This window comes from Diceros bicornis, chromosome 7, assembly GCF_020826845.1.
Source record: "Diceros bicornis minor isolate mBicDic1 chromosome 7, mDicBic1.mat.cur, whole genome shotgun sequence".
Lineage (NCBI taxonomy): Eukaryota > Metazoa > Chordata > Mammalia > Perissodactyla > Rhinocerotidae > Diceros > Diceros bicornis.
In genome coordinates, this window is record NC_080746.1 from 43,530,714 (window position 1) to 43,674,892 (window position 144,179).

Here is a 144,179-nt window from a genome sequence, read left to right on the forward strand (position 1 = left end):
GTTTAAATAATCTATGGTAAAATTAACCCCACTTGTTTATTTTAATGTTCTTAATGGGGCTACTGGAAAAGTTTGAATTACATATGTGGCTCCCGTTGTATTTCTATGGGACAGCTTTGGTCTAGTCAATGCACACTCACTGTTTTCTTGCTATGGCTCCTATGTCCCCCAGACTTGAGTTATCTTTCTGTCTGTCTCTTCTGCTGTTATTTATTTCTCAGTGGTGTGGGATTGAGAACACACCATGTGTTAGCACACATTTCCTCTCCTGCCGGGTGTCACTGCACCGGGGACTGGGCAGCTTCCCCTGCGTGTGGCTGCTAACCCTCCCCAATACCTCCTGGTAGGAGATATGCTGCTGGGCCTTTCGGGGATCCACGTGGATTCTCAGATAGTGCTTGCAGAACGGGGAGCTTTGAGCAGCATCGTGGCACACTCCTCTAATGTGAGTAGAGAATAATTAGTGAACATGAGGGAGCTGCTGTCCTTACTGTCCGAAGATTCCACTGCGAGCCCGGAACCCAGTGGCGAATGATGAAATTGATTGTTCCATCTTAAGGACCTGGTGAATGTGCGGGTTAGGAAAGGACTTGACGGCAGCGAGGAAAGGACAAGGAGGCGGCTCTACTCTCGTTTCAGTCACCCCCCGCCCGTCATTCCCTCCCTGTAGGCAGATGGAGTCTGGAGCCTCACAAGTCAGGGGATCTGAATTCCGGTCCTGCTTCTGCCACCCCCTTTCTCTATAATGAGATGCCCCACTCTCCCATTCGGGTCTCAAATTATGAAATAAATGAGTCCCTTTAGAGGTGGCATACTTTAGGGTCACCAAGTCTTAATCAAGCCCTGAGGACAGAGTAAAGGTGGATATGGGCCAGGACAACGCATTTTGTAGGTGAAGAACCCCTCTAAGCACCTGGAATTTTGAACCTTTCCTCATCCCTCACTGCTTCTGTTTTCAAGAAGAAAGACTGGTTTTCCAGATTTGAGATTGCTCTTTCCATTCCAGTGCCTCTCAGCCTAGCTCTAAGCTCCTCTTCCAACTGTAGTCCTGTATCTGATCACCCGGTTCATCCCCCGTCTGGAGTCTTCTGCTCTTTGCAGACGAGGCCCTTGTACAATGCCTAGGTATTCAGCAAATGTTGCATTAATTGAAGCATGGCATAAAAGCTTAGTGTTTCTGGGTTAGTGAACTGTCTGCTTCCTTGACATTTCTAGAAAACTGGCTTTGATTAATTCCTGAGAAGTTGAAAATATATTACTACAAAAAAGTTCTGTAATGAATACCTTTTCTTTGAAATTTTAGTTGCTTACTTGTTTTATTTGCTCACAAGGAGAGACACTGCACAATTTCCTTTCTGTGCTATTCAATATTCGTTTCTTATATAATAAATTCTTTTATGCATCCTGGCCTCTGAATATCCCAGACTATCTTTTTTCAGTATCATTCAATTTTTTTTTTTCTTTTTCTGTGAGGAAGATCAGCCCTGAGCTAACATCCATGCCAATCCTCCTCTTTTTGCTGAGGAAGACTGGCCCTGGGCTAACATCCATGCCCATCTTCCTCCACTTTATGTGGGACACCGCCACTGCATGGCCTGACAAGCTGTGTGTGTTGGTGTGGGCCTGGGTGTGTCGGTGTGCGCCTGGGATTGAACCCGGGCACCCAGCAGCAGAGAGCGCACACTTAACCTCTCTGCCATGGGGCCAGCCCCTCATTCAATTTTCTTGTCTTTCATTTTCCCAGTTTTATTATCTACACTTCTACAAATCCAGATATTTTTTTTCCTGAAATCCTGTCTAATAGGAATTTTGTGTGAAATGTAAACTGTTACAAGAAAGGAAGGGAACCACTTGTAACCGCCAATTTTTGTGGAGAGCTTCTGTCTTATCCTTCCTAGAAGTGTATTTTCTTTGTGTCATAATCTCTAATACTTGGGGAAAAAATGTTGATTCTTCTCTTTTGCATTGGCTTCTCTTTGCACATTAGAGGCTCACTGTCAGCTAGTATTTAATTTTTAAAAATCAGCCTAATGCGCTGGAGACAGGACGTCAGGGCTGATGCTTATCACGAGAACTCTCTGGGTTTTGCTTTCTCTGCCTCTTGCTTCACTCTGCCCCAGCAGCTCACACAGGACAGGGCAGGGAGCCAATTCACAAGTTTCGTTTGTTTACACAGATGTTAATTGAGGTCTCTCTGCTCCTTGGCAGAGTAGAGCTGCCACGTGCGGGCATGTTCTGGTCACCGCAACATCCTTGATGCCCTGTGTGGCCTCGTGTGTCTCCCAATGATGCACACACACTGGCACACTCAGCGTCCTCGGTCTCTAGGCCCGGGCGTGGCCACCCTCTGACCTCCAGCTCACCCTTCTGCCTCGAGGTGAATTTAGGGGGAAGATTCTGCCCAGCACACCCAAACCTTGCCTGGACCCACCAGCCCCTCAGTCCCACTCCACCCTTCCCCGCAAACCTCTCTCTGCTCCGCCAGGAGAGCGAGACCGCACTCCTCCAGTCTGCAGCACCCAGGAGCACTAGATGCTCGTGCTGTCTAGGGCACCTGGGCCACAGCTTCGGGTTTGTCTGGTTTATTATGGTTACATTACAGTACTACTGATTTTTATTCTATGGTTAATAGATACAAAAACACCTATGGATATGTATAAACTAGAAAGAAACAAGTTAACAAACATCTGACTCCTTCCACAGTGAAGAAATGAAAACCTGTCTCATCCTTACCTCCAAAGCCCAGGGTGTGCCCCTGCTCACGTCCCAGTTTCTCCTGGTTCTCAGAGGAACAACTGTGTAGAAGTTTTTGTTTCGCATGCTTGCTTAAACTTTACAGTTTATGTGTCCATGACGCTCAGTAATATATTGTACAGTTTTGCAGCTTTTGAAATATACAGAAATATTATATAGTATGTATTTTTCTGTGGTTTTCTTTTTTACTTTAACAATGAATTTCTGAAATTTCTCCAGTTTGTTACATGTAGCTGTACTTGATACATTTTCATGCTATTATATGTTCTTTCCTAGGAATATGCTTCAATTTATCCATTCCACCGTGGATGCAATGGAGATTGATCTAGGGCTTTTTTTTTTAATTATTATTTTTATGATTTTAAATAATGTTATAATCACTTCTGTACCTGATATACACAAGACTTGCTCTTGTCTAGACTGTTCATCCGGGAGTGACATTGTGCACTTCAGTTTTACTAAAAGTTGGTTTTCAGCAGAGTTGTACCACTGTACACTTCCAAAGCTTAGAATAATATCTCAGTTTGCTCCATGTCATTACCAAAACTTAATATGTTAATATTTTTACATGCTCATCTGATAGTAGTTATTGTCATTTAAATTGTATTCTCTGTTTACAAATGAGGTTGAGAATATCTTCACATTTATTTCTTCCTTCTCTTCCTGAGAAGTAACAGTGTCAAACATTTTTCTTAGGGGCGGGGACTGTATCTATTTTTCTTTCAGACTGGAAGCATTTTTTACATATTTTGGACACTTATCCTTTACTAGTTTTATGTATTACAGTATTTTTCTCTCAGTATTTCACTTCCATTATGGTATCTTTTGAGAACAAAAATCCTTAAAACTTTTACAGGTAAATTGATCAGTAGTGCTCTTATTTAATTTGTGCTTTTTGTTTCTTCAATAGGAAATCTCTTTCTAACATAGAGTCAAACAGAGATTGTCCTGTTTTCATTTCTTTTAAAATGATGAATTTGCTTGTCATAGTGAAAATGTGCCTGAAATTAATTTTTGTGAAAATATCAGGGCGTAGTTACTGGGAAGTTTGTTTCTTTAACCCATTGGCAATAAATACCTACCACATGTTTGCATGTAACACGTTGGAATCTCTCATCATAGAACATATTTGCAGAATTTTAAGTACATCCCAAAATAACATATCTAAAATTGTAATTATAGTCTTTTCAGAATAATCTTCAAGAAAGTGAGTTAAACGCATTACTTTTTTAACTACTCACATATGGCGTTTTTTTAAAATATTGTCTATTTCTTACACTTTCCAAGATAAAAAACAGAGTTTTTTCTCTGTTTTAAGTAGTCAACCGTTCAAGAAATATGACTATGTGTATTTTCCATGATAATAGTCTATTATCCAAATTTTGTTTTTGGAATCCTCAACATTCTCTTGAAGATCCTAATCTCCACCATTATACTTTTTTCATTACAGAATGTTTAATCAATGGGTATAGAAGAAAAGTACCTCAACATAATAAAGGCCGTATATGACAAATCAATAGCCAACATCATACTCAATGGGGAAAAACTGAAAGCCATTCTTCTGAGAACAGGAACAAGACAAGGGTGCCCAACTCTCACCACTCTTATTCAACATAGTACTGGAGGTTTTGGGCAGGGCAATTAGGCAAGAAAAAGGAATCCAAATAGGCAACGAAGAAGTGAAACTTTCACTATTTGCAGATGACATGATTTTATATATAGAAAACCCTAAAGAATCCATTGGAAAACTATTAGAAATAATCAACAACTACAGCAAAGTTGCAGGGTACAAAATCATCTTACAAAAATCAGTTGCTTTTCTATATGCTAGTAATGAACTAACAGAGAACTCAAAAAGATAACTCCACTTACAATTGCAACAAAAATAATAAAATATCTAGGAATAAATTTAATCAAGGAGATGAAAGCCCTATACAATGAAAACTATAAGACATTTTTGAAAGAAATCGACGATGACATCAAGAAGTGGAGAAATATCCCATGGACATGAATTAAAAGAATAAACATAGTTAAAATGTCCCTATTACCTAAAGCAATCTACAGATTCAATGCAATCCCAATCAGAATCTCAATGACATTCTTCACGGAAATAGAACAAATTATACTAAAATTTATATGGGGCAACAAAAGACCCCGAATTGCTAAAGCAATCCTGAGAAAAAAGAACAAAGCTGGAGGCATCACAACCCATGACTTCAAAATATATCACAAAGCAATAGTAATTAAAACAGCATGGTACCAGTACAAAAACAGACACACAGATCAATGGAACAGAACTGAAAACCCAGAAGTAAAACCACACATCTACGGACAGCTAATCTTCAACAAAGGAGCTAAGAACACACAATGGAGAAAGTCTCTTCAATAAATGGTGCTGGGAAAACTGGACAGTCACATGCAAAAAAATGAAAGTGCACCATCTTCTTTTGCCATACACAAAAATTAACTCAAAGTGGATCAAAGACCTGAAGGTGAGACCTGAAACTATAAAACACTTGGAAGAAAATATAGGCAGTACACTATTTGACATTGGTCATAAAAGGATCTTTTCGGATTCCATGTCTACTCGGACAAAGGAAACAAAAGGAAAAATGAACAAGTGGGACTTCATCAGATTAAAGAGCTTCTACAAGGCAAATAAAACCAAGATCAAAATGAATAAACAACCCACGAGCTGGGAGAAAATATTTGCAAATCATATATTCAACAAGGGGTTAATCTCTATAATATATAAAGGACTCACAAAATAGAACAAGAAAAGAACAAGCAACCCAATCAAAAAGTGGGCAGAGGATATGAACAGATACTTTCTGAAGAAAGATATCCAGATGGCCAATAGGCACATGAAAAGATGTTCAACATCACTAATCATCAGGGAAATGCAAATCAAAGCTACGCTAAGATATTACCTTACACCCGTTAAAATGGTTATAATCACCAAGACAAAATACAACAAATGTTGGAGAGGTTGTGGAGAAACAGGAACCCTCATTAACTGCTGGTGGGAATGCAAACTGGTGCAGCCTCTATGGAAAACAGTCTGGAGATTCCTCAAAGAATTAAAAATAGAAATACCTTATGATCCAGGTATCCCACTTCTGGGTATTTATCCAGAGAACTTGAAATCAACAATCCAAAGAAGCTTATGCACCCGTACGTTCATCACAGCCTTATTCACTATAGCCAAGAAGTGGAAACAAACCAAGTGTCCCTCGGCTGATGATTGGATAAAGAAGATGTGGTATATATATACAAAGGAATACTACTCAGCCATAAAAACAAATTGTCCCGTTAGCAACAACATGGATGGACCTGGATGGTATTATGTTAAGCGAAATACGCCAGAGAGAGAAAGACAAACACCACGTGATTTCACTCATATGTGGAATATAAACCAACACACAGACAGAGACAACTGTTTGGTGGTTACCAGGGGCAAGGGGATGGGGGTGGGCACAAGGGGTAAAGGGAGGTGTTTATATGGTGACAGACAAATAATAATTTACAACTAAAATTTCACAATGGTATAAACTATTAAGACATCAATAAAAATATTTAAAAATTTAAGAAAAACATGTTCATAAAAAAAAATCTTTTCATTAAATAGAGCCAGCGATTTTGTTCATTAATCATTGAGACATATTTTATGGTGTACCTCAAAGATGTTTTTGATTTTTTGAGCCATATAAGATTTGTTGGACAAACACACCAACAAAGAAAAAATAATAAAAAGAATATTTAATCAATGCTGCTAAATCAAATTGTGTCTAGTGATACTTTAGTTCTCAGGTGTAAGAAATTTGCTAGCCTATGTATCTGTAAATCAGCCTAATTCAGTATTTCTCAAACTTTAGCATTCATCAGAATTACCTGGAATGACTGAAAAACCACAGAATTCAGGCCCCACCCACATAATTTTTGATTCACGTCTTGAGTGTAAACCAAGAATTTAAATTTCCAACAAGGTTCAGTGATGACGATGTTGGCAGAGCTGGAACCAAACTCTGAGAACCACTGGCCAAAGTAATTTCTTTATTACATATTATCTTCAACATTTCATATCCTTTTGGTACATTTTATGTCTTTTTCAATAGCTTATAGCATTTCTTTTACTGACTATTCTCAACTATTAATCAGAGATGTTTAGAACCATATATGTTTCAAAACTATCTTCCTTTCAGAAATATAATTTGGCAAAGATACTGTATATTATGTAAACTGTAGCAAAGATTTGTGAGTAGCGTACTGTAATCAAACTCTATTGCCAATAAGGAAATCATCTCATTCATTTATTAATTTATTCACTCATCAAATGTTTGTTTAGTGCTAATTATTTCCCAGACATTGTGTTACCTGCTGGGAACATGGCGGTGAACACTTCCTTTATCTCTCACAATTCGCACTGTTATAAAAGAAAGGACCAGATATTTGGAGTTCATATAAAGAAAGGTCTGTCCTGGTGCTGAGTGCCAGTGGAGAGTCACCCTGAATTGGGGCGACTGGATCTGCTGCAGCGGGTTGAGACAGGTGCATGGGGCAGGACTGTGTTGACAGGGGGTGTGGCCCTACAGGTGATGGGGCTTATGAGCCTCAGGAGACTTGTGCTTCTCAAACAGTCATATAAGGGATAGCCCCACCTTCCAAAGCCTGAAACAATTGAGCGCTCCCATGCCTGGGGCTGGCCCCACTCAGCTGCATTCCTGAGAGACCTGACAAGAGCCTGGCAAGCTGGACGCCTACAGCAATTGTAAGCCCCTGAGCCTAGCAACCAGCCACGCTGGGGGCCTACTCACTTAACAGAAAAAATGCAACAGGAATGTGCTATTAGACCTTGCAGCCAACTATGTTGGGGCTTCCCACACCCAGTAAAGTCACTGAAGGGTCCATAGCAGTTGCATACAGCTGAGTATTACAATCAGACAGCCAGGCGTACAGCCTAGCTTCCCCAGTCACCTGCAGCAAGAACAACCCTGCCACAACAGAAGGAAACATTTGGCCACACAGGGGACACTCCTGGAACATGGGGTACTGGTGATGAGAGAGAGGCGCACTGCTGGGCCTCATAAGGCATCTCTTCCACAAGGCAACCTCTCCAAGGTCAGGAGATGTAGCTGACACACCTAATACACAGATACAAACACAGAGAAAGAGGTAAAATAAGGAGACAAAGGAATATGTTCCAAGTAAGGGAACAAGACAAAACCCCAGAAAAAGAACTAAATGAAACAGAGACAAACAATCTACCTGTCAAAAAGTACAAACTAAAAGTCATAAGGATCTTCACTGATCTTGGGGAAAGAATGGATGAACTCAGTGAGACTTCAACAAAGGATTGGAAAATATAAAAAAGAACCAATCAGAAATGAGGAATACAATACCGGCAATGAAAAATTCCCTACTGGGACTCAATAGTGGAGTAGACAATACAGAAGGACAGGATCAGCAAGCTGGACGAAAGACTAGAGGATATCACTCAAGCTGAACAGATAAAAGAAAAAGAATTAAATAGAATGAGGACAATGTAAGGGACCTCTGGGACAACATCAGGCACACTAACATTCATATTATAGGTGTCCCAGAAGGAGAAGAGAGAGACAAAGAGGCAGAGAATCTATTTTAAGAAATAATAGTTGAAAACTTTCCTAGCCTAAGGAAAGAAACAGACATCCAGGTATAGGAAGCACAGAGAGCACCAAACAAGATAAACCCAAAGAGGCCCGCATCAAGACACATTATAATTAAAATGTCAAGAATTAAAGATAAAGAGAGAATCCTAAAAGCTGCAAGAGAAAGGCAGCAAGTTACATACAAAGGAAACCCCATAAGTCTATCAGCTGACTTCTCAGCAGAAACTTTACAGCCTAGAAGGGAGTGGCAAGATATATTTAAAGTGCTGAAAGGAAAAAAATCTACAGCCAAGAATACTCTACCTGGCAAGGTTATCATTCCGAACGGAAGGAGAGATAAAGAGTTTCCCAGATGAGCAAAAATTAAAGGAGTTCATCACCAAGAAGCCAGCCTTACAAGAAATGCTAAAGGGACTTATTTAAGTGAGACAGAGAAGACCACAAATAGGAATAAGAAAATTATCAAAAAATAAAAAACAATCAAAGCACTGGTAAAGGCAAATATACAGTAAAGGTAGCAGATTAACCACCTATGAAGCTAATGTGAAAGTCAAATGACAAAAGTACTAAAATTATCTGTTTCCATGATAAGAGGCTAATGGATACACATGAACAAAAAGAGAGGTTAGATATGAGATCAAAAACAAAATGTGAGAGGAGGAGAGTAAAAGAGTAGTGCTTTTATCAAGAGGTCAAACTACAGAGACCATCAACTTAATATAGATTGCTATACACGTAGGTTATTATATATGAACCTCATGGTAATCACAAACCAGAAACCTATAACTAATACACAAAAAACTAAGAGAAAGGAACCCAAACATAATACTAAAGAAAAACCATCAAGCTACAAGGAAAGAGAGCAAGAGAAGAAGAAAGAAACAGAGAAGAACTACTAAAGCACCCAGAAAAAAAAGTAACAGAATGGCAATAAGTGTAATTTTATTAATAGCTACTTTAAATGTCAATGGACTAAACGCTCTAATCAAAAGGCATGGGGTGGCTGATTGGATAAAAAAACAAGACCTATATATATGCTGCACACCAGAGACACATCTCAGACCTAAAAACACTCACAAACTGAAAGTGAAGGGATGGGAAAAGATACTCCATGCAAATGGCAATGAAAAGAAAGCTGGGGCAGCAATACTTATCTCAGACATAATAGATTTTAAAACAAAAACTGTAACAAGAGACAAAGAAGGGCCCTACATAATGATAAAGGGAACAATCAAACAAAAGGATATAACACTTATAAATATCTAGGCACCCAACATAGGAGCATCTAAATATATAAAGCAATTATTAACAGATATAAAATGAGAAATAGACAGTAACACAATAATAGTAGGGGACTTTAACTCTCAACTTATGCCAATAAATAGATCCTCCAAACAGAAGATCGATAGGGAAACATTGACCTCAAATGGCACTTTAGACCAGATGGACTTAGTGGCTATATATAGAACATTTCATCCAAAAACTGCAGAATACACATTCATTTCAAATGCGCACAGAACTTTCTCCAGTTTAGATCACATATTAGGCCACAAAACAAGTCTCAATAAATTTAAGAAGATTGAAATAATACCAAGCATCTTTTCTGACCACAACGGTAAAAAACTAGAAATCAACTGAAGGAAGAAAATCAGAAAAGCCACAAATATGTGGAGATTAAACAAAATGCTACTGAACAACGATTGGGTCAATGAAGAAATCAAAGGGGAAATCAAAAAATACCAGGACAAATGAAAATGGAAATATGACATGTTGGGCTTGGCCCAGTAGCATAGTGGTTAAGTCGTGCACTCTACTTCAGTGGTCCAGGGTTCACAGGTTTGCATCCTGAGCGCAGACCTACACACTACACATCAAGCCATGCAGTAGAGGCATCCCATACACAAAATAGAGGAAGATTGGCATAGATTTTAGTTCAGGGCCAATCTTCCTCACCAAAGAAAAAAAAATACAACATGCCTAATTTATGGGATACATACAGCAAAAGCAGTTCTGAGAGAGAAGGCTATAGCAATACAAGGCTACCTCTACAAATAAGAAAAATCTCAAATAAATAATCTAACAGTGCACCTAAAGGAAATGGAAAAAGAAAAACAAGCAAAGCCCAAAATCAGTAGAAAGAAGGAAATAATAAAAATCAGAGCAGAAATAAATGAAATAGAGGCTAAAAAAAAAAAAAGAAAAAAATCAATGAACCTAAGAGCTGCTTCTTTGAAAAGATAAACTAAATTGACAAAACTGTAGCTAGACTCACCAACAAAAAAAGAGAGAAGGATCAAATAAATAAAATCAGAAATGATGGAGGAGAAATTACAACAGACACCTCAGAAATAGAAAAGATTATAAGAGAATACTATGAAAAGCTATACACCAACAAATTGGATAATCTGGAAGAAATGGTTAAATTCTTAGAATGATACAACTTTCCAAAACTGAATCAAGAGGGAATAGAGAATTTGATTAGACCAATCACCAGTAAAGAGATGGAAATAGTAATCAAAAACCTTCGCCAAAATAAAAGTCCAGGACCAGACTACTTCCCTGGTGAATTCTACCAAACATTCAAAGAAGACTTAATACCTATACTTCCCAAACCCTTCCAAAATATTGAAGAGGAGGGGAAGCTTTCTAACTCATTCTATGAAGCCAACATTACTCTGATACCAAAACCAGACAAGGACAACACAAAAAAAGAAAATTACAGGCCAATATCACTGATGAACATTGATGCAAAAATCCTCAGTAAAATACTAGCAAATTGAATACAACAACAGATTAAAAAGATCATACACCATGATCAAGTGGGATTTATTCCAGGGATGTAGGGATAGTTTAACACCCACAAATCAATCAATGTGATATGCCACATTAACAAAATGAAGAATGAAAATCACATTTTCATCTCAATAGATGCAGAGAAAGCATTTCACAAGATACAGCATCCTTTAGTGATAAAAACCCTGAATAAAAATGGTACAGAAGGAAAGTACCTCTACATAATAAAGGCCATATATGACAAACCCACAGCTAATATCATCCTCAATGGTGAAAAGCTGAAAGCTATCCCTCTAAGAACAAGAACCAGACAAGGATGCCCACTTTCACCACTCTTATTTAACGTAGTATTGGAAGTCCTAGCCACAGCAATCAGGCAAGAGAAAGAAATAAAAGGGATCCAAATTGGAAAGGAAGAAGTGAAACTGTCACTATTTGCAGATGACATGATTTTATGCATAGAAAACTCTGGAAAATCCACCAAAAAACTATTGGAAATAATAAAAATGAATCTGGTAAAGTTGCAGAACACAAAATCAACAAACAAAATTTAGTTGCATTTCTATATACTAACAATGAAGTAGCAGAAAGAGAAATGAAGAATACAATCCCATTTACAATTGCAACAAAAAAAAACCTGAATTGCCAAAGGAATCTTGAGAAAAAAGAACAAAGCTGGAGGTATCACACACTCTGATTTCAAAATATACTACAAAGCTATAGCAATCAAAACAGCATGGTACTGGCACAAAAACAGACACACAGATCAATGGAACAGAATTGAGAACCCAGAAATTACCCACATATCTATGAACAGCTAATTTTCGATAAGACAGCGAAGAACAGACAATGGAAAAAGGAAAGGCTCTTCAATAAATGATGTTGGGAAAACTGGACAGCCAAGTGCAAAAAAATGAAAATAGACCACTATCTTACACCACACACAAAAACTAACTCAAAATGGATTAAAGACTTGAATGTAAGACCTGAAACCATGAAACTTCTAGAAGAAAATATAGTATTCTCTTTGACATCAGTCTTAGCAACATATTTTCATTTACCATGGCTGACCAGGCAAGGGAAACAATAGAAAAAATAAACAAATGGGACTATATCAAACTAAAACGCTTCTGCACAGCAAAGAAAACCACCAACAAAACAACAAGTCAATCTAACAATTGGGAGAAGATATTTGCAAACTATATATCTGATAAGGGGTTAATATCCAAAATATGTAAATAATTCATACATCTCAATAACAAAAACTAACAACCCAATTAAAAAATGGGCAAAAGATGTTACCAGACATTTCTCCAAAGAAGATATACAGATGGCCAACAGGCACAGGAAAAGATGTTCAACATCACTACTTATCAGGGAAATGCAAATCAAAACTACAATGAGATGTCACCTTACACCCATCAGAATGGCTATAATTAATAAGACAGGAAATAACAAATGTTGGAGTTTATGTGAAGAAAAGGGAACCCTCATACATTGCTGGTGGGAGCGCAAACTGGTGCAGCCATTATGGAAAACAGTATGGAGATTCCTCAAAAACTTGAGAAAAGACCTACCGTATGATCCAGCTATTCCACTGCTGGGTATTTATCCAAAGAATATGAAAACATGAATGCATAAAGATATATGCACCCCTATGTCATTGCAGTATTATTCACAGTAGCCAAGACTTGGAAGCAACCTAGGTGCCCATCGAGAGGAAAATGTGTAAAGAAGATGTGGTATATATACACAGTGGAATACTACTCAGCCATAAAAAGGATGAAATTTGCCCTTTTGTGACAACATGGATGGACCTTGAGGGTATTATGCTAAGAAAAAGAAGTCAGAGGGAGAAAGACAAATACCATATGATCTCACCTCATAAATAGAAGATAAAAACAACCACAAACAAACACATAGAGACAGAGATTGGATTGGTAGTTACTAGAGGAGAAGGGAGGAGGCAGGAGGGTGAAACGGGTGATTGGGCACATGTGTGTAGATATGGATTGTAATTAGTCTTTGGGTGGTGAACATGATGTAATCTACACAGAAATTGAAATATAATGATGTACACCAGAAAAAAAAAAAACAACGAAAAACAAACCAGAAAGAATCTTATTAATTTATAGAATTCTAAGCAATAGTAAAGATTAACATTCTATAGTCCAAGAGAAAACCAGAAGTAATTATTTTTTTTTTTTTATTTTTAGACATATTACCTTTGGCTTGAGCAAAATTCAAGACAGTTGATAGTTAAATTAAAATTCTCTTTTTAAAATTTTTAAATTAAAGAAATATTAATTCATCACCTTGCAACTCTGTACTTGCTTGAAGATTCTATAATTGCTCTCATCAACACTTGCAGGAAAAAACACCCAATTAGGTAAGTGGTTCTGTGTAGTCTGGCTTCTCTGGACAGAACCTGAAATTCCCAGGTCTTCACAGTCCAGCCAACTCCAAAAGCTTCTGAATAGAACAAATTATATTTTTTGGAATTAGTTTGCATCAAGATGCTTGAAGCTCCTCCTTGATTAGGGTTCTGCAGTAAGGAGGATCAGCAGAAGGACATATCTTCCCATATTTGATTAGATTAATTCCCTTCCTAATCTCCAAAAATACCCACTACAAACACCTCCTAGTGCTGGTTCAGTCTCGTAACTGATTTTTACACAAATAATGCCCACATGACAAATTAACGTCTGTTTCAAGGGCCCTCCCATTCCCGCCCCCATATCTGACAATATTTGAATACAGTATTTGAATAAACATCCTTCCCTTCCTTGATAATTTCTGCCCTATCTTCATGATAGCCTAGACTCTTCTTTTTTTTTTTTGTGAGGAAGAGCAGCCCTGAGCTAACATCCGTGCTAATCCTCCTCTTTTTGCTGAGGAAGACCGGCTCTGAGCTAACATCTATTGCCAATCCTCCTCCTTTTTTTTCCCCCCCAAAGCCCCAGTAGATAGTTGTATGTCATAGTTGCACATCCTTCTAGTTGCTGTACGTGGGACGCGGCCTCAGCATGGCCGGAGAAGCAGTGCGTCGGTGTGCGCCCGGGATCCGAGCTCGGGCCGCCAGCAGCGGAGCGTGCACACTTAACCAAGCCTAGACTCTTCTAATCATCTCACCCTCAGGATAGCCATTTAAATCTCTTTATCCTAATCAAATTCTACCCATTCTTTAGAGGTAAGGTGGCACCTGAGATCAAAACATGAATGCTTATTGCAGGTGGTTCGGGAGTATGAGAGGTATAAGGTCAAACATCTGTCCTCCTGAATGATTCAACTATGGGTTCAGGGAAAAGAGATATAGGTGATAGGTAAATATTTTGTCAATAAGGAAGATTTTTAACAGACTTTTATAGGATTTCCGATAATTGGCAATTATAAAAAATGCTTTGGTGAATACCTTTCACATGCTTCCTTGTGGTATTTAGTGTTTATTAAAAGTAATTTAAGAGGAAGTGAGAATTGCTTCATAGGAGAGGTACCAATTGTGATAAAAAATGGCATACAAATTGATGCTATCACCACCAGTGTATGACAATGCTCTTTATTTCACACTGTAGCTAACCCTAGTATTATCAACATTTTTTATTATTTACGTGTATTACTTAAATATTTATGTTTTCCAAGTTAACAGGTGAAAATGAAATACCATAAGTGCATTGCATTGCATTTTCCATTACTTGTGTCATTACGGATTGACACTGGGATTGTTCACTTATGAATTCCCTCATCAAATTTGCCTATTTTTTCTAATAGGAATTAGTATTTATTTATTGATTGGCATTATATTCCTTTCTACATACTATTATTTGCCCATTAGGTTTGCAAACATTTTTCTCATTGTCTACACAGGTTGGTATTTTACAAAACACACAGAAAATGGCAAATTTTAGAAGTGTCCATTAAAATAATTCCTGAGAAGAAACAAATTTTGGTAAAAAGGTTATAAATTTACAATCCGATGGTCAAGACTATCTTTATTGAGGAAACAAAAACATCAGGCTACATGCCATTAACATGAGAAATATGCAAATAGCTTCTCATTTCTCATTATCACAGGTTCAATATGTGGGATCACTTATAGAAAGAACTTACAGAAAGCATTACAAGATGCTAAATAAACATTTTGTCTCATTATGAGTACCTGTGAGTTAACTATTCATTTTCTGTGCTAGTTCCAAAAAAGTTTATTTGAAACTTTACCATGATACTTAAATTGGGCCCTCATTGTAGTTTATGAGTGAAAAATAAGAGTCTGATTGTTTCAGAAAAGAAGTAGATAAGAAACAAATTTATGAGAAAACATTGAGCAGTATGGAGAAAGAGGCAGCTGAAGATTCATAACTCAGGAGCATCCTTAAGTTACTCTGAGGTATTTGCATGTGATTGAGTGATAGTCAGGAGCTTGTCTGGAGACTGTAATGACTATCCTCCTTCACATAACAAAGCAGAGAGCCTTCCTCAGAATCACCCAGACTGACATGATTCCTTGTCCAGACCTATCAACAGACTACTACAACCCAATGCTAAAAGTCTCACACATGCTCCGCCCAGTGATGCCTGCTGCAGGGGAATGCCTGTACTCCAGAACAATACGGTCCTTGAACCCCTGCAGATGTTAAAGCACAAAGTTTTATGGCTTCTATGAACTTCATGTTTCTTAAAATCTCAGGTAATGTAAGTGTTTGGACCAATTAGGTTCCAGAATGATACCCACCACTGGGAGGGAAAAGCGGTCAAGTCTACAGAATTATCATCTCAAAGATCAGAATCCCCCACATACATACAAAAGAAGTTTTACTTAGAGCCAACTTGTAATTGTCATTCTCTTTTCCAGAAATATAGGAACAAGAGAGCAAGCTCTGCCTGATGTATCTAGCCTGGGCATGAGTAGCAGCACCAACTCATCTGTTAATTATAGAAGATACAATTACACAATTACAATTTTAAAGAAAAAAAGCTATATCACACATTTTGACCAAGCCTCCCAACCAAGATGTTTCATTAGAATTCTCTTAGTTCAGCAAAAACAATCTGATCTCTGTCCCAATCTTGAATCCAAGAACAAAATGACCTTTCTACATGTCTCCTAATCCTGGCACAGAAATAGAGGAAGTGTGTGTCAAGGATATGTATCTCCATTTTGTAATATCATTTTCTTTCCAGGTTGTCTTTCATGTCAATTTTTACTTTTTGTTCTATGAAAGAATAAAAATTCTTGCAATACAAAAAAAGTGACTAGGTAAATGAATAAATAACTTATTTTAGGGATGAGAACCAGGGAAGTCTCAAGTTTTGAATGTAATGATGGAGACGGTTTCTAGTAGCCTCATCTTAATATTATTTCAATTATAATTAAGTCCCAGGTAATACTGATTCCAATATAAGTAATCAAACATGAAAAATGGAGAGAGCAAATGCAATAAATATCTCCAGGAGTATTATTAGAAGAAGATACTCGATGTAATGGCGAGAAATTTATCAAATAGAAACACAAATTCTCCCCATCTTCCAAAATCAAAGGCAAATGCTGAATGTCCTTAAAGTAGCTAATTCTGCCTGTATATACAAGCAAATCTAAGGTAAATAAGAAGAATGCTAGCCATGAAATTTTCTTTGAAAAAGAAGAAACAATAAAATTATTAAACTTAGGGTGTATTTGCTGTTACTTAGAAAAATTTTAGCATCAGTAGACAAGCTCAGGACCCATAGGCAAAAAATAGGAAAGGAGTGCTGGACTGAAGCCCCGACGGAAAAAATTATTCAATGTGAGATCACTTGGAGAGAGGCACAAAGTCAGAAAGAAGCCAGGGAAAAATGTTCTCTGTTAGTCAATAAAGTGCTGCGTGAAATATGTGGCAAGAGGAGAGAGAAAGTTAACTACAGAATCTGGGTGGTAGTAGTAGCAGAATCGAGAGTGAAAGGATGGTGGAACATTTCTGATGAGTATTTTCAAAGTCTGGAGAATCATTTCCATCTTAGTCATCTATTTAAGAGATTAGAAGACAATTAAGATGCTCCTTGCCTCATGACTCACAGTTAGCCAGGCCTAATGGTAAACCTTTGGCACCTTGCCAATAACGAAAAGCAGAGTTTACTCATTCTTGAATACTGAGACTAGACCTAACCTTGAGCAACACCGTCTCTTTTGTTGAGGCTCTCATTTTTCATTGAACACAACCTCTTGGGGTTTCTTCTATTGTGTCAGTCATTTCATGTTTTTCTTCTGACCCCCAAAATAAAAAAAAAAAATCTTTTCCTGTGTATCCAGAATTCCTAGACATATCTCTTAGCTTGGTGTGCCATATGCCTACGCTTGAACCAATAGGAAAGGAACAGAAGTGCTGTACAGAACACCAAGTCATTTCCTTAAAGTCAGGTCCCCTTGCCCTGGATATTTTTTCGGCTTTCCTGCTGGATGGGACATGGCAACAAATTGGAATTTCATACACACATAGATAAAAGCCAGTTGCTGAAGATGTCAGCCTTCCTCTTGACCACCTCCCATATCTGGACAGACATGAAAGAAACACCTCTTCCAACTCATTTAAATTTGGGAGTCTTCGTTCGAGATTAGCCTGTGCCCTAACTGGTTCCATGAGGGATTTTTCCCTTGCACTCACTACCTATGAGAAATGAACCCTCAGCTTCATGGGATTGAGCACGTCACAGATTATGCAATTTCTTCACATTTCAGTCATCATTTATCCCATGACTATATCCTGAAGTATTTTTCCTTTTTTAAGAATCTTTTAGGAGACGTATCATATTGTATTATAGAATTCTGTATTCTCTATCATCTGAATTATCCTTTCAAATTTACATTGATTTTGTTCGTTCCACTGCTTAAGGAGGTTTATACCACCTTAGGCTTTGCAAGTAATTTAATATATATGTCAGTTTAAATTTTCTGACAGTCTCCGTCATTTGAAGCCCTGTTTCCTGTTTTCCTATCATTTTATGTAGGGTCTTCATTATCCATCTTTGCCTTCCTAGGGAAATCTCAAAATCAATGCTATAAAATAAAATCATGCTATAGTTATTTTAAACCTCAAAATAATGACATTCTCTCAGGCTGAATTTGGAAATCAATCTATTTCTTGCCTTTTGTTGACATTTTCTATTAGTATTTTCTGTCTTATTATGTTAGGTACATTTTGGGAAACATTATCAACATTGGAATAATTGTTTATATTAACTCTTTCATTTATTTACTTATTCACTCGTTCACCTTATATTTATTGTGTATTATGTTCTAAGTACTGCATTGGATAGTGGGAATATAGTAGTAAATAAAACAAATACAGTCCTTACTCTCTTAGAATTTTAAGTCGGGTAGTAATAAGTATCTACCAATTTGTTGAAAGTTTGCTGAATATTATGATGAGATAGTATAATATGCTCAGAGAATGTGTAATCAGAGGAACTACCCTGGTCTGTGGAGTCAGGGAGGAGTTCCATGAAAAGCTGTTGTTTGTGCTGAGATGTGATGAATTACTAGGGTATAGAGAAACAATAAAGTCTGTCAGACACTTGGATCTACCCAACTAGGTCAGACTTGAGAAAACTAAGCACCATTCCTTTCACTTAACTAAGCTGAGATATGTACCACTTCATTCTTCTGCCGTAATATCTGATTCAAACACGTAAGTCAAATACATTGCTTACAATGTGGATGAACATTACTAAGTGAAAAAAAAAAACAGATACAAAAAAGTCACACATTGTGTGATTCCATTTACATGATATATATACAATAGAGAAATCCATAAGGACTGAAAGTAGATTATGGGTTGACTGGGGATAGCGGAGGGTGAATGGGAAGTAAATGTTAATGGGTATTGGCTTCTTTTTGGGGTGATGGAAATATACTGGATTTCGTTATGATAGTTAAGATATGCACAACTCTTTGGATATTACTAAAAACCCCTGAACTAGAAACTTTAAAGAGGTGACTTTTATGGTATGTAACTTTTATCTTAATAAAACTGCTATTGAAAAAAGAAGAAACAGCCATTCATTGTATTCTAGGAAATGGTCCATAATAAACAATTTTTATTAAAATAAAATTTAATAAACAAATTTTATGCATTCAACATGGTCATGTCATTTCATAAACATACAATAACTATGTTCCCTTAAGTTACAATGTGCTCTAGACACTCAGGTTGCCTCACACAAAAAGGCTTAAGTACAGGATTTTCCTCACACATGGAATTTCATGAGATAAACGGTCATGAAATGTGACTTTTCACGGGGAACCAAAGCAAAGGAAAGGCTTCAGAGGGGAAGAGAAGGAGGCAGGAAGGAAACTATATATGAGGGAACCTTTGCAAACGTCATAGAAGCTCACAGTGCCACTGTCATAATCCAGAAACACTCCAATCCTACCCAGAGGCCTTTTCACGTACTGAATTACGGGTGGGGAGTTGGTAGAGAGACCGTAATGATTGTTCGTCTTCAAAGAAAATAGCAGAAATGCTTCCTCATCATCAACAACATTCGTATCGCTGGTCAAGGAATCTTTACAGACTCCCAGAATCCAGCTTGAGGAGTGTGTCACATCCACCTCCCAGTAATGCTTGCCGGAGGTGAAGGCCTGAGCTCCCCACACCGCAAAACTTGCCGCTCCCGGGGGCTCTCTGGACACGCCGTGATGGCCTTCTCCAAATATCGCACTTGTAACGTCCTCAGAAAGGCTCATATAGTGACTGGTCGTGTCCTGACTCAGAACGTCATCCTCTGCAGAAAGAGGCAAAAACCAGGTCAGCGAATGGCATTTCCGTGTCCTGAGGGGCAGCGGCTCTCTACCCAATAGGTATTTGCCCCTCCGCCAAGAAAATTAAAAATAGAGAGAGAAATGAGAGTTCAGACTGCCTTATCTGTGAAGAGCAAGAGTTATTACTGCCACTAGGGCACACAAAACTCCTCCAAATCTTACAGAAAAAGAAAAAATAAATAAAAATCCAAACATATCATGAACTGTTTAAAGCAGTGATTTCATGTCAATCTATGGATAGTTTATTTCAGGACATCCCTAAAACTTTTCTTTACTTTAGAAAACTTTTCTTGTGTTGTTTGTCTTTAATACTACTTAACAAATAGATAGCACTTGGCTGTTATGTGAGTTTTTATTGGGATACAAGCTGTACCTGTTACATTTTCAAATGTCAAAAAATTTGATGGAAATCCACATATGCATAGTTTAGAAGCTTCTGGAAAGACTGTTCTGGCTTTACATTGTCAGTTCAGACCCCGGATTCAGTCTGTCCTGATTTCAGCCCTCTGCTGTCTAGACCTACTCTCCACTATGGGCATAATATGGTTGGGCCACATTCACAAATCCCTTGCCTTTCAGTTGTTTTGAGATTGATCTAATAGCATTAAAATTTTTCTGCTTTGACAATTTTAGTCTTTTTTGTCAAAAATTTCTGATTTTATAATAATAAATATTCTTTGTACAACGCATGATAAATGTACTTATAATCTAGAGCAAATTAAAAGCCACTAATGCCAAATTTAATCTTTCAAAAGTGGAGTAAACTGAATAAACATACAATATTTATTGCTGCTCTGAGAACTAAATACTCTGTCTCTTCATAACTGCATGACCAACATGATTGCCCTTCTCTTGCTCTGCCTGTGTCAGATGTAACTGAAAATACGTATCTTACTTTGCATTTTCAGTAAACTATAAGTTGCAAAGTTCAGTCTTGATCATTGTAATATGACTCTACAGGGAGAAAAATGGAAAGTCCTGTCCTTCCTTCAAATCAGGAAAAAAAAATTAAAATGGAAAAAGTCTCATTTCCAAGAACCACTAAAGAAATTGAAGCTGATTGTAAAGAGCTGACTCTCACCTCTGAAGCTGTTCAGCATGTCTAGGAGTCCAGTAATGCGCCATGAAGTGAGCTCTGGGTTCACTGGCTGAGGCTTTTGCGTCTGCACAAATTCGCTCCTGCAAACAATGACATCAGTTACACTTCCAGGGCAGAGGTTAATCACACAACCATTACAAAAGAAGCAGTTTTTAATCCAAGGTATTTGATCAGAATTCTCCCATTTTTGGTTAAATGGGTGTACATTATATTCTACAGTCTTGGGGATATAAGAAACGTTACCTTACTTTTTTCTAAATTTAAATTATATCAAATTCCAGCTTCGCATTCTTCTCAGATATTATTCCGTTTCTAAAACTATTGAGGATCATGCCCTCCCTCTGCTCCACTTCAGGTAATGCAAAGATCCTGGGTATCTCATAGAGAGCAGAAAATTCAGGCAAAGCCTTTGGGACTTCAGTCCACCAGTAGTCACTGATGATACACTCAGTGTCTAATAGGGAAGAGTCCACTGAGCCAGACAGCTTTGCTCTTTTCTACCAAGCAACGGAATCCAACTCTAGCCTGGCAGCCCTGGTCCTGAGGGCCTGACTTCCCACTGGGCACCAGGAAGCCACTCCCTCTGAGGTCCAGCCTACAGCAGGGGCATGCTGTGATGGAACAGGCTGGGTCATTGCTGCTTCTGGGAACAAAATCACATCCTCCTCTTCCCATTCTTAGAGCATCTCTTTCTTTCCTGTCTTTTTCACCTTACAGCTCTCTAGGGTAGGTGCCTCCTCTGTGATACCTTAGAAAAATCCCTTCAGTAAGGTTTATTTGTGATGAGGCTAGAGAAGATGGGGGGTGGAGGGGGAGAGTGGGTGAAACAAAGCCCAGAATGTCAGATGGTTTTAGGTATATTTGAATTCAGCCACATAAGAAGGAAGCTTTGAGACCAAGAAGCAGAAGGCCTCGGGGTGTCTTTTGAAACAAAATAGAAAATAGCCACAGAGGATGCTGTTAATAGCTCAAAACATATGTTCATTTCATCAATGAGAGAACGACTTGCTCAGAAATCAGAAATCATTGGTGTAAACTCACCTTTCCAGTACATTTCCCAAGTCCTGCAAGGAAAAAAAAAAGATACTGTTAATCATCAGAGTTCTGACCTTTTGCATCTTCTCTAGTATTCTTGTTTTCTTGTTTTAATAATGTATTTTTTCTTACTCCCCTCTAAGGAACGTCAGAGGCTGTCTTAATAACAGAGCCTAAACTAAAACAGAGTGCACTGAGGAAGCAGGGAGGTCAGGAAGAGGCTGTGTAGTGATGCAACAAGATCTAGGTTTCCAGTGTCACTCATTGCCCAGTCTTATTCCCAAGGAGAGATCTGACCAATTATGATAAGAATTACAGCAAAACAGAGAAACATATAAAAAATAATAACTATAGAGTGCATTGAAATTGATTACCAAATTCTACAAGTCTTGCCTGGGCAAGGGGCCAAACCTCAATGTCTTCAGCAAGTGGCTTTTGTGTGGGATAGCTGAGAGTGTCAATGGACTAGGAGAACATAAATTGAGAATTATCCCAACAAAGTTAACCTTCCCCTGGTCACAGAGTTTTGCTGATTTGGGGTAATGTGTCTGCACGGATAGTACTCCTGATTACACTGAAATAATTTTGTCCTATGTTAGTTACCAAAACGCCAAAAGTCTCCCAAAGATTACCATGATATGAGGAAATATGTGGTTGGACAAACATAATGATGGGAGTCAAGGAGCGTTATCACTTAGCTGAGAGGAATGGTAAATGCAGGTAACATTTCAATGTCATGGCAACATTGTCCAGAAAAGGATTCCAGTCTCTGAGGATGGACCCTTCCTTCTCACCTGGAGCAGCTCCACGTCAGGCTTGTGGCACATCTCAGTCAGCTCTCTGTACATTTCTTTCAGGCTTTCTTTCTGTTGGGTCATTCTGAATTCACTTTCCTTGAGTTGTCGGAAAATCTCCTTTGCTTCCTTCTCCAGTGTCTCCAGCTGGAGTTGCTCCTCCTCACGGAGAAATAGATGCATCTTGTGATATTGAACTTTGATCATCATCTTCCTTAAGGCCACGTAGTCCTGCAGAGATAGTGGATTAAAAGGATTACGTATCCACACTCTCAACAGAAATCTTCAATCTTCCATATTTCCTTAGCATCATCAAGAAATAACTTGGTAAACTTTCTGCCTCACATCACAAAGTGTCTTAAATATTTGCTAGTCCTCTCTATCCATCCTTTCTCTATGTTCCTAGTCTCTTTTCCTGTCTAAATCAAGCCCTCTAAGGGGTCCCAGGCTCTCTCTCTGTAATGCTCCATCAATTATTTGCTCTTACCTGAATCTTCCTTTTCTCTTGCTCTTTTGCCTGATTTTTCTACATATTTAAAAATATTTAGGTGTACACCATTTTATACAGATTTTTTTAAAATTCTCTCTGTTTCCTCTAGTTACTACTCTTATTTTTCTCCTCTCCTTCCCAGCCAAACTTAGTGCAATGTTGTCTTACACTCAGTGTCTGAGAAGGTTTATCTGAACTTTCAAAGTTTGACTGTGAATACATTTCATGCCCTGGATATCCGATATACTCTCATTCTTTGCACAAGCTTGTGTTTGCCCGTATATTTGTGGTTACTGATATACCATTTGAAACCACTACTTTTTCCTGGGAAGAAACTACTACCCTTTACCTGGTAAGTTGAATTTAGCTAAAACTCTAAGCCACCATTGTGTTAATCTGCATAAAAACAAATAGAACATTTTCATTCTTACCTCTAAAATCTGGGTTTTGGTAGTTTCCTCATTCAGATTATCTTGCATTTCTTGAGTCACTTTCCATAAAGAGCCCATTCTCTTTAGAAGTTTCTCCTGCAAAATAACCATGAGCTTTAGCGACACAGATGATGATATTGTACATTTCATCCCTTTATTTATGGAAAAAGGCAGTGGCTGAGAAAACAGCAATTTTGAGTTAGAATGGGACGGTTGGATGTTTCTGCATTAATCTAATTTGATTCTAATATTTGGGATATCAGAGGTAACAGAAACATATAATAGAGGGTTAGGGATACCCTACAGATAATATAATCCATTTCCTGAGAAATTGGCATTCAGACTTTTATATAAGCTGACTATGAAGATGTCAAGCTTGCCTCAGAATTGCACTGGCCTCACCATTGCAGCAATTCCGCATGTTTGGGCAATGTTTCTAAGGAAACCTCCCTTGGTAAAGGCTCTACACATCTATGATTATAGTGTCAAATCTGGTTAACAACATTGAAAGGATACACTTATATCTTGGAATTTACATTGAAAAATCACCTCCTCCACCATCTCCATTCGCATCAACTTCATTATCATCGTCCTCAGCTTTCTCTCTAATTTAGGAGCCTCTAGATTCCAAATTGCCGTAGAGGCAATACCTACCCTGTATCCCTCAGCGGCCCATTGTACTGGACTGTGGCTGTGACCCTCATGCTCTGGGGATTCAGAGCAGGACCCGCAGAGCAGATTCTTGTCAACCTCACAGAAGAGCCCCTTTGCTTCTCTGTGTGCCACACACATCTGCTCCTCAGAGCTCTTGACCTGGTCGGCTCGGGTCTGTCTGGCAAGGGAAGCCAGCCTCTTGAGTACAATATTCGTTCTGAAATCTGGCTTCTCTGATATTCCCCTGCACTCAGGGCAGCGCATTGGAGTTTGGGCTTCCTCCCAGCAGAGGCACAAGCAGGGACTGCAAAAGCTGTGCCCACAGTCTATGGTGACGGGGTCTATGAAGTAGTTCAAACAGATGGAACAGATGAGTTCATTCTGGAAGGTTTGCAAGGCGTCTGAATCCATGTTTCTAAAAATTAATAAATAAATAAAAGAAGAAGAGAGAAAAAGTCATTATTGGGCCCTAAAGAAGAAAAAAAAAAAAGCCTCTGGACAAAGGCTTGTCTGCTTGAGCTCTGTCTAATCTACCTATTCACATCCCCTCAGTACAAACCCAGACACGGCGAATACAGACACGTTGGGTTTATGCTATGATACAAAGGAGAAAATGAGACAAGAGGGTCCTCATCACCCTTTTTGTTGGAAATAAACAATTTTATCAATCATACCTAAATTATTTGGACAAGCTTAAAGATTTGAACAGAGGGTAAAAGTTAGGATGATTCCAGAGTTTCTTTCATTAGCTGATTCTTCCAGAATCCCATAGAGAATCTCAATCTCTCTCTCCATGACTCCAAGACTGTGACACACACTTGCACATGCTTGGTCTCTATGCTAACAGTCTGTGTGCAGCCTGACTCCGAACAGACAGATGTACTTTATTCTAAAGACAAATAATGTTGATTCGGTTTAATCTAAGCTGGCTTAATTTAATCAGTATTGGCTTCAACTTTGAACTCCTGAAAATATAAATGGTTGAATTTACGCTTCCAATGTTAATAATAAAACTCCTGCTTTCGAGAAATAAAATGTAAAAATTGTTTGTTATTCCTAGTTCAGGAAAACAATTTTTTCAGAGTCAGTTCTGACCATCAGAACACCTTCACATTTTGAACTGGTGAAGGCTCAAGCTACAGTGATAATAAGCAACAATTAATCAGCTGTTTATTAAAACCAGAAAAAAGGAGAATAAATACTGGGATTTCCTCTCTACACTGGAAAATCCAAAGATGCAGTTAATGGGAGCATGACCGATTCATCTTTGTTTCTGATAATTCCCCATGATGACCAATGCCATTCTTGGGACTCCTTACCAGTTGGTTGGATCTATTTTGAACATTTTTCAAATCTAGTCTGCAAACTAAAGGCTTTAAATAGATAGCAAGTAGAATCTTTACAACAAGGGTTTTCTAATTAATTCAACACATTTAACTTTTGATGTGTATAAAGACTATTACATGCATACATTATGTGGAACATTTTAAGTGCTTTTTGGGTTCCATAATTGCATAAAAACTGCCGAAATATCTTTTAAGATGTAAAAACTCTGTTAACACATGAGGAAATAGAATAAAAAATAATCAAATAATTTAATATAATAAATATCAATACATTACAAATGTTCTAGTTACACGTATTTTAAATATCGATGTCATTTTAAATTACTAGGAAAGCTACTTGTTTTCTTGGACAAGACTCAAGCAGGCCAGAAGGTGCATTGTTTTAGAGAAAGTAGGCATGGAGATATTTGCTCTAAATTCCATACTCACCAGAGTCTACTATGAGTGGTCTCACCTCTAGAAGTTCTGGAAGAGGTGTCTATACCACAGTCAGCAGGAACTCTGTGCACTCTGCAGCCTGGCAGCTGCAGCTTCAGTCTACTCTGGAGAGGAAGTGGTCCCTGGACAAATGTGCTTTTTAAATGATTAGACTCACCTAAGGCCACACCTCCTTTTTGAGATTGGCTACTATCTTCAAATAGAAGAGGAAATGGCTGATTAGGTTACACCCAAAGGTATAAAAATGGCTGATTAGGTTTACGCGTATAGAACACACTTGAGGGCTACACCATAACAAAACTTAGACTTGTTTTGGGCTAAGATGCAAAAAAGTTGACCTCACGCAAATTATTCAAAAAGACATTTTAACTGAAGCAATTATTTCATTAAATTTTTTTTATTCTACAAACATTGATCTCACAATTTTTAAAATTCTTTTTTTTTTAAAAAGAAGGATGTGTAGGTGTATGTACACACTGCGTAGCTGAACAATAATTTGAATTTTTGTTTTTTTGCAGGAGAAGATTCAAGATTCGCCCCAAGCTGACATCTGTTGCCAAACTTCCTCCTGTTTTTTTCTTCCTTCCCCCGCCAACAAAGCCCCGGTACATAGTTGCGTGTAGTCTTAAGTTCTTCTGGTTCTTCTGTGTGAGCTGCTGCCACAGCGTGGCTACTGACAGACGAGTGGTGTGGTTCCATGCACGGGAACTGAACCCAGGCTGCCGAAGCAGAGCATACTGAACTTTAACCACTAGGCCATCAGGGCTGGCTCTAAAATTGTTTTCTTACTCTACTTTTTAAATTTATAATTGCTAATTAAGTCTTGAGCCATTGTTTATCTGATTATGTCCAACAATAAAATATTAAATGGAATACTCAACACATCTGCACTTTGTAACTTTCTCATTCAAAAATGTGCACCTAGGCACTCAATTGTGTTTTTAAATAATTGTATATATAACAATTGGTGAAATAACCTATGCTAGTATTTTTCTTACTTTCAATATTTTATGACTATTTTGTAATGACTGCTTTATGTAAACATAAAATCTATTTTTTAGATTCATATACCTTGGTGAATAATTTTAAACCAAATACTTTATATATATAAAAATATTATATATATAAAAACACACATATATGATATTTATATGAATATGTATTTATATTAAAATATGATATAATATGATTATTTACACAATAATTATGTGTATAACTATCTTTAATATACAGAGTTACTTTTTTATTGAGGTGTAATTGATACATAACATTATATTAGTTTTAGATGTATGACATAATGATTCAATATTGGTATGTATTGTGAAATAATCACCAAAATATGTCTATATCCGTCGCCATACGTAGTTACAAATTTTTTGTCTTATGATGAGATCTTTTAAGATCTACTCTCTTAGATACTTTCAAATATGCAATACAGTCTTAACTATAATCACCATGCTATATATGCTCTAGTAAATTATTTTTCATCCATGTCCATATTCCTCTACTTTATATGGGACACTGCCACAGCATGGCTTGGCAAGCCATGTGTCCGTGCACGCCCAGGATCCGAACCTGCAACCCCGGGCTGCCTAAGTGGAGCACATGCACTTAACCGCTGTGCCCCCGGGCCAGCCCCAGAAAATTATTTTTAAAAGAGGTGCTGTACTATCTGTATTTTGTGGGCACCTATCACAGTTTAACAAATCACCAAGGCTTACATACAAGTTGTTTCACTAAATCATCTAATGTTTGGTTTTATAAACATATGAAAATATTCTAACCTTGCTAGAAATTTAAAACGTGAAAAATCTAAATAAAAGTCATCTTTTAGAAATTATCAAATTAAAAAAAAAGTGATAAAAGAAGCCATTAAACCAGCATATCCTAGACAGAGGTTGCCTTATTACTCAATGTTTAAGAGGGTAAATTAATATAAGCTTCAGAAGCATCATTTGACCAGCAATTATACCTCAAAAATATATACTAAGGAGATTAAGGAAAGGAATTAGTATATATACTAATAAGGTGTATATAGATATGTATATGAGGACTTTTCCAGAAATTTAATTCTGGGAAAGTTGCCTCAAACATTTCTTAACATGTTGCATATTATCTACACAAGTATGTAGAGGGAGAAGTTTCTAGTATTCTCAATTTTCAGTAAAAATTAAATGGTTAGGTGTCTAGGATGCCCCCTGTGGTGCTGTTAAATGGTGCTCTCCCTTAGAGGGACTTGTCCAACGTTTGCCTGCACTGTTATTTCCTGGATTTGTGATCATTTCACACAGCGTTGAAAAGTCATGTAAACCAGGCTCTGTGATCTCATTCTTACTTCAAATAATAAGTACAGTAATTAAGCGGTTGCTATCCTTCTAAGTTTTACTAGGTACTATAGTAACTTTTCGATTCCCCTCCCCCAAACTCAGTCTTCAAAGGTAAGTAAGACAAAACCCCAAGAACCTGCTTATAGTTTAGTAGGGAAGACGAATGTGTATATAGAGAAATAAAAATCCATAACATCCCTAGTAAGGAAGAAGAATCTGCTGTGTACGACCTGGAGAAGAAATAAAGAGCAGCTGACTGAACCTGAGATTCTTCCCCGCTTCGTCTTTCCATGGGAAAACCCCCTGAAAAACATAGATTAAAAGCGCAAAAAAAAAAGAGCCAGCCTCATGGCCTAGGGGTTCAAGTTCGACGCACTCTGCTTCAGCGGCCTGGGTTTGGTTTTCAGCTGTGGAACCACACCACTCCTCTGTCAATAGCCATGCTATGGCAACGGCTCACATAGAAGGACTAGAAGGACTTACACCTGGAATGTACAACTATATACTGGGGCTTTGGGGATGGGAAAAAAAAAAAGAGGAAGCTTGGCAACAGATGTTAGCCTAGGGCGAATCTTTCCCAGCAAAAAAATTAATTAATTAATTAAATTACCTTTAAAAAAAAAGTGTAAATAGAAAAGGGCTTGAGTCTCTGCTGTGGCCAACACTGAGCCTGCAAAAAGCAGGAAATATCTACTCCTCTGCCATGTGCTAATTCTAGAACATTTGCCAGATGTGAATTCACCAAGGTTTATGGGCTTAGCTTGATAAAACCCTAATATGAACATAAATCTAAAAACGGATAGTTGAAAAAAAAGTATCTTTTGTTAGGCTAAGGAAATACTAATATCACGCATTTTAGAAATAAAAAACAGATGGACCAAATAATATTTTCAAAAGAACACTAGTAATCTATCATGCCTATAGATTGCCATGGAAGATCAGCTTGCAGCAGGTAGGTTAGAAAGGACTTTCAGTTCATTCATCTCACATGACAGGCCTGGGACAGGTGGGGGCTGCTGTGAGAAGCCTGAGCATAAGCAGTAACACATCTGTCTGGACTGCAGTGTGAATTTTGACATGACTGGTGCCAGGATCCCACCAAATTCTGGTACCTCAAAATCCTGAGTGGCACAGCTCAACTTGGCTACTGGCAAATACTGATGAATTCCAGGTTGACATCAGTGTGGTTGGTGGGAAGAGTTGGTGAGTCTTTTTACCAGAAGGTGAACAAGAAGGTATAAACCTGCTGTCAGTACTACCTGGGCAACTAGAAATAGATGTGAACACTTACTTAGGAAAAACAGTCCAAATCAGGCTCACCCAGTCATCTGCTTTTCAATTAGTACGAACAACTTTTGACTAGAAGTGTTGGAACACACTCAGACTCTGAAGCCGGTTATTAACCTGGATTATCAATACGCTAGAAAGGAAAACCTGAATGCAGCAGCTACAAGTTCTGTTAGGACTGGACTTCAAATGAACATTTGAAAGTATTTTATAGCATAGCTATCTTCAGGACATAGTGTATCGCAGTGTATTTCCTAATATGTCTGGGATGTAAGTGCTTCTAACCAGCATACTAGGGATCCAGTTTAAAATAATTCCATTTTATAGTATTAGTTTTTCAGAGGCGCTCAAGAAACCCAACTTAGTGGAGTGGGAGGGAAAGATGCTTTCTGACTTGGGGAAAACTTGGTAGTAGTCTTAAAGATTTAAGTTTTCTCTGAGGTTGAAAAGGAGCTCACTACCTTTTAAATCTATAAATAGTTTCGTGTAGTAGGTAATGAGTAATGGATGAAATTGTGACTCACTGAGAATGGAAGTCCACTGCAGCTGCTGGGTTACTAAATCCTGTTCAGGCTCCCCGCTTGAAGGAGTGAAAGCTGACGTGGACCTTTCTAGACAGATCTTTATATGCTGTTCCTGCTACAATGTATCTCCTCTTTTACACAAATGTTGTCCCCACCATATGGTAGCAGTTTCATTTGTGCCATTTTGGTATGGAAAGAATTGAGGTGAGAAGGCTGAAAATACTAACCCTTCTTTGGTGTGTGGCTTGTCCCTTATTCTGTAGAGCATAAAACATCTTCTAAGAGCCCCAGCCACAGACATACATTTAAAAATCAACTTCTCAATTACACACACACACCTTGTTTGATTACTGATTTGAGTGGTCTATTGGGGAGAATTGACATATTTACTATATTTTGTCTTCCAATCCATGAATATGAGCTGTCTCTCCTTTTACTCATATTTCTTTAATTTCTTTCAATAATGTTTTATAGTTTATATGCATGGAATTGTATATCTTTCATTAGATTTATTTTTACTTAATTGATGTTTCTGATAATATTTTAAATACATTTTAAATAGACTTTTCCACTTTTTATTGTTGTTTAGAGAAATACGCTTGATTGAATTTCTTCTTAACTTCAATAATTATAAATTTCAGGAAATTTTCTAATCACACAATCATGTTATGCTAATAATGCAACCTATGATAGCTTTATTTTTTCCCAAATCTTATTTATTTATTTATTTATTTTTTGTGAGGAAGATCAGCCCTGAGCTAACATCCGTGCTAATCCTACTCTTTTTGCTGAGGAAGATCGGCTCTGAGCTAACATCTAGTGCCAATTCTCCTCCTTTTTTTTGCCCCCCAAAGCCCCAGTAGATAGTGGTACGTCATAGCTGCACATCTTTCTAGTTGCTGTATGTGGGACGTGGCCTCAGCATGGCGGGAGAAGCGGTGCATCGGTGCGCGCCTGGGATCTGAACCTGGGCCTCCAGTAGTGGAGCACTCTCACTTAACCGCTAAGCCACGGGGCCAGCCCCAAATCTTATAAGATTTATTTCTTTTTATTGTCTAATTGCATGGAATAGGACATCTATAATAGTGCTGAATACAATTGATAATAGAAAACATTCATATTTCAGTCCTATTCTTAGGAGAAAGCTTTTAAATTCTCCATTAAATATGATATTTACTATAAATTTTTCTATATAACCTTTATGAGATTAGGAAACTTAACTCCCATTTTTGTTTGTTAATAATTTTTTAAAAATCATGAATGGGCATTGAATTATATCAAATGCTTTTCTCCTGCATGCATAGGAATAATTATATATATATATATTTTTCTGTTAATGTGGTGATTTCCATTTCTTCTGCTTTCTAATATTACAATACTCTACCTTTCTAGAACAACCCTCACTTGGACGTGATATATTAAGCCTTTGTCTCTCACTAGATTTGATTAACTAATATCTTGTTTAGAATTGTTGCATCTATGTGTGAGAGTCTGTACTATAAATTTCATTTCTTGTAATGTCCTTGTCAGGCTTGGATATCAAAGTTGTGAATTGGGAAGTATCACTTCTCTTTCTGGATTCTGGAAAAATTTGTCTAAATTTGTTTTATTTCTTAAATGTTTGGAAGATTTCCCTGAATGAGATCATTGGAGTTTTCTTTATGAGAAGATTTTTTAAGATTATGGGTTCAATCTCTTTAATATAAATCATGTCATGCAGATTTTCGATTTCTGCTGTCAACTTTTTTAAGATGTGTTTTTCAAGGAATTTGTTTATATCTTCTAAATTGCCAAGTGCATAGGCATAAAATTGTTCATAAAATCCTCGTATTGCCTTATTAACATCTAAGAAATCTGCATACTTGCCTTTTTATTCCTCATCTTATATTTTTGATTTGAATTCCCCCATCCCCACCTTTTTGGATGAATCTTGCTGGGCTTTATCAATTTAATTGATCCATTTAACGAGCCCTTTTTTTTTTTCAGTGAGGAAGATTAGCCCTGAGCTAACATTTGTTGCCAATCCTTCTCTTTTTGCTGAGGAAGATTGGCTCTGGGTTAACATCCTTGTCCATCTTCGTCTACTTTACGTGTGGGATGCCTGCCACAGCATGGCTTGATAAGTGATGAGTAGGTCTGCGCCTGGGATCCGAACCTGCAAACCCCAGGTTCCAAAGTGGAGCACATGAACTCAACCACCATGCCACTGGGGTGGCTCCTAAAGAGCAAATTTTTGGCATCCTCAATTTTACCTACCGTATACTTTTTTTAAAAAGTCAGTATTTTCTGCAATTGTTATTATAATTTTATTCCTAGTTTATTTGGCACGGATTTGATTTTCTTTGTCTACCTCTTTGAGAAAGGCTTTTCTTCTGTTATTATGTGTGCATTTAATGCTACAAATTTCCCTCTAAGCATTGCTTTAATTACATCCCAAAAGTTTTGTTTTAATGCATCCTTAATATTATTCAATTAAAAATATTCCCATCACTGTTTTTTCTTTAATCCATGCAGTTGCATAAGAACTACGCAGAAAGAGGAGAATAAATGCTGAGTGCCAAAAACGATGGACTGCGCCAGGCTGGGACTTGTCCGTGCTCAGAATCTTCCCTCACCTTCTCCCTGTTTTGCTCTCTATCACAAGCAGCCTGACCCTGCAGGCTGAGACTCCCAAGCTTTTGCACAAACTGACTTCTAGCAGGCACTGGAAGCACATTAGAGGGTGAGAGGAAGAGAGAAGTCACTATATTTCTCCTCTCCCTCTCTACTTCAGACACCAACTCCTCCATGATTCCAGCCTCCATCCGTGGTTCTGGATCTGAGGAGAGGCAATATCACAACCTCCCCATCTCCATAGCAGAGGGTGGTAGTGACTCTCTGATGATGCTAATCTCTGGGTTGTTTTGCTGTCTCTTGTTTGGCTTCTCAGCTCTTCCTTCACCAGAATAACTAATTCCTTGCATTACATTCTCTCTGTTTTAAATGCCCGGAATTATTTCTTGTTTAGATTCTTCCTGATCCAGCTTCCTTTCATATATCTAAAGTCTCAAGACCACAAGTTATGAGAATCAGCACCAGGTAACAAATTATTCTTTAAAAAATAAAATAAGTGCAGTCATTTCTTCTAAGTGGACTAAGGGTACCCTATTTGTTTCCAAGAGGACAGCATAATCTTTTTCTTCTTTTTTTTTCTTAGAGCTTTGGATTTACACATAACTGTGAGCTGTCAATCAACAAATTTGAAATGGAGTGTTTTTTTAAAGCTACATCTATAACCTAAAAGTTTTAAAGAAATATAAAGTATTCATTCCACTCTCTGTTTCCCAATTGATTCAACACAATCATCTAACTTATATGAAACACTTACATTCACCTTAGCACAGTTTCGGGTGTCTTGGGTGAACCGAAACAGGATAACTGAGCCCTCTCTCCCAGGAAGATTATTATATAATTAGGAAGATAGGGCAAACAAACAATTTTGAAGATATGCCTGAATTAATCACGCAAGATTTAATTAAATACATATTAAATATTTAAATAATAAAATTCTTTACAGAAATAAAATCTGAGCTACATATGTAGTTTTAATTTTCTAGTGGTCACATTATAAATAGTAATTAAAAACAGTTGAAATGAATTTTAATAATATATTTTAACCCAATATTTCCAAAACATCATCATTTTAACACATAATTAATATTAAAAATATTAATGAGATCTTTTACATTCTTTATTAGAATACTAAGTTTTTGACATCCACTATACATTATACCCTTAGAACACAGCTCAAATCAGACTAGCCACATTTCAAGTGCTCAGTATCTACATGTGGCTACCCTATTAGACAATATGTAATCAGACAAACCACCCATCGATGTGGGAGACACCTTGTTTTCAAACCCTTAGCTGGCAGAACAATGTCAAGTAGTCTTAGGAAGAGCGGGTGGATTGGAACCCACTTTCTCTAAATTCCATACCAACAAGTGAGCATTATAAATGGTCTCATGATGATAGTTTTAGAGGAAAGGCTGTCAAAGTTAGCCAGACTGCTTACTTTATGAGACAGGACTCACTGGTGGCTGTAACTTGGCATCCTAATGACCACCAGTGAGGGTCTTTATTTTCTGGATAATGTGGAGGACTGAATTTTATTCTTTAGCTCTTTTGCAGAATTTCCAAAGACTAGACACTTTTCTTAAGGTACTGTGCTACACTCTTAACAGAAGATTAGGTTATCATAGCTGTAAACAGGAGTTCAAATCCTTTAGATTGGATTTACATAACCGCCTAATCTGTTTAAGGAACCACCTACAAATACCTGCTGGTGGGAGATAATTAGATCAGTTTGTCTAACGCCATTATTTGATGTTACATGTTTTAGCTCACACAAGGTGACTTCATGTATGCCTTTCAATGACTCTTCATTCTAAACCTTAAACATATTAACTACAATAGGACATTTGGCATGAATCTTTTAAAAATACAAATTACCTTTTAGAGTAGTTTTAAGTTCACAGCAAAATTGAGGGAAAGATACAGAGATTTCCTGTTTTACCTTCTGCCCCCATTGGTGCATAGCCTCCCCCATTATTAACATCCCCCACCAGAGTGGTATATTTGCTACAATTGTTGAACCTACAAAGATACATCATTTTTGTCCAGACTCCATAGTTTACCTTAGGGTTTACTGTTGGTGTTGTACATTCTCTACACTTGAACAAATTTATAATGAAATGTATTCACCATTGTAATCATACAGAGTAGTTTCACTGCCCTAAAAATCATCTGTGCTCCACCTGAAAACTCTATGCTGATCATGCATCTTTTTTATTTTAAGTGGAGGACTTTCTTAATAAGGCAATTAAAAATAAATATTCTCGGGCCGGCCCCATGGCTTAGTGGTTAAGTGCACTCGCTCCGCTGCTGGCGTCCCGGGTTCGGATCCTGGGTGAGCATCGAGGCACCGCTTGTCCGACCATGCTGAGGCCACATCTCACATACAGCAACTAGAAGGATGTGCAGCTATGACATACAACTATCTACTGGGGCTTTGGGGGAAAAAAATAAAATAAATAAAATTAAAAAAATAAATAAATATTCTCTAATATAAATAAAAAACTGAGTTCTGTCAGAAAATTGTCCTTTAGATTGGAGAGGTTTGTAAGTACTTCATACGTATATGTTTTATTATACAGAACTGCTTATTCTGTTTGTGAACTTTTTTAAAGTTAAAAATATTTCACAACACAAACAGTTTGAATGATGATGGGGACTGAGTTACAGGTATGAAACTGTAAAAAGGCTGTGTATCATTGGATCAGTATTCTGAAGCACAAATTAGTTGCCGTGACTTAGAAAAATTCCCAAATGACTAAGCACAATGAATTTATAGATCAAAAGTTTGAAGTGGGCTAACGAACTTCTCTGAAGCATTGTCTAAACCTCCTATACCTATGAGAAACAAGCGCCATTCAAAACTGATGAGTCGGATTGAGGTGTCTACTTGGTATACGGGTCCTCTGGCTCAATATATTATAGAGATTAACTTTTCTCTGGGACCCGCTCCTCATGTCCTCCTAATATATTCTCGTTTAATAATCCTTTTGACTCTGCATCTAAGCCTGCCATTACATTGCCCTATTTTTCTGCTTTTCCTGAGCAAGAGGTTGATTTTTATCTGAAGGTTGTGGCTGAAATTCGAGATGGGTAAAGGTCTTAACAGTATGCATTTTCATACTACTTTGTGGCTTGTTTATGATCTTATCTTTATTCCTTTTATTTTCTTTTTCTCCTAACCTGAACACACACACACCCCCACACACACCCCTAGGGAAGCTAGAGACTAATCATGAATACTGAACTTATTCATTTAAAAGAGGCTTTAAGTTAGTTCTGGTAACACTTTGCTATATTCATTGCAAAAATTTTTCCCAGTGTGCTGTTTTCATTTCATTTATAGATCATTTGCTTTGTGATTTTTCCAATTTTTAGGTTTAGTAGGTCTTAATTCATCTAGACATATTAAACTGCATCATTTCCTTCTGATTTTATGGTTGTATTCTTCACATTTAACTGTTTATTTATCTGGAATTTATGTTGGCATTTAAATATATTTTATATTGAATATAAACTGAATTAAATTTAAATTGTTCAATTAGATTATAAATATTTTGTATTTACTTGATTAAAACAAATATATTTTTGTATTGAATATAAATTAAATTTAATCATTTGATAATTTCCTTATTTGCCATCGAATATGCTTTTTTTACAAGTAGCCTCAAATCATTTATTGAAATACATAGAAGGATTTGATTTACTCAAGTAAATATAGTGGACAATATGTAAATTGAAATATGAAAAATCACGGTGATAGACTCAAATAATCAGAAATGAAATTCCGTCTCTATTGGACTTTATAAACTTTTCAGTTTTCCAAAGCAATGTTATGTTTTATAAACTTTCCTATCAGATGAGTAAAAGGCATTAAACTTGCTGGTCAATGTAGGCCATAGAGTAAGATGGAGATATACAGTACTGTCCCTCAGACTAGAAAAGTAACTTTAGTATATATAGTCATTTATTTTTCTTTATGTATAAAATTCCTATTTGATACTTTATTTGTGAGCTAGAAAACCACTCTATGCCTATTCACCCAGACATCTTTCTCCTCTAACTGCACAGCAGATCTCCAGTAGTGGTACTGCCTTTAGCAATATGGAATAAATTGTGGTTCTGAGATTGTCCCAAGAGATTAATGAGAAATAAATGTCTTTATTGAGGAAGTCTATAAGAAAATGTTTCATTGTTAATCTTCATGCATTGTCTTTCCAATTTCATAAACCATGACCAGCTAAATTTGGCCTAGGTATCATCTTTCATGAAGTTGCTGTCCAAAACGTAAGTAGTATCTTTATCCTTTTCATGCCACTACAATTTGGTAAATGATTATACTTAATCGCCATTAAATATCCAAATCAATGTCAAATTTATCTGGCATGTTTCCTTTGCATGAAGTTAGTTAATTCTTATAATTTTTTAATCACGCTCAACAATAAATATGTAACTACAATTAGGTAGTACACATCTTACAACTATACTAGGCAGAAATAAACAATAAGCAAATTATAAGATGCATATAAAAGAATAAACAATAATTCAGAATTTTAGGGCTGGAAGCTACAGTAGGAAGTATCTAATTCAACTCTATCACCATGCAGAAGAGAGAAGAGGAAAAAAGTAAAATTCATTAGCATACTAAGAAATACTCTACCACTCAAATGACAATATCAAACATGTATTGATTACTGATTATATGCTGGGCACTGTCTGAAGTGCTTTACAGGTACTAGCTCTTTTAACCCTTAGAGCAACCCTATGAGATAGATACTGCTTATTGCCCATTTTATAGATTAAGAAACTTAAGAACAGAGAGCTTTAATAATTTGCCCAAAGTCATATTCTACGTAAGTGGGAGAACCATGTAGGAACGCAGACAATCTGTCTCCCAAATTTGTGCTCCTGACTATCATTGTACTACCTCTTACGAATGACAGTTACATTAAATGTGTTGCCAAAATATGTTCTTTTTGTGTGTGTGTGAGGAAGATCAGCCCTGAGCTAACATCCGTGCCAATCCTCCTCTTCTTGCTGAGGAAGATTGGGCCTGAGGTAACATTTGTGCCCATCTTCCTCCACTTTATATGGGAGGCCGTCACAGCACGGCCTGACAAGCGGTGCATTGGTGCGCGCCCGAGATCCAAACCTGGGTCGCCAGCAGTGGAGCGCGTGCATGTAACCAACCGCTATGCCACAGGGCCGGCCCCCAAAATATGTTCTTAAACCATGGAATTATATAAAATGTTTTTGGGGGGTGCTTATTGCATGCTTACAATTTAACTGAAGGTTCACAAAGCTTTTAAGTATTGTGTGGGTTTTTATCCATCTTTTAGAATGGTCTTGTTTACCTTGTCCCAAGTCCCACGTATCACCTACAATATTATCCAACTCTCTATCAATGACGTCATAAAAAACCTGTTACAAATCCCATTACAAAGTCACCACTGAAGTCTTAGTACTGAGCAGAGCTCTCCTTTGCCAAACACATAGTCTCCCAGATGCAGCCCCACGTGCATACTGCTAATTATTCACAAATATGATTGGTTGCTGTGGACTCAGCACACTGGTAGGAACTGGAGCCACCATAATGAATAAGACTTAGTCTCCAAGGAGCTCATAGTCCTGTAGGGGATATCAGGGAGCAGGAGGACATCTGGAAGTCTTCCCAGAAGAGATGAATCTAAAGGATAAGAGGGGGAGTCCTGTCTTTTTTGAACGTAAATTTCCATATGACACAGCTGTTACAATGAGAAAAAATTCAGGTTGTGATCTCCTGGTGGGTTAATGCCCTTCCAATCCATCTATGTTCAGGCCAGAATGCTTTGTAAAATGCAAAACTTACCATATTCTTACCCTGCTTAACTTTACAAGTGTTTTTATAAACTACAGGAAGACAGTGACATTCCTTAGGATATCTTCCCAAGCCTTACATGCGGCATCTGGTGCTTAATGTATAGATCCTTCTCCCCACAAACTCCTTGGATTCTGGTAACACTGAGCTCTTTGTAGTTCTTTAACATATCAATTCTTTCTTCTTTCTATTCTTTTGTGTAACATAATTCCTTTGCCATTGGGAATATAAATGAGTAAAACCACTATGAAACAGTTTGGCATTGTCCGCTAAAATTGAAAATGCACAAATTTTACAACCCAGATATTCCATTTATATGTAGATACTGTCAGGAAAGAGAATATCTTGATATTTGCATTGGGAGACATGCTCACTGGAACAAAATACAGCAAACATTCTAAACACCCACCAGCAAAAAAATGAGTAAGTACATTCCATTATGTGCCAGTTATCCAAGTCATTGCTTCTCTACTCCAAATTGATTCTTCATTATCTGCTCTTTGTAAGTGGATCTGGACCCTTTAAATTTTTTTTTTTTTTGCCAAGGGACATGATATTCAACTTTGTGAGTACAAAGCATTGGAGAGACATTGCAAGAAGGTATTTTCCTTCCTGCTTCCCATGTGCTCATTGGCAGGCTCCTGCCTGCAAATGACTTCTCCAGCATCTGGCTCTTGCAGTTTACCAGGCTTCACCAGTGCCCCCACCCCGTAGTGCAGGCTGCTGCTATAGCACTGGATTCTTGCAGGTCATGGTGGTCAATCGAACCCAGCAGCCAGAAGCTTCTTCCAAAACTGCCCTTGGATGGTTTTGTAGTGGAGTGCCTCTGGCAAGACACTTCCCAATACACAGCTTCGCACAGTGGCCTAGAGCGCGTTTCTGGAGCTGAGATTTGCAGCAAGTTCTGCTAATACAGCACTACAGTGACTTGTCATTCAGTGAGGCCCATTGAGGGGCAGGGAGATGACATGGACTTCACTGGTTGTTCCATCTCAGCCCTAGGGATAGTGACTGCTCCTTATATGTGCTATTCTTTTACAGTTCCCTTTACCTTCACTAGACAATACCTCATTGCTCCAAAGCTATTATAATTAATCATTGTTTATATTAACTTTTCTTGTTTATGTTTCTGTGTGGTTTCTCTGTCTCATCTGGATGCTGACTAATGTTATATTCACACAAGTGAATGCTCTGTGTCAGTGAAATCCAGTGAACTACAGCCACAATGACACAAAGATGAAAACCTTCAAAGGTAAGTGAAAGAATCAAGTCCTAGAAAAATACACATAGTATAATTTTATTTATAAAAAGTTCAAAAAACACGCAAAGCCAAAAACATGTGAAGGATAAGCCATATGTGGTAAAATTATAAATAACAGGACACAATATCATAAAATTCAAGAAAGCGAGTATCTCTGGAAGAAGAGGAAGAAGGCACAAGGTCAGCAGTACATGGGGGATCCAAAGATACGGGTAAAGTCCTTTATTAATTTGGTTACGGGGGAGGTTTACAAATGTTCATTTCTTTATTACAGACGGTCCCTGACTTACAATAGTTCAACTTACAATTTTTCATCTTTATGATGGTGTGAAAGGGATACGTATTCTATAGAAACCATACTTCAAATTTTGAATTTTGATCTTTTCCCAGACTAGGGATCTGTAGTACGATGCTCTCTCATGATGCTGAACAGGGGCAGAGAGCCGCAGCTCCCAGTCAGCCATGCGACCATGAGAGTAAACAACGGATACACTTACACCATTCTGTACCCACACAACCATTCTGTTTGTCACTTTGAGTACAGTATTCAATAGGTTACAGGAGATATTCAACACTTTATTATAAAATAGGCTTTATGTTAGATGATTTTGCCCAACTATAGGCCGATGTAAGTGTTCTGAATGCGCTTAAGGTAGGTTAGATGATTTTGCCCAACTGTAGGCTAATGTAAGTATTCTGAGCACATTTATGGTAAGATAGGCTAAGCTATGATGTTCGGTAGGTTAGGTGTATTAAATGCCTTTTGAACTTACCATATTTTCAGTTTACGATGGGCTTATTAGGACGTGATCCCAATGTAAGTCTAGGAAGAATTGTATTTTTCACTGTACATATATGTTATATATACCTTGTGGTATAAATGAAATATTAGCTAATTTAAAGAAAAGCAATTATCCCCTATGGTATAGAGTGATTATATTTACTTTGCAGTGTGATTAAACTAGAGTTGACCAACTAGTGTGCTAAGATAGCGATCCCCTCAGCCTTGGATGGCTAGGCAGGGCCTAAGGCCTCTGGCTTGGAGCAGCCCTGTGCATTTTCCGTGTGTTCTATAACAAACTGATGTTTTCTATGTGTGCAATAACAGGCGTAGGTTCGGAAGTGCTCAATTAGACTTGATTCCCTGATAATCCCACATAAGAGTTTTAAAATATTAGGCTGGTCTCCTTAATTTTAACACTTAGTTCAACTTCAGAATAACCTCCTATAATTATAGAATAAAACTCATCCATTTTCATTTTTTAATCCACAGGGAAGAGAAAAAAGAACACTAAGATATACATATATATACGCACAACTTTATTTTTTACTTTATCAGTGCACCCATCATGATTCTTTCTGAGTGATATACCATACCAAATCAATATGGGTTCTCTGAAGAACCCTCTTAGGCTACTTCTTTCAGAGTCCCTGCTGCAGCCTGCACTGTGAAGGCTGCAATAGAAATCTGTCTCTTCACTTCTCCCCACGCCTTAGAAGGATCCACTTTGCTTTCAATATCAAACAGAGCATCATAGATCCCTGGGAACGACTCCCCTGCATACTTGTTGTGGCTGCTTGGAGCATAGATGACATGCCTGTTGATAAAAATAGTTTGCTGTCTATTAGTTGCCCAAATGATATATACAAGAGAAAAATAGGAGCACTCTACAATCCCTGGATCACATAATTCTGATTTTATGATTTGAATAAGCCACTTGTCAACTAAACTTCCAAGTTCCATCATCTCCAAAGACTACTCTATGAAATATGTGTTAAGTAATTATATTTTGACTTTAAACAGATGACTCAAAGTGGTTCAGAGCAACAAAAATAACAATAGCCAGAACAGCTTGTCACCTACTATGGATCATGTTTGATATTAAAGAATTTGAGTATAAGTTTTCTAATCCTCGAAAGCAAGCTCTACAAAGTTGACATTAGCATTTCAAAGAGGAGGAAATTGAAGTCTGAGGGATTCAGTGATCAGTCTCAGGCACATAGCAAATAGGTGCTTACTTCACTATACCACTCTACTCCCAGAAACGTAGCACAATTGTGACTATAAAGTCCTCCTGTGACCAGCCAACCTACTATTGTGTTTTTCTCCTCTTTAAAAAAGAAATCATTAGAATGGCTAGCTTAAAGCATGAAGAATCATTAAAACCAGTTTTGTAATGTTTAGCATGACCTAGGCAGAAGGTGGTGTTTCATTGAAGGAGCTAAGCCAGTTCATGTAATGCCCTGGAAGGAAAGGACAGGTGCAAAGCAAAGAGATAAAGAAGGACAGAGGACAGTCATGCTGCTGTTGGCAAACCAATCACCTTGTTTGGATGACGCCCTTACAGCAAATTCCCATCCTTTGATGATCCCCAAACAGAAAGATGGGGCCACTGCTGGCTGGTCAATGATCTAGTTTGTCCTGTAAACTTAGTAAGATCAACCTGGGTATAGTTGGTGTTTATCAGAAATAATTACAACTGTCAAAAATTAGAAAAAAACCTAAATGTCAACATCACGAGAGAGAGTAAATAAATATATATTTATTATATATTATATATAATATACATATATTTATTATGTCTTATGTATGTACATAAACACAAAGGTTTTTAAAATGCGAGAGGGGCTGAAATTATATATACCAAAATATAAACATGACTTTATATCTGACTGATAGAATTGGGGAGATTTTTATTTTCTACTTGTGACTTCCTGGATCATCTAAATTTCATACAAGGAACATATATTCTTTTATAAGCAGAAACAAAAAAAGAAACTAAAAAGAAAAATATGTAGCAGTCATATTACATTATGGGAAGAAATAATATTTATCACTTACTACATGTATTTTGAAATTTTCCATTTGCTTGCAAGAAATTAAGTATATTTTTTCCACAGTGCAAAAAATAAGAAAAAAATGATACTATAATAGAGTCATATTTTTTTCCTTACCTATAGAAAGGCCTGTCAGGTAATCCTAAAGGATCAATAAATGCTCGTTCCAGAAACATCAGTCGATCATTCATAATTCTCAGTAATATGGGGCTAAACAAGGAAATGAATACAGTTGTAGCTTCAGGAAAATGTGTACACTACCCAGCAAACTAAAAATTCAGCACAAAACTAAACTAGCTAATATATTTTAAATTCCTATAATATGCAAAATATGAAAATAGAATACCTAGTTACATTTTAAAAATCCTATAAAATACTATTCTGCTGAGGCTTATAAAACCACGGAAGCAGTTATAAGTGCCAACGGAAAAAAATGGTAATAACTTTTATTTATATTAAAATAATAATTGATTGATAAACCTAGGTATTTAAATATAGGCTGCCTTTTTTCATCTTAGGTATCCTAATTACCTACTCATTGAAGTAATTTCAATACTGAAATGGGATAGTCTGTTAATGTTTAGTAGGAAATCATACATATTTACCAAATGACAGCTAATGGTATTTTTATTATTAAAGATAAACCTATCATCATGAACACAAGAGATGGTGTTCACTTCATCCTGTCAACAATATTTGAATTCCTGCTATGTACCAGACACTCCTGCTTTCACAGAGCTCACAGTCTAAACGGTGGAGGGGAGTGTTATTGTAATAAGAATGACAATTTTTATTTAAAATAAAAATTAAATAATTAAAAATTTATCAACAAGTCTTGAATAGTTCAACAAATTAATTCTGTTATAATTTAATTAACTAATGAGAAATACTCAATACAATAAGGAATAATAAATTACCTTATTTAAAAATTTAATTATTTCAATTTTGTTATATTTTATTTTAATAACAGCTACTATTTACTGATTGATTCCTATGTGCCAATTACTATTCTGAATGTTTATACAATATGTTATTTTTAATCTTCAGAGCAATCCTAGAAGTTAAGCAGGATAAGAGCCCCATTCCATGGATGAGATAACTAAGACACAGTAGTTAAATAACTTGCCCAAGTTCACAACTAGAAAGTTTTAGAGTAACGTAAGAACTCAGTACTATTCTTTCCACTGCACTATACTGAGAAAAGGAAAATAAGAATAAGTAAAGGCCCCACAATTTGGATTTGAGCTATTTTCAACATTCACTTATTTAGCATCAAGAACGCAGGTTTTGTGATAGTATAAAGGTAGACTTTATCTGTGAGCAGTTCACATAAAGTAGTAGACAAGACAAGTGAATGAAACATAATTTCAATAGGATGCTACAGGTTTCTGAGCCAAATCCATAAAGCATTGCTTACAAACAAAAAATTCACCTAGACACACACACACTCTCAGATGTTCTTGTACACAGCAGGTTCAATTTGAAGTATCCCTGGGAGGTAATGCTCAGAGCACCAGAGTTAAGTTAATGGGATCTTTTCACTCCAGAAGGATGCTGGCCTGCCTAGGGAGACTGGAGGATGATAGGTCTTGAGGTCCACTGCTACATGAGCATGAAGGTACTAGGGAGTCAACTCTCTGTATCCTTTGATGGGTCAAGGGATTGATTCAAGAAAAGCAGGATTCAAGAAGTATCTCTTCCTCAGATTTCACAGTTTGGGTTGAGAAATTCAACATCTAGTTTAATTTACATTAGCCAGAATTTATTAGTATTATATGAGATGCACTGCTCCATGTGTTTTGGGATTTGAAAACATAATATAGAGTCACAAACTGTACCTTAACTAACATTTAGAGCAGATAAGACAAATACAGAAGTACTCAAGGAAATGAAAGCCAAGTGTCCTCGATAACCATACCAACCCTTGAGGCAGTTTGCCAGAGGGAGGAAATAGCATTTTTTCAAGGATAGAAAATCAATTTCATAAAATATGTGGTGTTGGGGATCTCCTTAAAATTTATTTATCATTATGGATGTTTTCCCAAATGTAAAAATTTGGAAAAGATTGTAAAGTATAAGAAAAGAAATCCCCATATTCACCCCAGGATTACACAATTATGCTAACTGGTTTATTGTAAGTTTTTCTCTATGTTCAATAAAAATGTAATTAAAATATATTTACTATTTTATATCCTTCTTGTTTGTCACATTTTATTATAAATATTATATTTCCTTTATAATCAATTTTAAGATTTAAAAAATGTTCAAATTGGTGGACATCTAATTTTTTTAGTAGTTTCACTCCTCTTAGTGAGTGAATTTCACTCGTCTTAGGGTATTAAGATTGGTTAGAATTATTTAGTGTTATGATTCATATCTTTCTCTGAGAAGCCTTTTTTTCCTTCCGAACTTGAGACTCTTTCATGAAGAAAAAAATCCAAGAAATGGAAATACTATGGCAAAGTGTAAGAACTCTGTGATGGCTCTTGAAACTGTAGAATATGTATTTATGCTTTTCCAAAGGTTAAAAAATTCACAATGCTATCAGAAAAGCATGAGAGCATCTGCTTCAGTGTACTGCCTGTAGCAATGTGTACAACCAAGTTTTAAACCATTACTGACTTGATATGAAAATAGTTTACCATTATTTTCCTCTGTATTTTTGAATTAATGAATCTGAAAATTTTTTATATCTGTTTCTGTACAGGTGGTATCTTCTTTTTGAATTATCTTGTCCATTGCCAATATTTCCAACTTTGTTCTTTTGGATTTTCTCATTAATTTTCAAAAAACATTTTTATAATGTTCATATTACCACTTGCTCGTATTTTCTGGAAAAGATGTTTCCCAGTCTTTTATCATTGCTTTTAATTATTAGTTTTCATGTTATTAACCATTTTGATATTCTCAAATCTGATCGCATTATCATTTCCCTGTTGCTTCTAACCTTGGAATCTTACTTCCAAGAGATTTCAATTTTTGTTAAAGAATTCTTCCACACCTGTTGCTTATCTTTGCACACAATGTGAAGCAAGATTCTGAATTCACTTTATCAGTTGCTAAAAGAGCTTATACAATGTTATTGCTGAACACCTTTCTTTCTCCAATGATTTTTGATGTATCCTTCATTACAAATACATCCTTATAATCATGTATTTGCTGTCTATTTTTAGACTGTTTGCTCTTATTTTTCTATGTATCTTGCTTCAGTCCTGTTAGAAAACAAAATTCAACCCAGTAAATGTGCAGATTTAATTGGCTTTATTAAGCCGTTCCTGAATCAGGCAGCATCTCATCCGGCAAGTAGACACGCCTCTACTGATGATGGAAGGTTTTTTTTTTTAAAGATGTTAGATCTTTTATTTATTTATTTATTTGTTTTTGTGAGGAAGATCAGCCCTGAGCTAACATCCATGCCAATCCCCCTCTTTTTCCTGAGGAAAACAGGCCCTGAGCTAACATCTGTGCTCGTCTTCCTCCACTTTATGTGGGACGCGGCCTCAGCATGGCCTGACAAGCGGTGTGTCAGTGCACGCCAAGGATCTGAACCTGGACCGCCAGCAGCAGAGCGTGCTCTTAATGGCTCCGCCACGGGGCAGGCCCAGAACTTTTTTTTTTTAATATGAATATTTTTTTTTTTTATTATTATTATTTTTTAGGAAGATTGGCCCTGAGCTAACATCTGTTGCCAATCTTCCTCTTTTTCTTTTTTTTTCCCCAAAGCCCCAGTACATAGCTGCATATCCTAGTTGTAGGTCCTTCTAGTTCCTCTATGGGGGACACTGCCTCAGCATGGCTTGACGTGTGGTGAGTAGGTCCGCACCCAGGATCCAAACCGGCTAACCACTACTACACCAGGCAGGCCCCATGGAAGGTTTTTATAGGAAGACAGGTGGGGCAAGGGAACTATTAGCAAAAGAAGAGTAAAGATTGCGGTAGGCCCCATGGCGTAGCGGTTCAGTGCACGCGCTTCGGATCCCCTGTGTGCACCTACCACCGCTGTGGCGCCCTCCCACATCAAGTAGAGGAAGATGGGCACGGATGTTAGCTCAGGGCCAGTCTTCTTCAGCAAAAAGAAGAGGATTGGCATAGATATGAGTTCAGGGCTGATCTTCCTCACAAAAAAAATAAATAAATAAATAAAAGAAAAGAAAGGATTCTTTTTAGGCCAGGACTTGTCCAAAGTGAAAGGCAAATTGTCTTTATCAGGCAAATTGCCTCTTCTTCTGGGGGATGGGGAGGGCCCAAGTGACAGATTACCTTACTGGTACTTGACCAGAAAATTCCAGATGACATTTCTGGGAGAGGTTGAAACTGCAATGAGATCAGGTATCAAGTCTAGATTTGGTATCATGGGCTTTAGCACAAGTAATGCCATTTTGGTCCTGTGGTTTTCTTTTTAACCGTCCCCAAGGATTTAATATTTGTATCATCATAATGTTTAATATACAGTACATGTTCATCCTAAAATTCTACTTTTAAAAAACTTTCTCTAATATTCTCACATTATTTTTCTCTTATCTTAAAATTCTGTTCTAATTATGTTTTACCTTTGTGATTTTACACAGAATGAATCCTAAAGGCTTAACATTTGGGAAAAAAAATAATGGCTTTATAATATTTGCCATTCTGGATAAACAGAATTTTGCCAGGTGGAAGTGGAAATGGGGAACTCTTTGTGAGGGTAATGGCATTAGGAAGAGGGAGAAGGAAGGTGTGCTCTGTAATGAGAGAGTCTGGTTGAAGTACTGTGTACAGGTATTGAAAGAACAAGAGATAAAGCTGGAAAAAGCTGGGGCCACACAGTGGAGGACCTTCAATGCTAAGGCAGGAATTTTCTAACTAATCAGTTGGTGGTAAAGGAGGCACCAGCATTTCTCAACAGCACAACTGCCATTCAGAATGTCAGAAATAGGTCTGAGAGCTAGGGCAGCCCTGTGGAGAATGTGTTAGAGTGGAGACAGAAAGCAACAAAAAAATATTCCAAAGATATTTCAGCAACAAAGAGGTCAACTAGTATTTGTTTTTCATTATATCTTTTATATGCATAACTTATATATGTAGAGCATACTTGTTTTTGTCCAAGTCTTGGAGTCTCTCACTGAACTTAGAAGCAATTTCTGTAAAATTCTTCACTGCAGAAAAAAGTGAATCTGAAATAGAAATGAGGCCCAAATAGCATCATTCTATAGTTTAAGCAAAGGGAACAATATAAGATGTTCTCTATTGCATTTTACAAAGTATTTGTATTTTGTATATTACAAGATGAGCATCGATGAAATGAAAAATACATTTGTAGAGATAAATAAAATATTTGATCACGTGGAATAACAATAAATAATAAATTGACCTAAGATAGGTCACTACAATTTAGAGATTAACAGAAACATACAGATAATGAATTTTGAAAGAGGAAGTGTAGCATACCAAATGACACACTGTGTGTTTTCATTTCTTGTGGATGTTGCAGTGAAATATTATAGATTTTGTCAGCATACTTTCTTAAAACTACAGCATAATCTCGACAGTCAAAAGGGAGCACTATGGAATTGGCTAGTTCAAATACCATCCCTCCTCGAACCTGGGCCACAGAGAGGTGATACTTAAAAGTTGGATCATAAAACTTTTCCACCAATTCATATGTTTCATAGACACTGTGATACAGTGGATAGCTGCTGAAATTGTGTATTGCCTAGAAAAGAAATAAAATATATCTCTTGTAAGATAGCTTATAATAAAATGTATAGTACTGTACTCACTATTAATATTAGTAAGACTGTTTTAGTCGGTACCTCAATAAAAAAAAGTGCCTTAATAAACCACTTACTAAAGAGTTAGTAGTATAATATTAAACCCCACACAGGTTTTTACTAATTAAAAAATATGTGGTGGCCGGCCCGGTGGCATAGTGGTTAAGTTCATGTGCTCCACTTCGGCGGCCCAGGGTTTGCAGGTTCAGGTCCCTGATGCCGACCTACACACCGCTCATCAAGCCATGCTGTGGTGGCATCCCATATACAAAGTAGAGGACTGGCGCAGATGTTAGCTCAGGGACCATCTTCCTCAAGCAAAAAAGAGGAAGATTGGCAACAGATGTTACCTCAAGCAAAAAAAGAGGAAGATTGGCAACAGGTGTTAGCTCTGGGCCAAACTTCCTCACCAAAATTAAAAAAATGTGTATACAACATAAATGCTATTATAAAAATTATTTTGGAAAGACTTAATAGTCTTGCCTTTAAGAATACAGAAGATGTGGAAATGTTTCTGAAACAAAGACAAGATAATGATACGTTTGAGTAAAAGTAATTTAAGAAGACAGAAAATTGTTAGAGGCAAGTAAATAAGCATTATACAATAATACAAAAGATAATGCTACAAATTGTTTAATGGCTGAAATCCCATGGATGACTAATTCTCTGACAAGCAGTGTGCTCAAGAGTGAAGAGTCTGAGCAGTGAGGGTTTCAGGAGTGGGTCCAAAATCTCACTAAGGAAAGAGAAGGAATGCTTGGACAGGTATAAGAAACCAAGAACATACACAAAAGGCAAGAGGGAAGGGCTTTTCAAACTGAATTGCTGATTTACACCTTTTGCCTATTTTTTTAACTGCTTATTTTTCTTTACTGGTATAAAAGAACACTTTATATAGTGGTGTGTTGAAGAGACTGGGCCTCTGGAATCAGACTGTCAGAGTTTGAATCCAGCCAGGCCTCAGGACTTATTACCAAATAACTTTAGGTGGTTATTAACCCAAAGGTTATTAGCTTTTCTTCGTTGTAGTTTTCTCATAAGTAAAATGTAGATAATATTAACATCTACCCTCATCACCATCCCCATCTAACTCTGCCTAACTTCCTGCTCCAGTGGTAAGAGAATGAAGATTTCCTGTCTGGGGAGAATAATTAGCCCAAGAGAAAAGACCTACAGATTCTTAATGTTGGTTGCCTCGCAATGAAGCAACTAGAACAGGCATTCTCCATCCCTATCCTGTGAAGCTTCCCATTTGAGAAGTGCCACCCTTGTGTACAGGGCTTCAGTCAACTTTTCATGGTCTCACTCCTAAATAAAACAGATTGCCAAAGACGACCAGGCATTGGAAGAAAGTCTTTAACTTGAAAGATACAGACCAAGCACACAAACTAAAATAAAATCAACACACAGTAAGGAGGTACTGCAGGGAATGGAGGAAAACTTAAAAAGGATTTCAAGGAAAAATAAAAGATAAAGAAAGATATTCCAGAAAGTAGAAACGGACACAGATAGTGTAGTATAAATGACTTTTTCAGACATGCAAGGTCTTCAGATTTCATTCACCCTTTTCAAGAAGTCCCTGAAGGATGTGCTCCAAAAAAAGTAGAGAGTAAATAAGAAAAAGAAGACACAAAATCCAGGAAACAGGAGATCCAAAACAGGAGAGAAATGAAGGTTCTCCCAGATTTCTCAGTGAAGGCAAATTTCACAAGCAAGAGCTGTGCCACAGGCAGAGAGAACAATCAGAGAGCCCAGAGGAGCAGAAGAGCCCAATAGGGGATGGAAATCTGCCAGATCACCTGATGTGTTTGAATATACTAAGAGTTCGAGGTGAATCAGTTATGGATACATGGAAAAAAAAAAAGGTGTTCAAATCAACGAGTGGAGAACAACTATATACCGAGAAAATGCGATGAGGGAAAGTATTTGGGAGTTGGGAGAAGAAGCAGCGATAAGAGAACTGAATGCCTATCTTCCCTAGTAAGAAGTAAATGGATACTACACAAAAATGAAAAATAAAGAAATAGCAGCATAAGCGTACTATTTATAAACATGCAGACAGATATCAGGGGAAATCAATTAAAAAGTTGAAAGAAGCTTAGTCTCCTGAACAGAATCAGGGAGAAGCATGGAGGTAGGATAAGGGACCAGTTTTTTAATTAAAACACATAGAACCACATGACATTTTATGAACAATGCACCTGTGTTACTTTGATAAAAATAAAAACTGTCAAATTGTCATTATCATCAGCAGCAACAACAAAAAGAAAAGAATCATGACTTGCATATGCGTTCATTGTTTATTGTGACATTTGTTGTTATAACTTTCATATCTAATGACTGGAGATGTAATGAGATAAAAATCCAAACATTTGCAGGTCTTGATACTGATTAGTTTTGAATGACAACGGGTAGAGCGGAGACAAAGACAATTCCTACATTTCCAGTTAGAGTAACCGGGTGAATGCAATGCCCCCAAGGGAAACAGAAAATATGTTTAAGGGAACACACGGAAGTTCATGTTACAAGGCTCGGATTCCAGATGCAGGAGCTCTCCCATGCAGTAGTAGCACCACCTCTTCAAATTCCTATATTCTCTAGTGTTTAAGTGACTTTTTTTTAAATTCAGAATTATCTGTTTAGCTAAAATATATTCATAAATAATCTTAAAGAACTTACTGACAGACTTACCCAATTTTTCGTATATCGTGCTCTGCCTGAGGCAATCCCAAGTCTTTGGAAGAACACCTCAAAATCATTACCAGATCCCAACTTGCTAATCCTTTCAGGGATAAAATACAGGATTATTTGAGTAATTTCTTCACTGAGTACAGAGTAAAGATAAGCTAAACTCCATTCTTACTCTTATAAATATAATATTAGATGTATAGCCTTAGACAAGCAGCAAAAGAAAAAAAATTGAGAGGAATACCAATTCTGATCACAAAGTATCTACTTCCATAAGACTATTTTGGATAGGGGTGACCATTGTTCTTTGGGTTCCTAGACCCCAAACATGTTGTGGGGGAAGGGGTATTTCCCTACACAAACAATAAGAAATTCTCTGGGACACCATTTGGGTGTCCTACAATTCAACTCAGTTCTGACACTATTTACCCAGAGATAGCATCAAATTTCACAGTTTAAGGGTTCAGTCCTATAAGACTGCCACGCCCACCCTCAGAAGCCAATCACAAGCCCAGATTGTTATCAGTGCTTCTGACCAACTGGCTATAAATCAGAGGTTTTCAGGATCCCCTCCTTGGGTTCGATTAATTTGCTAGAGCAGCTCACAGGACTCAGAGAACTACCTTGCTTACTAGGTCACTGGTTTATTATAAAAGGATAGAACTCAGGAACAGCCAGATGGAAGAGATGCACAGGGCAAGGTATGGGAAAGGGCACGGAGCTTCCATGCCTTTTCCACGTGTACCAGCCACTCTCCCCAAATCTCCACGTGTTCACCAACCCGGAAGCTCTCCGAACCCCGTCCTTTTGGGTTTTTATGGAGGCTTCATTACACAGTCATGATCAATTAAATCATTGGCCATTAGTGACTGGTTCAACTCCCTGGCCTTCTCCCCTCCCTGGAGGTTCAGGGATGGGACTGAAATTTCCAACCCTCTAATCACCTGGTTGGTTCTCCTAGCAACCAGCCCCCATCCTTAGGTGCATCCAAAAGTCGCTTCGTTACAAGTGAAGCAAAAAACACCTTATCGTTCTCATCCCTTAGGAAATTCCAAGAATTTTAGAGGCTCTGCGCCAGAAATAGGGATGGGGAATAATATTTCTTATTAATAATATTTCTTATTATAAATCACAGTATCACAATTGTATGTCACTTTTTGAAAAAGATTCAAGTTGGAAAATATTTTCCTTCATTAACTTATTTTATCATCTATATTTGTTGCATACAATAAAGTTAAAAGAAGCAGAAATTTTTCAGATAATTCAGATGTAAATCCTATCCTTAAAAATGTAAATTATTCATAGTGTTGATACCTATTATCTCAGACTACTGAGAGATTTATTTCTCTTCCCTTGCCTGTGAAGATACAACCAATAATAAATTTATGTCTATATTTTTCCTAGAGTAACCAAAATATTTGTTAATTCTATGATGTTCAGAAAAAAAGAAAATTTATAGAGTGACTAGGGTCAGAAATGTGAGGGGGAATTACTTTCCACCATTACAACTTTTGACTTATGTACCACATGTATTTATTTTCTCTTCAAAAGAGAACCATTTTTTGATGGCCTGCAAATTTAACTTCAAATATTTTGTTTGTAAACCTAAGCATTGCTTTTCCTTTATCAGATGTTAGAGAATTTTGAAAAATTAAATGTTTATTATTAATGATTGAAAGAAAATATCCTTATATTTTCAACACAATCCCATACTGAATTCAGTAGAAAGTTCTGTTTGCTTGTTTACCTGGGTATGCCGCTGAACTCGGGGGAAGGACTTTTCTCATTCCAGCTCTCATACAGAGATTTGCCTTCAAAGCCTTTGTCAGGGCTTTGGAGCTACACAAGTTAAAAAAAAGAATACCTACAAATCAGATGTTTTAAAATCTAAATGTCCATTAACCAGAGAATGAATAGCTAAACTATATTCAGCAAAACAAGGGAAGCAATCCATACATTAGCAGTCATCAAGAATTACAATGTTTCTGACAATAGGGGAAAATCTCATATTATTATGTATAAGTGCAGCTATTATTAAAAATACATAGAGCGTACAGATGGTCATATAATAAGATTTTTTGTCTCTTTTTCTGAATTGAGGGAGGCTACTCTTAAAAATACATATTTCTCCTCCTCTTATAAAAAAGAAAATGGAAAGAAGCAAGCTGGTTAAGGGAAGGTGCTTCTTTCAATATTGCTTCTGGCCAGCAAGGTTGGCCAAGTCAATAAATAATACATAATAAAACAAACGCGTTAATATTTTATTTAATTAATTGTGTATTTATTGTAATTGTGCTAAACACTGGGTTTTCGATACATTCTCTGGTTTTACAGAGGAGAAAACTAAGGGCGTAAAATATGACCTACTATTGAATTCTAGTCTCAGCATTAGATGTTATGCCAAAAACATTTAGCAAACTAAACTTTAATTAATGTTCCAATTCATAGGGAATTGAATACTATATGGTATACAATGTTTTTATATTTAATAAAAGAGCTATGTACTATTTTTCAATGAATTCAGTTCAAAAAAGTTTACAGAGCACCTACATTGCTTAAGGCTTTTTGTAGATGCCAGGGATACAATGTTCAATAAGTGGGAACTGTAATACAAATGTGGAATTCAGTGGGGTAGGTGCTATAATAGAGGTATGTGCAAAGGTCACGGGAACACAAATCAATTTGCGTAAGCATGAGGAGAGAGTCAGAAGTTAAGTCAACATCTTGTAAAATGTAAAATTTATAAAAAAGGAATAAATAAAGCAACAAAATAATTTCACTCAAGCTTATAAATATCCACAAAACTTTGTTGTAAGGAACAGTATGACTCCATTTATTCTAAGAAATGCAAATTTGGAATAATGTAGCTAAATTCTCAGTTTATTACTAAAATTTGAAATGCTGCAAATCACTCTCCCAAAACAAACAAAACAGAATAAAACAAAACCAGAAATTGTCAAGCATCACATAATTTCAAATCTGACCTACTGAGTAGTGTTTTTGTAATTGTTCCATGATGCCACCAACACAGGCAGTAAACAAATATAACCGCCGAGCTTCCTGAGCATTTACCTTAAATTACATGAATGGTGGAATTCTCTAAAATATTCTGTTTCAGATGTTTAATTATTATACATTTCATGGAAATTGGTACAATTTCAGGCAAACGATGAAGCCCTTAAGTGGCACTATGAATAGGTTTTTTTCAAATTAATTTTTTCTATTACTACAGGAGGAGTTAAGTTACAAAATTATAGTCCATGCTTTTGAAACCAAAGCTTAATGATATTTAGGTTTTATTTTAAATACCTATACCTGAGGGAAATAATTGCATTTTCCTTGGTAATTACATTTCAATTGGTAATTATATTAAATGGGCAAGTCTTTTTTCCTTTCCAGTTCAAATCAGGTAATTGGCAGTAAACAATGAAAATCTGCCACGCAAAAACTCCTTCATTATGACTCACTTTAGGACCAGTGGATTTATGGGGCAGGAGCACTGAAGTGAAGAGCTGCCTGTCAGTCCTATAAGAATTCAGGCACCACCTCTCCGCCAGGTTCAGTACCTTGTGCTGCTGTCAGAATTAAGGTAACTTTAGCTGTCAGCCCAGCCCAGTGGCTCAGTGGATTGGAGCCCAAGGCAGGAAGTCAGGAAGTGGGGTACATGGTCTCACCCAGCCTCTGCCCACAGATGATTCACCCCTGGGAGTCGGCACTGGTGTTTTTACACATATTCTTTCTCAATCCATTAGAAACTTTAACTCTTCCTGTCGCCCGAATTAGTTTGTATCATTACATTGAGTTAAACCACAGGACCAAATCCTGGTTCACCTCCTGTACAAGTTATGCGACTTCGGTGACTAATGTTTTCTGAGCTCAGTTTCCTTGTTCTCAAAATGGGGATGGTAGACACAATGCTACCCAAAGGCTGCGTCAGAGTGGTGTGGGAAATGGGGTAACATGTGTAAACAGTTTATTAGATATAATGTTCTATGGAGTGGACATTTACTATATCAAAAAAGGCAACAAGTTATAAAACAACACAGATGTTTAATATAATAATGGTACCTCAAAAAAACCTCATTAGTAGAACTTAGATTTTCTTAAATTATATGTAACTATTTTTACCTCTTTTGTTAGGTTGTATACCAAGCTATACATCAGCGGGGTACAATCAACTCTCAGAGTGTAATTTCCTGAAAGATAAGGAGAGGACAGATTGTTTTTTTATCTCATTTCTTTATTTTATGCTTTCATTCAAAGACCATTCCTAACTCCTTAGCAAGATTGATCCTTTTAAAACCCAAGTCCAATCAAAACTCTCCGACTCATCACTCAATAAAATCCATCATCCTCACTGTGGCTCTCAGTGCCATACAGGAAACAACCCCGGGTCACCTCTCCAAATCTTCACCTCCCACTCCGCCCCAACAGACTCCTTCTCAGGTCTTTGCGTACCCTGTTCCCTCAGCCTGGAACAGGGTCCTGCATTATTTCTGCATGACTTACTCCCCTACTTCACTTAGACCTCTGGACTCATGTCATATTTTCTGAGTTTTTCCCTAAACATCCTACCTAAAAGAGCACACTCTCCCCCCCCCCCATCCTAGCCACTCTCTTTTTCTCTCGACCTTGGCTTATTTATCCCTTCTTACTTACTTACCTAACATCGTAAATATTTGTATTTTTATTATCCATCCTCCTTCTAGACTATAAGTTCCCTGGGAGCAGGTGTTCTCTTTTATTCACTGCCCTATCCCCAGGGCTTAGAACAGCCCAGGCATGCAGCATTCGCCCAAAAAATATTTGGTGTAAAAATGAATTTGTAAGCCAGGCACTCTCTAGCTGGTTCTGAATAGAGAGCCGGGATGGTGTCTCCATTCCTCAGGAATTCTGTGCTTGATGAGTTTGAGAGTCAAGGGAACCGGCCAGGAGAGGTGCCCTTTGGAAGCTGCTGGAGCACTGGGAGGAAGGCTAAATCAGGATGTGGGCCTGGGGAGGGGAGGTTAAGGCAACTTCATTAAGGAATATCCTGTAGAAACGCCCAGAAATGTAAAAGTACATGAGGCACTCAGAGAACGGCAAGCAACTCTTATCCCAAAGCTTAAGATCCATGTCTGGGAACAGCAAAAGTTGAGGCTTTAAAAATAAGTACACACCCCAGCAGAAGTGTTCATGCAACTTGAAAAGCTGATTCTAACATTCCTCTGGAAGAATAAATACGCACAAATAGCCAATGCAGTTTTTTTTTTTTTTTTTTTTTTTTTTTTTTTTTTTAATATATTTTTTTTTTATTTTTTTTTTTTTTTTTTTTTTTTTTTTTTTTTTTTTTTTTGTGAGGAGATCAGCCCTGAGCTAACATCCGCCAATCCTCCTCTTTTTTTTTTTTTTTTTTTTTTTTTGCTGAGGAAGATGGCCCTGGGCTAACATCCGTGCCTATCTTCCTCCACTTTATATGGGACGCCGCCACAGCATGGCTTACCAAGCAGTACTTCGGTGCGCGCCCGGGATCCGAACCAGCGAACCCCGGGCCGCCGCAGCGGAGCGCGCGCACTTAACCGCTTGCGCCACCGGGCCGGCCCCCCAATGCAGTTTTTAAAACGGAAGAAGTGCTGGTAAGAGTGTAAGTTGGAGGGGTAGGGGAGGCAGTTTGGCAGCATTTCTTACAATTTGAGGCACATATCCCACGACCAAGCACTGACTCTTGTAACTCACTACTCTGCCTTCACCTTATAAAGAAAAAGGCATGCAAATAAAAAAGAAATTTACTGTAACAAACTGAAGCAATCTGATCACCAGCTCGAGAACTGATATATAACTTGCTCTATTGAATACATTGTAGAAATTTTATTTTCAAGAGACTATATCTAATAATATGTTGCTGAATGAAAAAGGCAGGTTGCAGAACCATTTAGCTGTAATATGATACCCAAAACCTGTATAAGGTAGTAAGAGGCAATAGAATGTAGTGATTAGAAGGATAACGTTGGAACAGACCAGCTTGATTTGATTCCCAACTCAATCCTTTACCACCTGTGTGACCTTGAGACAGTTACGTTATCCCTCTGAATCTTAATTTCCTCTGTTATACAACAGAGATAATAAAAGTACTTACCTCACAGTGTCATTGTGAGTATTAAACAAATTGGTACATGTAAAGAACTTAAGACAGCACCTGCTACACTGTTGGTACTTTGTTTTATTTGTAAATTTTGCATTTTAAGATGAGAAAGCCAATATATCATGTATTGAATTATTTGAGAAATGAACATTTAATAAAATTTTAAGTATAAAACAGAGTGAGGTAAGCAGTGTCCAAATCCTAGAGTAACGTGTGTATCATTTGCTCTTGACCCTGAAATGATGGGGAGACAATGCAGTATTTTAAGGCAGGGAATGACAGAATCAGCAAAATCCATTGATTTAAAAACATACATTAAAAATTGAATCTTAAAAAAACAACTAGCGTGGCCCGGCCCAGTGGTGCAAGAGGTTGGGTGCGCGTGCTCCGCTGTGGCGGCCCAGGGTTCGCCGGTTCGGATCCCGGGCGTGCACCGCTTGTCAAGCCATGTTGTGGCGGCGTCCCATATAAAGCAGAGGAAGACGGGCATGAATGTTAGCCCAGGGCCAGTCTTCCTCAGCAAAAAGAGGAGGATTGGCAGATGTTAGCTCAGGGCCAATCTTCCTCACACACACACACACAAAAAAAAAACAACTAGCAATAAAGAGAACATTTTTCTACTTTTGAAGAATATATGCTTGGAGCATTTATTCTGTGTGGCAAAGGTGTTTCATCTTATGTGTTTTTAAATAAGGGTGATACTAACCCAAGCTAACATTTTTCAAAATTTACTCTGTGCAAGGTCTGGGATTTTCGCAAATATTAACCTCTTTTGCCCTCACAAGAACCTTTGAGATATGTGCTCTTAGTAACTCTATTTAGAGGTGAGAAAATTGAGAAACAGAAAGTAAGCAATAACCTGAGGTCACACAACTAGGAAGTGGCAGAGCCAGGAATAAGGCCAGGCCCTTAGCCACAAACCTAAGAGAAGGAGGCAAGGATTGAAATGTACTGTGTGACTATGGGGACAATGTATCTCAGACACGTGGACAAAGAGGAAAATGTAAATGCCAACACGCCTCCATTAAAATGAAATGTCTCAATTATTATTGACATGGCAAATTTACTAATACACTAAAGAAAAGATTCTAAAAGTCTACCCCTCATTCATTTATTCACTCATTTGTTGCATGCATGCAATAAATATTTATTTAATGAGACATTAGGAATCCAGGAGTTATCAAGCAACATCCTGTCTGTTTCTTGCTGAAGAATATAGTCTAGTAAGAGAGGTAGTTTGTAAAACAAATAATTATTTAATAACGGCAGTGATGAGTGCTACAGAGATATGGCTTCCCTGAAAAAGTACCATTTCAGGGGAGACTGTAAGGATAGGAATGAAACAGACAGTGTGTTGAACAGCCATCCGAGTACAGAGAACAGCAGTTGCAATGGCTGGAAAGTTGCATATGGTCAAGAATAGGAAGGTTAGTGAGTGGGTGTGGAGTATAGTGACAATGGACTGTTTGATCTTCTTGGAAATAGACCTGGGAACGTCCTTTAGTTCGAATCTCTGCTTATCAAAAGCAAATCCATTCTTAAAGGCCTGTCTCAAATGTCTACCTCATTTCTCAAGCCTTTCCTGAAGTTGCTATTATTCTCTCCTCTGAACTCCCAGATCAGTCTGAATATATCCTCATAGTCCCTGCATATATCAGAATCCGAGACCCATTTATTTTATCATCTATTCTGATCTGTAAATTCCCAAGTACAAGACTGTTCTTTACTAACCTCTGATTCCTCTGAAATACTGGAAAGTACCCTCCAGAGAGAGCTGCTCAGTACATATTTGTTGAATTAAAAAAAAAAATTTTTAAGAAGAAAAGTACTTGGTGAAAGATGAAATCTTAAACATTAACATTTTTTCAAAATTTGTATGCATGATATTATGATGAAATTTAAATTATACTTTTTTGCTACCCCATTCTAAAATTATAGAAATCTTTAGTTCCGTGATTTACTTATTCATTTAACAAATACTTACTGAATTCCTACCATAGACAAGGGAGTCTGCCAGATGAAACAAATTGACGAGTGCTGCTCTCCCAATAGCACTCTAGGGCTCACAGCTGCTGTGAGTTGGGGACAGCAGCCCCACAAACCAGCAGGAGGGTCCTAACCACATGTTAACAGATCTGCCTTCCTTGTTAGTGCGTAATTTATGAACTAAACTTCTGCTGCTACCACACGCACATCTTTTCCTAGGAGATCAACGATATTTACCTTCTATAGAAGAATCAGCATTAATATAGGCCACACCACGCTCTTGAAGGAGTCTGGAATTCTCCTATAATAATTAAAAGAAAGAAAACCATAAACATATAGCCATAACCTCCTCCTCTCAAAAATGCACATCTACATTTACCATATGCAGATTTCTGAATTAAGCTGCCCCAAGTTAACCACAAATTTGATATATAAGATTCTCAAAAGAGAGTTTGTTTAAAAGAATTTCATAAAGATTATTGGTAAGAAATAAAAAGCAAAACATTTTTAAGACTAAAATTCAAGATGAAACTGTCCACATTCTTAATATGGTAAAAGAAAAAGGAGTTGATTTCTTAAACATACTATAGTTATCCTTCAAGACATTCTCTTAGCAAACATGAATGACCTGAGACACTTTTAGTGGACGTCTTCCCATGAACTTCTCTATTTAAGTAGAGAATCTCGCCTGATTCACAGGGAACGAGCTATTGCAAATTTATGGGTTGAAAGTACGTGAAGTTAAATAGTGTCGCTACACGCTCAAACATGACGTTCTCCTGAGTTATGGCACCACCTACTGGTCAAGATTGATCATTGCATAATCTAACAACGGACAGAAGTACAGCCCAATTTTTTTTGCGATATCAAGCAGATTCTGAATCTCCAAAACATGCAATTTCCTAAGCATTCTCACTGTAAGAAAGAAATGGAAAAAAAATATACAACTCTAGGGGATGAAAATAATTTGAAAGAGACAAATCACACCCTCAAAATATTTAGGCTTTTCCTGATGCTAGCATAAATCTTTCTTGCCTATAGGAGCACCTCTTTTTTTCCAAAGAAAATCGAAGTTTACAGGGCTTCTCATAATTCATGGAGTATATAATAGGAGCTAAATAAATATTTACAGCATAACTGGAAGTTAGTGGAGTAAATGTTAACTTGAATATATTTACTTTATAGATAATATTTCTATTCTACCAAGTCAACAATAAATACACGCAGGTAAAATTACTTTTCAAGGAGTCTATTAAATATTCTGTGGTGGGACTTACTGCCTCACTTTTACGTGATTTAATTTAGAGTAGGTCATTATGATATGAGGAAGTTACATGTGAAAAGTATACCTCACTGTACAAGCTCAAGTGGGTATTTAAATGCGGGTAGCTTTACAAGCTAATATGGAAAGGCTAATAGGAACATGATACTTATTTTGATGTTTGGTTTTTAGTGAATTTACTTATTTACTATCACCTCCCAGAAAATGAAGATAGGTTATTTTGACAATTGATATGAAGTGGCTTTAAAAGTTCAAACGAAACAGTTCTTTAGTGACAAAGATTTTTATTGTTGATTTTTGAACAAGAATATGTTGCTTCAGATTGTCTGGAACAACTGGATTCTCACTGGATTCACTTGTTATCTTTACAATTAAGACCTAATTACTTCATTATTATGAAAACGCATATTGTAGCAAATTATCAGCTAACCTCTGCCCACTCAGTAGAACCAAGAAGACCAAATTCTTCTGCATCCCAGCTTGCAAACAAAATTGTTCTTCTAGGCCTCCAACCTAAAATACATGTGTAACATATAAATGCTAGGAAAAGGCATAACATATCCAAGACATTGCCAAGCCCAACAGAAAAACAAAACAAAAACTTCACTAGTTATTTAAGAAGGGTGAATTGTAGTGAGAATTTTTACTTATATCATTTCCTTTTGTGAGATTTTAAAGCTGATTTGTCAATACAAAATAGCACATTTGTATTGTAAAAAGGAAAAATGTAGACATAGTAAAAATTCCGTGAGGTCATAAAATATTTTAATAAGTTTTAATGATTGGATACGCATAGGAAGTCAGCTGTGCTCTGCAGCTGCCTAGAATGAAAGAAAAAAGTGCTAGATGTGGTCTGTGTTCTGAGAGCAGATACAACTGAGAGAAAATCCTTTACAACATTTCCGTGATGTTGGGTATCACACGAACAATTGTTCATGTCAGCTGGTGGTGTGATTCCACTCCATTCTCTGCCAGAATTGGTCAACAGAAGCTCAGTTAGCAACAGCAATGTGTGCTGCTGATGAAAACCACATAATTCAATAGGGAGGTCATATGGCTTGGAGTTATAAACATGGACCTTGGAGTTAAAGAAAGATCTTGTTTCAAATCCGGGTTCTTTCACCTACTAACAGTATGGCTAAGGGAAAGTTATTCAGACTTACTAAGCTTCCCTTTCTTCATCTGTACACCAGGAATACCAGAGTAAACATGAAGATACTCCTAGATTGTTGGGAGGATTAAATGGAATAATATTTACAAACATAGCACTTAACACGTGCTCCAAAAATTGTAAGTTGCCATTATTTTAGTAAATATTTCATTTGTGTTTATTAAGAATGTGTATCCTTACTGCCGAGTCCAGCATTCTATTTTTGTCAAATTTCCTATTAATTATTATTCTCTTCACTGCATTCTTTTGGCATACTCTATCATTGTCCCTGTGATGTTTTGTATTTCGCACAGGGAATCTTCTTGCAAAAATCATGAAACTTTTTGTAATAATATTAAATACTACATAATTCATGAGCTATATAAATTCAGGTCTCTATAGTTCTGTTTTCTTAAAATATAAGATAACTGTGTGGAAAAAAAGAATAGCACCTTTACATTTTATTTTAAAGAGAGACATCATGGTTTTGTGGCCTGGTAGCCAGAAATTTGATTTTAAGCCCTGGTTCTCCGACGCTGGCGCACACTATCTATATAACCTTGGGTGAATTACCTGATTCCATAAACCTTGGATAACTTACTTGTAAAATGAGAATGGAAAAAACTAGATAAACTTCTCCTTGGTTGCTATGAGTTTAAAATAGATAGCACATCTGAAAACATTTGTTTCTCTGAGAAATTAAATACCATGCAAACTTTACATATTTTTGTCATCACTTTTATTGTTGCTGAAAAAATATGGATCACATTTACAGCCCCCAGACACCTTGTTTGCAGGGTCAGTAAACAGAGTGGACCTTCTGCTCTCAATGTGTAATGCTTATTTTAAAAAGCAACCATTTGAACTAAATTTTATCTTGGTTTTCATATGAAGATTCTAAAATGACTGAAGTAATGGTGCTACGAGTATAAACCTAAATTCTGGGAGAACAAACCAAGACTGGGGGTGTGAGAATGCAGACATCAAACTTTTGATAGAATCCTATTAGGCAGCAAGACCACTATTTTCCTGAGTGAGTTTCGATCTCCTCAGTTACTTAGTACACTTGACCGGAGCTGCCCAAGGAACTTCTGCTCCTAGTTCTCTGACAAGGATGCTTTGGCTTATGACCTAATCTTGGTGTGTCCTTTCCTATGAAGAAACCCATCTCCATCTTCTAAGTTGCCAAGAGCAATCACTAACACTGTAATTCCTTTATTTCAGATTATAATTTTATATATAAATATCAATAATGTGAATATTATTATTTAAATAAATGCAAAAACAAACAATATAATTAACTTATCAGTATAAGTAATACAGCTACTATTTACTGAAAGCTACTCTATGCTAAGCACTACTAAGTACTCTCTGGTATTAAGATGATACAATTTGCATGTATCCTCTCAGTGGACCCTTCACACAAACCATGAGAAGGTGGTATTTTCACATTCGCTTTACAGAGAACTAAACTGAGATTCAGAAAAGGTGGCCCTTTTACTTTTTATTTATATTACCTTCTTTTTTCAGTGTTCCAAAACTCCTCACAATTTCATGAACAACAGCTGCTCCACTCTGAGGGTCAATGCCACCAAACACCCATGAGTCACGATGTCCTCCAAGAATGACATATCTGTCTAGAAAATATCATTGCGAAATTATTTGTCCTTCCAGGTCAATAACAGAGCAAGTTGCAAATAACTCAATAGCATCTAAACACAGAGCTCTCACGACTCAAAGAAAGACAGCAAGGTTCCTGAAGACTTGTGTAAATACATTATTTTGTTCTGATTTTGATGTATGAAGAAAATATGAATGTGATAAGCACACGTATACTTCAACACATCACAAACATCGTAAGTATATATGTAATGATAAGTAAGTATAAAATTATCCTATCTTTATATAATTCCCTAGTACTCTTCATACCTACTTACCACTTTGTTTCCAGTTTTTTCCAAGTAAGAGAACACAGTGGCCACATAGTAAGTTCTCCACTTTCTACTCGTTCTCTTCAATTTTCAAGGTACGGCACAAAGATTTTTCCCCTCTATGAACTTTTTTATTTTCCACAGGGGGAGGGAATTGCTCCCCTACCCAGCTCTCAAGAGCAATCTTTTCATGTCTGATAAAGCATTTACTACACTTAAATGTATGGCTCCCTTCCCACACTGTGCTCTCCTTGTCCTTGGTCCATATTCTGCTTTTATCCCTCCATTCCCAATGCCTAGCACAGAGCTGGCACAACATAGGTACTCAGTAAGATTCAATAGCCAGTTACATACCATTGAGTACTCAATTGAAGCATATCAATATTCTTGATCCCTGAAAGAAAGCACTGGCTGCTTGTAAGAAAGATGTGCAATTTAACTGTATCTGTTTTGGTAAGAAATATATAACCATATAATTCTTAAGGAACTGGAACATAATGAAGTAAAACTATTTAGAAAATGTATTAATCAGCAGGTCATCTGAAATCCTATGGAAATCATATAGATATTTCATCAACTTCAGTGGAAAATAAAACTACGTAAAGATTTGTTACTTTAATATTCTGAGTGCTACCTTTTATTTTTTTAAATTTTTTTACTGAAGAATAATTGGCATACAATATCCTATTAGTTTCACGTATACATCATAAAAGTGCTATATTTTATATAGATGTTTATAGTTATCATGAAGATATATCCCCATGCAAAATATGTGGTAAAGAAATCTGGAAAATTCAGAGAAAACACCTCAAAATGATCTCCTTGCCCTTCCTCCCATGATCCTTTAATTGAAGCATGCACACAGTCTATCACTAACCTGGGTCGCATGACCAGCACAGCCTCAACATTCAGTTTTCTTCATAACAGTTATCACAATACAAAATTACTTCATATTTATGGATTTTGTGTTTATGTAAGCTCCATTAGGGCAAAGAGTTGCTTTGCTCAGTTCACCCTACATCCCCAGAGCTCAGAGCAGTACTTGGCACAGAAGAGTTGCTCAGTCAATACTTGCTGAGCAAATGATTAATTTACCTGGTTCCACTGCTCCTCTGAGAGTTCCAATCACATTGTAAATTCTTGTCACTTTATTGTTGGAATGGATGTGCATCTTGACTTGTCTAATGCAGAAACAAAGGACACATTCTTAACAGATTACTACCCACAATCTTTAAATCTTACATCATTGTTTAAAAGATTTCTAAATGTATACAGGTAACAACATTGGCCAACTCGTAATGACGTAATGCAATCCCCTCTTCGACCCATGGATTTGTTTCCTTCTGGTACTAGGTAGATTTTACTTTTCAGTCATTCTCTGTAACTGTTTTTTTTTTAATAAAAGGTTCCTCTCTCTAAAAAGAGTTAAAATAAAAGTAGTCTCTTAACTGTGTAGAAAAGTTTCCAGCAAAGCCAGGTCCGACATTGTAGGGCACTTGGAGACCTCCTTTCCAGCTGTGATCCGGTGGTGCTGATCCACCCATTTTTCTATTGAATATGAAAAGTATTATTAGCTGAAGGAAAACTCTGAAGTTACGAGTTAAAATGTCAATGAACTCGCTTTCTTGAGTGTCCATTCATAATAGCTTCTATGAGTCAGGGATAGTGCAAAGTGCTTTGCATACGATCTGCGTTTAATCCTCAGCACAACTCTTACGAAGTCGGCTCTCCTATTATCCCCACTTCACAGATGAGGACCATGAGGCTGAGAGAGATTAGGCAACCTGCCCAAAGTCATGCAGCTTCAAATATCTGGTAAGATTTCAGACTCTGTTACCAGTTTCCAATAGTAAACCATGTAAAGTGCTCTCCAGAGCGTGCTCTGAAGAGACAGCTTGATGTCCAAGTCTTCAGGATTTTCCAGTGTTATTTCTCCCACTGATAAATGTACATTCAAAATGTGTATATGGTCATCCTTTACAAAGTCCTGTCACACACATCTATTAGGGAAAGAGGAGGAGCAAGGAAAGTATTTTGCTTCAACCAGCAGCCCCTAAAAACTTCATGATATTTTTTTTTTTAATGCAAAAAGGTAGACAGATTCAGGTGACCAACCAGTACACGCCAGTAGCCCTGGCTCTCCCTCAGCAGGTGACTGAGCAGATGGATGACACCGTTTACGGAATGGTGGGGCTCTCGCACTTCTACTTCAACACGTCTGTCTTTACTATATTAAGAGCACAGATTGACCTTTTCTTGATTTGAGCGTGGAAACCAAACGTACCTTTGCTAAACGATGCCAGATAGAAGAAGATGGTTCCAGACAAACTTAAGAGAGTGGGAAACATCAATGTGTCTCTCTCTCGGTTCACACACCCCATGAACCCTATGCTTTGCAGTCGAGCACGCTCTCAGTTTCCTCTTTTTCTCTCTGCCTGCACACACGTGCCTGTTCCCTGCCTACCTATGTGAGGAAACGTGAATAGCTCAACTTGACCTAGAATCTACTCTACATCCAATACTAAAACAATCGCTAAGATTGTATTCTCATGGGAAACTGAATATAAATAATATCCTGTTTTAAAATGCTCTATCAGTGAGTAAATGTTTACTTTCTTTTTTCCTATCTCACTAGGGAGTTTGGCTAATAAACATCTCAAGTAATATACTATAAAATTTATTAATCTATTTATAATAAAATTTCACACGAAAAGTATCAAGTAGCACGAAGGGGCATTTTACATTGGTAAAAAAGTGTAATCAATAGTCAAAACAGCAGAGTATTAAGTATGCAAAAAAGTTGTAGAAAGCAAGTGAAAAAGAACATACATAGGCTTGATTATACATATCTCTACAACGATATATTGTAAACTAATAATATTGATTGTCTTTGGGGTGGAAATGGGTAAAGGGGAAACTTTTTACTGTATACCTCTTTGAATTTTGAACTGTGTAAATGTATTTCCTTTTACATAATTGAGATTATACTACATATATTGCTTTGAAACCCATTTTTTTCACTTAATAGTACAGCATAAGCACGTATCCACATCATTAAATATTCTTGTACAACATATATTTTAATGGCTTCATGCACTACTGTAGCCAGTAATGTATTTGACTACTTATCAATTATTGAAGATTTGTGTTGTTTACAGTTTTCCACTATTACAAGTATTGCCAAAATCACTTTCATCTTTTAAATATCTTGAATATGTAGACTTTATTTATAAATATGTTTAGACAAATGCATAGTCCATGGCACCCTCAAAGTTGAGCCTAATCCTGAATTCTAATCCATGTGGTAAAGCTAAGAGCCCAAAAGAAAAAAAGAGCAGGGTGCGATTCCTTAACCTGCCCTTAAATTGGACAGACCCCCTCCAACTTTGATGTCAGCCTCCTCACCTGTAAAAATGAGAGCATTGCACTGGGTCATAAGAAGTTTTCTTATAGATACTAGCATAATGATAAAGAATGCCTTGAACTCAAAGAAGAAAAGGGACTAACTGGCCAGACACTTTGGTCTCTAGCAATTTTACTTTCAGAGAAGTCAGTACTCTCTCCTCCTAAAGGATAACGGAGAAGAAGGGACATGTAGATGGGAGAAAGCAGGGCAGGAGAGGAGAAAGAGTTACAATGTCAGGTGAAACAACAACCCTGGAGAAGTTTCAATAATGAAAGCAGAGGGAGAAGAGAAACAGAGATGAAAATAAAATGGAAGTTGTACTCACAGTGTGTTATTCCAGGTCGTCCAAGAAGTAGACAATAAGAGGATTAGATGAGTAAGAGATTTATTGGGGGAAAGGCCTGTGAGGAAAAGATCAGGGGAGCTAAGGAAGGCTGGGAAAGGCTTCAGACTGCCATGCAGGTCTGACATGGGATAAAGAGAAAGGGAAGAGTGTCGGCACCTAGTTGAGCAAGACTATCAGGGAGTCCTGAGCCAAAGTCTCCCATCAGAGGAGTCCTGAACCTCCCAGTGATGGACGCTGCTGTACTCAGTTACTGACTGGGAGCATCTGCAGGAAGCATGGCCTTGACACACACAAGTTGATGGATTTCCAAGCACAGTGGCTGGAGCAATTGATCAATTATGCTCCCCGCAGTTGGAGACCTGAAAGGCTCATTTTCAAGGCTGTCACACACTAGATACTAATATGTAAAGTAAATTCCAGAATAGAACGACTATTCTATAAAATAATGATAAAATTATATCCTCCACCCATCTCGGAGAATTTCAGTATCAAATAATGGAGATAAAAGCATAAAAGTTGAAGACTGCCAATAAAGAGAATTACCCAAATAGCGATCTGTTTGTTTCTTACAAACTTACTCCAGGAACTTCTGTGCATCGTAGTATCCAATTGGATGAACAGGAATACTTGGAAGACCAACAGCCTCTGTGATTCCACGTCTATAAGCATATTCTGAAAAAAGTCGAATGTACTTCTAATAAAAATTCAGTCCCTTTCAAAGGTTCTCTGGAAATCACATTAAACACACTCTTAATATTGCATCTCCTAGAACTATTAAAATAAAAAACACAATTTTAAATGTTAGCAAGAATGTGGAGCAACTGAAACTCTCATACATTCCTTGTAAGAGTGTAAAATTATACAGTCACTTTGGATAACTCTCCTGAAAAGTAATGTTAAACAGAATTATGTGTTATGGCATAGCAATTCCACTCCTAGGTATTTACCCAAGAAATGTGAAAACATATGTCCAAAAAAAGACCTGGACAAAATTGCTCATAGCAGCTGAATTTGGGTAGCCAAATACTGGACACGGTCCAGGTGTGTGTCAACAGGAGAAGGAACAAACAATCTGTAGTATAGTCCCACAGAAGAATTCTACTGAGCAATTAAAAGGAACAAACTACCAATACACACAATAACGTGGATAAATCTCAAATCATTATACTGAGGGAAAGCAGCAAGGCGCGAGAGAATATATACTGTCTGATTCCCTTTATATGAAATTTGAAATCAGGCAAACTAATCAATGGTGATAGATATCAGAAAGTGGTTGCTTCTGGAGTGTAGTGAAAATTGACCAGAAAGGGGCACAAGAGAACTTTCTGGAGTCATGGAAATGTCCTATATCTTATTTTGAGTGACATAGATGTATGCAGTTTAAAAAATTTATTGAACTGAACTCTTAAGATCTGTGCATTTTATTACACGTAACCTCTACCTCAAAATAAAGACACACATTCTGTCATTTCTTCAGATTTAAGAAAAATAAGAGCGTTTGCCCATTTTTTCCTCCAAATTTTTAAATTCTCTAATAAGAACTTTAGATGATTGTAAAAGCTTATTTTTTTATGGGTAAAATGACATAATGATATGTTGTGTAGGATTTGTTTTAAAATTCTCTAGAGTAATAACAAAAAAAGAGAGGATGAAGAGATGAAACAAGATTGACAAAATGCCGATAATTATCTCTACTTTTGTGTATGTTATAACTATAATAAAAAGGAAAATAAAAAAGAATAGGGCACAAAAGGAAATTCAATAAATGTGAGCCCCATTGGGATAACCTGACTTTCCCCCCCTAAAATACTATCACTTAACTTGAGGGTAATCAACAGAAATATTCCAGTTAATCTCAAATTATGTTCATATCTATAGCTTTTTATAACTAACAGAGCTTGGGAGAAGATGCATTTTTTTTTAAACTTGGGAGTAAAAAGGTGCAGTAAGTAAAGTTCAGGTAGATTTATGTGCTTTTTGTTATAGGATAATACATATTGCTTAAAAAAAATAATCTATGACAATGTACTATGTTCCAAGAAGATTTACAAAGCCAAAATACATAAGCTTTAGAGCAGTCTACAATTTGATAGAAAAATCAGATGAAGAATAAATATGTAAATGCCACAGATACTTTGGCAACCTATTCTATTATCCAAGTCATACAGCTTAGTTAGTTTTAAACCACACAAACTAAATGATCTCAGATTTTTGTAAACGTCACCAAGTAGCCGAGTACATTGAAAATAAATTAGCTCCCTTTGTTAATGATCTACTACTGTCTTACAGGGGAGCATTTCAGCATAAGACAAGCATGTGGACTCTGGAGCCAGACTGCCTGAATTTGAATCCCAACTGCTCAGTTAGTGCTGTGATGATCTTGGGCAAACGGCTGACTTCTAGTCTCGCTTTCCTCCTCTGTTAAATAGAGATAATAATACTATGAAGCTCATAGGGCCATTAATGCATGTAAAAAGCTAGCATTTAGGAAACACTCCTTGAAATTTTTCACTATTGTCTTTACATAGCAACGATGCTATAAACATTTTCTAAACTCTATTTTCTAAATGTGTCATTTCAGGGGTTTATAGAACTTCTGTTCTACTATCCTTTATTCACAACTGAGAAATCCAAAAACTGTGAAAACCATAAATTGGGGGGAATTTACTTGGCAACAAAACCTGATCTGATGCAAACTCATTTGACAGCAAAATCTGACTTGAGCAGACATGAGGATATTTATACTTATTTACCTCTGCTTAGTATGATTATTCATACATTTTGTTGCAAAACTATTTAGATGCTTGCTTCCTGTATGTGAGTGTTACACAATATATGGTATATGTATCATATTACTTTTAAACGTCTGAAAATGTCTGAATTCCAAAACCCATCAGGCCCAAGGATTCCAAACAAGGGATAAGAGACTTGAACCAATCATTTTCAAAGTTCAAAACTTTTTAATTTACTTCTTAGATGCAAAGAGAATAAGAAAAAGACATACTCTGTTGTATCAAAGGAAATCCTTTCATAAAATCACTTAAAAGTCTCGTTAAGTTTCCTGTGATGATTAAGGCCTGATCACTCACCATTTGCTGGGTAACCAGGTGTGAGAGGGTCCCCTGCACCATTAAGATTTAAGATATTTCCACGCTGGACACCACGTCCAGGAAGATTCCAACCATCTGGATAGGACTTCACTCCAGGTGCAAAGTAATCAGCAGGGTCTGAGTACAGGATGACTCCTTTGGCCCCCGCCAGCTGAGCATTTTGAACCTAGAAAGCACAAAGTCTTTTTCATTTCAGATTGGTTCTTCCAAATTTCGTAATATCAATTTTCAAAATTACACTTAAATAAGTAACCAAGGTTTTTATCTTCAATCTTTTATCAAATCAGACCTACAACAAACGACATCTCATAGAGAACTGGCTTTTTGTTTTTCCTACTACAGGCTCTAAAAAGGAGTTTCCAGGGCTGGATCAGCCCTCAGAGCAGCAGATTTGGAAAATGTCCATATTAGTGGTAGTGAGTACTTGCTGTTTCCTTCCACTCATCTAGAAGCACAATAAGCAAGCAGATTCCACAGGCCACATTCCCACTTCTTCTATGGTTGAAAGGGAATACATTTGAAATTTAATTTCCCACAAAGGAGACAAAAAACTTAACAAATCAAGTGATAGTAACTATAAAAACTGCTGTGTATAAATTGGTTTCTCTTATTACCTATAATAACAACTCATATTAAATTTAATTTAGTAAAATTTTCAAAGATAATATTCAAAAGAAAGATACTGAAGGTTAACAACAAATCCAACTCATGCTTTTTTGTAGAGCACAGGCATAATTTGCAGGTACAAAAAAAATCTATATTCTCCCTGAATTTCTATACTGGCCAAATTCCAATGACCCCAATTTAGAACCCCTGTCTATAAGCTAGTGCCCTCCCCATAAGGTGGGCATGTTACAGAATATGAGAGGATCACAGTGCTCAGATAGTGTTAAGGATATAGTTCTACACATATAAGACATAATATAACTTTTTATATTTGGAAAAAGGAAAAAGAGATGAGTTTTACCTTATTTCCTCTGAAAATTTTCCCATATCTAGCAATCACAATCTTCCCAGAGCAATTGATTTTCATGTCCCGCTCTAGTTTAAAGAAGTCTTCAGTTCGTGCATAGTTAACATACACTAGATCACCCTGTTGAGATCGTGAATGATTTAGTACGAGTTAGATTTAATACAAAGAGGTTTCTCAGCATGGGGACGGTTTCACATCTTTGAAACAGGGAAGAGGCAGAGTACGCAAGACTATCAGAAAAGCACAAACCTCAGATAAGAGATTCAAGGGAGAAACGAACTTGAATGGTGAAGGCAATTAGCTGGGTTTGAGACATATGAATTAAATACATAGTAAGTTTTGTTTGTATCTATCTCCTCTAGAGTGGCTATAAAGCTATAGAAGCGTTCCCCTGAAGAATACATACAAATATACACATACTGCATATAATTTGAAGGGGTCCAGGCACCCCAGGTTAAGAAGCCCTTGATGAGAGCTTTATTCTCTTCAAAGTACATTCACAGGGGCCGGCCCCCTGGTTTAGTGGTTAAGTGCGCGCGCTCTGCTGCTGGCGGCCCGGGTTTGGATCCCGGGCGCGCACCGACGAACCGCTTCTCCGGCCGTGCTGAGGCCGCGTCCCACATACAGCAACTAGAAGGATGTGCAGCTATGACATACAACAATCTATTGGGGCTTTGGAGGAAAAAAATAAATAAATAAAATTAAAAAAAAAAAAGTACATTCACAAATAGTAGCTTAACGGGGCTTGACAAGCACCAGGTAAGGAAGAAATGTGAGGTAATATCAACGCTTTATGGGGCTGGTTTCATAGCATTAGTGATTATGTTCAAGTCATGACTTCTCTGAGTTTCAACATTCTCCTTTGTAAAATGGCCTGTTAGATCAGATCAACGTTTTTCAAATAATTTTTGCTCACCTTCTCCCTAAATTAATTTTGAAAAGCAACGTACCCTCTCATATATTTTTAAGTTAACATCTAAAATTGTTTATCATACCTTTAAGCAGCAGCAAAGAATGAAATTTCTAGCATATTATAAATATTAACATTTTTAGAAGCAATTTCACTTCACTTGTTGTGTGTATCCAAAGGAATTTAAATACTATACCGGTTTACATTTCAACATCATCCATTTAAAAAGTATAGGAAAACACTCTTCTCTTCAGCCAGAATTATATCATTCTCTCTTCTCCTTGAACTTGTATTTTGTACCCCTTCCCCCACAGCATTTTACTCTAAAGTAAAATATATCTGTGCTGGACTCTGGGATGTGCCGCCCAGACTCCCCTTCAATAAATGTGTTCTCGCTCCAGCTGCAGGGAGGGTTCCCCACAGACAGCCTTCAGTTGTCAGCCCCTTCTTCAAGATCAGCTACAGACAGCCACCTTGCTCAAGGTCATGCCTCTTCTTAGGATGCCACACATTCAATGATTGATCGATGCGGGAGTAAAAAGATCTGAACGTCTTAGTCCAATCCACAACAATTCTGAAGGACTCTCCTGACTCCAGAGCTGCCACACTGGGTCAGCTGAGGCTGTCCCGGAGCTGGCATTGAGCGTGACTTCTCTCTCTGCTTTCTCCAGCTTCCTTCCCTTCCCTGCTACAGATATTGATCTCAAGAGAACACTCCTTAATTAACATCTAGCACACTAAATTCCATTTCAGTTTCTCTTACCTAGAATCTGGGTATGCTTGAAAGTCTTTTATTAATCATTGTCAAACTTCCCTTAATTAAAAATATACTATATATAAATTGAATTTTTAAAAATATTTATTTCCTGTGACAGGCTGTATGTGCTAAGAAAATTCTTCAGGAGTCAGTTATTATTATAATTATTTGTAGTATCAAATTGAATCTAACAACATCATTACAAATTTTTATAAATAATACCTAAGCATAAAATTTTACTTGAAACACATCTTTTAATGCTATGGGATGTTGAAACATTAGGTCATGAATCTGTGGATGAATAGATTATTGCTAGAATGAGACAGGACTCAGCATCAGTTCTATGCACATGTCTTGTTTGTAGACATAAGTTCTTAGAAGTCTTGGGATGGGAATGAAAGAAGTTTTGTTACAGAATTTTCACTAAATTATTTAAACTCCTTCCAAGTTACAACCCACAAAATCACACACTGATTTATTATCCAAGTTAATTCTAATGATATCAGTTGGAAACTCAATTAGGCTCATCTTTAATTTTGTTCAATTGCAAACCATTTGACTTGCCAAATCATTTGTTACCCAGCTATCAGAATCTTTCATTATTGTCTCTTTGTTTGGAGCCCCAGAGATTTTTTACAACTCAAAGATATGCTTCATATTGTTTTAGGATAGGTGAGAGATGTCTTTCATTCATAAAATAAGAGAAAAATGATTGTAAATAGGGAAATGGGCACAGACTACCAGCAAGACTTCACCACAGGCGAGTTCGCAATTCTATGAAAGAGGATGCTGAGAAATTGATGAGCTAAGTGATTTCTCTAAAACAATCCCATGTCTGCCTTTGAAAAGTCGTCACACATCCTAGTTTGAAGCCCCTGTCCTGGCCAATTTCTAATACCCTATAATTTTATTTTGACCATTATTTTCCTTTTTGACTACATGTCTCTTAGCATGTGCACAACAAATTTATAATAGACACTAAAATAAAGTTGTTTCCAAGTTGGTTCTAAGATACATTTGACAAACTTGTTGAAGATGCATCATTATGTGCCCAGCAGTGCTCTAGGAATTAGGCATACAGCAAATATCTGTCCTTGAAGAAGCTTATATTCATGAGGAGAGACAAGAGAGAAGATAACAATAAATTAATAACTAAGTTAATTATGTAGTATATTAAATGTGTTGTAGAAAAATTTTTTAGAAGTTTAAATAGAGTAGGCAAACAGTGAACTAGTACTCGGGTGGGTGCAATTTTAATAAAAAGAGGAAAGTCTATTGAGAAGGTGACATTTGAATCTTTGCTTTAGTAAAGGGATTACTTTTAGCTCTTACATTTCTTCCTAAAACCAATGCAATATTAATGCACTATTACTGATGGCACCATATGTCTGATTTATAATTGTTAGCCCTCTCTGCAGCTCACTCTTATTCTAACTGGGAATACAGAGTCATTAATCAATTTGATTTCAGTGAATTTTGTTTTAGTGTAAGTGTCCTACTTGAAATTTATCCCTATTTAATATCACCAACTTTGGGGAGACTACTTTTTTAAATGTCTATAAATTGTGACTATCTTTTGATAAATCTGCAATCCTCACAAAACAAATTATGATGGAGAAGGGACTGGAGAAGACATTAGTTTAAAAAATGACAATCAACTTTGAAAACGAAAACAAGTGTGATAGATAAGCCCTCTTGGCACTTCACAAATGCAAGCTGTCACTGTTAGTTAGAAAAAAGCTTTGTTTTCAGACAATGACCTTCTTGTAAAATCTACATTGTACCATTGTTCTATGACTGGGAATAAATACAATCTTGCACTGTTAGCCTAGAATTTTCTGTTTCTTTCAGGCTTCCAGCTTCCCGCTCTTGTTAATAGAGACAGAACTGGGAGGCAGGACCAGCGGTTCTCAAAGCACGGTTCTTGAACCCTCAGAATCAACACCACCTAGGACCTCGTTGGAAACAAATTCTCAGGCTTCACCCACAACCTACTGAAACCCAGGAGGTGGGCACCAGAATCCGTGTTCTACAAGCCCTTTGGATTATCGCGATACACGCTGAAGTTTGAGAACCACTAGATTAGACTCTATTTTAAGGACACTGTCAGATTGTTAATGTTAAACAGCCTAAAGTAGAGCCCAGTATTTTACACTCCAGAGGATTCAGATGTAGATCCAAAGATTACTCAAGGTGAAATATCTTAAACACACATACAGACATACACAATTTAAAAAAGAATTAACACTCCACTGGCTGGGTTACAGGTGATCCAGTGAAACCCACTAGCCAGCAAACCTATCTGCTATTTGAACACAAACAACAACGCCATGCAGAATCACATGCTCCTCCTGTCCTCCCACTAATCTGCAACAGTATAAGTCGACTCGAAAGAAACGAGTTAATAATTTCTATGGCTCTCTTATGAGTAGAATAATTTTGTCAAAGTCCAAAAATTACTTGGGGGATTTTAACTGATTATATAGTAAACCCACAAGCTAATCTGGATAAAATGTTCACCTTATTCTGTCTTCCCATCCAGAAACATAATGTGTTTCTTTCTACATAATATTTTCACTGCTCAATAAATTTCACAGTGTTCTTCAACTAGTTCACAATCATTTAACTTCTAAGGTTTTTGAAGTGTGTTTTATATTTTATGGCTATTTTAAATTTCTTTGCCCTATTTTCTGCTATTATACACTATTTGTCCATATGTATTTAACTCTAATCTGGTAATATTAATGCTATTTTTAAAACAAAAGTTATTAGTTAACATTTTTTGTATATTCTGGGTATAAAGACATACCACTGTAAATAATGAAGAAGAAGGGAATTAATCAAGAAGACCCAAAATGCAAAAACATAAGGACAACAATTGGACAATATCAAAATTTAAGATTTCTTTTCAATAAAGGGAAACATAGATTATGTGAACAAATAGGCAAAAAATTAAGAGAAGATATTTTTAATATTTAAAACCAATATGGGATGAATAACTAAAATATTTAAGAAACCCCAACAACTTAAGAAAAAAGCTAGAAATTCAGCAGAAAAAGAAAAAGACTATAGTTAATCACTTCGCAGAGTGAAAAACCAGAATAGCTAATAAATGTTTGGAGAGGAGCAACCTCATATGTAATTAGAGAAATATGAATTAAAACAACAATAAAACAATTAGATGGGCAAAAATTCTAAAGTTATGTCATTTCAAGTGTTGACAAAAATATGAGGAAAAAAGAACACTCACATGCTGTTGGTGGGAGTACCAATTACTACAGGCTGGACCTTGTGAAATTAAGTATGCCCTACAATACAACAATCCCACGCCTGGTTTACCGTACACAGAAAGACCCTCGCAAACCCCTATGGGGACATGTATGAACATATTCACTCCAACACTGTTTGTGATAATGGGGATTTAGAAGCACACTATGTGTCTGTCACTAAGAGAACAGGAAAGTTATACGTGTGTGCACATAAGATGGAACAATATGCAGTAGTGAAAAGTAATGAACTACCTGACATAAAGCAACATGGAGAGATTTTTAAAAGATCATTGATTGAAAATAATAAGAGATCAAGTAAGACCTAAAGTATAACACTATTTATGTAAATTTAAAATATATCAAACACAAAACAAAGCCATGTATTTTCAATACATATATTGCTAAGGACATAAAAAGAACTAATCAATGGTGATTAAAAAAAAAATCAGAAAATGATTGCCTAAGGGTATGTGGAATTGACTGAGAAGGGACGTAAGGGAACTTCCTAAAGTAATAGTAATATTCTATATGTTGAGGGGGTTTGGATTACATTCATTTGTCAAAAGCCAATAAATGTACATTTTGGATTTGCACATCTCATTGTAGTATATTTTATCTTAAAAAACACCGTGGGGGGCCAGCCTGGCAGCGCAGTGGTTAAGTTCAGTGCGCTCCGCTTTGGCAGCCTGGGTTTACAGGTTCGGATCCTGGGTGCAGACCTGCCCTACTCATCAAGCCATGTTATGGCAGCATCTCATATACAAAATAGAGGAAGATGGGCACAGATCTTAGCTCAGGGCCACTCTTCCTCAAGCAAAAAGAGGAAGATTGGCAATAGGAGTTAGCTGAGGACCAATCTTCCTCACCAAAAAAAAGCCACGGTGAACAAAAAATAGTAAATATTCCTTTTTCTTATTAAAAAATTGTAGTTTCTTAACTGTGGAAAAAGGGTGAATTTGGATTACATCAAAAAGCCTCTTATAACCCTTTAATTATTGCCTGCATGTTTGACGGGGATCTGCTTGTTATGTTTTATTTTATTGTTTTATTATTTGCATTTTTACCTCTGGCATTCCTTGTGGAGAGAAAGCACTGAAAGGTGGCACAACATCTGAAACATTTTCATATCCTGGAGGAGGCGGTTCAAATAATGATGTGTTGAAAATCTAGAGACACAAAACATGATAATCAAAAGTAAATCAGGTAAAGTTTGATTACTACAATAAAACAAGGAAAAATGAGTATTATCTCTTTTCTCAGTAGAGGGTTAATCAATCCTTCAGTATTTTGAGAATACATATCAAATACCCAGCATTGCACTAGAAACTGTGAGGATTTTGTGAGATGAATACACTATAGACTGTGAGAGGTATAAGCACCAGCTTTTGATTTTGAAGAATTTTAATCCCCAAATGAAAAGTAACATTGTATGGTAATCTTAGTCACTTATAACAATGCTAAGATAATTTACTTAGAAACAAATTAAATATTAAATTGACTTCAATAAAAAGTTACATTTTGGGGAGAATCTGCCTCTGACAGTATCTAGATATACTGAACAACATTCACACTGCAAAGAACTAAAAACACTAAACCAAATATAATATCATCTTTTTAAGTGTATCACTGAAGTGGAAAAAATATGTAAGGAATATTCAGAAGCCAGAAAAATGACATGAAAGCAGGAATCCTGAGAGGTAGCACTAAAGTCTGCTTTTGCCTTAGTTGGATCTATCAAAGCCTGGGGCCCCATGAGAGGGACACAGGAGTTAAAAGATGAAATCTAGAGCCGGTCCAAATAATAGAGTCTCACAGGAGACCCCTGCATAAAGTGGGTCTCCAAAAAGCAACATCCTTTAGGGTTAAGGATAAACTAGAAATAAACCTATCCCACAAAAAGTGATAGCTTGGGTTAGAGGGTAAAAAAAATACCCCAGAGAATTCATAATTCTACAATTTTCCCCTCACTACCTATGTGGTATAAAATCCCTCAAGCAAAAACTTAATTTTAATATGGCACCAGGTTTTGGTGCCCTATGGGGCCTAGAAGAAATTATCAGAAGGAATCAGCTTTAAACCTAGATCCTAAAGAATTCCCACAAAGTTCTAAGGAAGAAGAACTCATAGCCAAAAATCACTACACACACATAAAATAGTATGGAAAAGAGCCAACAGAAAGAACAGAGTAAAATCAGACCTGCAAAGACTACATTTACTGTATTATCAGACACACAATATTGAATTAAAGTTTAAATTAGCCAACAAAACAAATTAAAAATAACGTGTAGGTAAAAAATATTTAGACAAATCTGTGAAAAATTAATTGATTTAGGAGATAAATCTAAAGAAATAACCCAGAATGCACTACAGATTCACAGAAATGAAAAATATGAAAGCAATATTAAGGGACCTAAAGGATCAAATGAGAAGGTTCAGGATACATACGATGAAAGTTGTAAAGGAAGAGAATAGAAAGAACGTGGAAGATCTAAATTTGAATATATAATGACTAAGAATTTTCCAAAACTGATAAAAATGATGAACTCTCAGATTCAGTAGGTCCAAAGAATCTTGACCAAGCTAAATAAAAAATGATCTACATGCAGAACCATCACAGTAACATTGCAGTATTCAACACAGCACGTAATGTTAAAAGTTGCAGAGAAGAGATTACGCAAGATACCCAAATAGAATACAAATTGGATCGGTAGCTGACTTCTCAACAGCAATAACGAAAGCCATAATTCTATGTGCTAAGGGACAAAAATTGTCAAACTACCAATCTATGTCCCACAAAAACATCTCTCCTTTTGAGAATGAAAATGCAAGACACATTTTCCCACCAAAAATTAACAGTTTAGAGCCAATAGATATTCACTTAAAACAAAGCAAACTTCTAAAGGATATCATTCAACAAAACAAACAAAGCCCCTGAAAGAAGCTCTAGGATGATACAAGAAAGAGTGGTAAGCAAAGGTATTACAAATATGTGGAAAAATGAGTAAACATGGACTCTATATAATAATAATAGTTTGTATTTCCCAAGTTTATAAAAACAAGATTGAATTAGATTATGGTATAAGTTGGTAGTAAATACCAAAATTAAAGCATTCTAAAATGTCTGTATCATAAAAATATTGATTAAATTATGACATTGTTAAGTAGGGATTGGAGTTTTTAGTTTCCAAACTACTAAAAGAAACAAAACCAATAAAATTTTAAAAAGGAGAAGGAGGAAAAGGAGCATTGGGGGGAAAAAAGGAAGAGTAAAAATCACATAATAAGAAAGTAGAAATGACCTAAGTACCGTATATCAGCAATTACAAAAAATTAAAGTAAAAAAACTTTCTAATTAAAAAGCGTAGTATGTCAGACTAAAGAAAATCAACTGTGTACCATTTTAGAAGGAATGATTTAAACATATGTTCACAGCAAGTTTGAAAGTAGCAAAACTGAAAAAGAAATACCAAGCAAATACTGACGTAAAAAAATGTTTTATCTTACAAAATAAATTTTAGGGCAAAGTCAAAGAGATAGAGAGTGTCACTACATAAAGTTTCAATTCACTAACAATTCTAAATTTGTTTACCTCTAATACTAGAGCCCTAAACTACAGGAAATAGAAATTGACAGAATTAAAAGTGAAATAAAAATAATTCACCCCTATAGTGAGATAATTTAACATTCTTCTCTCAGTAATTAATAAAAATAGCAGACATCAAGGATAAAGACTTCAAACAATTAACAAACTTGAACTAATGAACAATTGTAAAATCATTAAACTCAACAACTGAAGAATACATATATTTTTTCAAATAAACATAGAACATTTATAAAAACTGATCTCATAATAGGCTCTAAAGGAAGCATTAACAATTGTCAAAGGATTAATATTGTACAAACCACATTATCTGATCACAATATAGTTAATTTAGAAATCAGATCAAACAGATAATAAGAACAACCTTTAATTTTGGAATTTTAAAAATATTTCTAAATAGCTCCAAGATCAAAGAAGAAAACATAGAAATTAGAAAATATTTAGATACTAATGAAAACTAAAATATTTCTTATCCAAATTTGTGAAATCTAGTTGAAGTGGTTCTTAGAAGGAAATTTATGGCTTTAAACACTCATATTAGAAAAGAAGAAAGGCTGAACATCAATAAATCAAGCACTCACCTGAAGATGTTACAAAGAACAGCAAAATCAACACCAAGAAGGTAAAAGAGGAAATTATAAAGTAAGAACAGACTTAATGAAACATAAAGATATATAAGAAAAGATTGATTGCCAAAGCTGAAAGTTTATTCTTTGAAAATACTAGTAAAATTGACATATCTCTGTCAAGATCAAAAAAGAAAAATGTTGGGAAAGTATAAATAAATAATACAAGGAGTGAAAAAAGAGGCATATCTACAGATGCTGCACTGATTCAAAAAGATAATAAGAAAATACTAGGAAGAACTATGGCAGTAATTGAAAACTTAGATAAAATGGAAAATGTATTTTAAAAAAACTTATGAAAACTGACATAAGAATGCATTTTTTAAATCAAAATAGTCCTATAACAATCAAGAAATTAAATCAGTAATTTAAAGTCACCCACAAAACAAAACATCAAGACCAAGTGGTTTTCCTCTGAGTCTGAAAGTTTAAAGGAAAAGATCATTTAAGTATAACACAATCTATTACAGAGAATATTAAAAATTCAACTCATTTTATAAGGCAAGTATAATCTGGAATTATAACCCAACAAGCGAATTGCAAAAATATAGGACAAAAGTGCTATGAATACAAACTGATTATATATGGATATATAAATTTAAAACTCTAATACTGACTAATGTTACAAATTTCAAAAATGTAAGATTAGTCTCATATTAGAATATCATTTAATATAATTATCATTATGAAAAAGAAAAATGACATGCTCATCTCAAACAAAAATCCCTCCTCCCAAAAATGTGTTGAACAAATTCAACATAAATCCAAACAAAAAGTGTTAGTAAACTTGGAAAGGAAGTGACTTAACACAACTTAATAAGGGTTACAGCAAATATCAAAATTAATGGTGAAACATTAAAACATTGCCTTCAAGTTAAGGATACTTGCTATCACTACTTCTTTTCAACATCATGCTATAGGTCCTGGCCAGTGTAGTAGAACAAAGGTTGATGGGAGATGGGGGGTGAATCTGGGCTGACATATCGTACTAACTAGAGCACCAACATTCTACCTCTCCAGAGGCTGATAACCAAATCTACTACCCTCCAAAAACCCCCACCCCATCCACATTTCCCATAATTTTTCTGTGATCCACATAGGGTACAAACTCATCTGAATCACTGAGAAAGATTATAAGAGAAACTATACTAAAGCTCAATAAAAATCCACCTAGAAGCAAAGTCAGTACATCAGCAAGTCCTTCAGCCAACGGAGGACTCAAGCTGGTCTCATTCGATTTGCCTTTAAGGATAATCTTCAATTTTACAGTACCACTGAGCCAGTGGATTTTTAAAGCAAGTTTATGAGTTATTCTAACAACTAGGAAAAGTTCTTTAAGGTCAAAGAAATGACTTTTTTGGGTGACTTTATCAAAGGTAGACTATATACCACTGAATATTGCTCGCTTTCCAAAATTCACTACTGTAGCCTCAAATTATGTATTCTGAGTATAACTAAGACAATTTCGGTTTATAATTTTCTATTACTTTGATGAATAAATTGATACTGACTCAACACAAGGTTGACATAAGGGAAGCCATATTAGAGAAAGGAAGCCATATTGTAACTTTGAATGACCTCTGATTAACTAACCCAGCTGGACATGCATCCTCCGGGAGATATACATGCTCTGTAGGTTTTATGGCCCCTGCTTGCATATGTACCTCCCAGCTGTGATAAGACGATAACTTCCTTAGGAATGTAATGACCCCCAGACAGAAATTCTATACTGGTACCCATCATCAATTACAGCTGAAACGTCTGGAGTGGCGACTCCCAGTCTACAACCCCAGGGGGTCAACATGCCTGACCCTCTCCTCTGTAGCCCACTAGCCCTATATAACTGCTTCAAGATTCTATACCCCTTTAAGATGGTTCTTTAGGACACTAGTCCACCATCTTCCAATCAGCTAGCTCAATGCTTAATAAAAGCCTTTTCTCTACCACCATCTTGTCTCTTGACGGATGGGCTTTGGTCTTGTGGCAAGCAGATTGTGCCCTTTTGCACAGTAACAAAATGAAAAGCAGTAAGAAAAGTTAATATATATTGAAGTGTATGAGGTAGCCACGTTGGTTTAAAACTGATTCGGCCTGTCCTTGTTTGTCCAGAATGGCCTGATGTGGCCTGTCAAGCATGCACTGTACATCTGCTTTAAACATCTACAATATCCCAAGGCAAAGAATGCTGCTTTTAAAGATAGGAATGTATGCCTCTTCCCATATTAGCATTTCTTTAAAGATAGGTATTTATTCTCAGAAACTAAAGGTCAAATGACCTGCTGTGTTCATCTTATTACCACTGACCTGCTGTGCTAGCAAAACATCTTGTGACTGTAGTAAAAAAAAGATGTTCCTGCTATATTTGATGTTTGTTGTTCCAAATGATATACACTCATGCTGTACACCTTGCTTCTCTGGAGTGCTTCGTTCCCTGGTGGAGGTTGCTTCTCCCAGGCTATGGTCCTCAAACTGGCTCATATAATAAACTCACCTCAATTTTGATGTATAGACTGATTATTGACTATTTACGTGGACAACTTTTTGTGACATAAAAAAGGCAACATATAATTCAATCTATATGTTATGTTATCTCTACATAAACAAAGGTAAAATAATGTCTGCATATATTTAAAGTATTTCTGGTAGAAATTACAAAACACTAATCATATTTGTTGCCTGTGGGAGGAGGAACTTGTCTGTGTTGTGCAGGAGAGTAAAAGTTGACAGTTTACCACATAGCTCAGCTATGAATAATCACAATCATTCAACTACACTGAGAGATGGGGAAACAGTAAGAGAGCATCTGTAAGTTGGGACAGAGGGATGAAAATAGAGCTAAATTGTCACTATTTCAAAAGATAATGCCTGAATTGGAAACACAAGCAACAAAAGCATGTTATTTAAAGAAAGAGGTAAATATCAAGAGAATCAACTCATGGATGAGTGGTGATTGCCTCAGGGAAGGGGGAACTGGGGAGAAGCAAGGCACTTTGGATAACTACGTGGTTCTTCATGTGCAGGTGTAACTTGGATAAAAATAAAAATGAAAATGAACTAACAACATAACTTTTAAAATATTAAAAAGCTTTAGGCAGTGTGATATTATGATTTATAATCAGAAATACATCTGTGGTCTTTGTCCTCATTTCTGGCACTGAGCTCCTAAAACCCTCGGAATTTCCTAAGTGAGGAGAATGATAAAGGTGTTTCTTGTTACATTAATAAAGTGACTTTTGGACTGGACCTAAGGGTGGGGGCTGGCTGCCAAAAGAACCATGTTATTAGAGGAACATTCAGTCCCACCTCCCAATCCTCCAGGGAGGGGAGAGGAACTGGAGGTTGAATCAATTGCTAATGGTCAATGATTTAATCAATCATGCCTATGTAATGAAGCCTCCATAATAACCTAAAAGGACAGGGCTTGGAGAGCTTCCAGGCTGGTGAACACATGGAGGTGCTGGGAGAGTGGCGTGCCTAGAGAGGGCATGGAAGCTTCTTGCCCCTTCCCACATACCTTGCCCTATCATCTCTTCATCTGGCTGTTGATTTGTATCCTTTAATATCCTTTGTAATAAATTAGTAATCTAGTGAATAAAATGTTTCTCTGAGTTCTGTGAGCAACTCTAGCAAATTAATCAAGCCCAAGGAGAGGACCGTGGGAACCTCTGATTTATAGCACGTAGGTCAGAAGTACAGGTAATAAACCTGGGCTTGAGACTGGCATCTGAAAGAAGCGGGGGCAGTCTTGTGGAGCTGAGCACTTAACCTGTGGAATCTGACACTATCTCTGGGTAAAGAGCATCAGAATTGAGTTGAATTATAGGACACTCAACTGGTGTCTGAGAAATGCTTGTTCAATGCGTGGAGAAAACGCCACCACACACACATTAGAAATTGGTCTAGGAACCCAAAAGAGGCAGCTAACTCATTCAGGAAATCTCCAAAATGAAGCTTCTACATGATACGTTTATAATATGTGGCAGGCTTTAAGAATTTAATAAATGCTTGTAATGGCAAAAACAAACAATGAAGTGGAATAATAAAAGCAAAGGTACAGTCAAAATTGGGAGGTAAAGAAGGAAAAAAGAAGAGAAGTGAAAGCTTGCTATTTTCCTCATTGTACATAGATAATCCCCAAATTTGACAGATCAAGACAGAGGTTTAAGTATATATATATTTTTTAACATAATCAATATTTTATTATGTCATTAGATAATTGTCCTAAACATCCTTTTAAAGACCCCTTAGTACCGAATTATACAGATATGCCACCACTTAGTTAGTTGATGTTATGGGACGATATGCTGAATGTTGGTCATTTCTCATACCTTTTTCAAAAATACTTTTTAAATTTTGAAATAGTTTAATATTGTAAAAAGATAAACTATTAGCTACCGTAATTTAAAATAGTAGTTAATATGTAAAGTTTCAAATCATGTTAGGAAATTTAGCATGGCATTTTATCACTGACTGCAAAACATAACATATTAACCATTAAGAGACTGATTCGTTAATCAATAAGGAGGTCATTGACATATTTTGAAAATTTTTAAAAATTTGTATATATTTAAGTCACATGACATTTTCAGTTCACCGATGAAGCAGGACATTGAAGTTGTACACAATTTAGAGGCTCAGCTAACAAGAGGACTGAAAAAGCTGTCTAGATTGAAAGGGGCTACTTTAGTTAGATACGGTAGCTCTAAAAGTAAGGTATGATAAATAGGAAGGAATATGTGAGTTATATTTTATGAGCTTTCATATTGAATATATATCATGATAAGAAATATCTCAATTACTTGTATTATCTTCTCTTTCTCAAGTATGTGCCCTAACTTGCAAACAAGATTGTAAATTCTTCAGACTAGATATCATTCTATAGACTTTCTCTCCAAACTCTTTTCCTCTCCAAATGCCCACATCCAAGTTCTGAGCACAGAGCTGAACCCCTGATCATATGAGACATAATCATTAAGTATCAATGAAAAACTGCTGGCTCAAACACCACACTGTCTCTCTGAATTTCCTAGCAACCTCAAACCTATGCAGTATCTTTTATAATCTGAACCTATTCAAAAATATATCTATTGTATAGACCTTGAAGGTATTATGCTAAGTGAAATAAGTCTGATGGAGAAAGACAAATACTTTATGGTTTCATTCATATGTGGAACATAAAAAACAAATGAACAAACAAAACAAAAACAACTCATAGAAGTACACAACAGATTGGTGGGTTATCAGCGGGGAAGGGGGTGGCGTGCAGGAGAAATGGATGAAAGAGGTCAAATATATAATGATAGATGGAAACTACACTTTTGGTGGTGAGCACGTTGTGGTATATACAGATGTTAAATTATAATGCTGTACACCTGAAACCTATGTAATGTTATAAACTAACGTCACCTCAATAAAAAAAAAGATAATACAATAGCATTTAGTACCATATTTCAAGTAACCTATGAAATGCTTAGTAAACAGTGGTTACTATTACCTATTAAAAAAAAGTATGTATTTCAGTTGGTTGGAAGTTTACTAACATATTTTATATTAGTGTGCAATACTAAAAAATAGAAAATAGAAACTGTCATCAAGCGTTAATTTCTCAGAATTTTTCCAACATCACCTTAAACTCAAACATCATAAGAAAGCTGGCAATGAGATATTAAAGGCATCATTCACAAGTTTCAATAATATTGATTTTATCAATAATTGAAGATGGTACAGGGCATTCTTTCATAGCAGGTATTTGAAAAGAACAGATGGGGGAGTTTACTTTCTTATCATTTTTACCTCATTTCCGTCTCCATCAATTATTGAGATGTAGTTGGGATGAGTCTCATTTGGATAGGACAACAGGACGTCATAATGGGCTAACTCAACAGAATCCAGGCCAAATTCTTTCCACTGAGATTGAATTTGCTTTGCAAGCTGAAAGTTTTGTTCTGTTCCTGCTAAATGCGGTATTCGTGTAAAATTACTGGTGAACAAAAATTGAAAGTGGTTAGAAATTAATGTTTAGTCAGCCTTTATCCCAAATCAACAACCAAATAAGGCAGATTTGCATAAAAAAGATACTTTGAAATGTGATACATTAAGAAAGCAAAGCGGTACTATTATTGCATCAAATGGATTTTCAAAGTGTTTTTTGAAGTTTTCACGCTCACTTTGTACTCATTCAAGAGAAAAAGTGATCTTTGTAGAGAACTGTCATGTACAATCCTGCGAATGTCTCCCTATATAGTAGATGAGCAAAGTGTTATATTCTTTCTTAAGACCCATGCATCTTGGAACTTTCATGGAATTATCTGTTTATTTCACTGTGTAAAATATATTTGAGAGATAAAAAAATATTTTCATTCAAAAGACCAAGCTGTGACATGCCAAGAATTACTGATAATTACATTCATTTTTAACTACTGAAAGTTATAGCTAAGTGAGAAATCTTTTGATTAAGAATCAATTATAAAGTATCTTCATTAAGGAATAATTTGAACATATTTTTACAAGCTCAGACTGGATCTCTTGTACTCCATCCTTCATGCATAGTGATACACTTAAAATCAATGATGAGAAATAGTTTGACCAGGAATATCTTTAACAAATAAACTATGTGGGCAAAATTTTGGCTACCAGAAATATTTTCATGAGTAGACTAGTCTCTCATTTAATATCTAGATACTGGTGTTTTTGTTTGTTTGTTTTAAATTTCTCCTTCCTGAAAATTTGTTGTTTCCCTGAAGATTCAGCTCATTGGTTATTTTCGATTTAAACCCCTTAAAGAAAAAAAAATTCATATGACAAAGGACCATGTATCATGAAAAGACATTTATTTATTTCTGGATCATAAACTTCTTGAACCTCAGGAATTTCTGGTTCTAAATACACAGGTTTTTCTAAAATCAACACACGTCCATCCTTACAGTGATTTTAAGGAAACTAACAGGCAACATGACTATGGATGATCCCAATTTCAAATGTTTAATTTTATTGTGTATCTAATTTTTGATTTGGAAAATTAACTACCAAGGAAAATAACTCAATTTTTTAGAAAAATGAAATTCTTATGATTAATTTAATTTTATAATTATGTTAAAATTGTTTAAATTGTATTTACAAAAATAGTATTAAAGTTCTCGTTCAGTAAAGTTTTAGGGGCTTAACACCTTACATAGGATTTCTAATGTATATTTGCAAAATATAATAACAAAAAGAACAAAATTTTAAGAGGCCACTAAGGAGTCTATCTATCCTTTCATCAATGTATACCTGCAGAGAAAACAGAAAAACAGCCAATGTTGCCATTTTCTTCTATATTACACAAATCACAAACCGTCACATAAGTGGATGCAGATAATACTATTATTTATTATTTATTTATTTTATTTATTTATTTTATTATTTATTTATTATTACTTATTTCCTGAAATAACAGCTATATCTCTGTCCCTACATGCAAGAAGAGGTGCTGTGGAAGTCTTGAACCTGCTCACCAAATAAAAAGAAAAAAAAGAAGAGATCATTATCAGACTTTGTTATTATGAGTGAAATTTCTTATAAGAGTTTTGTTATATCAACTAGGATACAACAGCGTGATATGATCAGGGCTAGGATTCACTCATTTGGAGCAAAGCTGATCCTGAAAAAGATGAGTAGGAAAAAAGATCTGTTTCCAATGATAGATAAATTAATTGTCATAAAATCATATAGGTGGTATATTATAGGTTTTATCACTAACTTGTATAATCCTGGCCATGCCTTAAGTTTCTCATCGGTACATAGGGAGAATATTGCTACCTCACTCCTTCACAAAGATTTGAGGCTCAGTTAGATAACTGGTATTAAACAGCAGTTAGCAGTTCTTTTTCTTTTTTTCTTTTTTTTTTTTTTGAAGAAGACCAGCCCTGAGCTAACATCCAATGCCAATCCTCCTCTTTCTTGCTGAGGAAGACTGGCCCTGGGCTAACATCCGTGCCCATCTTCCTCTACTTTGTATGGGACGCCGCCAAAGCATGGCTTAACAAGTGGTGCGTTGGTGCGTGCTCGGGATCCGAACGGGCGAACCCTGGGCTACCGCAGCTGAGCACGCTCACCGGGCTGGCCCCTAAACAGCAGTTCTTAATTTGTTGTGTTTTAATCAATTAAGAAGTCTGTCACAAGCAATTTGTTGATCCTACTAGAATATCAAATTGTTTTTGCAAAAAAGGAAGAATTTACAAATTATCCAAAATAGCCAACAACTTGTATTAAAAAGTTGGCTCATATATCTCTATCTGACAAGAAAAGTTTAAACATGGTCCAAATACCATCACATTGTCCCAATTAATAAAGGGCGCTATTAGTGTTCCTGTTTTAACACACTGCATCTGGTTTACAAAGGAAGGAACAATGCTCACAGAAGTTAGATGACTTCAAGGCAGCTGGTAAAATGTGGAACTGGCTTTCAAATGCAAATCGCTGAAATTCTGAGACCAGAGGTCTAAAACACTTTCTAAAATATTCTTGTCTCTCAAAATAGGGTGGAGAAGCTAAGTCCCTCTAAAAAGTTGCAAAATAGTGAACAGATCTGAGAATCTAACTAGGTGTTTACAAAACAGAAGGGAAAACATAAGAGGACTCTGCACTCCAAGGAAGACAGAAAAGGCACCCCTAGGTAATCCTCCCATCCATGATGGAGAGGCAGATAACTTACAAGTATTGAGGATTTTTAGCAGCAGAGCAAAGGGCTTTAGAGGGGGACAAGATGGAAGATCCGAGGCTTTAATGACCCCTGACCCACGGGTATATTTAGATTTAAAGATCTCTGATGAACAAAGAGCAAACTGGAAATCTGGAGAGTCCAGGAGGCTTCTGGACATTCTGTGGTCCTTGGAGAGATGAGTCAGGGTTCTCTTAAACTCTTTCTTTTGTGTGTTAATGGTGGACATCCTCGAGTGCTGAACAGTTAGAGGAGCTCGGTCAGAACCATGGAGAATAAGCAAAAAGCTGACTGCTCAATCTTCCTCAAGGGTCCAGAAAGAGAAATAAAGGAAGGCATTCATATTTCTTCTTTGCTGATCAGTCCAAGTCACAGTTAGGGAAGGAAGAAGAAAGCAGGGACAGCAGCTCTGTCTATGAATGAGGATTATATCTTGCCAAACCTCCACTTTTATTATATCTGTTATACCTAATTATAGTGAAAGAAGTACAAGGGGCAGAGGCCGGATTTCCATAAAGTTTAAACTTCAAGGTCTCTCACTTGAAAAGGCACTTCCAAAGCTGGGGAGGTGCCCTAGCAAATTTTTATTCATAGTTTTAATTCTATGGCAATTAATATAGACCTATGTATTTATATGATTGTGTGTATATTTATCCATCTATCTATCTATCTGTAACTGTCTTTAATATAAAATTATAACTTGTTTTCACTAAGGAATGTTTCAATCACTATCAGGGACTTCAGGTATTTTTGGACATACACACTAAGCTAATTTGTAAAAAAAAAACCTAAAAAACAAAATGAAAAAGGGACTTCATGCTTTGAAAAAGCCAAGTATTCTAATCAATTATACATAATTCTATACAAGTGTTTTATTTGTAGTTGCTTTGCAAATACTTTTTATATTTACTCAACTACCTTTTTTGCTCTACCCTAGAGATAGCTATTTCAGGAAATAGGGAGCTAGTTTTCAAACTATGTCATGTATACGGTCTTTAATTTCATCCTTATCACAATATCATTATCTCCATTTTATAGGTGTGGAAATGACAGCTCAGGAAGAATAAGTATTCACTCAAAATTACTTTACTATCAGTGGGCAAAGATGGAATTTAAACTCAAGTCTGTCTTGACTTCAAAGTCCAAGTCTGTTCTTTTGACTAATATGTACTACCTTCCCCCAAAACAGGAGTCAGCAAACTATGTCTACTGACCAAATCCAGCTCACTTCCTATTTTTGTACAGCCTAACTAAAAACGGTTATTACATTTAAATACGTCAAGAAAAAACAAAGTAAGAATAATATTTTGTGACATATCAATTATATGAAATTCAAATTTCAGTGCCCATAAATAAAGTTTTATCAGAATTGGCACCCTCACTTGTTTATGTATTTTCTGTTGCTTCTTTTATGCTATAATAGCAGAGCTGAGTAGTTGTGAGAGAGATCAGCTGGCCTGCAAAGGCTGAAAACGTTTGCTGACTCCTGCTCTAAAACGTCTACAATGGTGAAGTTCAGCTGAAAGTATAATCCTCCCCAGATGAAATGTGATAGAAGATCTTGAACAAATAAAATTGTTTTTAGAGTCAGTTCCTACATATAAAATATTAGGTCAAAACTTCTAAACAGAATAATAAAATTTTCCAACAAATTATCCATGTAAACTTTCAAGTATATGCTTACTATAAGAACTTTCTGATGTTCTCTGCTTTCAATTCATCCAAAAATGCCTTCTTCACATTATGCCGTGGAACGACGTTAGTAGGTTCATTGGAGGATTTTATAAACCATCCTATAAAATACACACAAATATGGAAATGAGATATGAGCTCATAGACAGGACTTTATTTTCTTTTATTGTATCTATCATATGTAAAACACAAATTATCAATGACCTCCAGCATTAACTCAGATCTTCTAACATTTAACTTCTCATGCCTACTTTCACTGGAAAAAAATCATGCAAATAGACTTTTAAATTGCAAATCAATCACGTTTTAAAAGCTAACTGCTATTATTCTAGGAAATGTTTTATGAGGAAATCAGCACTGAAATTAAATCTGTTTCAACTAATGGGGATAAACAAGATCTCTTGAAAATTAAGGCAAAAAGAAAATCTACCTTCCTTCTTCTTAAAGCTTCTATCCCCAGTGACTGCTCCTGTGCTGACCCAGAATAACCTTTTAGTAAATGTTTATAATGAATAAATTATGAATATATTTCTAGTACATAAATTATTCCAAAGAGTTGAAGGAAGTGCAGACTTCTAATTTGTTCTGCTTCTGAAACTAAAACAAAATGTGCCAAGATTTCATGTTTCCAGTTGAAGTAGGCTTGGGTTCAACTTTGGAAAGCTACAGTGAAACTACAATTAACATCTCTGCAAGATATCCAGTGCCCAGAGAAGCCAGAGGCAATGGGAAGCCACGTGATACAGCGCCGTTAGCCCTTGTAGTGAGCTTTTAATCTGAAGGAAATGGGGCATCATTACAGGGTTTATTTAGAGAAATGCTATGATCTGGGCATAAAATGGTTACCCAAATCAGCACCCAGCTAGCATTCATGGAGCTTTCTAGTTATTAATCACATACACACATGCATATTGAAATAAATGATTGGAAGCAACTGGAAATACAGTTCCACCTGTACATAAAACAAAGAGACTTGGATTAGACTGTGGGATCAGGGCTGAGGATGAGATGCTTGAATTGAGATCTGAAAAATGAGCACAATGAAGAGGAGGGAGGCCTGTGGGGGAGGCGAGAGCAGACAATCCTGGGGAAAAAACAAGCAAACATTAATAAAGAACCTATTCTGTGTCAGCTACTGAGCAGTGAATACAAGGATGGGCATGAGGGCAATACTAGGAAGCATGAAATGCTTTTAAGAGACGCAGAAGATTTTAATCCCACGCCAGCCTTGACAAGTCTACTTCCCATTTTTACAGTTAAGAAAACTGAAATTGAATTTGAAATGTGTCCATATTGAGTACTTATCTCAGTTAAGCCCCACAACAACCTTAGGAGGTTACTAACATCCACATGTTAGTTATGAGCAGAATGTGGCTTTCCACGATCCCAAGGTCACACAGCAAGAAGAGACTGAATTTGAGTCAACTCAGCTGTCTATGCCCTGGTCTTCTAAATCCCTGAAAGAGGATCCAGAATTCAGAGCAGGGGTGAACTATGTAGCCATATATTAGGTTACTCCTGTCACTAAAGCGCAATGAGGAGCAGCATCTTCTCATCAAGAAGGAATAAAGAAACGTGCCAACACCTCAATACTGTGCTGGGACTTTAGATGCTATTTCATTTACTATTCCCAATAAATTGCAGATATTATCATCATAAAGATTGGGAAATAGGCTAAGAGAGACTCAATAATCAGTTCAAGGCCATGAAGTGGCAGAGTAAAATTAGAATTTAAAAGAATCTGAGCTTGCCAGTGCTGCCCCCTGGTTTTTCAGAGTTGGGTTAAGTCTGCAAATCAGTACACAGGGGACAACGCAGAAGACCCGCTGGTAAAGATCTGTTCAGAGCGCTGGCAATAATATCAGCCAGTTCTCAAATGTTCTCTACTAGGTACTCCCAAAGACGAAAGAACGAGAGAAACGGGCTCTCCCGCAGCAAAGCCCTGACTTCTACCCACTGTATACACGAAGCAGCCTCAGGCACACAATTCAAGACTGCATACAGGTAAGAGTCATCGCCCGCAAAGCTCCTTGGACCACCTGGTTCACCTGCCCCAGAGATCGGCCGCTCGTCCTAAAACGTACCGATTTCTCGCAGGGCTCGAGCGCGTGGAACGTGTAAGTTCAGTTTCAGCGTCTCTCGGTCCTACTCCCTACCCTAGGTGACCCTGTCCTACACTAGCTTTTCCAGAACGCAACCGTGCACCGCCTCCCCCAGCCTCTGTCTCACACTCGGGGACTCATCCCCATATTCCCGCAACCCAAATCACCGCCCCAGGGGAGACAAGTCACTGGGTAGGCTCCGGGCTGCGTGCGGCGAGGCGCCCCTACCGAAGAGGAAGCCGAGGATAAAGAGGCCGGCGGCCAGCACCAGCGCCCCGGCGCACAGCCAGCGCGGGCGGCGCCACGCGACAAAGGTCGAGTCGGTTTCGTGGAGGGGGTTCCACATCTCGGCGCCGGCCGGCGGGGCCTCCTGGATCTGCCCTCTGCTGCGGCCCCGCTGCGGCCTCGCCGCGGGGCAAAGGCTGCCTCCCGCTTCTGCCCTGCTGATCCGCGACTGCAGGCGACAATCCACTCCCAGCCCCGGGGTCCAGTTTCTCCGCCCTAAAAGTACTTGTGCCTACTCAACCAATCCCGGCGAGAGGGAGGCAACTCCAGTCGACTGAAGCAGAAAACCCGGCCCCTTTGGGGAGGCGCTTAAAAAAAAAAGTTTATGTTGAAAATGTCTAGCTCTTGCTTATTTAAAATGAAAGGAAGGAAGAAAAGAGTCGGGGAAGGAGGGAGGAAGGGAGAGAAGAAGGAAGGAAGGGAAGGAAAGAGAGAAGAAAGGAGGGAAGGAAGGAAGGAGGGAGCTACTCTCCCTTCTCCAATCCCAGACCAAAATCTGACAAGCAAAAAGAAAACTAAGGATTTTCTGTGTAATTCAATACAACGCTCCTCTTTCGTGTGCCTACGAAAAGACATACGGCTCCAGGCTAATTGGTAGACTAGACTAAGTCATCTCTCAAGAACTTTTTTCAGCTCTAAAATCCTATGGAATGCTTTATAGCACTAATGAGTAAAGTCAGGTGTAAAATGTGGTGTTCAGTTCTGGCGCTGTTTCGGGTAGTTAAGGAGGAGCTGGCATCAATTGAATTGCCGCCTGTGCTTTCTCTTCATATCATTGATATTAATAAACTTTCAGGGGGGCCGGCCGGTGGCTTAGCCGTTGAGCGCCTGCGCTCAGCTACTGGCAGCCCGGATTCTGACCCCGGGCGCACCAACGCACTGCTTCTCCGGCCATGCTGGGGCCGCGTCCCACATACAGCAACTAGAAAGATGTGCAACTATGACATACAACTATCTACTGGGGCTTTGGGGGAAAAAAGGAGGAGGATTGGCAATAGATGTTAGCTCAGAGCCGGTCTTCCTCAGCAAAAAGAGGAAGATTAGCACGGATGTTAGCTCAGGGCTGATCTTCCTCACAAAAAAAAAAAAAAGAAAGAACCATTTATTAAAAAATAAATAAATAAACTTTTAGGGAATTATTCCTCCCTTTACATAATAAAACCATTTTTAAAGAAATAATATTGGAACTTACTGAAGGCAGAGACTTTGTCCATTTTCATATCCCAGCTGCACTTCGTAGGTATGAAATTAGTCTTTGTTGAATTAACCTGAAGAATCAATTGCATATCATTTTATTCCTGTTATAAACTCTTAAAAAAATAACAATGATATCTAGAAGGAGAGGATAACCACATGCTTTATAAAATCAACTGTGTTCTTACAATTCATGAGGGAGATTTCATGCATGGACTCTAGCTAGGAGTGCCTCAAGGAAGTGTTGTATTTAACAGAACCGTGAACCAGTGGAGATGAGAATAAAATTTTGGGGAGCCAAAGGCGTAGACAAAGGCGAAAACTTGGGGTATATTCAAGGAATAGTAAATAGTTTGCTTTGGAAAAGGGAAAGAGTGAGGAGAGACAGGGCTAGACGGTAGAGAATCGTGGGTACTTTGATAAAGAATTTCTGAGCAAAGTGAAGAGATGTGGGAAAGTTAATCTGTCAACAGTGAACCAAGACAACCCCTAGGTGACCTAGGACAGGAAGGGGGGAGTTTCCTAATCCCTTTCTAACAATATCCTATATTTATTAAATGTCTCCTAATGTTCCTATTGTCAAATCTAAAACCAGGAATGGCAAAAGAATAATATTTATTGAGCACTTATTATAAATGAGACGCTTTGTCTACATTTACTCGTTTAATCAATATCAGAACCTTCATGGCTGGGACTAACACTCTTCCCATTTTACACACAGAAAAACTGAAATTTAATGAGATGAAGTAAATCACCCAAAGTCACAAAGCTAAGACATAATCCAATGTCTGCCTTACTCTCAATCACTATACTGCTTGGGGTTACTGAGCATGGGGTATATTTGCTGAGAGCTTTTGCTTGTAGTTTTGTGAGAAGCACTGGGCTTAGAGTCAGAAGTCTTAGACTTAAACTTTGGATCTGGTCCTGTCTAAGCTGTGTACCCTTGGGAGTCATGTATTCAATTTATTGAATATATCTCCTCATTTGTAAAATATAGGATCATCTAATAACATTATTAAGTACCCTCAAATAGCAGAGATGTTTTTAAGGACTGATGTGACCATAAATGAGGCAAATTATATTTCTTAAAAACAAGAAGGGCTTTTTGAACAATATTAGAACTACCTAACAATGATCAGATAATGAATGAACATCTGTTCAGATTTTATGGAAAAGATTCCTCCTCTCCTCACGGAGCTTACAGTTTAGTGGGGAAGACATACCTTTATAAGTAATTAACAATAATTAACAATAACTAATATTATGAGCACATTCTACATGGTAGACACTGAGCTATGTGCTTTACATGAATTATTTCATTTAATTAGCAGGACTTCCCCCCCAAAGAATTTAAAATCTCTTACAGGTGGTTATAGAAGCCACACTAGATTTTTCTATTGTCACTTTTATTATTATTTCCCTCTTCTAGCTAAGGAAACTAAGGTGTAGTGAAGTTAGTAATCTCCTCCTCCAAAAAATAATTTGCACGTTTGCTTTGACAAACATTAGACCACACTATACTTCCTTCTTTAACTATTGAGGACAAATTGTAGATGACTCTTCATATAAGTGCTTGTAGAAGAAGAATGCCAAACCTAGTTGGACACTCTCTTGTTTCTCTTTATTATAACACTTATTGTACTATCTTGTAACTGTGTTCCTTTGTACGTCTTCCTAGACATTATGATCTTTTTTGAGGTCAGGGACTTTATTTTACACATATTTGTACCCATAATTCCTGGCACAGAATAACTATTTGATAAATGCACTTTCTTTTTTTTTGTGAGGAGATCAGCCCTGTGCTAACATCTGCCAATCCCCCTTCTTTTTTTTTTTTTTTTTTTTTGCTGAGGAAGACTGGGCCTGGGCTAACATCTGTCCCCATCTTCCTCCACTTTACATGGGATGCCGCCACAGCATGGCTTGCCAAGCAGTGCATCGGTGTGGGCCCGGGATCCGAACCAGTGAACCCTGGGCTGCCGCAGCAGAGCGTGCGCACTTAACCGCTTGCGCCACTGGGCTGGCCCTGATAAATGCACTTTCAATGAATGAATGACATGAAGAACAACTTTGATGTTAAAAGGGAAAGCTATCTGAGGCCAGCCCCATGGCCTAGTGGTCAAGTTCGGCACGCTCTTCTTCAGCTGCCCTGGTTCAGTTCCTGGGCACAAACTTATACCACTTTTCAGCAGCCATGCTGTGGCGGTGACCCACATACAAAATAGAGAAAGATTCGCACAGATGTTAGCTCAGGGTGAATCTTCCTCAGCAAAAAAAAAAAAAAAAAAGGAAAACTCTTTGCTTGGTAATTCACTCTGCATTATATCACCTAATGACAAATGAAAAATCTAACACACCTGTACTTTGCTTAGATGCCTATTTGAGATTTCAAAAACATTGGTTTCATACAATATTTTTCCTAACCCTGCACCTCTCACTTCCTTCACACATTCATCATGATTCATAAACTCTAAATGAAAAATGAATATAACATTTGTTAATAACGCTTTATTTGAAAGTGTCCAAAATGCCAATGTACTCCTCTAGGTGGATGTCTTATTTCCACTTTCATATGCATAATTTTTTTTCTCTCTTTAAAGGTCCTGCTTAAAAATGCCTATTTTGAGAAGTCATCTTGATATCCATAAACATTTGGTACTAATACACTGATCTCTAATTTAATTTTAATTGTTAGCCTTTTGTTACACATTTTACTCTTTTATTTCCTTTCAGATTTTAAGCTCCTTGGCGCTAGGGCCGTATCTCGTTCCTGTCTATTTTCCAGAGTTACCACAATGCCTAATTTATAGAAACAGCCTTTTGAATGAGTGAATGATATTATACTAAATAATGAAGCAATTATGAAGGATAAGAGATGATGGCTTTTATTGAAGAACTTTAATCAAAGTGGGACAGCAGAGCCTAAATAGAAAGATAAGTAACAATACCAGAAAGCAGAGATTATGAATGCAAAAGAACAGCAACAGCTTGTGTTCAGGAGAGCATTATGGGCTCCTTGTCCATACCTAATGATTCTCATTAAGCTCAAAGCTCCTGTTTGAAGGACATCCTGAAATGTTTCAGAGTGCCACAGGCCCATCCATACACAAAAAATGTGTGGCACTACTTTGTGGGTAGGTAGATAAGTTAAAATGTGACTTAATCATCCTCTTCCTCTCTCAATGCAGGAAATAATAGATTCAGAATAAAAATATTAAATAAAGGAAAGGTAATACACTTGCATCTGCTACTAGCCATCAGCTCTTCCAGAATCTCTAGACTGAAAGCTCCCATAGAGGAAGGATTACACCTGACAGACCACTTAGCACATAACAGTTATACAATAATTACTCTTAAATGAACAAATTGCAAAGCAACTATTAGATGATGAATAGTTATCGCCTAGTTACAAAACTTTTAAACAATAGAACAGTAACGTACAAAATAAAAATATTTAAGTTTAATTCAGTTATGCGAGAGAGCATTTTTGTCCTTTACTAATATGTTTTCATCTAAGTACTTCATTTAGTTTGAAAGGCATTTCTTAAAATTATCACCATAGACTAAGTACTGGGCTGGGTCACAGAAACACCAAAATAATATCTTTTTTCTATTGCTTAAACTGGGATTTCTGACTCTTGGAACTGTAATGTTTGGTACAAAGCAGATGCTCAATAGATAATAGCCATTATGATCCCCACCTATGCTCAGCTAGAATTGACTATATGTAAATCAGAAAAAAGAGTTATGTTGGCTAACCAGTCTTGGAGAGTGTATGTAATCAAACCTTGTTAGGCTGAAATGATTTAAAACAGTGTTAACCAAGAAATCTTGGAATTTTCCTGTGAACTCAGCTGGAAGAAGGCTTGAGAGCTCAAACAGAACACTGTTGTCAGACGAATCTTGCAAGGTCTCTCATCTATGTGTTTAATTTCCCAACTCAGAAACCTTAAGTGGATTCTAATGAACTATATAATGATTCTAAATTCCTTAACAAAGCACTGTCAGCTATCTACATTTGGACTCTTTCTATTTTATTTATTTATTTTTTTTGTGAGGAAGATCACCCCTGAGCTAACATCCATGCTAATCCTCCTCCTTTTGCTGAGGAAGACTGGCTCTGAGCTAACATCTATTGCCAATCCTCCTCCTTTTTTCCCCCAAAGCCCCAGTAGATAGCTGTATGTCATAGTTGCACATGCTTGTAGTTGCTGTACGTGGGACGCGGCCTCAGCATGGCCGGAGAAGTGGTGCGTTGGTGCGCGCCCGGGATCCGAACCCGGGCCGCCAGTAGCAGAGCGCACGCACTCAACCGCTAAGCCACGGGGCCAGCCCCACATTTGGACTCTTTCTAGCAGCATCCTCCATTAACTTCCCTGTCATGTCATACTCTTATGTAACTTCCTTAGTCTTGCTAACTCTCGTTTACTCATCTATAAAATAGGAATAATAAAAGATCCTATTGCACATAGTGGTTAAAAACGGTTGGCAAGGAAGTCTGGCACTTAGATGACTGTGAATGAATGACAGATGCCATCATTCCATATTTCAAAAAAAAATCATTATCTTATTTGATGAGATCATTTTAAGTAGAACCTCATATGTGTACTCAGAAATCTCCTATGTTTAAAACTAATACATTATCATATGTTAACCTAAAGTTAAGGAAAACTCATTTTTATGAAAACAGCAAAGAATTCATTCTTAAGTATACCAAAAATTTCTACGTATATCTGATTCTTATAGAAGTATAATGTATTGAATCAAAGCTGAAATCTGTCCTGGAAAGTAGCACCAGGAATTTTGAAGTGAATAAACATTTAAAAGGAAGGAGTGGCCCTTAAAGAACTTGAAAAATGAAAAGGCATTCTCCAGACAGATGAGATAGAAAGGGTCCTTTTATTTCACGTACAGCAGAATAGTCATGGAATGTTAGTGATTTTAGTGTGATAAGAAGGAAGGTGAGTGTGATTTGTATGGGGCAATGTGGAAACTGTTGAGACTTGTTTGGAATATAAAAGTAAAAACTCAGCCAGAAGCTGATTGAGAATAAATATTGGCAAAGGTCACAAATTTGAAGGTCTGTAATGGGAATTCTGAGAAAAATATATTATTAAGACCCAACTGAAGGGAATTGAGTCAGCATGTGTCTAAAGAAATATCTTCTTCAAAGCTCTTGAGAGAATGTGGGGAACAGTAAACCAAAGATTCAATTAAAATGCAATTTTATTGGAGGAGGAGAGTAGTATGGATTGGAGGGATGTTTCATTGTTTATTTCAAACTAGAAACTAAAAGCTAGAATTTCTGTTTTTTGTTTTTTATTTTTATTTTTTTTAATAATTGGAACCCTTGTACACTGTTAGTGGGAATGCAAAGTGGTACAGCCACTATGGAAAAACAATATGAATGTTCCTCAAAAATTTAAAAAGAACTACCATATGATCCAACAATCCCGCTTCTGGGTATTTATCCAGAAGAATTGAAAGCAGGATCTTGAAGAGATATTAGCACTGCTGTGTTCATTGCAGCCCTGTTCACAATAACCAGGATGTAGACACAATCTAAATATCTATTGACTGATGAATAGATTTTTTAAAAAGGTGGTATATACACACAATGGAATATTATTCAGCCTTAAAAAAGAAAAAATCTTGCAATATGTGACACATCTATAAATCTTGAGAACATTATGCTAAATGAAATAAGCCAGTCACAGAAGGGAAAATAGTGCATGCTTCCACTTATATGAGGTATCTAAAATAGTCAAATTCACAGAAGCAAAGAATAGAATGGTGGCTGCCAGGGAGTTGCTAATCAAGGGCTATAAAATTTCAGTTATGTGAGATGAATAATTTCTAGTGATCTGGTGCACGATATTGTGCCTGTAGATAATATTCTGCAGTCCAGATAACAATACTAACTACACTTAAAAATCTTTTAAAAGGGTAGATCTCATATTGAATATTCTTACTATGATTAAAAAAACAAATAAACTAGATGGGAATTCTAAAAACTAAAGAATGCTAAAAGGCCCAAATAATAACCAAAACAATAACAAATATTTATCTTGTAAAATGCTAAATCTTAGATGCATTTAGACTATTCACCTAATAAAAAAATAAACAACAAATATTATTGAAAAGACACAAACATTCACGCCTATAAATATGCCAAGTGCATCTTCTCAAAGTCGTGGCTTTGAAATCATACATGCTTGGTTTTAAATCGATCTCAGTTACTCACATACACAATTATAGGTAAATTGTTCTGTTTTACCCATTTTATAATCTTTACCACTCCACAGAAGAGGCTCTTCTTAAAGTTACCAAGGCGTGGTCAATTCTCTGCTTCTGTCTCTCTCTCTGTCATTGGAATGACTGGACCTTGCAACACTGGATAGCCGTGAGAGTTATCTAGACCCATAAGGACATCTATTTCTACCAAATAGGAAAAAACATGACAAAAATGTAGGTTTCCATCAAGATTAGAGGTATTTAGACCTATGTAGGAAGATATTTTAAATAACACAAGAACCAAAAAAATTAAATTCAGTGATATAACCACCTGAGTGGCATTGCAGTCTTGTGAGAAAAAGAATTAGATAAAAATCCAAACCCAAGTTTGTAATCTATATGGGTTGTGAGATCTACAAGTTCATTTAGTGGGCTGTTACAGTGACTGCAAATAGGCCATCACAGGCACAGATGTCAGTATCTCTAGTCAGTATCTCAGGTAAAGAAGCAAATTCCAGACATCTAAGAGAGTATCCTTGAAGATTTTGTGATGACATCAATATTTTCTTTGTAAGAAAGTATATTTTTACCTCTAGAATATTTAGATTTAAACATAGAAATGTATAGGCCATTGAACCCGTTAATTATAAGAAATTTAGGCATATCTGGGGCCAGCCCCGTGGCGTAGCGGTTAAGTGCAAGCACTCCGCTGCTGGTGGCCCTGGATTCGGATCCCGGGCGCGCACCAATGCACTGCTTGTCAGGCCATGCTGTGGCAGCGTCCCACATAAAGTGGAGGAAGATCGGCATAGATGTTAGCTCAGGGCCAGTCTTCCTCAGCAAAAAGAGGAGGATTGGTGTGGATGTTAGCTCAGGGCTGATCTTCCTCACAAAAAAAAAAAAAGACGTTTAGGCATATTTGGTATTTCAAAAATCTGTTGTATGATATTTAGGAGAATTTGGTCTATTGGATTAGACTTGATTCTAATATAAGCTGTATAATTGAGTTCATCTTTGGGGTTTTAAGTTGAAATTGTTTACTATATTTATATGTGGTTTTACTGGAATACGTAAAAAAAGTTGATTCTCCATAATTGTAAATAAAATTTATTAGACTTATAAGAATTAATTTTAAGTACTTGAGAAAGTTTGTTAAACGATTGAAGTACATAAGAATTAATAGAATAAGTAAAATATATAAATGCTGTTTAAATTGTTTAACAGTATTTAATTATGTAAAATAAGATTAAAATTATAAAATGTCCCATAATTATTGTTAAAATTTATTAGATTTATAAATAGAATAAGATATATATGCTGAAATTAAAGAAACTAAGGAAGAACAAGGTTCTTTTTAAAATTTCTAACTTCAGTCAACCAAATATTGATTATAAAAATTGAAGTAAAACTCTGAATAGTTTTTTCTGTATGAAACCTGCCTTCAGGACATTTTTTTTTTAAGTGTCACAGTGCAGATACTCAGAGAATTTAGCAAAGTTAATTGCTAGTTCCCCAATTAACACTTTCTCTTCTAGACTAGATGACACCACTCATCTCAGACTGACTGGCATTCCTTCTCAGTATCCTTTGCCAGCTCCTCCATCACCAGCCTTTTAAATGTTGGAGTGTCTCAAGGCTCTGCCTTTGGCCCTGTGCTCTCTTCTTTCTACAGTATCTCTTTAGGCTATTTCAGACTCTGAGTACCATCTATACTTTGGCAGAAACTGGCTAGAGGTTCACCAAATACATTTCCCTGTTTCCTAGGCACACAGCTAGACTATAGATCTCAGTCCCCCTTGAAGCTAGGTAGCCCCACATTACTGCACAAGAGCTAATAAAATATGAGAGGAAGTGATGTGTGTCACAGCCAAGCCTAGCTCTTAAAAGCCTCCTACACAATCTTCCACTCTCTCTTCACCTTAATCATTTGGCTGAATGCACAGGATCTAGCAGAATAATCAGAGGCCCTGGGAGATGTATAGCCTCAAGATGGAAAGAATATCGATTTCTGAATCATTGCTTAGAGGGGTGACCAGCAATCAAGAACGCCCAATTGGACTTAATGGAAGTGAAAAATAAAACTTCTATATTTTTTTAACCCAATGGATTTATTTGTTACAGAGCTGGTGTTACTAAATATCACTGATCTTGATGGAATCCTCCATTCTTTCATGTTTGTTGTCAGCCTAGACTTCACCCCTGAGATCCAGAATTAAATATCTAATTGCTTAATTGAGATCTCCACCTGAGAGGCTATTAGGCTGCTCAAACTTCACATGGTCAGAGAGAAGTTGGGTTACTACCCACCTCTATTAGTCAGGGTTCTACAGAGAAACAACAAATAGGATATATAGAGACATATATAAGAGGAGATTAATTATAAGAATTGGCTTACATGGTAATAGAGGCCAAGAAGTCCCACAATTCGCTGTCTGTGAGCTGGAGAGCCGGGCAGGCTGGTGGTATAATTCAGTCCAAGTTGGAAGGTCTGGGAAGGGACATGTAGGGGGTGTCTCTGGTGTAAGTCTCCAAGTCCGAAGGCCTGAGAACCAGTTGCTCCGACATCAGAGACAGGAAAAGATGGACATCCCAGCTCAAGAAGGGAGAGAGAGAATTCATTTTTTCCTTCATCTTTTTGTTCTGTTAGGGCCCCAATCACATTGGTGAGGGCGGATCTTCTTTACTCAGTCTACTGAATCAAATGCTAATCTCTTCCAGAGACACGACTACTGACATATCCAGAAATAATGTTTTACCAGCTATCTGAGCATCCCTTAGCCCAGTCAAGCTGATGCATAAAATTAACCATCACATCACCCCCCAACAAATTTACTCTCCATCTCCCCAACACCACCCCCACCTCCTGCCAGACTTCCCTGTCTGTCCTATCTGAATAAATGACCCCGTTCTCCATTGCTGTTCAGGATGAAAACCTAAGTCATTGTTTATCCATTCACTTATGAAATATTTATTGAGTGTCTCCTATGCGTCAGGAACCATGCCAGGTGCAGCAGATGCAATAGAAACGAAGTAGACCTGGTTTCTGTTCTCCCTTTTACTCATACACAACTACCACTAGGGTCTTCCTAAAAAATAAATATGATCATATCCTTCTCTTGCTTGAAAACCTTTGCCTTTACTCTTTTTGTTCCCTACAAAATAAAGTTAAAATTTTTCATCAACATGTGCACATTTTTCCAAAACCTTGTACAAATCTATTCTTGTGGTGGACATCTCCCTTGAAAACCTCGTGTCCCTGGGCACAGTTAATGAAGAACAGATACCTGATTCAGCTCAGTCTTTTTTGCTGAAGTGTTGATTTGGAGCTTGAAGTGCCTGAAGCGTTACATATGTAGCCAGTCAGCTTCTTCCTACCACATGGATACAATAACAGAAAGTAGGATTAACTAGAAAGTAAAGAAAAGCAAGTGTCCAGAGAGGAGCAGAGAGAGTTTTGAAGTGGAGTGTGTACTCCCTTAATTCCTGACCTTCAAGATCTTAGTTCCAGTCTTTCTTGAGACCCAGTGTCATTCCTAACCTTGGGTTCTGTGAGACACTCTTGTGTCTTTATAATAAACCCCTGACTCTCTTGCCCACTCTCCTTTTTGCTTAAACTAACTGGGTTGGTTTCTTTTATACTTGCGACATAAAATCCTGAATAATTAAGCTCTCCAGCCTTGTCTCTCATTCAGCATTATTCCCCCATTCCCTGCTCCCATCATCTATCATAAAATCTTGTTACATTGAACTTCAAATGGTTTCTGGAACACTCCTGGCTTTTTTCTGGCACTAGGTTTTCATAAAACTGTCTCATGTGCCTCAAATCCCCATTACCACTTAACTTTCTGGAGGTGTTCTAGTCACGTGTTAAAGCTCATCTCAAATATCACCTCTGCAGTTCACTTTTTCTGGACTTCCGCAAGATGTTTTTATTCCATCTTGTGTGATGCCATAGTACTCCATCTACACATCTGTTACAGCGTGAGGGACATGAAATCACTATTGAAAGCTTTTCTTCCACAATAGACTGACTCAAGCGCAAGAATTATCTCTAACCAATTCTAAAAAATGTTTAGGTTAGTGTCTATATTTCTAAGAGTATACTTGATTTATATAAATGCTTTGTTAGTCTTTAAACCAATTAAATAAAGCTCTTTACAAATTAATTTTGGTGATACCATCTGGAGGTAGAAAAAAATACCACACATTTATAACACACATACATAAACATAAAGACAGATGCAAACAGAGACCTTATAGCTATCGTTCTAAAATTTTAGCCATAAATTAGGTGCCATAATACAAAACTCATTAGTTTGTAAGGAACAGTTGGAGCTATTTCCAAATAATCTTTCCCCCTTTTCTTTCTTTTTTCTCTTTCCTTCTGATAAGAATGACCTCCCCGAAGTCTGCGTTTCAAAGAGATGGCCCCTAGAGAAGTTCCTAGAGAAGACCAGGTAGAATATTTAGGTCTCAAAGGCACAAGGAAAGAGTGCAAGTTCCTCCAAGAAGGGCTTTTGATCCTAAATTCAGCATTTTACAATACCTACAAGCCTTTTGAGATGAAAAGAGGAGGTTTTGGGATTGGTAAAAAGGAAGAGTGGGCTTTGAATTCTTTCTAGAACCACATTTCTGTTCTTGTAAAGACTTGATTTGTAAGATAAGTTTAGTTGTTTTTAATTGCTCAAGGAATTGGGTTGCAACCTGAATGATATCAAGGCTGACCCATCCATCCAACTACATTATCTTCAATTTGCTTCTTTATATCAGGGGGAAGATCTTCAACTAAGATGGGAATGAAAAGATTCCTACGTTCTAGATTTAGCACTGCTTGTCATTGGAAAATTTTTCTTTCCCTTTGCGTACATAATTTTATTTAGCTTGGTGGAGAAGCCTCTTTTAAAAACGTTCCCATCAGGCTCTGAACGTCAGCTTCCAATTTGGCCCACTTCTGACCATAGAGCTACTTAAAAAAAAAAACAAATCCTTTCAAATATCTTGTCAGATTTCAGCCAGGCCAAACAGTAAATTCCTGGCAGTACTGAGCAACCCCATGGATGCAAGAAGCATCCCCCAAAAGGTGCAAAAGATACTATCCTCCCCAAATCCAGAGCCACGCTCGAAGATAGCCAAAAGAAAAAAACAAAAGACTTAAGACTATTCCCCTGAGAGCTGGCAACAATGGTAGGACCCTAGCCACGAATAGAGTACAAACTACATTTCTGTCCAATCAAGTCTAGCCACAAGTGGGGTGCAACTTACATTTCTGTCTGGCCATATTTTAGGGACCCCCAACCTAACAGTTGCCAAACCAAGTTCTCAGGACACAAAATGAGACAAACAAGAAGGCAATGGCTATCCTTGAGAGAGAGGATCAAAACCCAATGTTTACTTGAAAACAAATTCACGAGTCATAATTCAAAGACCTAATTCTTACAATTTTTTTTTTCCCTGCCGATCTAAATTTGCAAAGGAAGGGAGAATGTGAAATTTTACCTTCCCCTCTCAGCCAGGCACCACAGATAGAGTTCTGGGAAAGCTGACTTTGGTAAGAAGTCTCATCCTCTGCAGGCTTCTGCCAGTTTTCCCAGGATCCCATCTGCAGGCTCTCGAACAAGTAGGGTGTCCCAACAGGTCCCATCCTGGTCACCAGAAACTGTAGAGGACGAAAAATAGTTTTCCCTCTACCCTTTGTGGTGAGTGCTTGGCTGAGATCCTCTTTCTCTGGGACATCTCATAGATGATTTAGCTTCTCTAGGGTAAAAGTTCTCCACTGTAATTCAAAATTATCTTTGGTTAGGTTAACCTGCTTGTTCAGCCTAAAAACAAAATTTTATTCACCCAATGCCCCACACTCGACCCACTTCAGCTTAAGTTGGACCCAGTCTGACCCCACACCCAGTCCAGTTTCCAAGTCAGACCCAGTCCGACTCCAGCTGGTTTCTGGACTCAGTCCAGAAAATGAAATGCTCGAATAAAGTGTGACAGCTCATAATGCAAAAGCTGCAGAGCTAGGATCTGAGAAGGACCCACCCACCACCTCCGGAGGCGGGAAGAAAGCAGGGAGCTTGAGGGGCTCAGCAAGTGTCTTCACCTGGCTGCTCATTGCTCCTGGAGCCTGTAGCAGAGGAGTCCCCTTTGGTTCCCTCTTCCGACACCAGAACTATTGAAAGATAAACTGAGGCATATTAAAATTGTTGAGTTTATTTGAGCAGAAATCTATTCAAATCGGGCAGCGTCAAACTGGAAATGGTTAGGAACATTCCACTGACAGGAGCACGGGGAGAGGTTTTTATAGAGAAATGGCAGAAGAGTAAGGAGATCATTGACTGGCTAGAGCTTGAAGCCTAGTTGGCTGTTTGTGATTGATTGTCTTTAGCATTTTGATCTTGTAACCTTGAGGCATTTACAGGCTTAGATTTTGGTTTGCTTATATAGGCCACCACGGTATTAGAGCCACCTCAGTCTAATGGCCTCCAGGCTTAATTAATTTAACAATGCTCATCTATCAATTCAGGATTTTAGATTTTATCCCAAGCCCAGTGAGTATTACAAAAGCATCTCTTGCCAAAGATATCTCTAATGCAGTTTGTTTATTTATGTTTATAAGGACATTTCGTTATTGTTGGGGTAGGAGCTTATTAAGCAACCATTTGAGGGCTTAGAAAAAGTTGTTTGTGAATTTCTTTTACACTTTTCTGATTTATCTTGGGGTATTCAATGCCCTCCTGCACTTGAATACTTTGTTATTTTCTTCAAAAATGTCTATTTTGTGATTGTGTCCATTTCCAATATGTACTATATCTTGGTTAAAAAACTCCTGATGCGTTTCCACCTTTTCTTCTGCCAAGAGCTGAATGAAACAAGATGTTTTTTGAGTTACTGGCCAGTAATATGCAAATCAGCTCTTTGTGCCATATAAGGTTACTAGCTAGGACAGCTTTGTGGGAGAAAGACCTCTTTACCCTTCAGAAGGGGCGGGAAAATCACCCTCTTCCTCAGGACTGGCCTATCCACCTGTGGCTCTGACATGATCATATGATGTAGGCTTTATAATTCACTTCACTGTTTCTTGTCCTTTCTAGCCAGGAACTTAATCTGTTCTGTTCTAGCTCTTCCCCTTCACAGCAGGTAAGTCAAAGGAGAGGAGCGAGCTATGAGGGAAGGGTGCCGAAGACCTGAGAGTGAGGGTTTCAAGTGATGTTCTCCAGAAAGACTGAAGAATTATGCCAACCAGTCAAAACACATTTTAGAGTTAAATTTGGATTAGAATGTTTTTTCCTATCTATCTTTTTGTTCCATTTTTAAAAAATTTTCTCCTTTAAAAATGAGTCAAGCCAAGTAACTCAATAGAAGAGAAGTATGTCTTTGTTATTATTACTTTTGGCAAGCCTGGGCAGCTACCTGGATGTGAGCAATACTCACAGCCTGGGCATTGCAAGACCAGTATATTTACTATCAAAATGCATAACACAGCTGAGTTATGTCCTTCATTCAGAAGCCCCAAGGAAACATGTGCTATATAATGGGGTGAAGTGAGAAGCTGGGAGGAGAGGAAGCATAACTTCATTAGCAGTATGAATCCAAGATTCTTTCTCATTTTTTTTTTTTTCTGGTGAGGAAGATCAGCCCTGAGCTAACATCTGCCAATCCTCCTCTTTTTGCTGAGGAAAACTGGCCCTGGGCTAACATCCGTGCCCATCTTCCTCCTCTTTATATGGGACGCCGCCACAGCATGGTTTGACAAGCGGTGCATCGGTGCGCGCCCAGGATCCGAATCGGCAAACTCCAGGCCACCGCAGCAGAGCGCGCACAGCTAACCGCTTGTGCCACCGGGCCGGCCTCTCTTTCTCATTTTTTAAATTTGTTTTTTACCTCCCTTCAACTGAAGAGAATTGATGTCATAAACATTTCTTTTCCCTCCTCATTTTCATCATTATTTTTACGTAGAGAGATGGAGTAAGTGATTGACAGGAAGACCCCTTTCTGGGCTTTGTCATCCTAGATACACTCTTTCAGTGAAAACTGCACACAGGAAAATAATTGGGATTAATAAGCAACTGGGATAGGTGTTTATGCTAGCTCATATTTCAACAGGTAGGACACCTCTATTATTATTATTATCATAGCTTACCTTGGGGTTGTACATTCTGGATACTGGATTTTTGACAGCAAGAGCAAAGTAAGGTTGTCATAGCCCAAAATATGGAAAAGTTCTATAACTCAGGACTTTGAAACACAACAATTGAAGATTTTTTAAAAGCCTAATCAAAGAATTCCTTTCCTTTAAAGAAAAGAATAAAAGCTATGTACTTTTTAATACCATTGATTTAAATGTCACTAGGGGTAAAATATTACCAGTGATACACAGTGGGGTTCCCTCAGAGCCAGGCATTGCACAGCTCCCCTTGGGGCACACATAGTACTTCACATGGATTGTGCACCCTAGAGTCATTCACTTTGGGGCCCTGGTCTAGTATAAATATTTAATTCTATTTTAGTAGTCCCTCAAGCAATAGTCGCTATGAGATTCATCTTTATTCTGGTTTGGTTGAATTCTTCTTTGTTGGTTGGCCTAAATTCTGCAAACCCTCTTTTATGTGTCTTCATAGTCTGTTCTTAAACAGAACCACCCCGTTCTGCATTCAGATGTTTCTTTGTACTGTAAAGAAATTAACTATACATATGTACATCCATGGTTTTCAGAATTCACTGTACATACCCAGGTGTGTATGTGCAATGTACCTCTGTTTCCCCTCTCTGTCTCTGTTTTTCTGTGTGTGTTGATCACTTTTCTGCCTGCACCATTTAAAATGCAGTTGTTGGGGCCGGCCTGGTGGCTTAGTGGTTAAATTTGCACGCTCCATTTTGGCGACTGGGGGTTTGCAGGTTCGGATCCAGGGCGCAGACCTACGCACCGCTTATCAAGCCATGTTGTGGCAGGTGTCCCATATGGGACTATAAAGTAGTCCTCTACTATAAAGTAGAGGAAGATGGGCATGGATGTTAGCCCAGGGCCAATCTTCCTCAAGCAAAAAGGGGAGGATTGGCAACAGATGTTAGCTTAGGGCTAATCTTCCTCACCAAATAAATAAATAAATAAATATATAAATAAATAAAATGCAGTTGTCTTCACAGGAATAGTATATTATTCATGGAGATCTCAAATGAAAAATTCCTCCCATTGATAGAAATGTGGATGACCTGGCACTTCCCTTATAATAGCATTTAATATCTTCCTTTGACTAAAACAGTTTAGAATTATTATTGGTTAACCATTTTATGCCCCATAACAAGTTAGGGAAGCATGCTAATTTTACATGTCTTCCTATATCCTTGTTTATTTTTCATTCTGTTTTAGTTTGTGAATCTTTTGTAAGCCACTTCAATTTTTTTTTTGGACTAAGTTTAGAAATGTGTCACTTCCATACTTCAGCCAAATTTATATGTGCCTGCTATAGGTTGAATGTGTCCCCTCAAAATTTATATATTGAAGTCCTAATACCCTGGACCTCAGAATGTGACCTTATTTGGAGAGAGGGTCTTTACAGAGGAAATCAAGTTAAAATTAGAGTGTGTCCTAATCCAATATGACTAGTGTCCTTATGAAAAGGGGAAATTTAGACATAGACATTCATCGGGGGAGAATGCTTTGTGAAGAAGGCAGAGACCAGGGTGATGCTTCTATATGCCAAGGCATGCCAATGATTGCCAGCAAACCACCAGAAGCTAGAGTAGAGGCATGGCACAGATCCTTCTCTCATAGCCCTCAGAAGGAACCAACCCTGCCAACACCTTGATTTTGGACTTCTAGCTCCCACAACTGTGAAACAATAAATTTCTGTTGATTAAGCTATCCAATTGTGATATTTTGTTATAGCAGCCCTAGAAAACTAATACACTGCCTCTATTAAAGCAAGTATCTTGTTAACTACAGATTTTTTTATTTGGCATTTGTGTTCCATACTGGAGAATGTATTCATCAAGAGAAATAATCTTGCCTGTTACATACTTTACTCTGTGGTTGTTTTGAAAGGGATACAAAATGTAACACATGATTCCTGCCTTAAGATCCAAAATTTATTCATCAAATATTTATTGAGTGCCTGATGTAATTATGTAACAGGCACTCAGTCAGGATATGGGTCATACAGAGTTGAACACAAGAGATAACGGTCTCTACTCTCATGGAGCAGATAATCTGGAAGACAGAAATGGAGTGGAGCATTAAGAACATATACAAAAAGAAAATAATTGCATATTATGGCAAATAGTTTGAAGGAAGAGAAGGCACACCATATTTTTATAACGGTAATCTCGGTGCATACAAATAATTGATAATTGCCAAGTAGGAAAGAAACAGCTGTGTATAAAGAAGAGGGAGCAGCGATCACCCTTGGCAGTGGGATGGTCTGGGAAGGCCTCCAAGGGAGGGCATTTGAGCTCAGCTGACAAAGAGCAGTTGATTTTGATAGAGGGTAGGGAGAGAGCCCATTTACACTTGTCAAGATGAAAATAAGCAAGAACCTCTGGGTCACTAGGAGGCCATTTGTCTGGAGCATAGAGAAGTAGAATATGTATACTGTCATAGCAATGATAGCTTTTATTATTTTTAATGCTTACTAAGTGCCAGGGACGGGAATAAAAATTTGCATTATCTTATTTACCTTCATAGTTTTTTTTTTTTTAGTGAGGAAGACTGTCCCTGTGGGATGCTGCCACAGCATGGCTTGATGAGTGGTGTGTAAGTCCACTCCCAGGATCAGAACCCGTGAACCCTGGATCACTGAAGCAAAGCACATGAACTTAACCACTACACCACCAGGCCAACCCCTACCTTCACATTTTTTGAGATGGCCTTCAGCTGTCCTAATTTACAGATGAAGATGATGAAGTTTGCTCAACCATCGCTTTGAACTCATGTGATTATGCTATACTACACACCACCAAGACTTAGTCACAGGTATAACTGTGATTTGGAATAAGATCTCTTGACTCCACAAGCTCTGTTTTTTCCACAAAAGAGGACTGTCCCCCAAGAGGCAGAGTCAAAAGATAGGTTGCAGGCAGGTTTTAGAATACTTTATATTCCTAGTTAAAGACTGTAAAGTTTACTTTATAGTAAACAATGGGAGAAATAGAACTTCTGCAAAGTAGTAACATGATCTGAAATATTTTAGCATATACATGCTAAAACACTGAAGCAGGAAGGAATTTGGGGAAGTAGGATCCCTTAGCACTTACTAAAGGGGAGATCCAAATGGGAAATATAGGTGTCTTATAAGGATGGCTTAGTGTGCACGAGAAGCATCTGAGGTGCCTATTAATAATTCCCATTTCCAGGCACCACCCCAGGGAGTTGCTAATGTGAGGAGGCTGGAGACAACACTCTGTTCTCGCCTAGCCAGAGGATTAGGGAGGCAATGTGAGCCAAACTTCCTTCTTCACAGCAAGCTTTTGGCCTTCAGGGACCAGAATTCATTCATCTTTTCATTCTCTTTCCCCCAAGGACCCAAGATCTTGTTCATAATAAGCATGTGAATGAATTGAATTCAACAGTCAGAGTGAAAGACTCTTTTCAAAGAAGAATCACTAGGATTGTGTGCATTGAAAATGAGAACAAATTCAAGAAAACACAATTTGTAAGTCTGGGAGAGAGAACACATAGGGTACAGGGATGGGGACACGTGACTGACAGAAAAAGATTAAAATGAAATATCTGGCCAATTATATTTGAGTGATCTGCTGCTTAGGGTGCATGATCAAGTTCCTAGCAGGTCTTATATCTGCTGGGTACTTTTCCTCTACAGACTCTGAAAGCACTTTGAAGAGACTGTGTCACCATTAGGAGACATATAGAGCACCACTTGATTAGAGTCCCACTGTGGAAACGTGCAGGCACCGTTCTTTCTGCTGAACACCACAGAGGGGAAGCCAAGAAAAGCTTTTTCCATCGAAATAGGAGGAAGACACGTAGGGAAGCACAATATGGTTTTCTTAGTTGGAAATTGGCTGGAACACGGGGATGCAAACGCCCATCTTCTCTAAAACACTCTGGATGCCAATAGATGTGAATGGGGTGAACCCTATTAAAATAAATGGCAGGATCAAATAGTGCTGGAGTCCTTATTTAAGAAGTCCTCATTTATTGACCTGAATATAGTCGGCATTCCAATAAATAGCTGTTGAACAAAAGTAGCAATAACAAACTTAGGGAATATGTGCTCTCAAGTGGTTGCTGGTTTGTTTCCCAGATCTCTTCTGTCACTGGACCTAGATGTAGAGAGGTTGTCTTTCTTTCTCCTAGTTCATACTTCCAGATCATTTTTCCTCTGTCTTCCTTAAAAATCCCCCAGTGTGACGTTTGTATCATCAGATTATTTTACTTATTACTCTTGCTTATTGCTTCAAGATTTTATCATGTGTGTATTAATGTCAGTCTTTACAACACTCCTGTCATAAATCTGGGTAAATGTCCGTGGGTTAAAATTCCAAAATCCTGACCTCTCTTTCAGAGAACTTCCATTCTACTTTAGATACCGAAGTCCTTGCTCGTACCCTAGAACAATCAGTAGATTACTCCTCTGTCCTGCCACCACCACATCCACTAACCTGTCCAGTCTGTACATGTATATTCTCTCTTCCTTCGTGTTACTACAAATGAACTGGCCATGATCCTATCCGGTAACACTTACGCACTGAGTCTCACTCTCTTTCACTTCAGCAATTAGACTCTCTCTCTTCCTTAAACAATATTTTTCTGTCTCAGCTGGATCATTCACATAATCCTACAAATATATTATAATATATTCTCTTTTAATACAACCCCCTTCTTTAAAATAACCTCCAACTATCATCTGATTTCTCCACTTCCTATACATCAAAATTCCTTGAAAGAGATTTCTCGTATTCACTCTATCTCCTTTCTCTGCTCCTGTTCTCACTTGAATCTACTCCAAAAAGTCACTACACTAAAAAACAATAGTTCTTCTAAAGATTACCCATGACTTCCATAGTGCTAAATTCAATGGTAAACTCTGTCTTTGCCTTAATTAACCTCTCAGCAGCTTTAATGCCATAGATGACTCCCTCCTTGACATACTTTCTTTGCTTGGCTTATGGAATCTACTCTCTCAGATCTCCTATTCCCCTTGGTTGCTTCCTGTAGCTTGCCTTACTGATTCTTCTCATCTCTCCACTGGAGTTCATTGGGGTTCAGTCCTTAGATCCCTTCTCTTCTCTATTAGCACTCACTCATTGTCCCCCAGAAATTGAAAAGTTATTCTAATCAGTCGCAAAGTGCTGCATGGGACAGAAGCAGGCTCAGCAAGTAATGGAAGGGACAGGTGTCAGTTAGATGGAACAGCATCTCTGTCGTAAATGTGTCAGCCTGGTGGTCCCACTGTACCAAGTTCATAAACTGGTTGAAGAATCCTTTCAACTGGGAAGGCTCGACATTCCCAGCCCTTTGGTTCTTGGGTAACTGACTGAATTACTGTTTGGGTTAGCTTCTTGTCTATGCAGGCACGTTCCAAAGGTTAAATTCATTTTTTTGACTCATGGCCAAAATTTAGAAGATGCTGTGAATATCATTTTGAACTTGTAAATATATGAAAGAAGAGGAAAAAAAGCCAATGGCTTTAAATATTGTCTGTATGTGGATGATGCTCAAATGTTCTTTCCCCTGAACTTGGGATTCTATTCAACTGCTACTGGACATCCTCACTTGTGCAGTTAATAGATATCTCAAATTCAATATATCCTAAGTTGGACTCTTGATATTCACCTCCTCCAAACCTGACTTTCCTGTACATTTCTTGATCTTAATTAATGTTGACTTCTTTTACCAATTCTTTAAGCAACAAAGTCATTCCCCAAGTGACTTTTTTCTTTTTTTCATACATATTTGATCCATCAATCAGTTATGCTAATTATACCTTCAAAATGTATAAATAATCTGGTTATTTCTCTCCCACTTCCAACTCTTCTCCAGGTGCCCATCTTCTGTTTCTTAGATAAACACAGTCCTCTACTTTTGGTCTCTCTGATTCAGCACTTTCCTCCCTGTTATGGTCTGTTCTGAATACAGCAGCTAGGTCAGATTGGGTAAAGTCACCCCTGTACCCTAAACTCTACAGCGGTTTCTCACCGTCTTCCTTACAATGACCAACGGGCCCTGTGTGATCTGGCTGCCATTTTTTTTTCCAAACCTAATTTCTTCTACTCTTTCCAGGACCCATTTGTGGGTCACACTCTCCTCCTCGGTGTTCTTCACACTCCATGCATGCTCCCAACACACAGCTTTTATTCTTATTGATCCCTCTGCTTGCAGCACTCTTCCTCAAATACCTACCTGTCTTCTCCATTACCTCATCAGGCTTTTGCTAAAATGCCCATTTCTCAGGGAGGCTTTCCCTGACCACCATATTGAAAATTATACCCCTCCCAGCACTATCAATCCCCCATCCCTGATCAATTCTTCCTAATAATATTTATAGTCATCTGACTTACTATACATTTTACCCATTTATTTATTGACTGTCCTCCCCTCTAGAATATAAGTACAATGAGGGCATGAATTTTGTTCCCTTTTTTGTCTCCAGCACCATGAACAATATCTGACACATAGCACTCTCTCAATAAGTAACACTTGAATTCTTCAAAGTCAGACAATTCTGGATTCTGTCCCCCAGCTCCTCTACTTACCAGATGTTGAAATAAGAAATGCTGAGAAGATTAGGAACACCCCTGTGTTATTGACCAGAACCAGTGGCATACTCTTTTTCTCTACAAGGACCAGGTTGATCAACACCGAAGAAGTATCGGTGACAGTCCTACTCGTGGAGTGCAATTTAACAAAAATATATTTAGATGCTAGATGCTTTAAGTCAGATGTACTCCCAAACCCTTTTCAAAATTAAGTTAAAAGGTCTCGTTTTCTCTGCAGACTTCCTGACTTCTCAATGAGTCTCTCCTTCCTCAGCATATTTTATGCATTTCTTAATTTTAGCCCTTATTGCATTGTATTATAGTTCCCTAAATGAGTTTATTTCCCCAGCTGGGCAGTAAAGAAAGGGAAAATAGATATCCATCTTTGCATCCCCAGTCACTAGAACTGTTTATGTCACATAGTAGGTTCTCATAAATCTTTGTTGAATTGATTATATAATTTAGGCTCACGTGGCACAATATTGGCAATAATTCACTGTTATTACAAAAACAGAATTACTATAAAAAACAGCCTTGTCTGTAGACATATTAATGAAGAAGTGATCCATGAAAGAGTATCTTCGAAAATTATAACACATCCTCCAAGTTTTGGATTTAATCACCCTGGAAAAAATGTTAATAAACAAAAGTGCAAAGGTGCTTTATTTTTATAATTTCTACATTCTGTATTACCCTGATTTCGACACCAGATGTCACTAGGAGACTGTGGTCTGTGTCTATCTTCCTGCAAACCAGAAGGAAACAAAGACTTGACATTGACACATGGAGCAAAATCGATTTTCTTGTAGAAACTGTTCTGTGTGTTCAGCCTTGTAGCTTTAGTATTTTATTTTTGACCTGATTTTGACGTAGCCTAGTGTAGAAAAAAGAGCACCAGACTGGAAATCAGAAATCTTGGGTTTTAGCTCCAACTCTGACATTTTCTTGTTCTTTGACTACCTGGTGAGTTTCTTCACCTTTCTGGACTCTGAAAGTCTTCTTCCTCTGGAAATAAGGGTAGCAACAGAAGATGATCCCTGTAAACCTTCAGCTCTAACTTCTGACAATTCTAGTCCCTCCTCTTGCTAACTCCTTAGAGAGCAGCAAGGGGCTTTTCACCTCCAGGGGAGACATGAGAGAATTCTGGGTACCCATTACACACTCAATGTTATAAACACAGGCTCCCCTGGATTGTGACCTACTGTACAACTGGAAAACCTTTATGTTCTTTCTCACTTCCACACAATCTCCAGATGTTGGTTGACATGTTGTGTGAGATCCCTTTTCCATCTAGAGAATGCTCCATTTTTGTTACAAAAATGTTACACAAAATTTGTTTAAGATATCATGTAAATATGATACATTTAGCAACAGCCATTTTTGGAGTTTCACTCTGCCTGGGAAATGAATTATTTATCCTAGGTATTTCTGAATACCTAATCTGAGTATTCTCTGTCTTTGTTACCAGTTCTCTGTACTGCCCACCCATCCACCTACCTAAAACACAGACAGCTTAATCTTTTATTCATGATGTTCCTCAGAGGCCTGCAATCATAAACCACTTTTAGAAGACTCAGACACTGTTGCTGTATGAACGCCTCATTTATCTCTTTCTGTGCATATTTACCCAACGGTTAGATATTTACATTGCACATAATTCATTCTACTGTGAGTGTTCTCACATTCTCAAACCATTCCTTTGTAATTCTTTTACTCAGGGTTAAGCCACAGAGTAAGTATTTTTGAGAATAACCTGAATTAGATGGAGTCCTTAACACTTAGAGCCATTATTCTAGTACCTAAATTATATAGACCAAATTCACAAATGTTTTTATAGAATTTACTCACTCCAGGAACATATATTGAGTATTTACTAGTACTTCACACTGTTGATGTTCTGAGATTTAGACAACAAATAACACACAGTGTGGCATGGACACAGCACAAGTAGGTATTGACACAGCAAAATGATGATGGCTGCATTGGAGTTATGTGCAGCATAGAGTGGGGGGCTAGAGAAAGGCAAGCCTAACCTGTTTGGGGCACAGAGAAGGCTTCATGAAGGATTTACAGACTTACATTTGAGCTAACTTTCAGAGAAAGTCAGGAGGCTTGGATGGAAGGTTGGGAGACTATTCCAGGCAGAGGGGGCAGTAGAGGCAAAGGAACAGAGGTACAAGACTGCATAGGAAACTGGAGAACTGTATGCACATGGTCTGTGCTTATTGGTTAGTAAGTGAGAGGGGTGATTTGAGAGACAAGACTGAGTTAATATTATCCATTGATTTCTCTTTGAAATTTACAAAATGTTCTCTAGCTTCTCTCTTCCTCTTGATGTATTTTGGTTCTAGTCCAGGGTCAGTTCAGGTGCTTCCTAGGGAACTGTTCTTCATGATCTTTGTTAATTTACATAAAATCTACATTATGTATAGCCTGTGATGCATTGTTACTCTTTACTTACATGTTGTTTAACATATATATGACTCTTGCTTCAGCCAGGCAGTGAGTTCCCGGGTCATGTTTGCACTTAGCAGTCACACTGAATTATTATTATTATATGAAGGATGGAAGGAAGTAAAGAAGAAAAGAAGAGAGAGAGAGAGGAAAGAAGGTAGGAAGAAAAAAGCAAGAAGGAGCAGAATGAATATTGGTAGTCGGAGATGGAATTAATATTTTTTAAGAGTATGTTAGCTTCTGAAAAATATATATAAATCATTGATAATATAGCTGAGCAATCTGAATTGCATGAAGGTTTTAGAATATTTGTCTTTGTCCAGGACTCTCTCAAGCATATGAAACAAGAGGAAGCCCCAGGGCAAATACGTATAACCATATACGTGCTCATTGAGTGTGTTTTGTGAGGGAGAAATTGGGGAAAACAGCCTGCTCGAGAGCTGTGCTCCAAAACACTGGGCATGAAATTGAAACTCAGCATGTGTGGATTATACAAAATAATATCACATTCTAATATTTGATACCAAAGAGACCCCTAAAAAGGCAATAGCATAGGTTCTTTTATTGCCCTGCCTTAAGATTTTTAAGTCAAACTACTTTTTGGTTCAACGGGAACTCCTTGAAGGGGAAGCTCCTGCAATGGTAACAGCCAGAGATACATAAGCTGCTTCAGGGAGAGTTTAGGAGAGGCTGAAGTAAGGCAGACATGGGTGTGGGTCCTGGCTCCACTGCTTGGTAGCTATGTGACCTTGAGCAAGGTGTTTCTACTTCTCCCCAAGCTTCAGTTTCTTTGCCTGTGAAATGCAGATAATAACAGTTCCTTCTTTCTGGGGTTTTGGGTTGATTAAAGGAAATGGAGTGTCTAAAGAGCTCGGCATGGTTCTTGACACACAGTAAGTGTTTGGTAAATAATAGCCATAATTATTATTGACAAGTCAGGAACAGCAAAAAAAATAAGACTGGACTGGAGGTTAGAAAAATCTGAGGTCTAGTTCTAGCTTCATTATTCACTTGCTATGTGACCTCAGTCACGTATATCCTTTTTCTCATCTATACCATAGAGAATTCTACCTACTGTACCCACCTGGCAGCATCACACGAAATAATGTATGTAAAACACTATACAATCTCAGGAATCATTTTTATTGCAGCTCTGATCTGAAAAATGCAGGGTTCTAGGCTTCCAAGATTGAGCACCTGTGCCCTGTTCTGCCTGACAGCCTAGGACTGATCTACTTGCAGAATTTTAGTGCTCTGGTTGCTGAAAACAGCATCACATGGCACAGTGCAAAGTCTAGTGCCCATTTCATGGGTTTGTGGAGGCACACATGCCAAAGTTGAGAGTCTAATTGAAAACTTAGCAGTCCTGTATGGTGTCTTACAGTGCTTTACATTTTAAAAGAAAATCATAATATGTTGGCTATGCGGAGTTTGGTTTCATGGTTATCATAAACTTCCAAGTCACTATTGAGTGTTATTTACCTGCAGGTTATTTAGCCAATCATTCTACCCACTATTCTTAGAAACTGATATAATTTAAAGATATTGTTACTTTGACTCTTGTATCTGCAATTAAGCAAGATGCACTAGCAACATTTTCTTTTATTAATGCCAAATCTCACTTGCAAATGTCAACTTTCTTCTGAATCTTTTTCTCAAATCATACTTTAGGGGTTCAAGAGAACATGGAGGCCACCAAGCCAATACCCACTCCTTACAGCTGAGGAAACTGAACTCCAGAGAGTTTTAGAAATTTACACAAGCTCCCATGGTGTTAGTGGAAGAATGTTAAGTCTTCTTCTTTATATGTCTTCTCAGATAGATCATATTATCCTTGAAAGTAGAGTCATTTTTTTAAAAAATTGGTTTATTTCACAACATTTACATAAAATATGAAGTTAATGCAGTAAATATCTCTTTATTTATACTGTTACATTTTGTTTTATTTTATCTGTAGATAAAATAAATGGTTTATTTATCATTATAAACTTAAATACTTTACAAAATAATTCCACATTAATCATTTTGTTGTATCTCATCCATACTCATTTGAACAACACAGCGTAGATAAAACTATTATTAATCTCATGAGCCAAATGATCACATTGAGTTTCACAGAGTTTGTGACCTTGCTCAATGTCACATAGCTAGTAAAAGCAGATTCCAGTATTTAAAATCCAAGGCTTCTCCCATCCACCAACAGTGTTATTTAAATCAAAGTATTAGTTGCCTAGAGAAAATAAACTTGAAGAATAGGTTAGTCAGTTTTAAGCTATTTCTTTGCTTGGAAGCAGAGGTGATAATTTTCATTCTCTTCAAGGAAAACACTGGTTGCAGGGTGAAACTGGACACTTCTTGTATGCCCTGAATTGGAATTTTATTATTTAACCTGAAGTATTGTTAATCCTTAGGACATTAGACACAGCCATGTTTACACACAATTTTGTAAGCTTCCTTCAGAGTTAGATATAACATAGTTGTTTTTAGATTCTCTATCCATCAGAGGAGACAATTGAGGAGTCCTTCTATATGTGTCATATGCATGAACTTCCTCAAATTATCAACATAGTACTTAACTTGGCTCCCTTATTTTGGAAATCTCTTAGTTCTTTCATCATACTGCAACATTACAACTCCAGAGGAAAATGTAATTTTGATCATTTTTTTATGAAGAAATAATGATTATTATTAAATGTCGATTGTATTTACATTGAGTTACTGTTAAAATGCCATATAGTGATTGTTTAATTATATGCTGCTTCCTTTTAAAAACATTTGGAGATGGGATCATATATGCAATAGATTGATAAAATATAAGTACGTAAGAAAAATCAACAGTTGTTGAAGAATGATACATGATACTTGAAAAAAAAAAGAAGGAAGGAATTTTCCCCAAACTCAGGCATTATTTATTCTTTACTATCATAGAATTCTAGATCAAGAGGATTCATGGAGTTTATACTATTTAATACCATTTTTTTAATAGCTGAGGAAACTACAGACCCAAATGTTTTGCCAAAAGTCACACAGCAATTGGTAGTAGCACTGAAATCAGAACATAGGTTATTTTGGAGCTATGTGCCAGAATCTCCCCCAACATCTGACTTCCTTAGTAATGTATTATTTAAAAATTTAATTTCACTTTAACTTCTCCTTTGTAATCCCCAAAATAGATTATCTGATGAAAAAGTAGAAGTTCTAAAAGAATATGTTCATAAGCAAATTTTCAGTCTTCCTCTTTCAAATAGCATCTAGCAATTTGCTCATCCAGTGTGCATTGCAGATAACTACCATAAATATTGTAAACCACTGATACAACTTTCTCTTTTCTCATTCCAAACAAGGACATAGCTGAGGAAACCATTTGAGCATCTCCTCACACCATGGCTGGATTATTGGCTAGTAACTCTGAGCCCTTCTCCCCACTATCAATTCCTCCCAGCTACCATATTCTATCCTCCTCCAATCCAGCAGACAAGACCATCTTCCTTAAGTCTTGTAAGCTCTGAGAACGAAACTCTCAATGATTCATTCTTTAAAGAAATACTAAATCTAAACTTCTCTAACAAGGTTTTACAAAATCTAACCTTAGTATTTTGATGGAGAGGGAAGGCATGCATGAGGCAATTTTTAAATTTTTAGCTGGAAAGAGGTAAGAGCTGTTTGGCGATGAACATGGGGGGGGCTTCTGATCTAATACTGAAGTCAGAGGCATAATCTATGAGGACAAAGGGAAATCCGAAGCAATGGAGGCAAGATGCATTCTCTTTCTCAGATAAGAAGCTTGAGCCAGCAGAACATTCCTGTTAGAGGAAGAAGGCATATGTGGAGATTCTCAAGGGCTCTTCTCACTACAGTGGCTGGGCCACCTGGCAGTTCCTGGGGACTGGGACCCAGCCACTTCAGTCAGATGAGGTTGCCCCAGGTAAAATGCACACCTTACCTTCCTTCTTAATCTCTAGAGTTTTCCTGAACAAGTTTAACTGAATTCTTGATCAGCAGCAGCTCTGGGCTGTTTGAAAAACTTCTCTTGATCTGCATCTTAGTGCATCATTACGTAGAAGGCACCTCAGTTCAATCTTCTACTGTGAAATCAAATATATCCTATGTAGGTACATGTTGGAATAGTTCTTTGAACAAGTCAGAAAAGAATGATATCTAAGGCTATGAACACAGTGCAAGCGTACCAGGGACAGATATGTCAGCGTATACGCACTATGGCTTCTGAAGTAAACTTAAGAAGACCTCTGCTCCAACTGCACTTCAGGGAATATGCAAGACAATCAATTGGAATGTAAAAGGAATATATTAACACTTTTGTGAATGATTATTTTTATCTAAAATTAAAATAATTAAAATGTTTAGGTTTATTAATATTTAATATAACATATTAACATGTAGTACTTTCAACATATGAACAACATATGAACATATCATTATTCAGATATATATTTATTATTCATATGTTGGAAGTATATTCTCCAAAATTTTCCCTGATGGATTGAAGCATCAAAGAGGTTTGGAGACTACTGCTTTAAACCTTCTCCTTATATGCTGATAAACCTTGTGGAGCTATTCACTCCAGTATTTTGGAATGACACACATAGATTAGAAATGAATTTGCTTAGCTTCTTGGAATAACTAGGAAATGTGGTTGTGAAGACAATGTGGATTTCCCAAAACTAGTGCAACCGAGGGGGCAGGAAAAGGATACTAAAATGCCTTGCTTTCTCCTAGAATATAGACGTTCAGTAGATAACTGCTCTACTCACCACACAAAAAAAGAGGAAAATAGAGGTCCAGAGAGGTTTATTAAGTTGCTTAAGATAACAGACTTCCTTACAAGCAAAGTAAGCATTTTAATTCAGGTCTATTTGTCTTCAGATCCTGTGTCTTGCTATGAGAACTTGCTGCTTTTCTTCTTTTGCTTATATTATTCACATGGCATGATAGCCTTTTTTCCTGTCCTTCCCTTATCCAAATTCTTTCTGTCCTTCAAGACTCGGCCTTCTTCTCCATGAACCCTTTACCGATGACTCCAGTGCTTATTAATCAGTCTCTTTTCCAAACTCCTGCTGTGGGCTTTGTTTATAGAGGGTTTACTCTGTGTCAGATAGACAGGCATTTAACATTATCTCCTCACACAGCACTATGACTCGTTGTGATAGACAGAGTAATGGCTCCCAAACTTCACACCCTAGTCTCTGGAACCTGTGAATATGATACACGGCAAAAGGAACTTTGCAAATTAAAGTGATGGATGTTAAAATAGGGGGATTATCCTGGATCATTTGGGTGGGCCCAATTTAATCACATGAGCCCTTAAAAGCAGAAGAGTAAGGCAGTAAAGTCAGTCAGAGATGTGACAGATGACAACACAGGAGAGATCCAAAGCCTGAAAGGGACTTGACCCACAATTATTGGCCTTGAAGATGGAGGAAGAGGGGCCACAAGCCAAGGAATATATATGGCCTCTAGAAACTGGGAGTGGCCCTCAGCTGACAGTCAGCAAAGGAATGGGGACCCTAGTCCTAAAACTGCAAGAAACTGATTCTCTAATATCCTGAATGAGCAAGGAAATGGATTCTGCCCTAAAGCCTCCAGAAAGGAATGCAGCCCTACTGACATGTTGATTTCCACCTTGTGGGATCTGGAGCACAGAAACCAGCTAAGCCCACCTGGACTTTTGACCTACAGAACTGTGAGATAATAAATTTGTGTTGTTTTATGTTGCTAAGTTTGTAGTAATTTTTTACAGCAGCTATAAAAAAACTCATACAGTTATCTACAATTTCCAAATAAAATTTGAACCATAGAAGAGTTGAGCTCACACAATTTGCAAGCATCAGAACTGACTCTTAAATGTGTTCCACTTCCTCTTGAATGTGCATGTTATATGGTCTCTTTTACTTAAGAGAGAGCACCATACATTAAGTATTTATTCATCTATCCTCTCCATATTATCTGGTACAGTCTTGGACATACTGACATCCCAGGCAGTGGACATTTGAAGTGCTTTCCAGATCCCCCATCAGTGAAGGACTCAATGCCCTGACAGCCGAGAGTGCTGTCGGTTGCCACTTTCAACTACCAGCCCCTTCAGATCACCCCAGCTACATAGCCACCTTACCCAAACACACGCTCTTCCCGGAGTGGCCCACATAAAACAATTAATCCATATCAGGGTATAAAGGCATGGCTATGTTGGTCCAAGTTGAGACAATGCTGAAGGGTCCTTATAGCTACAGAGCTCCCCATGGGGTGAGCATAGGCTGTTGGGTTTACTCTACAGATCCACTTCTCCCTACCCCATCCTGTTTTCATCTCCTTCCTTCCACAGATGCAGAGGTGTGGATTCCAAGGGTACTTCTTAAAAAACATTTTACAAACCAATCTGCTTCTCAGAATCTGCTTCCCAGGGATCCCAACCAGTGACATCCTGCCAATACCTTTGGTTGGTTAGCATCTCTAAATACAGTACTGGATGAAGTTTCTTTTACCTATAATTTGGGTATATTAGCCCCTTGTCACAAATTTTCAACATGTGCCGAGGCTATTTCAACTGTGCTTGTAATTTCCATCCCTTGTTTTATGAATTTGAGGGCGGCAGATGGCAAATTTAATAAATAATCTCACTTTGGTTAGTGCTTTAATAGCGCACATGTAGTATAACAGTGTATAAAATAATAAACTAGGCAGTATTCTTATGCAATACGTGTATCAGGCACCACAGGGATAGAGGTACATCAGCATGCTTAAACAAAACCCACAAATTGTATGATTAATTGAGAGGATTATATGGAAAGTTGACCAATACCTCCCCCTATTTTTCTCCCTGCTTCTGCAGCCTTGCTGCCATGTTCCTGGCCTGTGAGTGAGTTAACTTACTTGGGAGTTCTAGAACGAAGGGAGGCTCTTTTTCCCCCCTTCTTGTTAGAATCACTGAAGCCATCTTCCTGGTACTCACAATGAGCTCTCTCCCCTCCTGGCCTTTGTGGTGCTTGTTCTATTATCTCTGTACCTCCTGCCTTCCAAGAATTCACTGGCCACTAGGTAGCCTTCTGCTATTTGTAGTCTAAAAACAAAACCCTCTCAAGTGTCACATCTCCTTTCCTTTTCCCTCTACCGCTTTTGGTTTTTAATGAAGAGAGTCTCCTTCAATTCTCTTTGGAACATTTCTTCTCACTAACTCTTCAAGAGCCTCTCTTTCCTCTAGTACAGCTTTATTAGATATTTATATAAGTTTTCCTCGGGAGTATTGCAGTTCAGCATTAGGTTTTTATTACATTCAGTTTCTGTTGGTATTCGTTTTATCTACTTTTACCATGATTTTGTGGCACAAAAATTAGAAGCGCTAACCATAGTAATATTTTTAACTCTAAGAACTCCAAGCCAGCATTGGAAGAGGCGATAGGCTTAGAGTCAGTGAAGAGGAACTTAAACAACATATGTGTCTTTGATGCGGTGGTGAGCACTTGTCCCTTTGTACCACTAGGAGGTAGAATCCTCAGACCTCAAGTCAAAGTCCACATTTAAATCCTCAACACTCAGCTTCCAATGATGCATGCAGACATCTCACCCTTTGAACACAATACAACCCATAATAGTTGTTCTGCAGTGAACTCACATTTCCTGGAGAATTGAGGTTGCCTGCTAGCCTTCTAATGTCCTGTGCTATACTTCTACAATAGGTACATCTTCACGGGGAAAGTTGTTGCCTCTGTATTTCCAGTGTCCAAGCACAGGCAGGACCATAAGTCATCAGGAGAGCATCCTAAAAGTACCTCTATTTCTTCCTGTTGGCAGTATATCCCAGCAGACTAAATTTTATCTGTCATTTCATCTTATCTTTGGCAACTCCATTCTGCAAAAGATATATCTCAACAGCAGCCAAGCACAAGCAGTCAAACTCAGACTTATTGTATTCTTAATCCCAGTTCACCCCTGGACACGGCCATTTCGGCCAGACTTATACTGTGATTTAATGCCTGCTTGTGTTCTGTTTGTTTGCTATTGTCTCAGTTATCTACAAATTTAAGATTCATTAAATTGTCTTTTGCTCATCTTTCCTGGTCGCCTGGATGCGGTCTTATGTATGTTGTTCTTACCTGCTCTCAAGCCGTCTTCTGATAACATCCCTACAAATACTTTACTTCAAAAGGCCATGGATCAATTTGGTCAGCTGTCTTATTGTTTCTATCAAATTCTCCCCTCACTCTTTATGCTCCAGCACCCTTTCCTTGCATAAGTTTGATGCAACAGGTGCTCACTACTGAGGACAGGTGCTGCTGATATGCTGGCATCCTGAAGGACAAAATTGGCACTCACTAGAGTCTTCAAAGCCAATGACTTGAAGCTGGGCTGCATTTCTTCATGGAGCAGTGGGAGAGGATCTCTCTCCCAATTTTAGTATGGCTCTATTCCCCATGAGTATAAAACATTTATGTTTGTATCAACAATTTACAAAGTTTATGGTGAAACGGCTCTTTTAGTTTTCACATACACTTCCCACTTCCCCACCACTTCTTAGCAAAAATATGAGTCCATAGGACATTGAATAGGAGACCAATCTGAGAGTGAAACTAATGCAAGTGCAGATAAAGCTAACGCTCAAAATGTTTCTTGATGGAATCAAATTCAGATTGATAGAGGGAAAAACCTGTTTGCTGAAGTCTCTCCTTTCTGGTAAGTCTCAGTCTAGCCCCACTCCTGGGGGACACTAGATGAAATTCACAAACTGAAAGGTAGGGTAGAGCAGAGAGGAGATCTGGATGGAGAGAGAACTTGGAGAAAGTAGAGGCCTGAGAAGAAGGACTTATATAGAGGTGGTATGAGGAGAGAAGCAGAATTATCCTCAAGAGACTGCCAAGTACATATCATTTACCAATGCTAGGAAGCTGTAGGGATGCCAGAGTAAGGCTGTAGCCCTGGGCTTGAGGCCACTTGCACAGATACTGCACGCCACCTCTGTGAGGTTCCATGTTAGCTGTTCTCAGCACTGTTGGACAGGGCAGCCCATCATCATCTATCTGCTCTATGTGTGAGAACCTTCTAGCAGAAGTGCTGATCAGCTGTGCCAGGAGATTTGTTGAGTAAACCTGAGCTGTCTGTGCTATGGCTGCTCCTCTCTCAGCTTCCTAGGACATTCCTAAGCCCTGAAAACACAGGACAGTGTCCTTGACCAGTAATCGTTTGGAAGGGAGTTCCCACTTCACCCTCAGCATCTACATTTGGGTAGAATAGGAGTGTAATTAAAATGAAGTCAGCTACACAAATATTAATTACAAATTCTGACTCTTCCTAAACCAACTGGGAGTATTATATTTCTGTTTTGATTTTGAAGGAATTAAGATTTGTTCCCACCAACGTGCATCATGTTCTATTTGAACTGATAATTTAATCATTGGCTTTAATCTTGTTTGAATCTAGAGTGGTGCTTCTTTCAACCCTACCCTCACGGAAAAAAGAAAAATATGACTGTAAAAGTAAGTGAAGCATCTTTGAGCTCAGCTGATTAAAGTGTCAGTGTGTAAGAAATCAAAGTGTTTGGCAAATCAAATACAATATAAGGCAAACTAAGTTTTTATTAAAATTTAATTTCTTGGCAATAGTTGTTTCTCTCTGGAGAGTTACAATCTGCCTTTTAAAACTTAACCTAATGCTTTCCAGTTGTTTTATATGTGGAAGCTTTTCTTTCTTTCTCTCTTTTAAAATATAGCTGCTCACTGGACAATACAAGTGGCTCCCTTGAGCCTGATTATGGTCATCACTCTGGTCCTTGTTGGCCTGAAATGTAGAGTAGTTAAATGAAAATATTTACTTGCTTTCAATATCCTCAGGAAGGCTCATCCATTAATTCATTTACTATACAAACATTTTTTTTTTTGCCTACTTTGCATCACACTTTGCATCAAACGGCTTATAGTCTAATGAGAGCTGACAATAATAGGCTATGTCTGCGTAGTCCTAAGAAGATGCCTTTGCTATGTTTATAGTAGTTACTAAATAAATGCTTATTACATGATTAAATAAATGATTTGAATGTTATGGAAAGATTTGGTTGATTCCATTTATCACCATACCTCTCCCAACCCTGTGAATATTAGTATGCCCAGGTCATTCTCAGACTGTTTCTTAGACTTTTGGTGGAATTTTCCATAATCTCTGACGTTATTTGCCACCTCTAGTAAACATCTCAGTTTCAGAGCATTGCCCAGGAGCAAAGAGGGAAAGACTGTCTTTTCTTTATTTGTTCCTTTTAAACTTACTGACTTCTCATTTGAGAATTTATTTGAGTGTGTAAATAATTGGCAGGTTAGAAGATTAGCTTACCTCTTTTTTTGATGTAGATTTGTTGGTTACTAACTTAAACAAAGTTGGTAACATTTATATATATGTATATTTCATATGTTTATTTGTATGAAATATTTGTATATTTTAGTCTAAGAAGGCAAAAGAAAGGGGAAATGATGTTGAATTTTGTTCTTCAAAGTACATCCACATATGTGAGCTAGGGCATTCTCAACAAGCCCCATGGCATTGCATTATGGAGCTGAAAGAGGCTGGGAAAAGGGAAAAAGCACTGGGCCAGGTCTGGCCTCAGCTCTGTCTCTAATTAGCTCCGGGAGCAAATCATAGTTATATGTAGAATATATCAGACCTACCTCCCTTCACCAAATTACATCTGTTCCTGCAATCTTAGCCAAGTTACTTAATTTCTGTGTGACCTGGTTTCCTCCTTTGTAACATAGGAATGCTATTAGTACCACTCTCAGACACTTGCTGGGAAAATACTCTTATTTAAAATATAGGAAGTGTTTAGAATAATGCCCGGCACGTATAGCTATTGCCATGTTAATCATTATTATTTCCTTTCTATTAAAGAAAGGGAATCTGGAATTAGAGACAATCTCCTTCATTTTCCATAGCCTTTCACATGTAGGTGTGTTGTCATAGGTTGGTCTCCAGGAAGCTGACTTTGAGACAGAGTTTAGTGCACAGCATTTTATTAGGAAGTGCCCTTACCATCAAGTCCTGTGGTAGGAAAGGAGAGGAAGCAGGACTGGGCAGAGGAGTCAAACCCCAATGCAGATGTGGTAACAGTCCCGGCAAATCCCACAGGCAGCTCCAGAACTAAAACGACCTATCCAAGTTGCTCCCTATCGGGCCAAAATGGTTGTGCCGTTACAGCCCCACCTCAATTAGTCATTGGATGTCGGTTGCCCTAGGAAGGATATGACTGCACTAGGGGGCAAGGAAGGATACGACGATGTTGACAAATCCTTTGTAGAAGACTGTCTGCAGAGAGCACTCCCGGAAATGAGGGCACATGTCCTTCCTTGAAGGAGGTCTGGATGGTTCATCCATCATGCATGTGCTATGCATGTCCTCCAGGAGAGGCAATGCAAGGTAGAGATTATAGCCTTGACTCTGGTGCCAGATTCAGAAACCTGGCTCTGCTGCTTACTGGTGCATGTACTTACTTTTCTGTATCTCTCTCTCTTATCTGAAAAATGGAGATGATAAGACCTATCTTGTCGGCTGGTGTGATAATAAAGGAATATTTATAACCATACCTAACACTTAGTGTATTCAATAAATGTTAGCTATTTCAACATTCTGCATTTTCACAAACCAGAAAAATTTTCTAATAATCTCTCCTGTTTTCAAACCACTTAAGAATCCCATCCCAGTTTTCATTTAGAAAATGTGATTACCATAGTTTCTCCGTATGTTTACTTTAGTCTTTTCTCCTTACATTACATTACACTAAGCCCATTTACTTTCTCTACAATCAGTTGGAAACCCAAGATCTCTTCCTTGGACGAAAGTCTGACAGCTGGGTTACCTCATATTTACTCTGTAGCATGACATGTAAAATGTGACAGCCCCACACTAAGCTAATCTTTTGCATTTTTTCTTATTATACTTCCAAAAGACTTCTTTATTTCTTACCTGAAATATTTCATATGTATGTCATTAATATAGGAGTGGAAGAGGGCATGTGTATTCAGCATTTCTCTTGAAATCTGATCCCTTAGTAACTTAGCCATTGATTTTCTAGAATGTATGTCATTCAAATGTCCACAAAAAGTACTAGAGCACATCTCTGTCGTTTCAGGAGACTCCAGATGCCAGAATGCCCTAAGAAACCAAGTTATAAATCAATCTTTTCAGGAGCTAGGGTGAGACAGTGACATCACAATTTGGACTTTATTTTAAAAAAGAAGTTCTTTTTATTCTTTTATTAGGTCCAAGGAAATTTCCTCTAGGTTTATATCTTAAGATATTTTATAGAGATAAGATCAATTCAACTTTTACTAAAGTAGAATCAGAGAAACATTGGAAGGAACTTTTCAGATCATTTATGTTTCTTAATCAGAATTTTACAGCAGAAGTGACAACTATCTGAAATTCTATACTCTGGATTCCAAAGTGAGGGAGAGGAGGAGGATTCAAGGGAAGAGAAGAGATGCTGCGTTGCCACCAAGGGCCCTTAGGAAGAAGACTCAAGTGTCAGCAAGTGGGGGGAGTGAGGGTGCTTCCTGGCATTTAGGAAACACTGATCTAGTTGATGTTCTTGCCCAATGCAGGAGAAGCCCCTGTGGCAGACATGGAGATGTGCAGCTTAAATTTCCCTTCCAGAATAAATTTGCAGAAAATGAGAAGTGAGATTAATTGACAACTTCTAGTCGCTAGCATTATCAGGGTAGCCTCAGCCTCTGAACGGAGGTCATACCATTCTTGGGCTGGCCATTGGTCAATGAATGGGCTGTGATACAAGGACCTAGAAATTTCTGCTGAACACAGAACACTTCTGACAGGGAATAGTTGCTCCACAATTCCCCGTTGTGCTGGCAGAGATTTTATTAGGTTGGCATTGCATTGGGCTCTCCCTGGCCTGTCCTGCTTTCTCCCCGTTCCTTGCACAGCTGTTACGCTTCTATGAAACTTTTCACTTATAACTCTATCTCAGTGTCTGCTTCCCAGACAACCCAACCAGTAGCATCCCTTAAAGCTTAGACTGTAAGCTCTGTGAGAGCTAGGACTCTTGGCTGCTTTGTTCGGGGCTCTGCTTGTGGTGCCTTGCACTGCGGCTGGCTCAAACTGGGCATTGGATAAGGATGTTGAGTTGTTAAATGAATGGACAGCATCCAGACTTGTGGTCAACAAACCTAGTGGCCACTGAGTGTCATGATTAAGACATGCTCTAGAGTCTGACCTTCTAAGCTCAAAGTTTGGCTCTGTTGCTTCTCAGCATGCAAACTTAGACAAGATCATTAAATTTTCTGTTCTCTTATTTCTTCATCTGTGAAATCAGGACAATAGTTGTATCCACAACATACTATTTTTTATTGTTTTTGCTGTTGTTGTTATTGTTGCTGTTTGAGGATTAAATGAGTTATAAAACACTTAGGAGAATGCTGGGCAGGTAGAAAGTTCCCAATGTCAATAATATTATACAGTGTGAATGTTTATGGTGGCAGAGTGCTTACTACTTGATAAGGTGGTTCTTCTTAGTTTTAGAAATTTTCCTTTCCCTAACGGCCTTTCCACCCTCTCCACCAATACGTTTGATCATAGAAGTCTATTTATTCTCTTCAGAGCACTTAATAGTCTCTGAAATTATCTTCCTTTAGTTTAATAGTTTTGTTTTTCCTTGTGAAATGTAACACCTATAAGGAAAGGGACCTTTTCCGTCTTGTTCAACATTATATCCCTAGTTCAAGAAAAGTTCTTAGCACATAATAGTTGTTCAACAAATACTTATTTATTGAATGAATGCATTGAGTCAATTGTTTAAAGGTTTTCTTTATGTTGAGCCAAATTTGACCTCATAATTTTATCCACTGGTTTTAGTTCAGGTCTCTGAAGCAATATTTAATGGTTCTAAGGCCTTTTTCATGTGACACTTCTTTGCATGTTTGAAGACAACTATCTTCCATTTTCTTTAATTTTTTTTTAATTGTTGTCCCTAAGATCTTTTTTTGTGTGGTAGATTATGGGAGATAATATGAATTTGGAAGAAGAGGTAGAGAAGGCCCAAGAGAGAAGCTCTAGACCTGCAAGGTATCATGTGAACTCAGAGAAGAAAGGGAACTTTGGAGAATGGTGCTCTAGTAATAACATCTGGTCTTTTAGCATAGTCTCCTAAACTGTAGAACGATGTGTTCCAACAAAAAAGAGGGACTTATTCAAAGAGGAGGAAAATTTTTGACCCAGGAAACAAGGAATGCAACCATGGAAGTGCAAAGGGAGGTTCCAAGATGGCATCCATGCAGCAGACCCAGAAAGCAGGAGGACAGAGGGGTTCAGGAGAGAGCTGCCTCAGTCATTTGTCTGTGGATTCTTAGCTGCAAATCCATAGTTCTCTACTCAACTCTGTGATGCTGGGGTGGAGGGGAGACTCCACAAACCACATTTCACTGACTCATATTCCAGTACTAGAGAAAGATTGGAAGGCAAGAGTTGGAGAGAAGGATCTTCCTATCTCCTGCTGCTCCTGTCAATATCACCCTAGTAGTGGCAACTCATTCCCACATCCAGCAGCTGATTCTGCATCACCAGGTGAAAAGCATATACCTGCATTTTAAAAATCATTGTTGGTTATTTTCTGTCCCTCTACCTGGATAGCCTTTCAAAGTTCATATGCCATTAGACAGCCTTCCTTACAAACAAATAGGAAAATAAAACAAAACAAAACAAGATTAGTACATCCAGAAATATTATTTTATTTATTGATTGATGTATTAATTGATCGATTTGGTCTAAATAATCTGAGTCTTACTTCATAAAACTTTGCTTATAAAATAAATATCCATGGGTCCATATTGATACAAATAAATGATTGAATAAATAAATAAATGGTGGAAAATAGACGAATCTGTCATGAAGAATTCCAAATAATTTATGTAAATACTCTACTCTCAAGGAGGTGGAGCAAAATTCCCTATTCCTTAAGTATGGGCTGCACATAATGATATTTTTTCAAAAATACTGTATGGAAAAGGGAAAAAAAGAGGAACTTTACAAAGGGAAAATATTACAAATACTGCCTCAGCCAGGTGATCAAGGTCAACATCAACAGTGATTAGTTATATTTGTAGTAGGTATCCTCGATGTGATGTGATGAAAATGGCATTTCACTTCTGTGACCTTCTTCCCCAAAACCCATAACTCTATTCTGATCATGATGAAAACATCAGTAAAACTTGAACTGATGTTAGACAAAATACCTGACCAGTATTCCTCAAAATGGTCAAGGTCATCACAAACAAGAAAAATCTGAGAAACTGTCTCAGCCTAAAGGAGCCTGAGGAAACATAATGACTAAAATGTTATGTGATATCCTGGATGAGATGCTGGAAAAGAAAATGAGCAATGGGTAAAATCTAAGGAAATCTGAATAAAGTACGGGCTTTAGTTAATAACGATGTAATATTGATCAGAACTAATGAGTTATGACAAATGTACCATAGAGTGTAAGAAGTTAACAATAGGGGAAACTGGCTGTGGGTGTACAGGAACTCTATATACCACCTTCACAACTGTTTTATAAATCTAAAACTATTCTAAAATAGAAAGTTTAATAAAAAATAAGTTGAAGTCCCCCAAAACATTTGTTGACAAGAGCATTCTCACATTTGTCGTTTTGTTCTTAGAATTCCCCTTCCCACACTTATAGTAGGTGAGAACATTATCTTTCTCATTGACTCTGACCTTGACCACATGACTTGCCTTGTCAAATGGAATTGAGCAGAATGTGTATGCACGATGTGGTTCAGTGTCTCTAGCTCTACCCCACCACTGTTAAAACAGTATATCCCAGATAGTGGTTACTCTTTTTACCTGCATTCCAGAATGAGAAAACAGGTGGAGTTGAACTGAGCTGAGTCAAGATAAGCTGCATGCAGTTCGTTAGAACTACAGTCATATCATAGCCCTCATGCAACGTGAGTAAGAAATTAATGTTTCCTGTTTTAAACCACTGAGATAATGAGAACATTTGCTACTACAACGAAAGTAGATTAATACTCTTGTTGATACCTTTCACGTAAGATTCAGTTCTTGTATTGTCTCTTTCCTTAAGTGTCTCCATGACTCATCTATACTTTCCAGATTTAGCAAATAAAATTAGAGGACTTAATGCGTTTAAAAAATGTATATAGCCTAGCTTGATTATAAGCTCCTTAAAGCAAGTCCCAACCTTATTCAAACACTCACACATTCAGCAATATATATTGGGTCTCTATTATTCCTGGCACTTTATTAGGCTTTGGAGATATAATGATGTGTGAAAATAAACAGGAGCCCTACACTCTTCAAGCTTGTAAACTACTGGAGGGAACAGAAATTAAACAAATAATCACAGTGATAAACGTTAACCTATAGTTGTAACCAGTGTTATTTAAAGATACTAGTGTGTGGTCACCTGAGGATCTATATATGGGATATTTGACTGAGTCTTAATTCCAAGGCAAAGAAAGCCTTCACTGATAGAGTGAGTTAAGAGACAGAAAGGTCGGGAAGAATAGTCAAGCCTCTGAACAACCCATTGATAGAAGTAGCCAATGTGGCTGGAGAAGAGTAAAGTTGCTGTGAGATGAGATTGGAGAGGTAAATGAGAGATAGATATGTCATCTCTACCCCAACACCAAACTCAGTGTCACACACTTTGTATATGCTCAACAAATAATGATGACCATATATGGCTTGACTCAGGTTTGCTAAACTTTTTAACAGATGTATTAGATGCCTATAACCAGATGAGGGAAGTGCAAACGTGAATAAGTCATGGCCCTTATCTTCAAGGAGCTCATATGTTAGAGGCTATAATAATCCAGTAACCATCAGCCATAGTTGAATTCTATGTGACAAAAAAGTCAACTCCAACTGACTTATGAAAAAAAGGGAAATTGCTTTCTTGACTTATGGAATCCAAACAAATGTTAAACAACCAAGCTATAAGAGAGGCAGGAATACAGCCAGTCTTTGGAAAGGACCTAGAGCTAGAGACACAAATGCTGCCAGGATTCTTCTTGTCCCTTGTATCTGTTCTTTCATTTTAGACTAGCTGTCTCTGCAGAAGATTATATTGCTGTTTTCAGTTTGTGAGTTCTACATTTCCTGACTTTAGGCATCAGAGAGAATGTACTGAAACTCTTTTTGGTTGGGCTTGGCCCAGTGACCCATCCTGGGACCAATCAATCAGGATTTAGGTCACAGAGTCACGTAAAATCAGGCCACAAAAACCATGTGAAAGGAAGGAATCCTGACACATACAGCAACATGGATGAATCTCAAAAAGATTATGGTAAGTGAAAGAAGCTAGACCAAAAAAAACTATATTATATGCGATTTTGAAAAAGACAAAACTATAATGAGAAAAAGAAGATAAATGGTTGTCAGAGATGGGAGGAGGAGAATGAATGCAAAGGAGCATGAATAAATTTTTTGGAGTGATGGAAATGTTCAATATTATGATTTTGGTGGTAGTTACACAATTTTATAGATTTGTCAAAACGCTTTGAATTATACTCTTAAAATTGGTAAATTTTATTGTATGTAGATTATCCCAATAAAGCTGACTTTTTAAAAAGCAAAAACATATGGATGGGTGACAAGCAGTTCCAAGGGAGAGAAGATGCTGCACAGAAAATACCAACAATATCCACCACAAATGAGGTTTGGTAAGTGGTGCACCAATGATAAAGCAAAGAGCTATTGGGGTGCACTGAGAAAGGGTATTGATTTACATATAAGTGAGGAGGTGTCAGAAGTTTGCTCTATCTGTGATTGAGAACAAGGGTAGAAAGAAGCTGTTCCCGTGAAGTTTCTTAGATATTTGTGAAGTTCAGCAAAATAGGTATTTCAAAGAATGTAATTAGTTAAAAAAAGAAAGAAAGAAAAGACGTGTATATGGGACATATTGGAGGAATGGAAATAGGCTAGGAGAGCCAGAGGGGAAGAGGATAGAATGACCTGAATGAGAGAGAATTTCTATCCTATGAAGAGGAAGAAAGACTGAGCATTCCCAGGCAAAAAGGAATGAAGAATCCTGTGTCTTTCTATGAAAGAAGACCAGAAAATGGGAAGGCAGAGTTACAGCATAGAAGACTCCAAAGCTACAAAGCAGTTTCTTACAGGAAAGGAAAATTGTTTCCTTCTAACTCTACCATACCCCCAAACTTTATAACTGTCAGCCTAAAATGGTTACTATGGGGTTCTACATCATTTGCTTAAGTTTGAGCTTACTTAAAAATTAGTCAGAGAGTAGCAGAGACTTTCTTCTTAGAATTACAAATATTCCAGCAATTAACTCAAACACTTCTTTTCTCTCCATTCTTGGGGAATGCCCTTTCTTATTAGGGAATGTGCAGGAGACACTTGAGATCATCAAAGGTCTAGTAGCGGCACTGCACTAGAAGTGAATTCCATAGCCAGGGTGAAACTGCTGAATTTTGCTACTCCTGTGCTGTCTGTGGTTGTGAATTTATCTTGACAATTATGCCTTTTAATTCTTTTAACCTTTGTTGCACTTTAGTAAAATTGTGTGGTGTGGTTTAATGAGCTCTGGTACAAGAATAAAATCCTGTCTTCTCCTGACTGAACCAGTGCTCACTTTTTCATTCAACAGATGTTTACGGAGCACTTACTGTGTGCCAGGCACTGCTAGGCATAGGATGCAGTGATGGAAAACACCTACCCTCATGGAGCTTATGGTCTAGTAGGCTAACAACCAGGTGGACTAGTAATTAACACATGTAATGTAAAAGCTGTGTTTGTGGAAGTAAAAGGAACTGCAAGCACCTATGACAATAGCACCTAACAGTGAAGGTGTTAGAGGAAAGATGTGAAGACTTCCTGTTGAAGTTAAATTTAAGAGATGAAGAAGGGCACACCAAGAGGAAAGAATTAGAAAGCTTGGAGATGAAGGAAATCACGGGGTCTTAGGAAATTGAAAGACATTTTTTTTTTTATTTTTTGTGAGGAAGATCAGCCCTGAGCTAACATCCGTGCTAATCCTCCTCTTTTTGCTGAGGAAGACCAGCTCTGAGCTAACATCCACTGCCAATCCTCCTCCTTTTTTTTCCCCAAAGCCCCAGTAGATAGTTGCATGTCATAGTTGCACATCCTTCTAGTTGCTGTATGTGGGACGCGGCCTCAGCATGGCCAGAGAAGCAGTGCATCGGTGCGCGTCCGGGATCCGAACCGCAGGCCGCCAGTAGCGGAGCGTGCGCACTTAACCGCTAAGCCACGGGGTTGGCCCCTGAAAGACATTTTTATTGTTTGAGGGGTGTGTCTAACAGAGTAAAGTAGGTAACTTGGAGAGACCGTCTGGAGTTAGATTCTGAAGAACCTTATGATTCAACTAAAAGAGATTAAATTTTATGCTATGGGTATCTAGTTGTTTGTCGCTAGTTTTCTTAATTTCCCTGGGCCTAAATTTTCTCATTTGTTCATTGGAGGTTGTATTGGATATACATTATTTGTTTGCTCAGTATTTCTTTCCTTGGAAGATCAATCCTTCCCTATGCAGCAGTAGTGTTAATTACCACCACTCCCTTCCCCAACTACAGGCATAACCACATGACAATCAAAGTACCTCATCTCTTTGGCCAAGGTGACTGATTCAGAGATGAGAACCTGACCCACGCAAGGCCACTCAGAGCCTTAATATGAAATTTCATATATGCATGTCAGAGAAGAGGGGTTCTCTACCTTTTGGAAGGAAGCTGCAATATAGGCTGAGGGCTGCTGCAGTGACCATAGATCTCACCCAGTGGAGAGTGAACATGAAGCCAAAACACAAAAGGAAATACTGTAAAGCGAAGGAAAGAGAGTTATATCCCTATAAGTCCCTGGATTCAAACATGCCTGAAGCAGCTACTACCCTTGGACTTCCTAGTTATGTGAACCAATTACATTCTTTTTTTCTTAAAGTAGTGTGAGTTGAATTTTTTGAAATTAAAGTATTCTTGATTAACACAGAGGTGATCTTATCTGCTCACAGGATTATTGTGAGAATCAACTTTTTAAAAAAATATATAAGAATGAATTGTAAACTCTAAAGAGTACCTGAGTCATTACACTCTTAACACAAGTTCATTTGGCCAGGGAGAAAAAAATAAATAAATAATTATTGTCTTCAAATGGTGGTAAGTTGCATTCTTCATGAAATAAACTACTGTAATAGATTTTTGCCTATGCTAAGATTTGGAATTGTAATTGATTTCAATTGCCTCTGTGTTGGGCTTAGTTCTAACCACTGTTCTTTGTTTTTCTAGTGTGTGAAACCAGCAAGTATTATGTTTATTCAAGTGCTTATGGCCAAATGTACTTAATTACTTAGGAAAGAATTTATTTCTACCCGAACAATGTTTTTTTAACAGAGAGACTGGAGCATTATTTTTCTTTAACACAATTGTGATAATAAAGCTGGAAACATGTTTTCACAGCCGTTTCCTCAGAGATATTTATAATGGTTTGATTGCAAATTGAATCACTGTGTTTCCTTCCTATTTCTTTGTTAGAGAATTAGGAGAGTCCCTGATATAGTGGTGTATTTGGTACATCTGTTTCAAAGGGAAGACTACTGACTGTCCCATTTGTTTATAAATTCTGACCAATCTCTGTCCAAACCATGCTTACTAACTTGTCTAAAACCACTGTCTACACTCTTCCTGCCCAAAATCCTGTAAGCACCTTTCCCTAAATTTTCCCTTTTGAGAACTGTGGATACTCTTGTTAATGTCGTGGTGTTGCTTGCTCAGGAAGCTTCATGAACTTGGCTTTGTGTGATCAGCATGTATCCCTAGTGATCTTTACATGGAGGCTTGCATCACTCATACACAGTGGCATTGCTTTCCTCACCATCTGTCATGGTACCCATCCTGTGCTCTTTGCTTCTAGAATTTAAATCGTCGTAACTATGGATATAACATTTAGTCTCATCCTATTAGTTAATGGAAAGGTAACTGAAAAGATATAAAGACCGAGGACTTATTATTGTTCAAACTCCATACTTTTGACTGAGGCCAATCAGAACCAGGTGGTAGCCAACTCTTTTATTTTTGAGTAATGGTCCTGGTTCTACAGAAACTATAAAACAGAGCCGTAAAAGAGAATGATGTACTCATGTGCTCTCAACAAGCAAACAGTAGCTTCTGGTTTTCTTTTTCTTACAGCGTGCTCTCAAGGTTTGAACCAAGGGCAAATGTGCAGACTCTACATAAAGGGGGCTCTGAGTAGCTATGCAAGCAGCTGACAACTCACTTTGACCAGCACATAAAATATTCTTGCTGTGAATAACTATCCTTTTCTATATAAATAACATATCTCCTCCGTCATGACCTGTGTGATTGGACTACGTGACTGTTAGGTCCTTTCCAAACTCAAGTCTACTTGAGGTCATAAAAATTGCAAAGTAGGTAAACTTGGACTTTAATGATTAGTCAGCCCATCTTTCTTCCCACTCTCTTCACATTGGTACTGTTTTGCTGCTCTTAGCCACTGCTCATTGATGTTTTTAGTGCATTCGTGTTGTCCTCATTTGCCCAGGCTCCTTATTTTAAGCCTGTATCCAAGAGCTAAACATCATTCTCATTCACGTGATTTTATTTCCTGTGTTAGAACTAAAATGATCAGAATTAAGTTTTTAATAGCTGAAGATTATAACTCCAAGAGAGATTTGATTTTATCAGGATATTCCTGAAAGAAACCATCACTGAACCAAGGGGTAGATGTTGGTATACCATGTATCATCTATATAGCAGTTGCCTACTTTATCTATGCATCAGGTCAGCCCTGTGCAACAGTATTTTTGATTTACATAATGAGCACATCAACCACTCAGTCAAACATCATGCTTTTAATCCATTGCCTGGCAGGTGTTTTTCAGATATCATACTCAAAAACTGCACATAAAAATTAACTTGCTTATATTGAACATAATTATGTGCTAAACTATGTATTTTACACGTTTATCTCATTAAATTCAAGTAACCTAGAGAGAAGGGATTTATAACTCCATTTTCCAGGTTTTAAGAGGTTAGGTAACTTTCTCAATATCACACATTCGGTAAGCGTTAGACCTTACTTTCAAGAAGCTTTCAATCTGGCTGAATAAATAATGGTATTCATGAAACAGTTACATAATAACATGAGAACAAAAGACATGTCACAAGACAGTCCCTTATTAATCGCCCCCACCCAATTTGTGAAATCTAAATTTGCTGAATTCAAAGAAAGAGATTATGACGAAATAGCCTCTATTTAGAAAGCTTCCTAAAGGAGATGGATAATGACACTGGATTTCAAAATATGTACAATGGCAGAATGTTTTGTGAGGAGAGGAGTTGTGGTGAGCAGAGGAACAATGCATTCTTGAAAGGAGAAACTATCAGGAGCAATGATCTGGATTATCAAATTACCAAGGAAATTTTCAATAGCTAGTGATGGCATGAATGGGGCATGGAAGACGGGAGAAAATAAGGAATGAATAGCTATTAGTGTTGAGGAACATGAAGTGTAATTGCTAGCCATACTATCCCTTCTCTCCAGGAACCACTTGGTGCTATGAAAAAAGATTGGCAGTTCAGGTTTATTCTAGTAGAATTCATTTGTACCTGCACTAATTGTTGCAAGAAATACATTTTGAAACAGAACTTGGAAGGATGGCCTGGCAACTTCCAAATATCAAGCAGAATCACCTGTTTATTAGTTTGTTTGTTAGTTTGTTTTTGATGTTTGCCTTTTTCAGTCTTTTGAGAGGTGACAAGGTGGACATATGTATAGCTGGGAGTAATAGAAAGAAAAATAAATAAATATATGGCTATAATGTGGGTGTGATAAATAAGAAGGAAACTGATATTTTTAAGTGCCTACTGTGGATCATGGACTATAATAAGATTTTCCTTTTTTTGTACACATTGATTTACTTAATCCTCACAACAACCGTAAGAAGTAGGTGTTATTTGCCCTTTTTTGGCAGAAGGGGATGCTGAGGCTTAGGAAAGTTTAATACCTGGCCCAAAGTACTATATTTACTAAGGAATAAAATTTTCATTTAAACCAGATCTCACTGATTTTTAAGCGTATCCTTTCTCATAGAATGAATCACATAAATAAACAAAAATTCAAAATTTCAGTGAGCAAGCATCCTTAGGAAATTTAATAAGCAAAATATTAAGATAATAATTTAATTAGTGTTTCAGTTATGTATTGCTATGTTACATACCACCCAACACTTAGTGGCTTAAATCAATGACTTTTAACGAGTTTCCATTGTTCTGTGTTAACTGGGTTCAGCTGGATGGTTCTTCTGCCACACTAGACCAGACGTTAGCTGGTTCTGCAGTCATCTGGAGGCTCTGCTGAACTAGAATTTCCAAGACAGTTCACTCAAATAGCTGCAGTTGGTGCTGGCTGTTGTCTTATAACTCAGATGGAGATGGGGCTGCCGACCAGAGTGTCATGATTCTCTTTCACATAGCCTCTCCACATGGCTTGGTCTTCTCACAGCATGGTGACTGGGTTCCAAGAGGGAGTTTCAAAGTGCTCAAAAGTATAAGCTGCAGATCTCATGAGATTCAGTCAATATTTACACAGGGTTTCTACTGCCATATTCTGTTGGTCAAAACAAGTCATTGGGCTAGCCCAAACTAAAGGGGTAGAGAAAGAAACTCTCACCTCTCAAAGAAGGAATGGCATGGGACTTTGGGCCATTTTTAATCAACTACCACTTACTTGCCTGTGGTGATATGGAGGTGGAGGATGAGAAGGGAGAAGAGGTGAGTGTGAAAGGCAAAGCTCTCCACAGAGACCTTAGAATGCTGAAAGTGTGTACTTGGAGTCCAAGACTGAGACTCTAGATGGAGGTAGGAATAGGAAATTCCCTGATGATTTGGAACAAAGCAGGTGGACATTTACAGACGGTTTCTTATAGTTTCCATACTCAGGCTGCAAGTACGAAATTAGGTTAACATATTGTCTGTTAATTAAACTTATTCCTTAACCATGTATTGGTTGATTAGATTTCACTAGAAGGTTGAGAGACAATGGTATTCCTACTCTTACTGAATATGGGACCCCTCTGTAAATGTTTTAGTTAATATCATGTGTATATATTCTGCCCTTGATAGTATAATTTTTATTCTGTGTGGGTAGGAACTCTGCCTCTTTTTTCAAAGCACTGTTTATTCTTCATGCTCAATAAATGTTGTTGACTTGCCCACAGATTCAACTTGTTTAGACTGTTGTAAAAATAAATGCTGCTCAAGAGAGGTCTCCCTCCCACTCTCAGGTGACCTCGTAAGCAAAGGAAACAGAATGAAACCAGCCAACCATTTTATTTCACAGAGATCGCTGTCTAGTGATTTCAAGAAACAGCCTTTTAGTAAGTATTCTCAGTGCATAAACCTGCAGCATACCCCGGGTGAACAGTTTTGTTCCACATTGACCTATCTCAGAGACAAGCAAGCACTTGCTGAAGAAGCAAGTTCTCATTATTAATCAGTAATTCATTATCGCATGGTTGCAAAGGAACCTTATGACCTGTTGAGACTTAAAATGGGCACAATCATCAATGTTTCCACCATTTTCAAATAGGAAACAATTTCAGTCTAAAGTGCATGATTTCTGAAATGTATTTCTAGATGCTTCTGTTTTTTTATACCATTTTCTGAAAGCCAAGTTAAAAAATAAAAACTTTGGGCTACTGTTGGCCTAAAAGGATTACTTTTCTCTAATATTGACAATTAAGTAGCATTTACTACATAATTAATGTTTCTTATTTTTTGCTTTGAACATAAATTTATTTGAATCAGAAAAGTCAAGCAACAAAAGTTTAAACTCAGTTCTTTGAATTTCAATAAGATTTTTAAAATGGGATATTTTTTGTTAAATTTAATGCTATATGTTTGGCAGAGTAAAGTAAGAGCAAATGAGTATTTAATCACTACTGAGATAATAACTACTTGTAAGCATGTGGAATCTTATGATGGGAATAGAAAGCATGAGAGTAGATACAAGAAATAATAAGGAAAGCATTTCTTATGCTTTTTCATAAATCAGAGGACAAGTGTTGCAATGAGAAAAATAAACCCACTCGACTATATTTTAATACCAAAAATCATCATGAAGCATGTTGAAAATGTAGCCATCTGTTCTTCAGTGTCTCCAACGACTAAAAATAGTGTGCATCCAAATAACCACAAAGGAGAGTTATTTATATTGATCTACATATATAGAGATATTTTGATACAAATCAATATAAACATATTATAACACCTGATAAACAAAGTTGGACACATAAAAATAGTTTTAACTGTTCAACCAAAACATCAATTGATTTCTGTCCCCAAAATTCCAGTGAAGTTGTTCCTAAGCTGTGAATCCAATGGCTTATTGGTTCTTCCTCTATTTGAAACTTGTTCTTTTTCTTTTCCACCTCTCTTAAAATGTTCTCCTCCCTTCACTTAGAGGACGCCTCTGTAACCTGGTGGTTTTCCTATTCTTTGATCTCCTTTATCTGAATCTTTTACAGTCTCCTTTGCTAGATCCTTTCACTCCCCAGCTTGTGTTCTAGTCTGTCTTCATGTCACCCATTCCCACTAGTCAACTCATTTTAACTCTCAACTTTCAGAATCTTCATCTATGGAAATCCTCTCTTTACTATCTAGAACTCATCATTTCAAAATTGAGCACATTAGCTTCTCACAAAAATGTGTTCTTTCTCCTGAATTCATTTACCTCTATAGAGGTATTACCACTTTAACAGTCTTCTCAGACAGAAACACGAGTCTTCAAGATGCCTCTACTCCTCTCTTTTCATACTCCTGCATATGTTTCTAAATTCTCATAATTCAACCTCTGATATTTTTCTTGAATTCATTCTTTCTTCTCTGGCCCCATATGATTTCAGG

General features: G+C 37.4%; 2 protein-coding genes across 2 annotated transcripts; both read right to left on the reverse strand.

Annotated features, from left to right (window-relative positions):
- Nucleotides 1-19,458: 19,458 nt before the first annotated feature.
- Nucleotides 19,459-26,320, reverse strand: LOC131407928 (tripartite motif-containing protein 64-like). The gene is made up of 6 exons (XM_058544522.1): nucleotides 26,265-26,320; nucleotides 24,490-24,904; nucleotides 23,836-23,931; nucleotides 22,902-23,145; nucleotides 21,068-21,175; nucleotides 19,459-19,949 (listed from the first exon to the last, which is right to left on the reverse strand). Exons 2-6 carry the CDS (start codon nucleotides 24,898-24,900, stop codon nucleotides 19,459-19,461), a joined length of 1,350 nt encoding a protein of 449 aa, XP_058400505.1. The 5' UTR covers nucleotides 24,901-24,904; nucleotides 26,265-26,320.
- Nucleotides 26,321-41,213: 14,893 nt separating this feature from the next.
- Nucleotides 41,214-93,848, reverse strand: FOLH1 (folate hydrolase 1). Its single transcript, XM_058545434.1, has 19 exons — nucleotides 93,607-93,848; nucleotides 91,269-91,377; nucleotides 86,680-86,866; nucleotides 77,724-77,825; nucleotides 71,718-71,843; nucleotides 70,730-70,916; nucleotides 68,219-68,312; nucleotides 65,338-65,436; nucleotides 64,984-65,069; nucleotides 63,475-63,594; nucleotides 61,238-61,320; nucleotides 59,763-59,826; nucleotides 55,547-55,614; nucleotides 53,166-53,257; nucleotides 51,422-51,512; nucleotides 48,408-48,672; nucleotides 48,052-48,133; nucleotides 43,098-43,190; nucleotides 41,214-41,740 (listed from the first exon to the last, which is right to left on the reverse strand). Exons 1-19 carry the CDS (start codon nucleotides 93,722-93,724, stop codon nucleotides 41,551-41,553), a joined length of 2,256 nt encoding a protein of 751 aa, XP_058401417.1. The 5' UTR covers nucleotides 93,725-93,848; the 3' UTR covers nucleotides 41,214-41,550.
- Between the last annotated feature and the right edge of the window lie 50,331 nt (nucleotides 93,849-144,179).

Bases quoted from the DNA above. Each gene is read 5' to 3' on its own strand.
- LOC131407928 (XM_058544522.1), bottom strand. From the start codon at position 24,900: ATGGATTCAGACGCCTTGCAAACCTTCCAGAATGAACTCATCTGTTCC. The intron at 21,176-22,901 runs GTCCATCCTCAG...TAACTGATGTCA, and splicing joins GCTCCAGGTGAGAAGGAAGG to TTGTTTGCAGGAGCGAATTT. The intron at 19,950-21,067 runs GTGAGAGTCAGC...CTCTTTCTGCAG, and splicing joins CATGCTGAACAGCTTCAGAG to AGGATGACGTTCTGAGTCAG.
- FOLH1 (XM_058545434.1), bottom strand. From the start codon at position 93,724: ATGTGGAACCCCCTCCACGAAACCGACTCGACCTTTGTCGCGTGGCGC. The intron at 65,070-65,337 runs GTTAAGAGACTA...TTTCTGCATTAG, and splicing joins GCTGGAAACTTTTCTACACA to ACAAGTCAAGATGCACATCC. The intron at 41,741-43,097 runs GTAAGGAAAAAA...TTTTATCAACAG, and splicing joins CCTGACAGGCCTTTCTATAG to GCATGTCATCTATGCTCCAA.